Source organism: Pseudocercospora fijiensis, assembly GCF_000340215.1.
Source record: "Pseudocercospora fijiensis CIRAD86 unplaced genomic scaffold MYCFIscaffold_2, whole genome shotgun sequence".
NCBI lineage: Eukaryota > Fungi > Ascomycota > Dothideomycetes > Mycosphaerellales > Mycosphaerellaceae > Pseudocercospora > Pseudocercospora fijiensis.
In genome coordinates this window covers 3,220,909-3,353,847 of record NW_006921533.1, presented here as the reverse complement: position 1 = coordinate 3,353,847, position 132,939 = coordinate 3,220,909, and the positions used below count along the sequence as shown (strand labels likewise).

Sequence of the window (132,939 nt, the reverse complement as noted above, 5' to 3'; positions counted from 1 at the left end):
TCTATAGCGATTAACACTATCTCCTAACTAGTCCTACGGCTTGCTACCGATAGAACCGCTTAAGTTAGTTAAGGTTCCTCGATCGGTAGAGTTTGTTTAGTCCTTCTTTTCTTTTAAGGTCTCCGATAGGCTTTGCCGACGCAAGACGTTACGAAGGCGACTCTCCTAGCGAGTAGGTTGTTTTCTATAGCTTTAGCGGGCGCCGACTATGCATTTAACCGAAAGAGCATAGTTTTTGTTAGAACATCGTAGTGCAAACTGCAGAGGTCTTAGATAGATTAGCGGAGGTAAAAACTCTTTAGTAAGGTATACCTATAATACGGCTAACAGTCTAACTCGGTAAAAACTCTTTAGTAAGATACACCTTAAGTAGCGGCTCGATAGCGACTCTCCTACTAAGTAGGTTAATAGGTTCGTAGTATTGCTACAAGTCTAACTCGGTAAAAACTCTTTAGTAAGGTATACCTTAAGTAGCGGCTAGGCTTAACTCGGTAAAAACTCTTTAGTAAGATATACCTTAAGTAGCGGCTATAGGCTTCCTACGTTCGGATTCTTTACAGAATAATATACGCGTATCTAGTTAAGTCGGCGTAACGCCTTCGTTAGGACTGTTAGTTATAATAACCTTAGTCGTTACGTAAGGGCCTCTAGTATACTTATTAAGCCCGAAGGCGCTTAGTCTTAGTCTTAGTCTTTACTACTATACGACTATAGCACTGCTATACGACTGTAGCCCTTTGCGTATTAAGACTGCTATTCGACTATAGTACGCACCGATCGGAACCGAGCGTATTAAGACTGTTATCCGACTGTAGTACGCCTCCTCTTCTATTCTAGTAAGCGCATTAACATTGCTATACGACTGCAACGCGCTCGACAACCCTTTTCTGCGGTGTCTCTAATACTAAGGGCGCGGTTACACTCTATTATTATCTAGGTACTAATAAGTGTCGCTTTAGCGATCGCTGTCGTATTTCGCTTAATAAGTCCCTTCCTATACACCTTACGTACTATAGTTAGTAATAGAATGCGTTAATTGTTACGTATTGCGCGTAGCATATAGGCTATATATAATGCTAGTATGCTTCGGAGTATATGCTTCTATAGCCGCTTAGTGCCGCTAGTTAATTAGATCCCCGGACGCTACTGTTCGTTTTCTCTGCCTTATATAGTAACTAGTTATCGGAATGATCGTTCTAGGGAGAGTCTAAGCAATAGAGGGCGTTAACGTAAGAGGGCTATCGTAGCTTCTCGAAGAGTGCTTACGCTCGATATATATTATCGCCCTACGTATCTATCCTTGCCGTATATATTATAGTGCCTATAAGAGTATGCGGTGCAATAAGTATAGTGCTAGTCTCGCTAGTCTCGCTAGTAACTTCTCGCTAGTAACTTCTTGCTAGTATTAGTAACTTCTCGGGTTTCGGAGGCAGTTCTTAGTGCCTAAGGCGGCCGTCGTTATCGTATTAGACACTTTTGTTAGCGCTATTTGCTAGAAATGCGCGCAATCGGCGTATCTCGCTATATTAGTAATATACTATTATAAAAGTCGTAAAAGTCGTAAAGTCGGTATTGTAAATGCGCGGAAGGAAGTAGCTATAACGTTTAATCCTACTAATCAAGCGCTCTACTATACTAAATCCGGGGTCTTAGCGGGACTCGGCATCCTTGTCGCTTCCTCGAATTTACGCTTCTCGCCTAGCTCTTATATACTATCGACACCTACGACTATCTATAAACCCTCGTCGCAAAGGATACGATAGAAGAGCCTGCTTAGCGAGCTTATAAGGATATAATAGAAGGGTAGTAAGGAAGGACCTTATTAAATGCTATCTCTAGCGCTATCTCTAGTGCCAATTCTAGCGCTATTTCTTCTAGCGCTATTTCTAGCGCACTCTAGTCTATATGCTCTACTACCTGCTCGGCAGATACTAGGACAAGATATCGTCGTCAACTCTACTACTACGGCTGCTTACTACACTTAAGCTTCTCGTACGAGCACCCTCTCTATATACGCTCTCTCTACGCTTAGTAACGCGAATATTACGGCCACTACGGCGGCTTATATAGGCCTAAGTTAAAGCCTCTTCTGCTTAAACTACAGTTATAGCCTCTTCTTCCTCTAAAGGTACGGCACTAGCGACCTTAGTAGTAGCAGATCCTGCTTTAGAGGAACCTAGTTAGGCTTAAGGCTAAGCAATAGCACTACGACGTCTCTTCTGTTTCTTCTTAGGTCGAGCACTACTCTAGATAGCCGGCTCCTCGGGGCTAGAGTTACCTAAGTTACTACTATCGCCTAGTGCGCTAGGAGTAGGAGCAGGACTAGGAGTAGGACTAGGAGTAGGACTAGGACTAGAGGCTAAAGCATTCTCAAGTTAGATACCGGACTAGCGAATAGTGTTAGCAAAGGTAGAGCGCCGTAGAGACTAGTCTAGGTTTTGTCGAGCCTATACTATCTGCTCTAGGGTCTAAGAGACAACTAGTTAAGCTACTTGCTCGCTACGACTATCTAAGCTATCTAATATAGCGGCGGCGGCGGCGGTAGTAGTCTTATCCTTCTTCTAGGCCGCGACTTACTTAGCCTTCTTCTCGGCTTTAGCTACCTCCTAATCGGTATAGACATCCTTAGCAATGCTAATAAGGATAGCGAGTAGCTTATTAAGATTATCCTAGTGTTCCTACTCTACTAACCTAGGTGCAGTCTATATTAGCTTTTCTATATCGAAGTTTATACTCTTATCCTAAGCTTTATACGACCGAGCAAGCTTAAAGACATCCGATATAGACTATATTAATCTGTCTAGTATATATAGGCTGCCTAGAATACGAAACAATCGATTCTTGCGTAGATGCTTTATATCGATCTTCGCTAAGTACTATTTCCTAATACGCGGAAGTGCAAAACCGGGTCTACTACTAGTACCTAGTAGATTGATCGGCTTAACGCGCTTAATAGAAGGCTAAGGTAGATCACCTATAAGGCTTAGATTGTAGACATTATAGTAGTCTTCGTCGGCGACCTATCCGAGCGGATATAGATACTACGATAGATGTTCTCCGTAGTACTTATTTATTATAACGCGATAGCATCGGCCTACGATTATTAGCAGCGACATTAAGGAGTAAGAGCAAGAGCTAACACTTATCTAGAATCTTTAGATAGTTATTAAGTGTACCTATAAAGATCTTCGGAATCTTCTTACGAGCCTCTAGCTCCTTCGAGTTCTAATAGTTACCTACTTTGCCTTTGCCCTTATTACTAGCAGTCGCGCTAGAAGGACTATCTTCGCTAGCATCTGTACTAGCCTCGCTACGCACGTTATCTTCCTAGTTAGATGTACTACCTACATCCTTACTAGGAAGCTTATTACGTAGTCTACTAGGTCTAGGAGTATAGCGACTACGACCTCTGCGAGCGCTACGACCGCGACTACGACTACGACCTCTGCGAGCTCCGCGACCCCGACTACGATTAGCTTGCTCTAGTAGCAGGATAGAGAGCATTCTAGCCTCTAGTAGCATTAGTTTAATATAATCGCTAGCGTAGTATAGAACGAAGATAAAGGTACGAGGGCGATAGAAATGTAGCTCGAGAAAGAATCCCTCCTCTATAATACGGGCTATAAGACGTGCAATACGACCTAACCGCTATTAAAGATCTCTAGGGTCTCGAGTAATATTAAACTTCTATTAGTATACGTCGACGATGTCTAGCATATCTAGTCTAATACTAGCAGCTGTTGTCGCCGCTATATATCGGATGTCGGAGTCTAGCTTATAATACTTATCGTATCGATTATCCTAGTCTAGTTTAGGCATATATATAGTATAGAATGAAATAGTACGGGTTACGTCTATACTAGGACCTATACCTCTATACTAGTACCGCTTTATTAGATCCGGATTGTCCTTAGTTAGATAGAGCAACTAGTTGCGAGCGATATCGATAAAGTTATTAATATAGCTACGACTATCGATAAAAACTAGAGACTTGCGTATATTCTAAGAAGTAGCGGACCCGGCGGTAATACTTACCGCACTATCGCTATTATCGATAGCTAGATCTTCGCTATTTCCGATAGCTAGATATGCGACGGCATTGTCGATAATAACGTATAGCATATCGTAGTCGCTAAGGTGCTTATAGGGGATAAACTTAATAATATATATTACCTCTAGCCGATCGATACTGCTACGGATAACCTTAGTTTCGAATGCGCCGTCTCCTTCTTTATATAGGCTAGTATGCTTCTTAATGTATTCTATACATTTATTATCTACTATCGCAGACGTAAGAAGGGTGTTAGTATTAGTACGCAGATAGTCGCGTACTTAGTATACCTAGGAGTACTCGTTCCGGAATCTAGATAGCTCTCCCTACTTATATACTAAGTAACACTTATCGAAGACAATTAGACTAACTCTCTTACGGACGCGCGGGTCGTTTAGCAACGCTAGAAACTAAGGAGATGCTATCTGCTTAGGACTAAGAAGGATATACTAGATACGACCCTCGAGAATATTCTTAAATATACTAGGATCGATCTTCTTCGTTTCTATAGAGATATATATAGCATAAAGCAGTCTAGAGGTAGAAGCCGCTATTCGCTCTATAGCTGCCGCCTGCTTAGCGCCGAGACGATTAAGTAGTATATACTAAATAATAATCTTCCTAGTTATTAGCGCATAGCCCTAGAAAGGTAGACTCTTACCCTCTCTTATACGGGCGATAAACAGTACGTTATTCTAGCTATAGATTAAGGCGTATAGGACTGCAACCTATAGCAAGGTCGGTACGTATCCTATATTAGGGTGCTTTAGATCGAGTATCTTAACTAAACCCTTCTCGATAATTTCTCGCTAGAATTAGACCGTCTCTTTAAACTAGCCTGCCTACTATACTAACTCTTAAATACGAGCTATAGATTCTTAATGCATCTTGTCGATTCTACGGCGGAAATAGTGCGGCAACTCGGAATACAAGCGAGGCAGTATTGTTAGTAGAACACCGAAGTCTAGTCGTATCCGAGATACCGCTATACGACCTAGTAAAGAGGCTTAGTCTAGTTCTTGTCGCTCGAGTCGCTTCTTGCGCTAGCTTGCCTGCTTCTCGGCTTCGCGCTTCTAGCGGCGGCGCTGCTTTTCTCTTCCTATAGTATACGCGCACTATCGAGTTTGCTATTGTCGTTAGTCTAGCGCTAATCGGCTATCGCGTCGTAGTTTAATAGATTTAATAGATCTATGCGGCGGCGGCGGCGGCAGAAAGATTAAAGATAAAGTTATAGAAGGATATACGGACTATAAGCGGAGCTTATACGACATACTTAAAGTTTGCAAGCGGGTGCTGCTTTTATATGTAGCTGCTTTTATATACAAGACGTCGAAGATCTAGAAGGAGGATTTGCCCTACTAAGCAACGGTAAAGTATACAAACAAGAGGTAGTTAAAAGGACAAGCGGAGGTTATAGAGCGTGTCTTAAAGAAGGGGCGCGGCTAGTTAAATATTCGAGAAGTGCAGTGTTTGTATAACAGTAAACCTAATATAGGTAGGTAAACGGCATAGCTACAACTAGCAATTTATGTTTGTAGCTTATAACTTTTGCATTTATAAAGCGACGGTATTATTACAAAATGCGATGTTCTTATACTTATTAAAATCTAGGTGCATCTCTATATATTAAAGTCGCTAAAGTGTATAGTTACTAAGCTATTTAGTCAATTTAGTACTAGTTAGTATGCCTGTAACCGCAACTAAGCCTAGATAGAACGGTTTGTCGTTAGGCGCTTCGCTAGAATAGGAGGAACGACGCTAAACCTAATTAGTTATAGTCCTTTACGTACTTCCTCTTATATAATACACGAGTATTCTACGAAGCGCCTAAATAGGAGGTAGTAGTAAGAGGCTACGGTAAGAGCGAGAGCCGTACCTAGGTAACCTCGGAGGCCTTGAATTATAGGTTAAGCAGATATATAGACTAAAACACTAGCTAGCCTACTAGTACTAGGAAGGTGTCGACCGTTAGTATTTAAAGCAATTCCTCTTAGACTTCTAGGAAGATATAGCGGAAAGCGAGCGGATATACGAGTAGCGCTATATTAGTTATTAGTATAAGGCTAGACACGATAGTCTTAATCCCTCTAACTAGTTAGCTAGTAAGCTAGATAGCACCTTCGAGACCCTTAACCTAACTATCTCCTTTATCGACGATTTGCTAGAATAGTACGAAGTAGGGCATTATTGGCTAGTAACCGGCCCCACACACCTAGGCTGAGTTTTGAGCCTATATAAGAGGCCTCCTTCTATATTATAGATAGAGCACTAACCTCGTATAGTACATTGTTTAGGTTACACTTCTACAATGCCTATATTGCAGGGCTCTAGTTACTAGCCTAAGTAACCGTCTTGTTATCCTATTATGCTAAACGTAGCTGCCTATATTGCTATAGGTTATGTTACCCTCGGTAGCCTATACCATTACTACTAGTAGTAGTAGTAGTTTTAGCTTCCGTCCTTTATTAGAGCCGAAGGTGGGGCTATCTCTTTATATCTAATAGGTTCGGGTATATTAAAGGTAGTCTCTAGGCACGAATAGCTATAACTAAAGCGAGGGCACGATAAGAGCCTACGGTACGGACGATACCGAAGTATCTTAAGGGGCTATTACGACAAGCAGAGAAACCTCTTAACGAGGGCATCGCTTTAACCCCGAAAAGCTACAAACCCTTAGGACTGTTACAGCTTAGGGCCTAGTCTATAGCTATAGCTAGCTTCTAAGGACTCGGCTCCGGGTCGAAGACCTATTTAGCACCGCTTGCTCGAGATGAGCCCCGCCTAAGGAGGAGATAGACTAATCACCTATCGGCCTTGCTTAGTTTGCTAAGACTATCAATTGATAGCAAATACGGATTGTAGGTCGGATAGCCGGGGAGTCCCCTATTGATCGGGTAGGGCGTTCCTAGATTCGTAGCCTCGCTTAGACAGTACTTAGCCTTCTACTAGAAAAAGAAGGCTACCGCCCCCCTGCCTAGCTAAAGGAGATACAAGCTAGTTTCTAGGATCTAGGTATAAATAGAGATTGCAGTCTCTCCCTCCGAGCGGCTTTTGTCCAAAATCTACTAAACTTAGCTCCTAGAGGTAGTTAGGCGACCCCTAGGAGGCTAAATCCTAATGCTACCCCGGGGGTAATACTAGGAGAAATAGCCTAATACACTACTCTCTCGTACAGCAATATTACAACAAACTAAACAGACTAAAGTCACTAAAAACACATTCATATAGCATTCTATTTTAACTTTATATAGCATTCTATTTCAACTATTTCAACCATTTTACAACAATCGAATAAGCTCTAGCTCTAGCGAAAACGAACATCGAGAATTAGCGGAATCCTCTAAATCCGAAAACGCCCCTAATCCTATCAACGAAGAAATCAGGCGGCGACTAGTCAATATAAGTAAGCCTCCTACGCCCTCTACGCTAGAGGCGCTCTATACTGTCCTTATAAAAATAATAGAGAAGCAAACTAAGCTTCTCCGTTAAAACAAGCGTCGCCCGCTAGAGCTAGGGAGCAGGGCAAATCCCCTGTTCGAAGGGTAGAACGCTATAGCATATATTAAGCGCTTTAAGGAAGGCTTAGTTAATTACGAGCTCGATAGAGAATCCGACTAGTATAAGATTCGGTCCTTTACGAGGACTACCTCCTCTAAGCTTTACCGAACCCTTAAAACCCTAGTTAGCTACCTAGAAAAGGACGACAAGTCTAATACTAACTAGGAGACCTTCAAGGTAGCCTTTATAAGGGAGTATCGGGAGCGCGATAGCCGTCGTATTAAAGGCAGTCGTATGTAGCTCGAGTCCCTCTACTTAGTAAGGCGCACTAAGGATAACGACCTAAAGGGGTATGTCCGCGAGTTTGTCGAGTTAGCGGATAGCATCGAATAGAGTAATCTCGAAAACTCTTAGAGAACAAGGCTGCTCCTCTAGGGGTTGCCGTAGCCTATAGCTTAGCGTATCTTCCGTCGCTGCAAGCTTAGCGAGTCCGATCCTAAGAGTTTTAGGAAATATAAAGAGGTCCTAGTGTATATTAAGGCCGACATTAATAGCATAGCCGATACGAGGAAGTTTATCTACGGCGAAGACCGGAATAACCTAGCGTAGGTTAGGAAAGAAGCCTTAGTAAGCAAGGGACCCAAGTTCCTTCCTAAATCGCAAAGTAGTCCTAAGACCGTAACTCCTACTATTACTAAGCACTCTTAGGATATCGCGGACTTAGCTAAATCCCTAGCCTAGCTAAACCTAAATGCGAAAGCATTGCAGCGAGTTAGGGAGGTCATTAATGCTACTACACTAGGGGATATACTACTAGTCTACTAGGTTTCAGATCCTAACTACCCTAAAGCCCCTTTAGTAGATGTCTACGCTATACGGAAGATCTATTCTAACTTAGATAGCAAGTGCTAGATATATAGCGGGTTCAAATATGTCTAATCGTCCTACCCTATCTAGAAAGAGCTTCTTAAAAGGAAGCTTATTATGCAAGTAAATGGCCGATTCTACTATATAGACACTAGCGACAAGATTGATTTCGAATAGGATCGGAGAGCCCCGAAGCTACCTTAGCTAAAGACCCTTCTAGAAAAGAAGTACAGCGGCAAGATCGAGTTTGAGGACACTAGGAACAGTACCCTCGCCGCTATTACTAAACGAGAAACTCAGAAGGTTAGGGCAAAACAGGTTAAGGAGCGAAGCAGTAACGGTACTACTAAGCCTGTTAAAGTCAACTTTGTTTCTTAGGATCCGGACGTAGTTACTAATATTTACGCGGTTACTAAGAACAGTATAGATGTCTACGCTACTATACGGTCTTAGACCTAGTCCTAAAGCAAGGGCAAGAGCCCTTAGAACCCTACTCGCCCTAGTGCGGCAGCCCCTACTAGGGTACTAAAGAACAAGGCGGCCGACAAGGCTAAGCAATAGCGAGAGTTAACCGCTAAAACTAAGACTCTCTAGACAGCTACAGACCGCGCTGCCCGATCTAGCACCGCACCTAGCACCGCCCCTAGCACCCTACCTATAGAAAGCCTAGTCGTCCTAGAGACTCTAGAGGTCGATATAGAGGATGTTACTACCGACATTAGTAGTACCCTAGGCCTAGCTAACCTACCTGCCTATAAACAGAAGTCATCCGACCTAAAGAGCTTTCGCTTTAATAGATATATAAAAAAGTATAGTACTAGCCTAGCTAACTCCTTAGACACAAAGGTAAACGCTCTCTTCTAGGCTTTATAGTTCCTAGACCTTAAGTCTAATGTGTCTATAGGAGAGCTACTAGCATACGGTTTACCTACTAACCTGTTCTAGAGCCGAATCCCTAACGATGCTACCTTTATAAAAGACCTCGCTGCCCTCCGAAGGAAATAGGGACGAGAAGACTATATCGACGTCTCTTCCCTATAGTTCCTTCCTGAATTTTCAGGTGCCTAAGAGTTAGTAGAAGGCGAATCGGTAACCTACGAGAACTAAGAGACTATCGATAATACTAACGAAGAGGGAGTTAAGGAGATAGGCCGAGGGGATAGTAATGATCCCGACTCTGCTCTAGTTTCAGTCTCTATTAAGGCTATCCGGTTTACTAGCTAACAAATCGGTCGAGTAGGACCTCCTCGACCTAAAGAACTTTACTCTATCCCTAATAATGTAGACCTTTCCGCAGTTACCCGTTCCTTCGCCGTCGTCCCTACTATCTATATTTAGGTTACTATCGGGAGCTATAGTTAATAGATGCTAGCAATGCTTAATAATAGTTTAGAGTTACTTATTATAAGTAAGCGCTAGGCTAAACAGCTTAGACTACTAATAAATAGAGACATTTCCCTTAGTATATAGGGAGTAAATAGGGAGGTTGCGCTAGTAGGTGCCTGCTATAATGTTATAGTAGACGCTTTCGGTATATGCTTTTCCTTTACCTTCTAGATTGCCGCCGACCTAAACATGCTAATTATTCTAGGTCGGCTATAGTCTCGTATAACTCGTAGTGTCTAGCGCAACTGCGACGATAGCTCCTAGGAGGGAACTATCGCTAACTAGAAGGGCAACCGAGTCGTGTTTACTAGTTATGTCGGCAACACAGCTGCAAATCCTACGAGGATATCCTTGCTGCTTCTAGACGGTCTTCGGGAAACGCTACGGCGCGGTTATAAGACCGGCAATCTGCGCTATAAGTTAGTATAGCTTAAATAGGTCATTTCTAGAAGTGCGCCGCTCCGTACGTTAAGGCAAGTTTCTAGGCTCTATACTAAGAAGACGAGTGCTCGAAGCGATAGCGAGCATAATACAACGACTACCTAAAGCACGAGTTAAGGTAATAATGCTAGCTTATGCGTCGTCGCCGGAGGTATTACTACTAGACGCGGGTCTACCCGAAATAACTAATTAGAGCGCGAGTCTAATGCTACCCCGGGGGTGTTATTACGAATCTAACGTTTTCGCCGGCGTTATAAATTAGGACTACTAGTTATACACCTATCGACTTAAGGAAACTTCTAAAGAGGTTTACGCGCTATTTTATTGCGCTAATCTCTAGGCCTAGCGACAAAGAGAGCGAGCTCGGATTCGACAATCGATTGGTGTATATACCCTATACAAGAGGGTAGCTAATAAGATCAAGCCTATAAAGGGTAGCGTACACATTACCGATAGATCTAATCCTAGCGGGAATCCTAACTAGCGATAAAAGTGCCTTAATTAGGAGGCGACACTACTACCTAGGGATAGTCCGTACGATTAGAAGTATATTACTAAAAAGTTTTCTACTATCCCTAGGGGGTTAAGGCTAATAGAGGAGAGGCTTGCGAAAATTAAACCTAGCATCGAGCTTTCGGATCGTAAACTAGATTTGCTATACGAGCTTCTATACAATCGCGAGGCCGTATTAGCATATGATTTCACTTACCTAGGCAGAATAAATCCGGAGGTTGCCCCTCCGTAGAAGATCCGAACGATCGAACATAAGCCTTAGGCCTACCTAGGTTTCAAGCTAAACCTAAGCCTGCGAGGTATAGTTAAGGATATAATACGACAGCGTATAAAGGCTAGCACCTTGGAACCTTCCTATACCTCGTATCGCAATCTATACTTCCTAGTTTAGAAGAAGACAGCTCCTAGGGAACTAAAGAAGTACCGTCTAATTAACGCTATACAAAAGTTTAACGTAGTTACGATTAGAGATGCTAACCTTCCTCCGGAGACTAATAGGTTCTCGGAAGCTTTTGCTAACTATATTGTAGCCTTACTAGTTAATGTTTTCTCGGGCTACGACTAGATCCCTCTCTACCCTAACAGCCGCGACCTTACTAGTTTCGAGACATCTCTTAGGCTGTATAGACAAACTACCCTCCCCTAAGGGGCAACTAACTTAGTAGCCTAGTTCGTTCGTATTATAAACCAAGTCCTCGCGGCCTATATCTCCTATATAGCGATGCCTTTCCTCGACGATATCGGTATTAAGGGCCCTAAAACCAAGTACGATAATAAAGAAGTAGAGCCTAGTATCCGTAGGTTCTTTCTCAAATACATTTAGAACCTCGATGGTATCCTCTACGACCTAGAGCGAGCTAACCTAACGGTATATAGGGAAAAGCTTTAGCTCCTATACAAACGAATAAACATTGTCGGGTTTGTAACTAATAAGAACGGCCGCTATCCTAATAATACACGGGTCCTAAAGATAGTGTCCTAGCCGGATCCTACCTGTTAGAAGGATGTCCGAACCTAGCTTAGAGTAGTCTCCTACTTCCGTATCTAGGTCGAGAACTTTGCATTAGTATACAAGCCCTTATACGCCTTGCTTAAGAAGGATGCTAAGTTCGAATGGACCTCCGTTTACTAAGCGGCTAAGGATACGGTAACTAAGGCGCTCGTTAGTATACCTGCCCTAATATCTATTAACTACTTAGAGGGTACGGGTTTAATAATTGTTACTATCGACTCGAGCGGGGAAGGCTATAGCGAGATACTAATACAGTATAACCGTAAGGAGCTATCCTTGCGTTATCCTATTAGGTACGACTCCGGACTATAGAAACCGATCGAGGCCCGATACGATACTAGCAAGCGAGAATGCCTTAGAGTCTATAAGGCTCTAAAGAAGTTCCGACTATAGCTCTTTAGTATATTCTTTCGCTTAGAAATCGATGCTTAGACGCTAGTCTATTAACTTAACCGTGTAGCCTCCGACCTACCAAACTCTACGATAGCTCGGTAGGTTGCCTAGATCTATTTGTTTGATTTCGATGTCTTCTACGTTCCTAGCAAGAAGCATACTAGACCGGATAGCCTTTCTAGAAGGCCCGCTATAGAAGAGGACATCGCCGAGATAATAGACGAAGAGGATATCGATACGGTAATTAACCGTACCTTCTTCGCTGCCTTCTATATTAATGCTATACTAGCGATTACTAGGCCTGCTGCCGACGACTAACCTAGCGACTAACCTAGTAACTAGCCCGACGAGAGCCCTACTACTAACGATAACGACTAGGCTAAAGCTAAGGCGGATGAACTAGAGAGGGATAATATCCTTAATAGGGTCTACTCCGACGACTCCTATTATATCGCCTACTTCCTAACCTATACGAAGAAAGCGCCTAGCCTATTAAAGAGTTAATACCGTCGGGTTATTCGCTATTCTCGACGATTCCTAGTTAAAGATCGAATCCTTTAGCGACAAGCGATAGTTAATGCGCCTCTCTAGCGTATTATTAACGACCTAGTAGCCCGACAAGAGATCCTTCGTTCCGTTTACGATAAGCTCGGCTACCGGGCGGCGGAGGGCACCTTCGATGTCCTTCGTCGGCGCTACTAGTAGGATAGCGTATAGGCTAATGTCTCCCGCTACTATAAGAGCTGTCCTAAGTACAATTTTAGGAATAGCTACCGACGTCTAGGGGAACTGCGTATTCCTGCTACCTAATTAGTCGGAGAACGATAGTATAGCGATAGGGTCTATCTTAGTCGCAATAACAGCTTGTATATTATTCGGGAGGGTCTTTCTCGATAGCCGGAGGCCTATCATTTCTATAAGGGCTACGGCGCTATTAATGCTCGTAATATAGCTACCTTCCTGTTCAAAGATCTGTTTTGCCGCTAGGGAACACCTTACGAGATTATCTTAGACAACGCTACGAACAATATAGCTAAAGAAGTTTAAGCGCTGCTTGTTTCGTATAGGGCGAAAAACGTTCGCATCTCCCTGTACTATCCCTAGTCGAATGCTATTATTGAACGTAGCTATCGGTCTTTGATTGATACCCTGTCTAAGATAACTAATAGAGGGGACAGGTCGGTTCCTATCTCTACCCGGGTCCTAGCCCTTCTCTAGGCAGATCGAACTACTATTATCGATACGACTAGACTTACGCTAGTAGAGCTTATAATTAGGAGGGACGCCGTTCTTCCTATTAAGTTGTCCTATCGTACGTATAGCGTTTACGATTAGGGGTCTGTTCGTACTAGAGCGGATCTCCTTGCCCTACGCGCTAAGGCTCTTAAGGATATAACTACTACTTCTTAAGAGGGTCTTGCTCGACAACGGCGCCTCCGTAAAGAGGCTAAGCAGTATTTTAATAACTATAATGCTATTGATTAGGAGCCTCTAAAGGTTAGCGATATAGTTCTCCTATACCGGTCCGAGTTAGAGTATAGTTACTCCTACAAGCTAGCCTTTAAATAGAAAGGGCCTTATAGAGTGTAGGAGGTCCTTTACGATAGTTCTACGTATCGACTTTAGGAACTTAATAGTGCTACCTTGAAGCACTCGCACCTCCGGGCCAACCTAAAGAAGGTCGTCGAGTTAAGAGAGCCTACCCGTCCTCCCCCGACCGAGGAGGAAGTTAATGCCTCTATAGACCCTCTACCGACCTTAGATGCCTATCGAGAGGAGGATCCTACCGCGATTATAGATCCTATTCTACCCGATAACTATACGCATCCCTAGATACATCTTAGTAAGCTATTAGGAATAACTTATAAACAAAGGGAGGGTTATATACGTATTAATTGCGCGCAGAGCATTTCCGATATTGATTCCGATAGTAAACTAGACTTCTAGCTATCTAACTCTAACTCCGAGGAGGAGCTCGACTAGTCTAGCGACGAAGACCGCCTAGAATTATAGCTAGATCCCGAGACTAAATGATTGCTTGCTCTTCCTTACCTCTATCTACCTCTGCTACGTTACTTCCTTGCTCTTATTAATCGTTCTCCGCGCTGTTAATGTAGTACCGCCCTGTAGCTTTAGTCCTTACTGCTTGTTCCTATAGTATTAATACTTATAGTTGTTGCCCTCTTTTGCTTTTACTTTGTCTATTGTTTTGCCCTTTTGCCTTCGAGATGTTGCTATAACTTTATTCCTTTACTCTTGTTTTTCCTTAGATAGGACTATACGAGGCGTGTTTTCCTAATAATACCCCGGGGATAGCATTAGGAAGATAGCCGAACCTGACCCCTCTACCCTTCTAGGACTACTTCCCTCTAGATTCCTAGACTCTAGCAACCTTCCTTAAGTGACAACGACAATAAGATACTCTACTAGAGACTATTCCTGCCCTAATTAGCACTAGTTACGCAGGATACTAAGAAAGGGAGGTTCCCTATCCCTCTCCCTTCCTAGCTCTTAAATAGACATAGCAACCTAGGCCTATAGCCTCTAAGAATAGGGACCTTAGGCTGTTAAGCTTAGTGTTTAGAAGAAGGAAGAAAGTGAACGCATAGACTACCCTTACGTGCTTGCTAATGTAAAAGGTAATGCTACATCTATAACGGCAGTGCTATAGGCTAATACACCGACGAATTAGCTACGCTAGGCCTAGGCGACTTGCTTCTCGCTACCGAGCATCTCTAGAGAAAAGCTAATGCTACCCCGGGGATATTATTAGTCCCGCTAGCTTTACTACTATAGATTTCTGCTAAGGACTCGAACTAACTAGTTACATTTCGAGTGCGCGAGAATCTACGATAGCTAAAGGTTAACAAAGGCGCGTAGTCGCTACTAGCAATTAGCTAGATCGATTATCAAACTTTAGCCTGCCCTAATAACAAAGAAGTCTCGCATATAGCTTCACTTTTATATACAGCCGTTATCCGTTTGCTTTACTAGCGCGGAATATACGGACTACGTTACCTTCGTACTATATTTAAAGCGAGCTTCCTAAGCTCCTTCTTCTACTCGGTTACTAACTAACTCGCTACCGCCTAAAACCCCCCTTCTATCTAAACCCTTTAATTATTATTGTTAAGCAACGAACACACTTTGTAAACTCGTTTCTAAACCGCCTCGGTCGACTATGTCTTCTAGCGCCCCGAATCCGCTAGGCGCTAGTAGTAGCAACGACCTACCTGCCCCTATCAACCTAAGCCTAGCTGCCCTAGTTCCGATCGAAGCCCTATCCGATAGCGCCTTAGCTGCTACAACTAGCCTCGAGCACTGCTTTTAGATCGTTACCGCCCTCGAAGACCCTTAAGAGAAGATCTAGAACGCTCGCACCCTACTACGCGTTATTAATAGGAACATTAAGAAGGCTGCTGTCTTAGTTACGTACGGTATAAACAACTTGCGTTAGTCTATCGGTAAGCGTATCTTTAAGCGCGAGGTTCTTAACGATATAGATATCGAACAAGCCTTTCCTATCGTCTATAGCCTCGAGATAGCTAGCACCTAGATTCGCTTACGCTTTAAGACCCTCGACTAGGCCTTCGAACACTAAGGAGGACTAAGCAGTCTTCCTAAGAGCCTTATTAACTTCGCCTACGGTAGATAAGAGCGTGCTAAGCAGGTCTCTTCGTTCGTTAATAAGTATAAGGTCCGTCGTTAAGGCGCCGAGTATCTTTCCCGCACTATAATCTATCGCGTATCTACCGCTAGCAAGAAGGTAGGCAAGCAGCTACTTAACTTGTCCTTTACGCTTAACGACTTTACGATAGCCTACTAGAAGAAGCACTACGATGCGATTGTCTAGGTCGATCTCAACGTATAGACAACTAAGGATCTACTAAAAGAGAAGGGCTATCGTATTAATAGTATAGGCTTTATCGTTAAGGGTTAAGAGGCTCCTATCGTTAATGTCCTTAAACGTAAGGCTCTTCGCCTAGAAACCGAGGCCGATACGGCTACTAGTCTTGCGCTCGCTATAGAAATACAGGCTAAAGATCGTCGCTCGACCTGCAACCGTAAGGTCCCTTAAGAAGTTCAAGACGAGCGCGCTAAGGCCGAAGTAGCGCGCAAGAAGGTATTGTATACTCGCTAGGCCCTCCGTAAGGCTACTAAGAAGTATAGCACTCCTTCTAGTACCGACTATAGTACTAACTATAGTACTAACTATAGTAACTCGGATGTTAATATACTAGATATACTACTAGAGGATGTCTCCTCCGAAGGCTCCTTTAGCGAGCGTAGAAATAGAGGCCTCTCGCCGATCCTATTAACTAAGAATATTTGTAGTTCTTATAAGGGCGACTCTATCGCGTACCTTATTACCGACATCGATATAGTTCCTAAAGCCGCAATAGGCGAAGCTCCTACCGCCCTCTCTATCTATTAATAGCTCGACGACCTTAGCAAGCTAGGAGAAGAGCCGTTCTCTATATATGCTAACTATATTAAGAAGGCCGCTAAGGTCTATAGTCTCTATACTAGTACTAAGGCGAGTGTCCTCGTCGGTCGCCTATTAAAGATTAGTCGCGAGGTTCCTAATTAAGACGCCTTCGCTGCCCTTAAGGCTAATTAGGCCTATGCTAACTAGTTTCCTAGACGCCCTGTTGCCGCCCCGATATCTCTAGGACTCTACGCGTTCAACCCTACTAGTACTATCACTCGCGCCCTTACGCTAACGGATCGCTAGAGTAAGTTCGTTACCGGCATCCTTAGCTAAGGCACCTCCTTCGACCGCTTTCGCTAGACTAGCAATGCTATCTTCCCTTAGGTCTTTAGTTAGTTATAAGAGCCTCGTAGAGCACATCTTCCTTTCCTTATCGACCTAATATAGGAGGAGTTTGAAATATACCTTTAGCATATGCGTGCGATGCCTAAGTCTAAGCAAGAAGGCCGTAATGCCCTTTAAACTTATAGTATAAGCAACCAAATCGTCCGCTAGTACCCTGCCCTATAGCTCTTAGCTATCGCCCTTCGACCTAATTACATATACAAGCTTATCTCTGTCCCTAAGCCTACTAAGTTCTTTAAGGTTGGCGGTACTTATAAAAACTGTCCTTCTAAGGAGTCTGCTCGTCTCGGACAAGATATAGTTAAGCTCGCAGCTAGCGAGGGAGCTAGTTACCTACGTATTAAGGTCTGCCTTATGTCTAAGGATAAGACTAGCTGCTCTACTATTGTCGAAGGTATGCATTAGCCCGAGGTCTTTGCGAACTAGGTTAAGAAGCTTAAGGCTCGTAGCCTAGTCCTACTAAGCAAGATCGGCAAGCTTACTAATAAGCACCTTACCGACGACGACCTCGACTATATATTCGATAGTTAGCCTAATAGTAAGGGGCGCAAAGCGGAATAGATCCTTAACCCTCTAAAGGAATGCGAAGTCTCTATTTAGATGCTATACCTGCTATATAGTAATCTAAAGACTAAGAGCAACCGCATATTAATTAACCTAGGCTACTCTCGCGTTATTAACGGCACTAAGGTTAAGGGTTACGAGAACTTGACAGTCTCCTAGGTTGCTAAAGCGTACCGCAATCTAACCGCCCTCCCGGCCTCTAACTCCTTTGTGCTATTCGCTTTCCCTACGGCGATCTTAGTCGAAGGCCTCGGCTGCATCTCCGACGCTCTAGTTAGTAGGATTCCTTAGTTAAGTTACGTTGTTTAGAACGAAGTTAAACAGATCCTCTAGCTTAATAACGAGGGACTTAAGGAATATCTGCACAATTAGGAGAATGCTACGACGGAAAAGGCTGTTAACCTCCTCGTTAATTAAGCTTTCTACGAGGGACAGTACTTCGGTGCTAATAGCTTCAACGTATACAGAGGAGATTTCGAGAGCCGACTAGCAGATAAGGTTATTGCTAGTAAGGATTACGGTGCATTAAAGCAGTAGTAAGTTAGCGTAGTGGATTAGATACTTAGGAAGTTGTTTTTGCATATTAATAGAATCTAGGAACAATACTACCCCGGGGGTGTTATTGCGGAGTCTCTAAAAGATAGCCTTAGCTAAGATGCCTAAGGTTACTATATAACTGTTTGTTTTAAGCGCATAATGTAAAGCGTGTCTAGTTAGATACGAAGAAAGGGAGGGATATTAGCTAGTAACCGGCCCTACATACCTAGGCTGAGTTTTAAGCCTATATAAGAGGCCTCCTTCTGTATTGTAGATAGAGCACTAACCTCGTATAGTACATTATTTAGGTTACACTTCTACAATGCCTATATTGCAGGGCTCTAGTTACTAGCCTAAGCAACCGTCTTGTCATCCTATTATGCTAAACGTAGCTGCCTATATTGCTATAGGTTATGTTACCCTCGGTGGCCTATACTATTACTGCTAGTGGTGGTAGTAGTTTTAGCTTCCGTCCTTTAGCATAAAGCGATCCGCTTTATACTATATGCTATACCTAGTAAGAGGTAGAGGCTACTAAGTAGTAAGGGTAGTAAATAGAATAGTAAAGAAGAAGAAGAAGTTAAAGTTAGTAGTAGTAGTAGTAGTAGTAGTAGTAGCGATAGTAATAACGGCGAAGGCGGGGTTAGTTAGTAAGAACAACGCCCTCCTTCGGTAGAAATCGAGTCTCCTTAATAACTAGCCTATAACTTTAGCAACAACGACAAATATAGTAACTAGTCCGAGTTAGAGGCAGAGGCTTATAAACCTAGATCGTACGCAACTATCGAGAACCCCGAAAACTAGGTATTTAATAGTATTATAGCAGCCGAGGACTATATAGACATATTCGTACTAGAGAAGGGGTTTAAGCTTAGAAGGACCGGCTATAAGCGCAATAAGGACTATACTTACTAGACCTTCTTACTGCGCTATACTAAGTATTTAATACCGGTATTACGCGAGACGGTAAGGAAGAAGCGTAACGAGAGAAGGCTTCTTTATCCTACTACTAAGACTCGTAAAGGCCGTTTAAAGAAGTATAATTGCCCTTAGTCTATAGCCCTTACTACGGACGACTAGAAGGACCCTAATAATAGTACCTAGTCTCTTATATTTAATAGCTCTAACTATAACTATCTAGTAGTCTATCTAATAGCGCTAGCTAATTACCGCCGCCGAGCTCGTACGATAGAGATTGTTAAGGCTATATTGCAGTTAAGGTCTATAGGCGTTACTAATCGACAGATTAAGGCCGCTATTAAGCTCCGTTTTAGTAGTAGTAGAGACTAGCAATCGCCTATCGTACCCGCCACTTTACGAGACATCTTAAATACCTAGCAAAAGGCTAAGAAGTTGCGACTTGCTAGCAAGTTAGTAGTCGATAAGACGATCGAGGACCTCCTATAATAGAACTACTTCGTACAGAAGGGTATTAGCACTAGACTAAGTAGTAAGCAACGGCTAGAATAGCTGTATTTCTCGTACCCTAAGATAATCAATATCTATAAGAACTGTCCGGATATTATAGTTATAGATTGTACCTATAAAACTAACGAATACGGCTTGCTATTGCTTATAATCGCCTTACTTAATCAGTTTAACCAAACCTTCCCTTTAGCGCTTATATTTATGCCTAGACAGGTAACTAAACAGTATTCTATAGCTATTAGCTGTATATAGGAGTTGCTATTAGAATACGGTATAGAAGAGCTACGGCTTATAATCTATAACTATAACAAGGCACTAATTAAGGCACTAGCAAGCGACTAGACTTATTTGTATATATAGCTCTGCCGCTAGTATATTAGACGCGTAGTAGAGGCTAATACGAAGGCCTTCCTTAGTACTAGGCTACCTAATCTATCGATAAGGCGGAGGCTATTAAGTGTAGCTATATAGGACTTTATAGACCTATTTAACAAGGCTATTAACTCGCCGTCGGTTGAGTCGTTTGCAACTAACTCGAAGGCCCTCGAGAGCGGCAAGATTGCCGCTAGTAAAGGTGAGCCTATACGAGACTACTCGGACAATAAGGACTAGCAAATACTAGCTAGTTATATAGCTAATATATAGTAGATTCACCGATAGCACTATATTAAATACTAGATTAACAGGATACGCTATTTTAGCAATATAACAACCTCGCTAGTAGAAGGTTGTTACGCTAGCATTAAGGCATAGCTAACGACCTGTAAGAATAATATCTATAGCTTTATTAACCGGATAGTGCCCTATTTCTAGTACTAGGTTGACCGCTATTAAGCAATAGTTAGACTCGAGATTATATAACTAGTAACGGTGTTCTTAAACGACCCCCTCTATGCCGAGGTTGTTAGCTATATTAGTACCTTCGCTCTACGGAAGGTAGCCGAGCGAAGGGCTCTCGTATATAGTAAGCTCGAGAAGCGGAAGTCTAATAGTTATAGGCTATTAGTATATACCTAGTGCTATCGAAGGGTCTATAGCCTAAATTGTATATACTAAATACTAATAATCGAGGAGTCTATAGCCGGCATTCTTACTATCGGCTAGTTTAATAAGCACTAGCGAATACTAAGGAGCGATTATAATAGTAACGAGGCTACTACTACTTACCGTATCTTAGAGCTACTTAAGCGGATTAATAAGCGGCTTGTACGGTCGACTCGGCGTAAGGCAACTAGACCTAAGCTTATTAAATAAGCCGCTAAGGCTATAGACTAGCAAGAAGCGATAAGACAGGCTAAGCCTAGAAGGCCTATTCTACCTCTACTGCTACTAGTACTACGGCAACCTTTACGCAAGGGTTGTATATACAAAACGGCCTATAGGAGGTACAAGTGCGTTAAAGACAACGTAGACTGCTACGTAGGCTGCTATAAGCATAGGCAGTACGATAGGGACCCTATATCTACTTATTTATTTATATAGGGGCCTCCGCCCTCTCCGAGGACTCTACTAGTACCTACGGCGCTAGCAGGTATCTTAGGCTATACTGATTTAGTATGGCAGGAGCTATACGTTAATACGAGGGTAGTAGAACCTTATTTGCTAGGCAGGCAGTATGCCTAGAATAGTTAGGATTAGCTATAGTGTCGAATTCTACGTCTATTATTTACTTAATTCTTCTTTCCTACGTTATTATTCTACTAAGCAGCTAGCAAGGGCATCACATGTCTTTATGCGATATTATTCTATGTGGATTACTACCAATTTGGTCTCACCGAGACCGGAGCGGCCCTAGGTCCGTAGATTCTCGAATAGCCGGGGTGGATTCTCGAATAGTCTCGCCCCATCACAAGACGAGAGACTTGTCGAGTCCATGGATGAGTCCAACCTTGTACCAAAGAATACATCAGAACTATCACTGTCGCCGCGAGGCGTCTCCTCTAACCCAAACTCCAATGTCGTCCCAAGTCCCGCCCCAAAATCCTAATCATCAGCCTCCTGTTGCAGAGAGTAGCATACTCTCTAATGACTGCTCATCGCCACTGTAAGGCTGGTTCTAACTGAAAGAGATCTCATCGCTGCGACCTGGCGAAGGGTCTCATGGCTGGTCTTACGTTAGCTTCCATTTCGCTCTCGATCCACATTCCCATACTTGCTAACCTCCGAATTTGTGAGTCTTTCCGCGTCTGCCCGGGGGATCGTCCTTCCCAGGATCTCTTGGCTGCCACACTATCATCTTCGGTGTACTACTGTTTGGTGACAATGAGGCGAAGAGTGCTCGTCGAAGGTACCAAAAAGCTGTCCTGGAAAGATTGTGGTTTGCGGTGGAATTGAGTGAGGATGATGGCCCATACTCAGACACTTGCTTGGCGGTTTGGAGTATGAAGACACTGGAAATGATTAAGGCCTCTTTATATGCCATTCTCAAACTCGGCCCTGGTTTCTTGTTGCCTCATCTTGCTAGCATTGCCTCTTGGCTCATAACGAATTGCTCGGATCGAAGTTGTCTGCTCACTTCGCAGCTACGTCGAGGTCAAGAAGAGCCAGGCGGTGCATCAAGCAAGTCAACGACATTGGTCGAAATAAAGTCTTCCGTCTGTCGACGATCCCGAGAATCCATTCGTAGCCTGCATTTGAGCCAGTTACGGCGGCACCGAATGCATCGCTGTCATTATCACTTCTACGAGCTAGGCAAAGCCCTCTGGATGCCGTCGAGAACTGAGGAGGCAGGATGGCGGTGGTCTTGCTGGTTCCACTTGGTTCAATATGCCTTCGATCGCTCACCAATAGAGGACCGCATTGTCTTAATCATGTGAGTGGAGATGAGTGCGCCACCTCAGGCCTCAGGGTGGCGAGTGAGCGAAGATTCGGCCGGTGAGGGCCGCCTCGAGGTGAGACCTTGTCGTGTTCATCCAAAGCATTCTGACAAGGTGTCAGAGCTGTCACAGACTCGGCGGCGCCGGACGGAATCTGCGACTGCTAGATGGCGGTTCTCCCTAACGCGAGGCCGGCAACAAGCAAGCCGGTGAGGACAACTTCCAATATCTTGAGTTCTTGAAAGATGAGTCTCACCGGCTTGGTGGGGTAATCGGGGCTGACTGCAGAACCAAGTTGCTGCGTGTGAGGTAGCACATTAGCCTTCGTAGCTTCGTAACAGTGTTCAGAGGCCGCCAAGCAGCATTCATCGCGGACTCATCGAGCGGCCTCAACTTAGGCCATGCCGACGCATGGAGTGCTGATCCTCGACTGAGAATCCGCCGCACCGCACCCTCTTCACGCACCACCCGCGTGATTCTTGACGTTCGATGGCCGCTTCTGTATGTGTTCCTTCTTTTGAGGAGAGCGACAGCCAGAGAACAGGGAAAGTGTACATCTGGATTGGTCTCCGTTCCCCTTTGCGCACGCCATGGAGAACGCTGTCCAAGCCTCCTTTTGCGACTCACTTGAGAGCCAGGCCATGCTCTCCTTCGCACGCCCTACACATGACCTATTCTTCAAGCTCTGACCTTTGGTGGGATATTGCTGCACGATGATGGTTCATAAGACGAAGCTGTATTGACCGACGTTGGCTGTTGTAGGTGAATGGAGACTTGACACTAGGAGACTAGCCACAACCAATTGAGAGCTCCCGGACTTCTCTCCGATGTTGGGCTGGCCACAACTGTTACTCACGTCCTCACGTAGGCTTTCCTTTCTACAGTTGTGTGACACTCATTTATTGGCCGATTTGCTCTACCACAGCTGCAGAAAGGCAGCAAGCCGACGCCATTTAGACGACCCATAGTAGTCGTCCAGCATCTTGATCTCCTCCTCACTCAACAGTCGCCGCCCAGTTCGCAAATCTACCCCCTCCGGATCTCTCAGCTTGGTCCTGAAAACTACTTTGTAAATGGTCCCCAACCCCAGTATAAGTACGGTACCGATCATGTACTGGAAGAAAGAATATGCCGAAGGAGTGTCGGATCCGATGGGATACAATGCCATGTAGAACGAGCATCCCGTGTATAGCGAGCAGCAGAGCAGAAGCCACGCAGGCGGAACTGGCCACCATTTGCATCTCCATGCATACCTTTGCTCGAAGAGAGGGTCGTCTTGCGCCTTCAATGCTGCTCGAAAGCGGAATGAAGTGATTCCGATGACTACCCAGACCATGAAGTATCCAGTTGTTGCAATCTGGGCAAGCCAGTTGAACACAGTAATGCCTCCTGCGCTGAGGTTGCAGTACGTGAGCGCGACGGCACTAGTGTATGTGATGAGAAGTGCCCATCTTGGTCGACCTTTACGATCAACGTGAGCTACCCACGCGGGTATAAGCCGCTGGTGGCTCATTGCCCGAAGGATTCGCGACGCAACGAAGACCGACTCGGCTCCGATGGCAGCTACTGCGAACATGATAACCACATTTAACAATTCTGGGAGCCCAGGCATACCGGCCTCAGCTAAGGCGATGACAAACGGCGAAGCCGCACTGCCGGATCCACCAAGAAGTCGCTGATCTGTTGCCGGTACTAGCAATCCAATGAACAGCATTGAGAGCAGATAGAGGACTGTCACGCGGATTGGGATAAGTATGACGGCATGCGCTATCGAGAACCTTGGGGTCTTAGCTTCTCCTGCAAGAAATCCAGTAAAGGTGTTGTCTCCGATAGCGAGAACTGCAAGAAGAACAGAAGAACAGAATTGCTGTATCCCTTGAAGCCATTCCTGAAGGCCAAGCCGTTCGACCACGTCTCGCCATGGTGCACGTAGCCATTTGGTCCGGCGCCGAGGACCATTGCGAATCCAGCTAGGATGAATACGAAAAGTGCCAACACCTTCATGATGCTCGTCGCATATTCGAACCAAGCAAAGACCGTGTTCGGAAGCGCGAAGATAACGAGCATTATCACCAGGAAGACAGTATACCATACAGCTTCATTCACGCGGTTCTCAGCCCACTGAGGCAAGGTCAGCAAGAATCATTGCCATGAGCTTAATGCCTGATATACTGACATAATTGATGATGACCGAAAAGAATGTTGCTTCCGCGGCTACAATCGCTGTCCACCCTAACCACATACTGAAGCCTCCAGCAAATGCTAAGGCACTGAAAGTCAAAAGTGCTACTCATCAGCAAAAGCTCTCGGAAAGAAGATGTCGGACGGTATACGTACGGATCTACAAACCGGTCGGCATAGTCAACTTGCAGAATTGGATCAGTCACAAAATCAATGGCAAGATACGCCACACTGCCGTTGCTCACTGTAATTGCCAGAGGTTGGAAAAGCAATGGTCATCTCGGAAACAGTATTCAAGACTGCGAAAACGCAAGTGCACACTGTTGCAAAGGCCAGGAAGAGAGTGGCTGGTCCTCCATCCCTCAAGTTCTTCCCTGAGCTGATGAACAAACCTGCTCCTATTTGACCACCGAGAGATATGATCTGGAGAACAGCGTCAGTAGGGATCTTCAAGCCATTGAGTGATAGCGTCAACGTACATGAATGTGTCGTGCCGTGAAACTCCTTCGGTACTCCCCGTCTCTGGTTTCAATGTCCTCCAGTGTGGTTTCTTTGGTCTCGCCATTCTCCTGCGAGACCACTTGCTGGACAACCGGATTGTTAAATGGCTTGTTTGCCATTGCTTTCGTCCCAATAGTCGAGCGTTTCATATCCATAGCGCAAGGCTATTGCTATTGTGCCAACATGCGGCGGAAATTTGATAACAGCTTCAAACTGCGATCAGATATTCGAATTGCCGCCTGATGCGGCGAAGCGCGTTATCGCTGTGAGTTGCAGGCGACCTTCAACACTCCTGGCCGATGCTAACAGGCCGGGCAAGGTGGCTTCCCATCGGCCGAGCGCAAGACCGCGCTACCATGTTCCAAATAGCGGCAATAGAGAGCTTAACCTCATTTTTGACTAACTGGAGCGCGGCAATACTTTTCAAAGGCATCTCGAGAATAACAATGTCGACCAAAGACGGCAAAAGCCGCAACGTCCTTATCGTGGGAGGTGGAACTTTCGGCACAAGCACTGCATACCATCTATCACAACGAGGGTACAGAAACGTGACTGTTCTTGATCGCTCTGCTCCACCATCGCAAGAAGCGGCAGGAAACGACATCAACAAAATTATTCGAGCTGATTACCCTGATCGACTTTACGCTGATCTGATCTTGCAACCGAGAGTATCCAATTATGGCGAGACCCCAAGGGCCTTTTTGCAGGGCTATACCATAGATCCGGCTGGCTTATGGCTGCTGGTCAGAGAAGTCTACGTTTCATTGAAGGTTCCATAAAGACTGCTGCCGAACGCGGATTTGAGCAAGCACAGCATTTGACCAATGACGAGGTTCGACGAAGATTTCCGGCGTACGATGGCGACATGAAAGGCTGGCGAACGTATTGGAATTCCTCAGCAGGCTGGGCAAATGCCCGCGAAGCCTTGTATCGGATGGCTGTTGCAGGCTTCAACTTGCAGCATAGCAGGCTGGCGTCCTCTATGTCAGTGGTACTGCTGGTCATGTGAAGCAGCTTCTTTTCGACGAACGAGGTCGATGCATTGGTGCGAAAATTGCCGATGGCACTGCATATTTTGCAGATGAGATCATCCTCGCTGCTGGTGCTGCGGCCGCAAGTTTACTGGATATGAAAGCTCAATTGGTCGCCAAAGGCCACACAGTGGGGCATATACAGCTTTGTGCCGAAGAAATGGACACCTATCGGTCAACGCCTGTGGTGGACCACCTTGAAGGAGGTGAGTGCAGGCTGTGAGCTTTCAGGTTATGTTCAACCCTAATGTGTTCAGGAATTCTCTTTCCTCCGCAAGAAGACGGCCTCGTCAAGGTCGGGGCTGTTCACTTCGTTATGAACTACTCCAAAGACCACCCAAGTGTATCATTGCCGCGCTATCGATCAGATCATCCAGAGGACACCATCCCAAAGCCCATCGAGGATCAATTGCGGAAGTGGCTCAAGGAGTTTTGCCCTGCTCTGGCGGACCGTTCTTGGGTTGAAACTCGGATCTGTTGGGATGCTGACATGGCAGACTATCACTTTCGGATAGGAGCACATCCCTCTCATCCAGGCTTAAGACTAGCTGTTGGCGGGTCTGCTCATGGTTTCAAGTTCATGCCAGTCATTGGGAAGTACGTGGTGGACATGCTTGAGGGGAAGCTCGACGCAGAGACGGCGGATAAATGGCGATGGAGGCCTGGTGTGAGACTGGAGGGTATCGATGCTCATCCTAATCCGTTATTAGACCTGAAAGATGTTCCTGGGTTCAACGACGGTGGTGCTCGATCAAAGCATGAACCGACTCCCTACCAAAGCCGGAGCCAAGCCGGGACAAGGATATAGCAGATCCTCATCTGAATCCGTACTTCACCCCTGCGTATTCCCCATGGTGGGACAGCGCCTATAAGCTTAACTGTCAGGAGTTACAACTTACGATGCCTCACGAGCTGATCGACGTCATAGAATAGTATACACGCTGCACGTTTCTCAGCTTTGGCGTCAATGGCACTTGCTGGGCTCCATATCTGGTTTCATGGCTTCTGACTAATGCACAGCCTGATAAACTCCTCATCTGCTTCATTCCAAGCACAATGCTACTTGTCTGGTCCTGGTCCTTTCCTGACCCTAAGATGTATACAACGGAGGCGGCGCAAAAAGCTTGCACGCCGCGTGCACAAGGATGGTTGAAGTTGTCTCAAAGCCTTGTCAAACGACGCAGGGCGGCTGCAGGCCAGGCTCCTCGCAGCCATCGGCATTGGGTCATTTCTGAAAGCTCTGTATCACTGTACCTAGTCTCTAAGCGCACCTGAGCAGTTTGCTCGTCATGAAACTCGCGCGCGCTTCTCCTCCGTCGATCTTTGTTTGTCACACACTACATGTACTGCATGATAGCCCGATAACCCGGATTGTACTCTATGTTACACGGCAGTGATGCCAGCGGCAGAGATGAGCGAGTACCCATTGCCAGCAACAGATCCAATCTTGGGGACACCAAAAAGTGCTGCTAGCGATAAGCCACTGCCAGCGCTACCGTTTCCGCACCTGAAGCAAAGTCATTCGACGAGATCAAGACAGCGTTCAAGATCCGGAGGAGTAAACTACTGTCCAGTCGAAGACGCTCGCGAGGCCAAATTCCTGGAGCCCAGGAGGCCGCCACTTCCACCACTGAACGCCGTAAATGCAGGCAGAATATGGCAGAATCGATTAGGCACAGCCTCTCCACAAGGACGAATGCTAGTCGAACTCCCTGCACCAGAAGTTGCACAAAAAGACGATTGGCCTTTGTGTGGAGATATTAGCGTGCATGGAATGGGAAAATCGAAACCGCCTTCTTCTGATACTACGAACGACATTCTCGGGTTGTACGAAACGCATAGTGATCGGTCAGACGCTATCGTCGACTGGGAAGCTGAAGCCCTCGGGAAGCAGAGGCAGAAGCAGCCCATTCTGGTTCCAGAAATCGCTATCGAGCCAACTCGAACCCGGTCACACAGTGACGCCCCACGGCGGCAGCGAGAAACCAGGTTTGAGGCTTCGCCGCATCTAGAGAGAGGTCGAAGTCGAAGTCATGGTCAGAAGCATGCCAGTGAACATCATTACTTTGAGTGGTTGTCTGCGGAGCGACGAAAGGAGGAGATGAGGATAAGACAGAACTTGTTCCGAGCAAGACGGAGGAAGAAGGCACGGATCGTGCTAATCTCATTGTTCGGTGTTCTCATCTTTGCTGTGATCAGTATGGCCATTGTGTTCCTGGTCGTGAGAAAATGAAGTGTGACTTACACAGCAAGCATGCATACATGACATGAGTATCGTAACATGAACATAGCTTTTCAGATGACAATTTTGCATTGGGCTAGAAGCCACGATGATTCATATGAAGAGATAAGTCAAAAACCTCCGGCATATTTTCACACCTATGAATATGCCCGTTGCTTCCGTTGCTCAGAAAAGCATTGAGGTTTCGTGAATGGGGCATTTTATGATGTAACCAGGGAAGAAGTCGCCGATGTACCACTTTGTAAGCCATGCCATTCGCAAACCGGTAGCTCCACTGCGAGCAGCCTGTGTGGTACCCCGCGCGGCAGGCTGTAGCAGTGGAGCAGGTATGATTAATGCAGCTCCATGGTTGGCTTTGACCTCAATCACATCCTCAGGAGATGGAGCATCACTGTCCGGCAATGCTCGCTTTCTGCGCTTTTTGCCTAACACAAGTAATACCACAGTTAACAAAATTTTCAAAATCTAGAGACGGAGTCCAGGTGTATGTAACGACACCCCAACTTTGGGGTGCGCAAAGAAACTCGGGTCTGCGCGGTTCGAACAAGAGCCATCATCGATTCTTCCTTCTGAAGAGCTTCCGGAACCAAGGCATAATGCTCAGTGCGAGCCTGATAAGCGTTGGCATCGCTCCCTGCCAGGGCCAAGAGAAATAGAGATGGTGATGCGGGAGGATCAGACTCAGGCGCCTGGGTCGTCGGAGCCCTCTGAGGCTAGTTCAACGTCGACAGTGCTTTTCACAGGCATTTCTGCGATCGCCGAGAGCTCACAAAATAGGGCTTTGGTTCAAGAGTGGCGCAGTCAGTGCCAGCAGCTACGAGGAAGACTTGCCAAGACCAAGGGGTGATAGTGTCCAAAGGTAGCCGGATTGTGCGCAAATGAGCTTTGATACAATTCAGCTCAACGTCTCTCTGCCATAAACCCTGTGCCAGTTCGAGAGCGGCAATCACTTGAACGCGGCCGGCAGACAGAGGAATACAAGGTCAGCTGGTAATCCTGGCGTGGAGGGCTGACTAACTTCTTTCGGTATATCGAGGTTGTTTTTGGCATTGTAGGACTGAGTGATTCCCAGGTCTACAGCCTTGCTCCTCTTTCGCAAAGATACAGGAGAAACTGTCGCATATTTGTACTATACGCGAGGTAGCGTGGAGTCCGTCGTCCATTTGTCGTGTGACCCGATCAAGTCCACGCGTTCCTCTTTTGCGGCAGCGTATCGATGCTCAAGGCTTACTAGCAGTTCCGCCGTTCTTCGTCCAGTCTAGCCAACTGCCTCGATACTCCGCCACGTTCGTGTATCCGTGCTGCTGTGCCAATTGGGCAGCTGCACTACTCCGTACGCCAGACTTGCAATAAAATATAACTTCTTTGTCGGTGGCTGGCTTCTCAAAGCCGAATCGATCTTCGAACTCTTCTTCGGGCAGGAACAGCGCATCGGGCTGCGACTTGATGGGAAGGTTGATGGCAGTGGGAATGTAGCCGGCTTCGTATTCAGCGGGCTCGCGAACGTCTGGTTTGGGTAAGATGTTCATGTATATGGAGCCTCTTGATTGTGCGACCCACCAATAAGTATGCGGTCTGCCGATGGCTTCTCGCTCATGTCCTTGACTGTGCTGAAATCGTAGACTTTGGACAGCGAGCCTGATGCGGAATGCCAGCGGACCGAAGTGAATGTTGGCTTCAATGGCTGGTGTGCCGGCTGCAATGGTGGCTTGACATGGCTTCGCGTTGCGGGAAATCGTCGAGCTGACGTACAGACAACGCTTCTGAGCGCCGCCGACGCTGCTGACCGTGCGAATGCCATTTTAGGATTCTGTGAGTGAATGTGTGCTGATGAGATGATAATGAACAGAAAGCTAGTTCTAGATGACATGTCGGCCCGTGCAGGCTTGGCACTCGACTCCGAAACGAGGAACGCGTCGACGCGCTCTTCCTGCTTCTCCAACCGACCACCACCACCACCACCACCACCACCACCATCACCAAAAATGGGCTGAAGCAACGCCGGCCATGGCCAGCATCAAGGCCATAGAGCATCGCTCCGTACATCACATCCAGTCGGGACAAGTCATTGTCGACCTCCAGAGCGTGGCCAAGGAGCTCGTGGAGAATGCCCTCGACGCTGGCGCCACATCCATCGACATACGCTTCAAGAATCAGGGACTAGATTCCATTGAGGTGCAGGATAACGGCAAAGGCATCGCGCCAGACGACTACGATACCATTGCTCTTAAGCATTTTACGTCAAAGCTATCGAGCTACGACGACCTGACGTCTCTCAACACCTTCGGCTTCCGTGGCGAAGCATTGTCCTCGCTATGTGCCCTGTCCAAGTTTCATGTCTTGACTGCTCGCGCGGAAGATGGCGCAGTCGGCAAGAGACTCGACTTTGAAGTGTCTGGCAAGCTCAAGAGCACTTCCGTCTCTGCCGCCCAGAAAGGCACCACCGTGTACGTCGAAGATATCTTCTACAACCTTCCCGTCCGCCGAAAGGAGCTCGAAAAGAACATCAAGCGCGAATACACCAAAGTGCTCAATCTTCTGTATGCCTATGCCTGTGTCAGTGTTGGTGTGCGCTTCTCCGTCAGCAACACCATGCCAAAGGGCAAGAAGGTAACAGTCTTCTCCACCAAATCCAACACCACCACCAAGGAGAACATCACAAATGTCTTTGGCGCCAAGTCTTTATTAGCCTTGGTGAAGCTGGATTTGCACCTCGAGATGGCTCCTAGTATTGGCCCAGCCTCGCAAAGTGCACGGAATTGGTCCACTCAGGCTACCGATCGCGAGATGGAGGTCCGTGTGCAAGGTCACATCTCAAAGCCTATTTTCGGCGAAGGTCGTCAGGCTCCAGATCGTCAGATGTTCTTCGTCAACGGCAGGCCATGTCAACTACCTCAAATCCTCAAGGCTTTCAGGGAAGTTTACAAGAGCTTCAATGTATCGCAAGAGCCGTTCATCTTCGCGAATTTGGTCATGAACACCAATGCATATGACGTCAACGTCAGTCCTGACAAACGAACGATTATGCTGCACGACCAGACGGCAATGATTGAGAGTTTGAAGGAAGCCCTTAGAAAGCTATTCAATGAAACCGATCACACAGTGCCTCAGTCCACCTTGCCCAACCGCAAACTGCCATCGTACCAGCCCCTCACATTGCGGAAGCCAGACAATGCAGATACCACGACGCCGGAAAGTGGGCCGGAACCGGAAGGGAGCGACGATGAAATTGACAGCTCTGCTTCATCGCTAGAGTTGCATGGCATTATTGGTGCGAACTCTGTCAGCTCGCCATCTAATCTTATTCATAATTGGGTTGGCAGGGATGCGGAGCCTCGAAAAGAGGCGAGACCCAGGAATGGCGACGTTAGTAAGGGGAAACAAAAACTCGCAGACTCTCTTCAGAAGCAGCAGCAGCAGCAGCCCCCCGATGATATTGCTCAAATGACAGAAGATGCACAAGATTCCGGTGATTGTGTGGAACAGGCAATGGAAACTGCATCGCTGCTTGAAGAGGACAAGGATGGCGATGTTGATATCGCTATTGGAGGGGCGGATAATGTCGCCAACGATGCGGTTTTGAATCCAGATCCGCTGAGTACACCATTTGGTGACTTCTTCTCCCAGCCGCCCCCGCAACCAGATCGTCAGGTTCGAGACTTCAATGCTGCCATGGAAATAGCGCACGAGAACGGAATGCGGAAATCTCATGAGCACGTGGGAGACACCATCGACACCGAGACAGAAAACACTTCTGCGCAATCTGAACAGTCTGTCAGCCAGAGTATGGCTTCTGGCGTGGCACAACAACCTTCAATTCCAGCGTTAACACCAGGGACGCAGAAATTACCAAACGGTCCAGTCATCAATGCTTTTGAGCGTATGCGACCTAGAAGAACCCCTCATCAGGTTGCCGAAATCACCATCGGCGACGTTACGACGATGACTGTGATAGGAACTAGTCCGCCGTACAAGAAGATGCGGCTCCACCAGCCTGAAGATTCACAGCGGGTTGCGCAGTACGGAGCAAGTCCATCACTTGCCCGCGGCTTAAGAAAGAATTTTGCTGCGCCTGGATCCCAGCTTAAGCTGGAATTCGAGAATAGTGCTGCAACTGCAAGCCCTGACGAAGATGATGACCTTGCCAGTCTAGCATCTGAGAGCAGAGATCATGATGACCCACCAGAGCTACCTGGCGACTCCGTCGAGGCGGCTCAAGATGTTTCCTTTACGAGACCGTTGCTGCCTAATTTGGCGTCGGATGTCCTCGATGACTTGACTCCTGGAGATGCTAATGACGATCCATGGGACGATGAGTATGTGGACGAAGATGAAAAGAAGCTCAGGGAGGACGAGAGGGTAGCCCGCATAATACAGCAAGCGGAAGAATCTGCCGCGAGACCAACGGAGGACAATCTTAAACGAGCGAAGCAAATGCTTAAGAACGGCGGCAATCGGAAAGACTCTACTCTACATCTCGAAGCGACTGTGAAGGTTGACGCTGATAAGATCAGAAAGCAAGTCGAGAGCTTCGCGGCAACATCAATACAGGTCTGTGAGACTCGCGATGGTGACAATGCCCTCGTCAAGGATGAGCTGGACGACGTAGCAGCTGAGAGCAGGCTGTCGCTGACCGTCACCAAGCCAGATTTCGCCCGCATGCGCATCATCGGGCAATTCAATCTAGGCTTCATCCTTGCTGTCAGGCCTGCGGCCGAGCCTGGTGATGACGACGATTTGTTCATCGTTGACCAGCATGCAGCTGATGAGAAATACAATTATGAGCGTCTGCAGCGTACAGTCACACTGCAATCGCAGCGTCTTGTTAGACCAAAACCATTACAACTTACAGCAACTCAAGAGGAGGTCGTTTTGTCAAACGGTGATGCATTAAAGGCCAACGGCTTCGAGATCGAGACGACATCGACTGTTCACGACTCTGATGAGCCCGTGATGACTGGCAGGCGCTGCCGTCTTCTCACACTGCCCATGAGCAAGGAGAAGACGTTTGACTTGTCCGATCTCGAGGAACTGCTTCACCTCCTATCAGAGCATCCAACTGGCTCACTGGACATTCCTCGCCCAAGGAAAGTGCAGCGTATGCTTGCGATGCGTGCCTGCCGTAGCTCAATCATGGTTGGCAAGACACTTACCATGGCACAAATGGGCAAAGTCGTACGTCATATGGGCGAGATGGAGAAACCATGGAATTGTCCACATGGCAGACCCACGATGAGACATCTCGCTGGTCTGAATGCATGGTCGTCTTGGAAGGAAGATGATCTTTTGGGTGCCGAGGAGGATAATGTAGCTCACGGCGCGCAGACCGGTAAGACGGATTGGAAGGCATGGCTCGAGAGCAGGTGAGTCGGCGTTGCTGCTAAGCAATTGATTGTTTCTACTGCCGCACTATACCCCAATACAGCATCGTTTTGATCTATAGCATCTTCGGGCCCTCTTGTTCAGCGAACGGTTTGAAGTACACTACAAGCTGTCGTCGATACAGTCCAAGTTGTCAGCAAATTCCCTGTTTAGCCGGTTTACTCAGCTGACTTGCCTCGAAATTCACCACAAAGTGTTGGGGCCAAGCCGTCGTAGGCCTCAGACTCCCGCGCCGCCGTGTCGACCATTGTGCGCCCTCTTGCCTGTTGCAAGATGGCTTGATAATGCCACTCCTGCGTCTTTCACATAGGGCGTCGCGATTTCGAGCGGAAGGCGTTCATTTGGAACAAAGGTATCTGTAGTCCTTTGTGCAACACTCGCCGCGCAGGAACAAGTGCACGATACGGTACTGCAGCAAAATCGACAGCGGCAGACCGGAGATCCGAGGAGATAGAGTGAGGAACCGGCGTAGATTATCCGTGGTTTAGAGCATGAGAGCTGCCAGTGCAATCAATCAGTCTCTTCCTTTCCCCTCTCACAGTCTCACCAACTTCATCGCGTGAGTCCTGAGCACCATGTGAGCCGTGATTGGCGCGCTCACCAAGCGCACATGCCTTCACTTGCGGAAAGTTTCGGTAAATTCCGCTAGCGTACAAATATGCCCAATCCACCATGTCGACAAGCACTTGCTAGATAGACATCAGCTGACGATCCAACTGCAGACCACACAAGCGAACGTCCGTCCTGAGGAATCTCAGTCCACGCACTGCAGAACGAACCAACTTCGGAGAAAATTTTTGTGCCGCTTTTTCTCACAATGGCCGAGACCAACACCGCAGTGAAGCAGCTTTTCTTCATGCGTGGAATTTTGAGGTATTGTTGCCAAGTTGCCAGTGCCCTGATCTGTAGGGATAATAGTCAATATCGAGCTACCTGCTGCATCTCTCTTTGTCCTTCCGAATGTCTTTGGAAGCTGGGTCTCGTTGCCAAGAACTCTGACTTTTGATTCAATTCTCTGGGCCTGTAATCAAATCGAATGCATTTCAACCGCTGATGCACCGGACTCCGAGGGCCTTTGTCCTGCTCTGTCAGCGTTCCCTCTGTCCCGGCGTTCAATCTCTCTTCGTCCATGGACAATAGTGTATTGTAGGTTTCGATAATCAGAATGGGATTGTGTGCAGGCGGTTCATGAAGACTCTCCGATCTGACTTCGTCCTGCAGGAGGCACTTTTCTAGAGTATACCGACCTTCGGAACGCGTCTCCTTCTATTTGGTTCAAACGCTCATCGTAATTCTTGAGATCAGGATTGTATCGCTGCGTGAAGCCTTGCCTAATGGTAATGCTCGATTGATCTGATTGATCTTGTCAGCTAATGCGTATCAGCAGGCCCAATCCAATCGAAAGGCAGTTGCGGCGTTGTGTGTTCTGGAATACTCAATGCATTATGCTCTTTGTTCTGCGGCTCGATTTCTTGTCATCGCGTTCGACGCACAATGTCTGCTTTCCACAATGGCATTGTCCCGAAAAGTGAACGGGGTATGTGAATGGGAGGTTAGTGAAGTCGACAGCCTGGTATCTAGCTTAAAAAGTAGAGCTCATCCTCCTACTCTTACGATGTCACACCAGACACCCTTACTTGCAGCACACAGCGATCTAAGTATTGCCGGACTTTACTTGACATCGCCCTGACTGCAACCTTCAGCAATCACCAAACCCACACTCGGAGACATCACAGAGCTCTAACCTACGGACTACAACAGTCGCCATGTCTCGTCGTTCCTCTTCGGGCGGCCGAGGGCATCGATCCCTCGCAGACGACTTTCCCCTTGAAGAGGCACGAGATCGTCGACCAAGACCACCACCTTTGCCTTTCCCACCAAATGCACCTCGAAACCGCGGCCATCTCCAACAGCTCTTGCAAGCCACCGGGACCGTCCCATACGAGACTCGCATCGTCACTCCCACCAGCAATCCCTACCAGCGCCGCCCAGAATCTTCACCGCTCTCCAGAAGCCATGGCACTCGCATCGTCGAGCCCGATGACATGACCATGGCCAACGTTGATACTGACGATGATTTTGACAGATTCATCGACGACCTCGAAGAGGCAGATCTGCCAGGATTTCCCAGCAGCTTCAACGCTCGCACTTCTCCCAGTACAGGACTACGCGGACCTCCGCCATCCCCAACATTCTCCGACGACGCCATGGATTCAATTCAATTCCCGCCGACGATGCCGCGAAACAGAGGCGTAGACGATATACCATTCTTCCGTGATGATCGTGCTCCTGGCCTGGAGCTCGAGCGAGAAATGGAAGCTGCCCTTCCCGGTCCACGGTTTCGATTCAATCCCGCTGAGATGGAAACTGATGAAGAAGACGACTTTGATCGGAGGTTCGGTCAACCCGCGGGCAACGAGCCGCTGCGACTAGCAGACGATCTTCTCCAACAAGCGACCACGCTCGAAGCACGAATCCGTCAAGGAGCTCGACTTGATCGCTTTGGACGTCAAAACCTACGCATTGCCCAAGATTCCGTACGCGATGCGATTCAAGCGCTTGCTGATCCAGCCCAACAGGCTCCTGGTCCGATCATCTCCATCGATGCTCTATCCAGACGAGAGATCACAATTGCCGACCAGGGTGAAGATGGCCATGCGACTTGTTCGATCTGTCAAGAACATATTGACGTCGGCACTACAGTCACGCAGCTCTCCTGTCGACATTGGTTCTGCACGGAATGTCTCGAGCCTTGGCTGCATCGTCGAACTTGTCCATCCTGTCGTGCACGAATTGATGCATAGGCAGGCGATGATCAGCTTTCTCCTCTGATGACTTCGAGACTGCATTGGCTTCAAATTTAAGGCGTTCGGTAATGGGGTTTCATTGAAACTGACAGTATGCATTAGGCACGACTGCTTTGGCTTCAAGCTCGAGGCATTCGGTAATGGGTTTTCATTGAGAACTGACAGTATGCATTAAGCACCGCGCATGATTTACAATAGGCATGGGATGTTTTCGGCCGGAAGCGCGTTTCAGACGCAGCTAGGACCACTTGGCAAGTACTGTAACTCCCATAAGAGATATCAAAAATGGAAAGCAATGACCTTCCTTCGCTTTCACCAAAAACCTTCGATCCTCTCTTCTCTATTCTAAAACTTTCGCCTCGTTCTCTAAGATTTTATTTCGAAATTAAATTGCTCCGACGTCGTATTAGTTGCTACTATCGTTTTATCGTAAAGCTTCGAGACAACTTAGAGTGTTCTACTACTAGAATAGCGGCGACGAAGACGCGATCGGAGTCTTAACTAGAACTTACTCGTACTATTTTCTTTAGATAGATGGATTAAGACATCTCGATAGAGTCCGTAAGAATAAAATTCAGCTATATATTAATAAAGGCGTTAAGTATTCCTTCCTTTAGGCCGCCGCTTAATGTATTCTCTTCGAGAACGCCTAAAGGAAGGAATACTTAAGGAAAGTACCTAATAATTAGAACGTATGAAAAATTTAGAAGTTTCACGATATACGAAGAAAATTGGTTAAGGAAAAGTAGATAAATCTGTGGTCTGAAAATGTGATTTGTAGTAGGTACTTACTGATACAGCCTCCCGAAAGCAGAATTCCGAACAAGAAAAGCGAAACCTAGTAGAAAGCCTCCAATGAAATGTCAGTCTAGTTCGTGTTCGTGGCATCTCGAGACGAGCTCAGGATGATGGGGGAAGTTGAGGGGCTTACCGACGTCGACGCCGTTGGGCATCGCTACGGCGCAAGCCACTCGACGACGACGGAGTGATGTCGCGTGTCGAGTAGCTTCCGTAGCCGGCAGACGCTGAAGACGATGAGAAGTATCGATCATCGTAACGAGCGTCGGAGCGGCCAATTCGTAGCGAGTCAGGGACGTAGATATCGCTCGGCCGGGATGAAGCTGACATGTAACCGCGACCATAGCTTGAAGAGCTAGGCGAGTCGCGGTAGGTCGAGGAAGCTTGCTGATAGTTTACATCCCGGAACGATGAGCTTGAAGACTCTGGAGACCGGTAAGCATTGTAGCTCGACGATGGAGCGTACGGGTTGTACGAGCCACCGCCATAGCTGGAGATGTCGATTCCAGAAGATCCGTAGTTGTCGCTGGGCCGACGTGTGGAACTACGGGGTGTGGGGCCGGTGATGGTTTGTGTCCGGCTGAGTTGAGCAAGTTCGCTCTCCCGACGAGAGAAGTCAGGCTGAGGTCTTACCTCGAAGGTTCGGCTACTGCTATGGTAGCGCGACGAGCCTTCGAAGCGTGACTGACCAAGAGGCGAGACAGTTCGGGCTGGGTAGCGTGACGAGCTACTTGATTGGCCGTAGCCAGAATATCCATAAGGATATCCGGACATGACTGCGGCTGTGAGTGTGTGAAGCGTTCGTTGGAACGCTTAATGCTTTGGTGTGTGAAGTGGGCTTTCTGACGTTGTTGTGAAGATTTGCTGACCTGTGCCTGACAAGTCGATGTCTTCAATACTGTGTGAAAGCTGTGTGATTATTCCAGCCTGGTGGACCCGCTCATATTTATGCAGTCGACGAGCACTCACTCCCATAGCTAGTGAATACTCAGCGAAATTCACAAGTCTTTGTCTCGACTGGTGCGTCGACTGTGCTTTGTCCAACAATTGCATTGTTTCACCAGACAATAGCATTCTTCGATTTCGACAAGAACTCCAAGACGATGTATTGTGTTCAAGCACAAGAGCATCTTGATCGGTCCAGCATTGGGCTGGAGAATAATGCTCAGCGTAGTTGACACAAGATTGGGAGTTGCCTGATTCGGGTCTGCCAGAGGTAGGGAGGGACTGATGGTGAAAGTTCCGGTGGTATTATTATCTACACCCTGTGAAAGAGGCTCCGAGCCCTCCGACTGCTGATTATGCCTGTACTGAGTTACCGTCTACCATTCGGGCGGCGGACGCTAGCATTCGGTTCTTGAAAGTCGGTGTATATTGATCCTGGCAAGAGGAGCGAACCTGGTAGAATACTGCCGTCTCACTGGCATCACATGACTAAGTGAGCAGAGTCCCAGCTCTAGGGAAAGTTTCGAATGCTCAACGTGGTGCCAACCGGTTGGGATTTCGTTTGATGATGCAAGCCATGCCGTGGTGTGTGATGTATCGAGCCTGCACCCTGCGGTTCCAGCCGTCTGCACTCGTACAGAACCTGGGAGCAATAGCGTTGAGAACGCGAGTTTCAGGGAAGCAGCAAGCTTGGGGACATGATGGCAAGAAAGATTCCAGGGCGACGTAGGTGCGTCGGAATGTCCGCTTCAACGCGAGAGGTCGTCTCGCATGATATATATTTCGGCGTGGAGGGGGTATAGTTGTCGACGGGACAGGCCGGAGCTGGGGATCGTGGGTTATATGTATGTATATGTTTTCATGCTCGTACGCGTTAGGTGGTAATTAGTAAAATGGGCGGCGAACGCTGGTGATATAAGCTTTTCGCCTGCGTTGAGACCCTGGTCGCGGGAAATACCACGGCAGCCAATATTGCCTCGTCAAACGCGGCTTCACGATTCATCAGAAAGCGAGTCTGAGACATGAGTCCGACTGATCGAGAGTATGTTTCCACGAGACCAACCAGGTTGTCCGGTGGTTGTTGTTGTTGCTGCGCTGCAGGAACATGTCAACGTGACTGCGCATACGACAGGAAGCGTTCCAGTGATGAAGATGCGATTAAGCAAGTTTCAACATGTATTTCAAGGCGTCTCTAATAAGACAACATCAGTTTGAGCCAGGCGCCGGATATCCAGATCCATTGTCTTCCATCATGTCCCATCGAACGCCATCGCTTAAATTCGCTTTGACCTGGTATCATTCGCAACACAAGCATGCACCCAAAATGCAACACAAACAAACGCCACCAGACACTGAACTATCCGCTCAAATTCCTCTTCATAACTTCGACCTCATGCTTACTGAAGCCGAGCTCATACCGCACGTAGCTTTCAACGCCGCCAAACTTCTTGTCGACTGTGCTTAGAAGCTTCTTCATAGCATTCGAAGGGAACTCCAATGCGGCCATGGCCTTTGCAAAATCAAGGTCCATTTTCTCCCGCCGTTGCATGATCTTGCCAAGAAGGAATTCTCGAACAGGTTCCACGCCGATGCGAGTAAGCATGTAGTCACGCTGAATGTCTTCGACATCTGCACCAGCTAGAGACAGGATCAGAGCTGACAAGACACCGGTGCGGTCTTTGCCTGTCTGAGGATCAGCGCTTTCTCATTGTCTTCCGGGATTTGTCTTGGTCTCATACCAGCCGTGCAGTGGATGATGAAGGGAACACCGGGCATGTGGAGAATGTGATAGAATACTGCTCGGAATGCCATTTTGTGGCTCTCAAGCAAGTCCTTGTACATTGTATGGACCTGGGCTGATCAGTACACGAGGGATAAGTGCAGCTAGAGGCACTGAAACGTACATCAAGACCGTTGGCGACCTTGGCCTTGACGCTTTCGCTGGTGGCCACGGTGGGATTGTCGACTGTGCTTGGCTGCCAGACGACGCGGATGCCTTCGATCGTTGGGTCTGCATGAGCGGTGGTCTCCTTCAGCGAGCGAAGGTCAAAGATGGTTCGCACGCCCAGCTGGCGCAAGACGGCAAAGCCGGGAGCGGACAAGTTCTCGAGCGAGCCAGAGCGGTAGATCAGGCCAGGTCTGACGTCTCCCGTATCAGCAGCGAGGTCGCGTGCGTTGAAGGTGCCAGGAACCACGACGAAGGGCGACTTGGAATAGACATCTCGGACGATGTCTTTGGGGATTGGCTGGAGGATGTGGGTGGCGAGCACCTCTTCGGTGTTGTATGCTGCTGGCATGATTGTGGAGCAGCGAGTGTCGTCAGTGGGAGTGTGCGAGAATGTGTGGCTGCGGAGGGCGGCGACCCAAGCTAGTGGGGCAGTGGTAGTGGTGTTGCTGGAGCGGTGGAGCGGTGGCGGTAAGGGTAAGCGCGATGGGCTATATAGGCAGGTGCAGATCGCCAAGACTCATGTTAAGCGCCGCACGCGGTGAGCTTGCCGGTGACTGCGTGAGATTGACATTAATTGCCTACTGCGCTCAATCGTCGAGAGGCCTAAGCGAGTCAGCCAATGGCAGCGCGGACATGTTGCCGGGATGCTTCGCCCAGCAAGCTTCGAGCTTTGCGAATTCACCACTGAGGCCGCAGCGCCTTCAGCGCCGCAGAGCCCAACGAATATACTGTAATAATGAGCACCGTGAGGCTGCCGGCAAAGTTGCTGCGCAAAAGCTGTGACTGGCTGCATCGCACGGCCCCTTGCTGTCGTTTGCCAAGGATCAGACCGCTCATCTCCAATCCAACCCGGTTGGCAGAGTGGCGATGTCGTACAGCCTTGCGAACCACATGTATTTCTCCACGATAATGCCGGCTGCGGGAGGAGGCGAAATACTATTCCAACCTCATCAATGCCGACGTGCTCTCGCAGGCAAACGAGTCGCCCGTGATCCAGATCCAAGTCGCCCTGGCCTGGGACGCATGGCCGGCATCGAGCCAATGTCGACAGCGACAGCCTCGTTTGAATCACAAGATCGGCGTCAGCCATGCATTATCTTGCTGTCAAGGAGTGGTCAGATCGACTGTTGAACGAGTCGAGCCACTGACCACTTGTTATCCCTTCCAACTTCGACTGATGCTCGTCAAAAGGCTGCAACTGGCGATCGCGATTCAGTTCATCCCTTCAGTAGTGACTGCCACATCAATTTTCAAGACCTGCGAGATTCGTGAGGCTTTGAAGCACAGGGGAAAATTCCTTCCAAGCGCCACTGGTCAAATAGCAAACAAATATGCATTTAACCATCCAATGACACGAGGGCGTGAGTTCAACACATCCTTCCATAGTGTTTGAGACAATGCTGATGCTGATGCTCTATAGTTGTGGCGCAGTGGTAGCGCATCTGCTTCGCAAGAGTAGCCGGAGAGCGTGACCGATAGCCAATGTGCTGTAGGCCAATGAGCCATGGCGCGACTCGTAGATGGAACTCGAATGCAGGTGGTCGTCGGTTCAATCCCGACCAAGTCCAATAAGACCTTTCTTTTTGCCTGCGCGCCAACTGCGGCTACAAGTCAAATTTGTATCTCTCGTACGGCCCGAGCGTGCGCATGTGAACCTCACGTCCGACCCACGACGCTTGCTTAACAGCCTGGTCGTCACGGAATGCCTGTCGCATGACCCGGGTCCATGAGAACTTCTGCCAAAAGAGGCTGGGCTCAGGCCGCTTCGATGCGGCCACCTTTTTTCCATGCTCACAAAGACCGTCTTCCGCTATGGAGCGGCAAGTCTCAACGATTTCGCAGGAACGAGCTCACGAATGGCGCAGTTGCCATATTACCGCTCTCTTCTATCATCGTGTCAAGCTTCTCAACATACTTCGGCTGAGCCCAAGGATGATATTTTTTATGCCTTGAAATGCCTTTCCAGCCCCATTCGAGCACTCATATCCCGTTTGAAGTCTGGAACTTGACCAGGCCAATGTCTAGAACTTTATCTTAGTTCGTCTATACAGTATGTTATAGCAACGTGGGGTATCATCTCCGTCTCGTTGATCAATCAGAAAGAATGTTCATTTCCAGAAGCAGCCCTTGCTGCTCCAGCGGTCATACCACAAGCTTCTTGTAGATGAGTATTACAATCGCAGCAAGGACGCCATAGATGGCCTTGTCAATGTAAGGTATGAGGGGGTCTTCGTTCGGCGGCAATCGAGGTCGCTGTTGCTGCGTGGGCGCTGCAGGACCTGGCTGCGGTGCTGCCGAGTGCGAAGCCTGCGGATTTGCATTTATGACCGTTGCGGGCACTGGCACAGCGGCCTGTCCTGTAGTTCTCTGCTTCATCTGAGTAACATCCACGGCTGAGGTTGCTCCTGCAGGGGCAGGTACGGCAGTTCGCTCGCTGGTGCTCTGCTCAGCCTTCGCGGCACTGTTGTCCTTCAAGTCCTCTCTGTAGGCCAGCCGGAGTTCTTCGGGTACCTCCTCCGGCTTCTTCTCCCCTCCGGCTTCCTTCACGAGTTCCTCCTGCTCCGCCATGATCTGCTCGTTCGTCTTGCCGCACGTCTGGCATTTTGACGCCTTACTCTGTCTCGCGAACCTCTTTCTGGCTTCCTCTGCTGCATCCATACCGCCCAGCTGGCCTTTTGCGTCCGTGTCCATGAAGCTCCGTATCGCCACTAGAGCAGTGCGAATGCCCCACGCGGGCTGCCATGTCTCTTCATGGTGACCCGATATGCTAAGACAGATCTCACGATTGACCTCGAAGCGACCGGTGGGCGTCAGAAAGCGGAAGCTAGGCGGCTTGAGAGGGTACGCGGGCGGGAGAACAATGCGGCCATGGTAGATACCGCCGTCGAAAGGTGATGGCGCGGGGGGACCTCTGAGCGTAAAGTGCCATTCGAATAGGTCAGATTCGAGCGGTGCAGCTGTGAAGTCAGAAGACGGCTGGTTGGCGAATTCGGCGGCTTCTCGCATGATGCGCCTTACGGATGGACTCTTGGTACCCATGGTGCTGCGAGTGTGTTGTGTTGTGTTCAAGTAATCTGCCCGTTGCAAATATGATATTTAAGTGATTGTCATAATACTCTCGCTGTCGTGGGTGAACGTTGGCTGAGCACATGAGGACATATTCAAGGCCAGCTGTTGCGTTTTGTTTAGACTTTCCAATGCCTGCCATATGGTTATGTATAAGGGGGACTCGAGAGCTGTTGATCTGTCAGTTCGTGCTCGGATTCCTCGGCCCGCGTCCGCAACTTTCGAGGCAAAGACTCACTTCTCGTCTATCTGCATCTCACAGAAATGTGTCACAATGCCAGAAATTAAGCAGCTTAGACAGCTCGTTCTGTCGTCCCTCTCCCGCTCCTCAGTCCGAACAGACGCCTTCCTCGCCCATCTCTACAGACTGCTCTCCACGACAGGAGGCATTGAGGCAGCACTATGCACTCTATACTACACCCTAGCCTTTACTCATGCGCAGCTTACACGTCTGCTGGCGAAGAAGTACGAACGACTGGCCGAGAGCATCGCTTCCAAAGCCTCTAAAACCATGCTACCCGGCGAAACCTTGGTCGCGACCATAGAGCCACCACACTTGACTCTCACAGAGATATGTGCTGCAGTAAAAAGTCTGGGAGATGCAATTGAGGACTTCAGAATGTTCACTCGGCTGTGGAATCTCTTGAATATCTATCAGTGGGCGAAAGACACACGAAAGAAACAGACACGAGATCCTGCTCTGAAGCTCTTGACTTGGGCTAGAATCGGAGCCAGTGCTGGTTTCCAGCTTTTCGAAAACATTGCATACTTGACCCGACGTGGTGTGATTCGAGGCGAGCGCTGGCGAAGTCGAGAAGCGACGTACTGGGTTTACAGCAGTCGTTTCTGGCTAGCAGAAGTTATGATCGAAGGATTGCGATTACTTCGGGTAAGACAGTTGCAGTACAATGAAGATTTTGGTGCAGAGAGCTGTGTCGACGTGGGTGAGAAAGAAATGAAAATTCAGAGCAAAGAGCTGGAGGCGAGATGGTGGCAGGATGTGTATGCGAATCTGGGCTGGCTCCCATCGAGTGTGCATTTCAGTTTCTTCGACGAAGATACCAGTCCTATTACGGAGAGTGCTATTGGACTTGGCGGCGTAATACCAGGTATCGTTGCGTTGAGAGAGGCATGGAAGAATACCGCTTGATAAGAGTGCAGACTATCATTCACGTCGAGCCACTGTGAATTGGAGGCAGATTCTGGATTTCGCCCACCAGTCCATGGCACCAATCTTAGTCCGCTACTGATATGTTGTCAAGCTAGCAGTTGATTCTATAACGCATCAGATTTCTTCTTGGCATTGATGGACATGAGAAACGATCATTCGTTTTCGAGTCGAAGAGACTCGCAATGCTTTTGCTACACTGCTCCGAAAGCCCGGGTGCACTGGAAAACGTCATGAACGGCTAGGAACTCGCTTCAACGCTGAGCAATATTTTGAGACAAGTCGCGAAAGACGGAGAAAGCTCTGGGAAGGCCGCACGTCTCGCCTAGCGTGGAGATGCAAAGGGAAGAGACGAGGTTGAGTGAGATGCGCACCTTCTTTTGTTCTCTCTGGATTGCGGCTGTATCTAGAGGACTGTACCAAAATCCTCTTGCATGAGCCTGAGGCTGTATGCTTGGCAAATTCGGAGGCCTGGAGTCAGAGGTGACTCAACACCAGACCGTCCAACCTTCATAATGGTAGCGAAATTACCGTCTTGAATCGAATCAAGACACCCAGGTCTTCTAGTTTAGTGGTTAGAACATCCGTCTGATATTCCTTGCCATATCAGTGACGCGGGAAAACGAGGTTCGATTCCTAGGAGGACTATCATCGGCCTTTCTTTTTGCGTTTTTTTTTGTTAAAGAATTTTGCCCCCAGCTCTCTTTGACGTGCTGAGATATTGTCGCAGACACATGACCAGTTGTCATCTGTTTGTCTCTGGCAATGGGAGAGCGGACGTGCAAGCCGTGCGATCTGGTAGAAGCTTGGCACGAATGGACAGGCCCTGTCACATAACGATTGGGGTATATACTTTGCCCTCTGGCCATGCTTCGTCCCAACAATTTGGAATCTCGTTGCAGTCGTGCAGTGGGTGCTCAACATTATGCTGAGCAACATTGACAAATTGGCTTCGTGTTGTACGGAGCACTTGGATGTTCCGTTCCTGCGTTGGCATGGAGTGCGGCACGAGTGTATGTTTTAGAAGTCTGAGACTTTCATGGCTTTAGAGGGCGGGTCGGATCTGGAAGTTTGGCGTCTCTGGATGTACTTTCAACTTCGCATGCCAGGGGAGAATGGCAATGGTCGTAGTCGTGGTTGCTATCGAAGATTCGTTACTGGGATGTGTCAAGATCTCCCACTTTTGCGCTTGAGATGTAAAGACTGGCCATGATCGCTCGTACGTGTGTTCGCAGCACGATAGCTGTCCGGGTTTTCCTTGGGGAGAAGCATGTATGTGCTAGGTCGTGTGCCTTCCTGCCTTCTTCAGCAGGTTTATATAGCAGACTTGTTTGCTAGCCTGGCATCATGTTACTGGCCATTGAGACACACCCGCAGACCCAGTGCTTCACAGTTGGCGGATCGGTTGTCCTTGCGGCCCATAGGCGGCACGTATGCTCGGATCGTCGAGACGACATGAACAACTCACAAATGGTTTGATTGGAGGTCAGATGATGGAGGCAATACAGAGGCGGCAAAGTGTGGGCATATCTTATGGTGTTACCGAATCTGCAACGCCTTTCCCGCAGTCACGCCAGTCTAGCTAGCTTGCTCCTGGGCGTCAACGGAACGTAGTTCTCCAGTGGGATCGTCGCGGTCAGCGGGACAGGAACAGTACTGACTGGCTTGTGGATGGGCTCACGGGATGTGCTAAGGCCCAGGTCAGCATCGGCTCGCTGTTCATGGTTCAATACAAATGAGAAAGGCTTCTACCTCGCGGCTTCGGCTTGTTCCAGCTCCTCGCGAAAAGGAAAGAAATTGAAAAGCGATGGATCGTCCACAGCCATTACGGGCCGGCACATCTGGCTCCACTTTAGCGACAGACAGCATCTCATTCGTGTCCAAGAAGTTCGTCCAATCGAGCGACGGTGTGTCAAATGCCGCTCAATCGCAACAAACGGTCCGGGACGATGATTCTTCAGCAGCTCGCCGCTCTTTCTCGTTGGAGACAGGATCAAATGCTGTCACTTGGGAGGGCGACAGTGATCCAAATATCCCACAGAACTTCAAGAGCCACATCAAATGCGCGATAGCTTTCACTATTGGCATGATGAATCTTGTCGTGTCTCTGGCGGTCAGCGTGTTCACTGGCTTCCTGCCTCAAATTGGCCACGAGTTCAATTCCGGGGTGGAGAGAATGCAGCTGTGCTTAACGGCATACATCCTTGGCCTAGCTTTCGGTGAGTGGCATTGAGCCGCCGTATTCTCCGTGATACTGATCTGGGATCCAGGACCAGTCTTTTTCGGTCCCGCTTCCGAGTACTATGGCCGCAAGAAGCCTTTGCTTTTTGGCATGGTTGGGTTCATCGTTTTCACGACGTACATCACATTTGCTCGTGACTTCGGGGGAATTCTTTTCTGCCGCTTCTTGGCGGGAGTATGTGGTAGCGCTGCTTATGTTATACCGCCTGGTATATTCGTCGATCTGTATGGACCGGTGGGCCGCGCAATCGGCTACCAGCTCTTTGCCACAGGCGCATTCCTTGGCGGCTCACTGGGGCCAGGGGTTGGGATTTCTGTTGCCGCCCAAGGTGGATGGCGCTGGAACATGTGGCTTCTGATTGCCGTCGCTGTTCCATTGACAGTGACGTTAGGAGCTCTACCGGAGACACTCGAGGTCATTCTGCTCCACCAGAAGTCGGAGCGTCTGCGCAAAGACACGGGAGACTGGACATTGAGATCTGCAAGGGACGAAAGACCTGTCCGACTGCATGCGTATCTTTCCAAACCGTGGCAAATGCTGATCCGTGAGCCCGTGCTTATGGTGGTCACAACCGCGTTCACGCTCGACTATGGCATCCAGAGTCTTACGTATTCAGAAATTCCGTGGGCATTCCAGATGCGAGGGTGGTCGACAGTGGACTCCTCGTGGGCATTAGCGATCACCATACCGGGCTTCTTGCTGGGCTGCTTGGCCACGACATTGGACACCAAGCTGCGATTTGGCACAGAGCTCCGTCGAGGTGGTCTGGTTGCGCCCGAGAAGAGATTGCCGCCTATAGTAAGCAGCTGTCTGTCTCGGCATAGTGGATTGGACGCTGACATGCTCAGATTGTCGGCATGGCGCTCCTCTCACTGGGTCTGGTGTGGTTCGGCCAGACGTCAGCACATGCTCGTTGGTCGTGGGCGCACCTAGCCTCGGCAGAAAGCATGATTGGAGCCGGCATGTTCATGGTGTGGTGTACTGCAACAGTCTACGTGCAAGATTTGTATGTCTCGCACTCGAACAGCGCCCTTGCTGCATGTGCCTTTGTGCGCTACTCCAGCGGCGCCATCTTTCCGTTGCTGGCCGGGCCCATGCGAACTGTGCTTGGAGTATCATGGGTCAGTGTCTCTCTCGGCCTCATGTGTGCCTTTCTGCTCCCCTTCCACCTCCTGTTCTACTTCTACGGCACGAAGATCAGGAGCTGGAGCAGATACGCGCTCCACGACAGTTTTCGCGTTGGCCAGCGAGGACTGTGATAGAAGAGTGGTTGTTTCGAGGATATGAGATGGTCATCAAGGCAAACTGGCGAGTCCAGCGTACTATTCTAGGTAGCATGGTGAACGTCAATCACTCAAAATGTCAGAATCATACACACGCGCGGAGTCCTGCCAATCGCTGCTGCAACATCAATGCGTACAATGAAGAATCGTGGATAGCGTTCTACATATGTCATTCGGCCGAGTCGGACATGTCTCGGCGACCAGAACCACCACACTGCTTACCATGCTCTCACTCTCACTCTCACTCTCACGTAGCGAACGAAACCATCTGCATCTCCTCGCGCTCAGCATGCATGGCGCAACACGATTCCTCGACCTCCGACCCGAGCTCCAGCCGGGCTGAGCACGCTTCTCATGCCGCACAGCAATTCCAATGCCGAACATGGCTTCTGCCTACGAACCGCAAGCTGCGCAACATCGAGTTCATCGCCCTACGAAACCTGTCCGTGACCTCGTCGTCGCCGGCACGCAAGAGAGGCAAGACTATCGACGATGAGGCGCTACCTCAATCTCTCAAGTCGCCGGCCAAGCTCGTTTCGTTGCGCGTACAGAGAGCACTGGGTCATTCTCGGAGCTCGACGGATCTGAGAGCTGTCGTTGAACATGCGGGAGTGCAGCACGAGGACAAATTGCCTGTTGCCCCTGTCAAGACCGAAGAGGAGAAGCGCAGCTCTGCTTCTGGCTCGAAGAAACAGCACGGCAGATCGAAGAGTGCTCTCACTGGGAGCCCAAATCGGCCTTCGCATCTGAAGCCTCGCAGGCGTAGCACTGTGGAGTGGAATAATGCTACTCCTCAAAGGAGACAGGAGCGGCTTGAGGACGTCACAAAGGAGCGCATGGCTGATGTCTTCTTCACCCTGCATGTGCGGAACGTGGAAGGTTCGGGATACTTGCACGGTGCATGAATGGACATGGCTGACGACCTACGAGCAGAGCCTGTCTATGTGTCCGAAATCGTTCCACAAACCATGAATCCCACCTTCCGACGTGTCGACTGGAGTGCATGTGGCCCCGACATCACTCGTCTTGATCAAATGACCTTGCGTGTCTGGGTCAATGATGGAAGTAAATCATGGAGACAATTCTTGCATCTGCAGATGGACATGAGCGCTCTGTTGTACATTGGTAAATCTGTATGCTTCCATCGTCGTATCTGGGCACGTGCAAAGACTGACAGCTGCAGCTCGATACTCTGGACCGTCGCCTACCGGAAAGTGCAGTCCTGCTTCAGCTTAGCGATGGAGTCTACACGGTTCCGTCTGGATCGCTTGAAGATTTTGTGCCTCATCGCCCTCCCGCGGCGAGAAAGAGTCCTAATATGCCGGATCGAACTCTCCCCACGTCATCATTCGATGCGCTCCTGCGACTATCTAAGCTCGACGACAGTATACAGGACGCGCTTGCTACCCGCAACTATCTCTATCATGAGCTTCAACGTTTGCTAGAATTGAATCACGCGGCTCTGGATGAGCGCGATCAAGTTCAGGAAGCTGAGGATCGGGTCAAGACTATCGACTTTGCAAGGAGGACAGTGGAGAAACAGCTTGAAAAAGCTCGCAAGCAACAGGACGAACGGCGCGCCTCACTCAACGCTCGCAGGAAGCTCATAGCAATGGACTTAGCTTCTCGAAAAGAAAGCTCAGCCAAGGTGAAGCACATTCGCGATGACTTTCCAGTTATGCGAGAGGAGCACGAAATCAAAAAGAAAGCCATCACCAACCAGCGCCGACGCGTGTGTGAGGAATTGCAGCAATGTTATCCGATTCAACAGCTCCCCGGCAAGATGCTGAGCTTCACAATAAGTGGCCTCTCTTTACCCAACGCGGAAAACCTTGATGCTGAGCCACCCGAGATCGTCGCTGCAGCATTTGGCTACATCGCGCACATACTGCAGCTGCTATCGTTCTATCTTCAACACCCACTCACATACCCAGTGACCCCGACGGGCAGCACAAGCTCTATATTTGATGGCGTCAGCATTCTGAACACGAATAAGACTTTATCGTCCGAAAACGCCGAGCGAACGTTGCGAACATACCCGCTTTTCAGCAAAGGAGTGCCCAGGTTCCGATATGAGTATGCAGTCTTTCTTCTCAATCAAGATATCAGAATCTTACTGGAGAGCGCGTTCAACCTACGAGTTCTGGACATACGGCAAACACTGCCAAACCTGAAGTATCTGTTATACGTTGCTACCGCGGGTGAGGGTGACCTGCCGTCTCGAAAAGCAGGTGGAATCCGAGGACTAATGAGGGCGCCCGTGATGTCTCGCGGTGGTAGCGCTGACTCCACGAGTAGTGGGCTTTCTGGGTTGACACTGGCCTCGAATGGCAAGCTGAGCTCGAACAGAAGTGCTGCCGAGAGACTGAGAGAGATCAGTAGCAAGGCTGGGTGATAGTCTAGCTCAAACGAGGAAGTCGCGGAACCTCTGTAGACGGGACCAGGTCCAAGGACGGAATACTTTGCGCCTGATCATAATTGTCCATACCGAGCTCTGCATCTGAAACGCAACAATGTCATGGACAGTAACGGCGGAGCGTTGCTTCCGGAGCATTCTCATGAATTTAAGCCTTGAGAGAAGCGGAAACTTGACAGTCTCTGCCGTGCACGGTCTACAGCCGCGCTGTGGGATCCTAAATCTCACCCTCGGCTTGCCAAGAAAAGCCTAGCGACCTCGCATCGGGCATTTCCCTGAGCCTAAGCAAAGCAAGCATCAGAGCTTGTTACTCCCGAGGGATTTCTTATCACGCACAGCGCAGTGGATTACTTACGTAATACTGCCTTGTCAGCGGTTCAATATAGCTTCGTTGATTGCCTCTCTTCTACTTATTCTATGGTCTAAAATACAGTGTGAAAATCCTTCTCCTGCTAAGAGGACACGTGTTGTTATGTGACCGAGCTTATACGTTATATACCCCCTTAGCTTGTGCAAAAAAAGGGGATTGCCTTCCATTTTAGGCAAGGTAGTCAATGCTTCTTTATATGCAAATAAAAGAAAAATTAATCTTTTCAACTTCTTATATAGTGCCTTATTAAAATAACAAAAAATTAGTTTAAATCTATACTATATATAAGAGAGTCTTATTTCATACCCCGATTACCCTAGAAGGATATCGTTACATAATCCGGACTGCATATACACCTTTATATATAGTCCCTGTTACTAGGAACTATTGTCTTCCTACGTAGTCTAAGTACAGACCGATACTATTAAGCCTTATCTAAGTACTCGTATCGTATAGTAAAGTTAGTTTAGCTGAACTAAGCCCGTTATATTATTACTATCGGTTATTATATTAATCGTATAGGTAGCGTCTATTTAATTAGATAAAGGATTAAGTAAGATATGCATTAGTTAAACAGGTTTAATAAATTAGGATAGGTAACTTAACTAAGGACGCTACCCTTAGCTAAGACTACTTTACTATTATTACTAGCACTAATACAATCGCCGCAGACTTGTTATTAGTTAGTAGAAGTAACGTTCGAAGTAATAATATAGGCGATAGTAACGTACCCCGCAAAGTAAGGTTTCCTATACTATTCGTTTAGTCTATATTAGAAGGTAAGGTTGTATCCTTTGTTCTAATTAGTCGTCGTTATCGTATTAGACACTTTTGCTAGCGCTACTCGATAAAGGTATGCTCAATCGACTTAGTTACAATTAGTAGCGAATAGGGGGGGGGCTACTACTACCTATTATATAGAGTTGTCTTTGTATTGCTAAAGAGGAAGAGGTTGTTAAAGGAAGAGTTGCCTCTTTATATATCCCCTAGTGCTAGTGTTAGTTTAGTCAGTCTTAGCTGTTTAATAAACCTCTTCTAGTTCTATAGGCTATAGAGCTTTGTTAGTCTATCGGCTAGCATGTCCTATATTGCAAGGTATTTACATTAAATCCTTCTAGCCTTATGTTCTTGCCTTAGCTAGCACTAGTAAATGTCTATATAACGGAGCTTCGTATCTAGTTTGCTAGCATTAGCTTTAATAATGCGGATAGTCTGTATATTGTTATAGTATAGCACAGGAGTGCTATCTAAGGTAAGGCTAATGTTGTTAAAGAAACGCTTCTACTAGATCAGTTCTAAGCCTACATATAAGGCGGCTAGTAGTTTAGCCTTAGTCGTAGATTTGGTGACGGTTAATTGTCGTGCTGCCTTCTAATCGACTAGTCTATTAAATAGGCTAAATAACCATCCTTCTAACGACTATCTCGTATCCTTATAGTCGCTATAGGAGGCGTTAGAAGCTCCGTAGAATTTATAAAGTTGAAGCTATTAGCTTAAATAAGCGGTAATTGCTAGTCCACTAGCGTTGTATTCTAGGCATAGGTCCTTTGTCTATAGTAGGTATTTGATACACTAATTGGCAGCGGCTATGTCTTCTTGCCGTAGATTCTAAAGGGCTTTTAACAGCATAGAGACCGTTTTGGCTATATCCGGCCGGGTTTGAACCGCTACGAAGTTGAGTAAACCTACACGACTTTAGTATGCTAGTACTGCTAATAAGTCTATATAGCGAGTCTCTTTGTCTGTTGCTTTCTTATATAGCTCGTATCTAGTTAGCAGTAGTGCCTCTGCTCGCCTACTATTATCAGGATCAATCCTATAGCGTTAACCTATCTTCTTAGCATATGCTTTCTATAACAACTATAGCTTTCTGTTCTTCCTGTTACGTATAACTTTAATACCGAGAAACTATAAGAGCTTTCCTAGGTTATTAAGTTCATATTCCTTTATTAGCTTCTGCTTAAGGTCTATTGCTTTCTACCTATATTAACGGTGGTATAACAGCACTATATTATCTACATAAAAGAAGATAAACACGTGCTTGTTTGGATTAGTGTAAAGGCAGTCTACATTATCGATAGGTTGCATTCCGAGCTTGTTCTCGAGGGTGGTAGTAAAGTGATTATACTATAGCCTTAGTGACTCCTAAAGACTATATAGTGCCTAAAGCAAACGCAGCACCTTGCCCTTCTGTTTAAAACCTTCTAGTAGCTTCAGATATAGTATGTAGGGCAGTGTAGCGTTAAGGAAAGCATTTACTACATCCATCTGCTTAGCCTCTAGGTCAAACTTAGCAGCGATTGCTATTAGGGCCCTAAATACCCTTGCTGCAAGTGTTGAGGCATAGGTGTCTAGGTATGTTCCTTTCTAAAGGTCCCCTCTTGCATAGACTCTTGCTTTAAACTTTACTAGTCGTCTATTCGCATTACTCTTGTATTTGAATACCTAGGTAAGAGGCAGAAGGTTAGGCTTGTCTAGTATAGCGATGTCTACCTATTTAAATGTCCCTATTCTAAGTGCCTTATTAAACTCAACTCTTACAGCGTGTATCTAATGCTCTTTAAAATGGCTCTTTATAACTTGGCGCTAGTTTCGTAGTTCTTTTAGCAATTCTAACACTTTCGGTACGAGGGTCGGATCGCCTTTATTATAAGGAAGAAGTAGTAGTAGATTGATATCGGCTTGCTCGCTATTACTATTGCCGTATATTAACCTAGCTTCGTGCTCTACTGCTATATACAGGTTGCTAAATAGAAGGAGGTTTCTCGCTTGTTCTCAGTCGCTAATATAGTAACGGCCGGCTCGGTAGATGGCCGCTACTCGCTGTCGTTTGTTTAGGTTGTTAACTCGATAATGCGGACCTCCTATATTTGGTAAGTAACGATAAGATACATTAGCGGCTTTAATTGGCATTAGCAATTTAGCTAGTTTAGCACGTAGCAAGTTGAAGTCTATATTATCTGTATAACCTAGTGCGTCTACATTGTTAGTAGGGTCTTTATTGCTAGTATCGTTCTTAGGTTGCTAGTTGATAGTTAGTTCTACTAAACTATCTAGCACGTTATTACGCGGCTATAGTGCTTCGCGTAGATTAATTAGAAAGTCTTGTTTCTATAGCACTTATATAGGCTGAATCTCAGCTAGTGCTGTCTTAGCTAGTGCTAGTAGTTGTTAAGGTAGATCTTATCTAACAGGCTTATCTGCTAGCCCTATAGGGTTAACTATTATAAGTCGACTAGGACCTATTAGTGTATCTACCCCCTTAGCTCTAAACCTAACAAGGTCTAGAGGTGTGTCGTATGCTTCTCGAAGTTTATCAAATTAATGCTCCGAGGCTAGTGCTTGTGCTTCTTCGAGATCACTGTATTCTTCTGCAAGCTCTTAGTTATTTATAACAACGCCTAGGTCGTTATTGTAGCCGTTATAGAACTTAGTCTCGTCAAATACAACGTCTCTTGTTCGTAGCACTATTATTCGTAAGGGCACCTATATCCTATAGATAGAGTGTCCTTTATATCTACATAGGTAACTAATATAGGTGCGTAAGGCTACTTTTATAGTATTCGGTAGTATAGCCTTCCTTTTGCTATTAGTTGTCTCTGTGCCGTAGATTACTAGATATGCTCTTACTCCAAACTAGTAGATATAGGCTACATTTGGTTTATAGCTAGTACCTATCTTATATAGTGTGCGCATTAGTAGGTCGGCGGTGCGTAATCTTAGTAATCTGTTAGCTAGGAAGGTTGCTACAAGGACTGCTTCTAGCTATAGGTTATATAGGAACCTAGCGTATATTATTAAGGCTCGAGCTACCTTAATAATAGTACGGCCTACTCGTTTAGCTAGGTCCTATTCTGATATGTATAGCGCTGTTGGCCTCTAAGTGGTGTAGTTATTGCGTAAATAGGATCGAAACCGAAAGCCTAATATGCCTCCTTTATTATTAGACGACAAACAGATAATGTCTCTACTAATGCTGCGTACGAAGGTAGCTAACTAGTTCTAGCACTAAAGGAGTGTTAATTCCTAGCGATTACTAATTGTCTATATAAAGTGAAGTCTAGTATTTAGGTCGTAGGCGTAGAAGATGTACTAATCCCCGTTATAGGCTAGGTCCAGCTGTATTAGGTCGGCTGCAATGTGTCTATATAGAGTTAGTATCGATACATTATAGTGCCTTAGCCTCCTAGAAATGAGCTTCTTGCCCTTTGCTTGTGTATATGTAGGGCACAATAGTGTTCTTAGTACCTCATTATTATATGTATAATCCCTCTTTATTCTATTAACCCTATTAACTAGCTCTTCTGCTCTCTTAGCACCTAGATATCTAAATACCTTATGTATTTGCTTAAGTGTGAGCGTTCTTAGTAGTAATAGGCGTGCGGAGCGACGAGCTGTTGCGTAGGCTAATAGGTTTGTTGTTAACTAAGATAGTTAGAATAGGTACTTAAGCGGCTTATTATCTAAGTCGACTAGCTACTTAGTTAGTAGTAGTGTTTCATCTACTTTACTAACAATGTCGAAGTAGGGCATTCCTTAGGTTAGTCTAATAAACTTAACTAGTAGCTTGTGTTATAGGCTGTAGAGGGTGTTATCGATTTCTTAGTGCTTAAATCTACGCTAGAAGAAGAAGGCACCTCCTACAATATTAGTATAGAAGTTAGGGATGTAAAGGCATTCCCTTAGTTTAATCTATAGGGGCTTGCTACTAACAGCTGTAACCGTAAAGGATGCTATTCCGATAGCTACTACCTTGTTATAACTAGTACTAGTTGCTACAGTTAAGGAGGCTAGTAATAGAAGTAGTGTAAAATTGAAGCGACTAGGATAGTTAATAATGTTGCAGTTTGAGCTACTATTATATATTAGGCTATTAAACGGATTCTACTCTATTGACGCTGCTATACTAAGGTAGGCAGTAGGCCCGACTGCTCCGGCAAATAATAGTATATTAGCGTAGAAGAAGCAGGCAAGGGAGAGCTTGTCCGGTATAGAATCCTCGCTATTGCTGCTCTCTAATCTATAGTGTTCTTAAGCAATTTTGATAGCTAGTAGGTCCTTAAAGAACTTGGCCTGCCTTAGACAGAAGCTCTTGTTCTTACGCAGGTAGCTTTCAAAGTACTTTAGCTTAGCCTTCTACTTGTTGTCCTTATCCTTCTCTTTAACCTAGTTACGAAGGCGATAGTTCACTACGTTGCATTTGCCTCGGTTCTTATATGCCTTCTTCTTACTAACGCTAGTTACCTTAGCGTACGTCTTCGGTGTACGGCTGCTGCTACGGTTCTTGTTCTTATTGTTATTGTCTTTAGCTGCTTGTAGAGCGGCATTAGCTTAGGGAGAAGTAGCATTAGCTTTACCTATTTCCTCGTAGATAATGCTAAATAATGACCCTTTCTTAGTAGAGGCTCCTAGCATATTGCGGGCATATTCTCGTACTATATTAATTAGTTAGAGGAAGTGATTAGTGTTAGGCGAGGCCTAATGCATTATATAGAGTCCCTTTCCGTAGGTTTCATCTATATTCGTAACTGCTGTATAGAGATAGACTACTAGGTTATCTAGTTCTAAGTATTGTATGCGCCTTATCTTCTTATACAGGTTAAGCTATTCCTTACACTACTGTTCTAGGTCCTTAACTTGTCGTAATCCTATTAGGCGAGCCAGTTCCTTGCTAACTATTGTTCTTTGCTATTGTGTATTTGGAGCAAGCTTGTCCTTTAGACGCGTAAGAACAATACGCAGTGTTAGTACTATTATATTGTTATTATTAGTAATTTCTGAATAATAGCGTACGTCTATAGTAGTAGCTAGGTATTCGATAGACTTGTTACGTACTAACCTAAATCGATTGAAGTCCGCTAACTAGATCCTATAGATATCTATAGCTATTTTGACTCCTTACTAGTAAAGAGGGTTAACTAGCATACGTTCCGCGTCTAGTATAGGGATTATAGGCTAAGCTAGCTCTACTAGTTCACTCGTATAAGGATTAGTATATATCTAGGTTTTATGTCTAGAGAGATGTGTCTTAGTTTGCTTAAACTAGCGATCCTAGTCGTTAGGCCCTCGAAGAGTAATATATTTAGTTCCTCCGAGGCGACTAGCTAAAGAGAGAGCTATTAACGACATGTCGATCTTGTAGGCGCTTATAGAAGCTTAATTGAATAGTGTTTGTTTTAGTGCTGCTAAGACTGCTAATTGTTATCTTATGCTATAGAAGTCTCTAATACTACGGATTTCCGGGCTTATAACTATTACGCATAGCGCAGTGGATTACTTACGTAATACTGCCTTGTTAGCGGTTCAATATGGCTTCGTTGATTGCCTCTCTTCTGCTTATTCTATAGTCTAAAATACAGTGTGAAAATCCTTCTCCTACCAAGAGGACACGTGTTGTCATGTAACCGAGCTTATGCGTCACATTTCTGCCGTACTTTGTTGATCCGCTGGGCAAGACTACGTAGCTTCGAACACAGTCTGTACCCTGCGCTGGACGCCTTACGATACTACAGCTTCTTGTCCATGTGACTACCTGCGCTTGAACTTGGACTCGAAAGTCAAGAAACCATCCAGATCGACGTTTGTTAATGATCTATGACTGGCCTAACATGATATAGGTGATGCAACGTTGTGGAATGCTATTGATAGGTGTGCAGTCAACTCATAATTTCTGCGAGCAACGCTACTTGACTCACCCCGGCGAACGCATTAACCACTTATGCAGGCAACCAAGCTACCGTATGAAATCTTACAGGCAGGAGTCCGTCCTGATCTGCCAATAATAATCGAACAGCCGACGGTCGCTAGCAAGAACAACACAAACCGTGCTATCCGCAAAGCTATTCCGTGCTAGGCAGGAAGCTGTTATAGTGTAACAGCTTTCGCACGCTCCATGCTATTCAGTGGTGGCCGCAGTCTTGTCGGGTTACCTTGCTGAGATAGTCATGCGATGGCTATTATAGATCGTCCAAATGTTCTCAATGCGTGTACTGCTTTGAGGATGTATCGACATGTTCAAGGTGGACCTGCAGCAACGGTCGCAATTATATCCATTCCGAACGATGCTATGCTCAACTCGTCACAGGCAGCGTTGCAACACCATTGAATCTCAATCACGTCGATATGCAGATCTCTACCCATCAAGTCGAATGAGTCTCGGTATGCCTAAGACGATGTCGCTTCACGGAGAGTGCGTGTTGGCATGCCGTCAACATGTCAATATCGAAGGCTTGCAACTTCGTGTATATAAAGGGACAGTCTCCTGCTTTTAGCACTTGCTTTTTTAAACACTCTCAATCAACAATCACAGTTACAGCCTTAGTACTCAATTCCAACCTCCAACGATTCTATACGATGCTCTCCATCACTGCCACCCTGGGCCTCTTGGCCACTACCGCTCTTGTCCAAGGTCTACCTGAGACACTCGAGAAGCGCTACACCACGGTGCAGAATGTCCAACACACCTTTTATGGATACCCCGACAATGACCCACCAAGCGCTCAGATCGCCTACGACTGCGGTCGTGGCTACACCGCTGGTGGCAGCGGCACCTACGATGACCCCCGTACCATGGCGACTGCGCCAGGCGAGTTTGCCAAATGCGAGATCGTCTGGGATCCCTACACAGAGAAGTACCTGAGATTTGAGGACACTTGCGCTCAATGCATCAGCGATTGTAAGTGCTCATGTTCACCGTGAGGAAGATTGTGACTAATCCAAGCAATAGGGAAGAACGGACATTATCACATCGATATCTGGACTGGATCCTCAACCCAGAGCGGAGGACAAGCTCAGATCAATTGCGAAGATCGATTGACGCCAGACCGTGGTCACGATGTCGTCCGTTATGGCAATCAAAACCACGAGGTCAACACCGGTCCACTGTACAGCCCATCTTCGGGCTGCCACCCGGAGAATGTGTACCCCAATGCTAACTGAGGAGCATTGAGAATTGGGGATGAGAAATATGCGCTGGGGTTCACGGTCATTCAAGTTGTGTTTACTTAAACTAGACTGAAAAGCAAAATCTAAAATTTCCCACCGCGAGCTGATTCAAGTTGCGTCACGTATGCTCCGTCACCAGCCTTCAAATGATAGATATCGAATTGTAGGTTTGACACCTTACGGGCGCTGGAGTGGATGTCCTGTTTGCCTTGAAACCTTTTTTAAGAGAGAGTGAGGGGGAAAAAAGAAGGACTGCCCCCCCCCCCCCCCCATCGACTTTGTTTCCCTTGAACCAGCTACGACACCGAGCATTGTACACCGTCCTGCCGTTGTAAAGACTAGGGTGCTCGACGTCCTGATCGATGAATTCTTGTCTGGGAGTCATGCTCTTGACATCTTCTTCCTGGATGTGCTGAATGTTGCAGCCACTTGATAGTGTTCCATGTTAAGAACTTGGAAGGGCTAAAGGGGTTCAGACACCCAAACACCTCGGTTGGCTTTCCGGGAAACTGCTTCTGGAATAGCGCAGGACTACGGAGGCCTATACGTACCAGAGGCTCAATGCAGCACTTACCGCAGCGATACAGTACAATCTTTGCCCCTACAAATTGTTTTTAATGTATCTTTTTATCTAGAGGACTTATAGCTAAACAATATATAGGAAAGATACTCTAATTTAGGTATATTTTTAGAAAATATTAAAATTTTTAGTCGCTTCCTCCTAAATTAATAAGCTATATAGCTTAAGACTCTAAGTTAGACGTTTTAGAATTTTAGTGTTTTTTAAGCCTTAGTATACTGTTTTTAGTAATCCAAGATCTAGGTCTTATAGTTTTGTTTAAAAAGAATCTAGTTCTAGATTTTTATTCTAGTATAGCTACTATTAGTAATATAATCTAGGAAAGAATATTGTTAGAACCTGAATTCTTACTAGGTTCTCTTTAGTATATCTTTTTATATAGAAGAGTTATACTTTAATAATATAAAACAAAGATACTCTATTTTTTTATCTTTTTTTAGGAATTAAGTAAAACTGTTATAGTTATCTACTAAGATTAGCCTAAAAATCTAAAAGAAAGATTTTTAGATTTTAGTATTTATTAAGCCTTATAATACTATTTTTAGTAATCTAAAAGCTAGAACTAAAGATTTTACCTAGTTTTAATCTATATTGAGATTCTTATCTAAATACGCCTACTATTAGTCTTAAAATCCAAAAGCGAATATTTTTAAGAATTATAAGCTTAAGAATATAAAGTTTAGAATTTTAAAAAATATTCTTTCTTAAGTTATAAGACTATTTATAAACTAATAAAAGTAAAAGCTCTAATAGGAAGTTTTACTAGGTAAAACTGTTAGGTTTTGATTTTAGATTACTAAAAATAGTATACTAAGGCTTAAAATATACTAAAGTCTTAAAATCTTAATTCTAGAATTTTAGGCTAATCTTAGTAGATAGCTATAATAATTCTAGTCATTTTCTAAAGATATATAGAGAGTAAAGTAATTTTGTCTTATATTACTAAGCTATAACTCTTCTAAATAAAAAGATATATAAGATAGAATCTAAGAACATGTTAGGGCCAAAGAGGCTATACGTGATTGGTATGTAACTAGGCTAAGTAAAGCTAGGGTCTTAGTGCCTTAGGTAGGGCTTGGCGCTTAGCAATAGGCTAACTTGCCTGCCTTCCTCCCTCTCCTCCTAGCTCCTTATCGAATACTACCTATACCTACTACTACCCTATCTACCTACTAATATACCCTTCTTATATAGTGTTCGATCTACCCTTTAAGGGTAGCAGCTAGATAGTCCTTATTTTAAGCTTTTAGCAGTATAGCTACAAACAAGACTAATCTAACTATATTGCGCCCGAAGAACGGGACCTATACGTACTATTCTATCGAAACAACCGTACCAATTATTAAGTAAGGCCTTCTGTATGGCCTGTTATACTAGGTTAATCGCACTAAGCCGATATCTACTAATTCCGCTATATCCGCATCTTAGGGGCCTATAATATATTATTAGTGTTACCCCCTATTATAATAGCCGGCTTATTACGAAGCAATAACAACCGTGCTACCGCTAGTAGCGCTAGCAACGACAACGCTAGTAGCATAGTACCTACTAAAGTGCCTACTAAGGTACCTGCTAAAGTACCTGCTAAAGAGCCTACTACTAGGCCTACCGAAGAACTTGTAATTCTAGGCGACGACCTAACGACCTAGAGTTGCCTATTAACGACATTCTTAACAACATTGTTAATCGACGATATAGCTAACTAGCCTTTAGCCCTCAACTATTAGGGAGACTTTAAGAAGCTACTTAAAACAGGCTTACTACCCTACGTTAAGAACAATAGCTAAAGGATAACCTCCTCGAGCTTCGCTACCTTTAGGAAGACCCTGCTACTACCAAACTAACAGTAGGGCCTTCCTTGCTATTAGTCTAAAAGAAGGATGCTAAACTCAAGGACTGCACTGTGTTTAACGGCTCTAGTCGCAAACAGTATAATAATTATATACGCGATTGTAAGCTTAACTAGCGAAATGCACCGAGGGCCCTTCTAGACGACTATTTACTAGTCGTCTATGCGATACAGTACATTAATAGCGACCTAAAACGTACCTAGGATAACTATTTTAATTCCCTCGATAATTAGACCGCTATTTAGTAGCAAACCTACAAAACCATTATACTAGACACCCTTAGAAACCCTATACTAAGGCAATAACATACTTAGGACCTGTACCTTCGAGCTAAACAAAAGACTAATTAATCGGCTCGTTTATTCGAGGCCTATTTAAAGACCCTCGAGGATAACCTTCCGGCTAAGACTAATTCTATATAGATCTCGGAAATACGCCTAAAACTCAGATAGGAACTTATCCTCGAATTAGACCGTCGCCGTGTATTCGAACAAGCTAACCTAATACGTATTTAATTTATAGTCGAAGTAGAAACAGCCGAACGAGCTATCTAGCTCTAATAACGACTAGAATCGAGGATCCGGCTAGCTAGTACTAACCGCGGCAATCGTAGTAGCCGCGGAAGAAACTAAGGTTCCTACTATAACAACAATGCTAATAATAGGAATAGTAACAATAACCGTAGAAGAGGCCGTAGCCGCCGGCTATATAGAGGAGGCCGCGATAGAGGCCGTAGAAGGGGCTCGTATCCCTATAATGCTAACCGCTCGGCTAACAATAGCAACAACAGCTACGGCAGTCTACTAACCGGATTAAAGTGCTTCAATTGTAATAGTACTAGCTATCTACTAGGCTAATGCGACAAACCTAAGGACTAAGCCCGAATTAACCGTACTTCCGCTAAATACCGAAAGCACCTCTTAGCGGCTAACGCTACCCCTATAGGCTAACCTTCGAAAAAAGAGTAAGCGCCGTACTAACTGTTAGCCTCGTGCGGCGTAAGACTATCGACATTGTGCTAGCTATTATACGTACCTGTCTTATATCTAGGTACGATACTAACTATAAGGCAAAGGTTATACTAGACCCCGGAAATTCAGTTAGCGCCCTTATTAACTATCGCTTAGCTAAGCAATTAGACCTCCGACAATTGCCTAGGACTAATATGCTAGTCCTTGCTTGGTTTAATAACGCTCGGCACTTAACCTATAGAGCCTACTATATTTATATAGTTCTAAGAGATAACCTCGGCAACGAGCGCTTGCTAGATTTCACTACCTACGTAGTAGATATAGATAGCCTTCTATCCGACATTGTTATTAGCAACCCTATTCTTAAGTACTATGCTATAGTTATAGACTTAGGCAGTTAACAATAGCGATTTAGAATCGCTAGGAAAGAGGACATTAAATATATTAATGTTAGCGAGTGCTCTAACGATATTAGGGTCCTGTTTATTAGCAACCTAACACCTGCCTTAGCTAACCCGACTACCGACCTACTCGGTAGTAATAACGATAAACCTATGCCCCTAGATAGTATAGACCCTAATTAGCTTGCTCGTATACTAGAGCCTATCCGAGAGACCTACATTAATGTGTTTAAATACTACCTAGCATCGACATTGCCTATATTTAAAGAGACGGATTATAAGATTGATATTATAGAGGGCAAGGAGGTTCCTTTTAGCCCCCTCTACAACCTTAGTAAGCGAGAGCTTGCTATATTGCGTAAGTACCTAGAGGAAAACCTAGCTAATAGTCGTATTCGGTATAGTAACAGCCCTGCTAGTGCACCAATCCTGTTTGTTCTAAAGAAGGATAGTAGCCTACGGTTATGCGTTAATTACCGTAGACTTAATACTGTTACTATTAAAGACCGCTGTCTACTCCCTCTTATTAATAAGACCCTCGATCGCCTTTCTAGGGCCTACTTCTATACTATACTAGACATTAAGGATGCGTACTATCGTATTTGCATTCGTAAGGGCGACGAATAGAAAACGGCCTTCCGCACTCGCTATAGCTATTTCGAGTACTTAGTTATACTATTCGGCTTAGCTAATGCCCCTACAATATTCTAGTCCTATATTAATCGGGCCCTTTCGGGCCTATTAGACTATCTCTATATAGTTTACCTAGATAACATCCTAGTCTATACCTATTTACCTAACATTATAGAGCACTAGGCTACAGTACGCAAAGTCCTCGACCGCCTACGGGCCTATAGCCTATATTACAAGCCTTCTAAATACACCTTTACTGCTAAAGAGGTGTCCTTCCTTAGCTTCCTCGTATTAACCGAGGGTATTAAGGCTAACCCTAACTAAATTAAAACAATTACTAAATAGCCTATTCCTACGTCTATTAAGGAGCTCTAATCGTTCCTAGGTTTTGCTAACTTCTACCGTCGGTTTATTAAGGGTTATTCGAGGCATGTAATGCTACTAACTAAGCTTATTAAAACCAAGGCTAATCTATCTAGAGAGTTTAGATAGACTAACAAGACATAAGCCGCTTTTAACGGTCTAAAGCAACGCTTTACTAAAGTCCCCTTATTGCACTATTTCGTACTAAGCAAGCAGATCCGAATTGAGACTAACGCTTTACAGTTCGCTATATTAGCTATTATGTTATAACAGGCTAATAATACCTATTAGCACCCGATTGCCTTCTTTTTACGAAAGATAATCGATATAGAGCGTCGCTACGAGACCTACGAGCAAGAGCTCCTAGCTATTATCGAGGCCTTTAAGCATTAGAGGCACTATCTCGATAGTGTATAGTATACTATTTAGGTCTATATAGACTATAACAACCTCCGTAGTATTACTAAGGTTACTAGGGTTATAGGTCGATAGGCTAGATAGGCCGTCTACCTCGCCGGGTTTGATTTTAATATATTATATTAGCTAGGCGTAAGCAACCCTACTAATAGCCTATCGAGGCGACCTAATTACGATAGCGAGACCTAATATATTAATTCTTTGTTTCTAACCCTATAGTATAAGATTGCTATAGCCTGTATTGTTAATAAGCAAGCGTAGGATAAGCGGACTTCCGGACCCCGCGGCGGCAACAAATACTATAGCGGAGTTGTCGTTCTTCTAGCATATATTAAAAGAAAGGACGTAGATCGCTCGAGCTATAATAACTCGATTAAGGACATTGCTATCTATAGTAATAGTCTATATAGCGATAGCACTGCAGAAGAGGTTATAGTAGTTCCGGCTGCTAGTGCTATTAGATGTATATAATACGTACCTCGTTTAATAGCAAGGGTACTGTTAAATAACCTTACAAATAGGGATAGTCAATCGTTTATAGATAAGCTATTACGGGCTTAGCAGAGGGACGCCTTTGCTATCGAACGTATTAATAAGCTTGTAAGTAGGCGAACGACTCGATCTAGTAAGAGTAACAACAATTAGTCGATCGACGACAAAGGTTACTTAAAGTTTAAGGGCAGATACTATATCCCCGCTAAACAATCGATTAGATAAGAGCTTTTAAAAAGGCACTATAATAGTAAACTCGCTAGTTACTATAGTATAGAGAGGTCGCACGAGTTACTATTGCGTACATACTACTAGCTAAATAGTAAACGGTATATAAAGGAGTATATATAAACCTATATAGTATACTAGCGAGTTAAAGCACCGAAGCACTTGCCGTTCGGCGAGTTATCTTCGCTCCCTATTCTAAAGAAGCTATTTGCTAAGCTAATAATAGACTTTATTATAGGCCTTCTACCTACTAGGCGTAGGGGTAGCAAGGATGTATATAATGCTATCCTTATTGTAGTAGATCGATTTACTAAAGGCGCTCGATACATCCCGGCGCGCAAGGATTAGACTACTATTAATATAGTAGAGGCGCTATAGACCGACATCTTCTACACCTATTAGGGAACTCCCGAGGGGATCGTGTCCGATCGTAGATCGACACTAACATCTTACTATTAGAGCGAGATTTGCTTGCAGCTAAGACTAAAGCATCGGCTATTAATAGCCTTCTATCTATAGACTAACGGTTAAACAGAGAGGCAGAATACTACCCTGTAGTAGTACCTGCGTAGCTATATTAATAAGAACCCCGAGGATTAGGTTAACCTCCTATAGCCTGCAGAATTCGTATACAATAATAGCGTATACTTATCTACTAAAGTTTTACTATATATAGCTATAATAGGCCAAAACGCTGCCCTACTATAAGATCTATTTACCTCGCTCGAGGCCGAGCGTAAGGAAAGGGAAGCGCGTTAAGTACTAGAAACACTAGCGGCAATAGAACGTGTCTAAAAGATGCGAGAAATCTATGCTAAGATAGCTAAGAAGCTAACAAGGGCTTAAGAGTACTAAAAGACCTACTACGATAAGCGCTATATACTAATAACCTTTAAACAAGGCGACATAGTTATGCTAAGTACTAAGAACCTCCGTATCCGTAAATACCTATTACCTAATAGCAAAACAAGGCCTAAGCTCGCACTAAGATACATTAGCCTATTCCGCATTCGAGAGGCTAAGGGTATATAGGCCTATTAGTTATAGCTTCTATTTTATTATACTATCTATAACACCTTCTATATATCCCTCCTTAAACTATACTACTAGCGTAAAGGCGATAAAGCGCCTACCGAGTTAGAAGAAGTCTTAGCTAATAGTAAAGAACTATAGTCTATAGAGCGCATACTAAAGCATTAGACTAGGCAAGGCAAGAAGGAGTACCTACTAAGACAGCAAGGCTATCTACCTAAATAGGACTCGTAGGAAGCTAAAGATTCCTTTAAGGATATAGCTAAGTTATTAGATAAGTATTAGACTAGTGTAAAGAACAAGAAGAAGGCTAAGGGCCTATAATGTCGCCTAGGAATAATACTACCCCTAGGGTGCTATTAGCTAACTAATTAGAGACAAGCAATTGTTAGCAACAAAGGACAATAAGACTATATTAGGCGCGCTACGACGCGTTAACTAATTGCCTGCTCTTTTAAGGACTCTACCTCTTTACTAATGCGCCCTATAAGGCCCTTCTTCTAGTATTTAGGTCCCCCTCTTAATCCTTTATTCTGTTAAGGCCTCGAGGCCTAAGCGATCGGCGAGGACGGCGTCGCGCTTGTAATAGCGCGGCCGGCGCGGCTATGTTAGTAACGGTATTACCGAGTTGTTATTAGTTAAAGAAGAAAATTAAAAGAAGGTAAAGTTAGCGCTAAGACGACTAGCGCCGCTATTGTCAAACATTACCTACTATTGCTACTATACTTATAAAGACAACCTTACCTATACTACGAGCCTAAGGCACCTTTAATCAAAACTTTAATTAAAACTTTAAGGCTAAGTTAAAGCTTTAAGCCGCTTAAAAGATTAAGTAGACTAATAGACTAACTAACTAAGGGCAAAAACTATAGAGCTAAGCTAGCCGGGGTCGATCTTGCGGATAATAGGTTACTCCTCGATCTTTCCGATCCTTTAAGCGAGGCGAACCTTAACTATTGCACTTATAATAGCCTTTACCTATAGAAACTAGAAGAACTAAGTTTTTTGAAAAGATATAATTAGTTGACACTTAAAGGCTACTAAACCTAACTAATTTAGGCTAGTAAAACTACGATAGTAAATAATAGCCCTCGTAATAATAAGAACAACCCTCGGAAGCGGACATTGCTAGGTCTTTTAAGAGTAGACGCAAAGAACTCGATACGATATTACTTAGAACGGAGGCAGTGCTATAATACCTCGTACGTCTACCTATTATAGTAGGGAAGACGCGCTCGTATTATAATTAGTCGAAGGCCTTTAATTCTTATAGATATATATTACTTTATAGTTTATTATATATAGAGATAGCGCAGTTAGAGTTGTATATTGTGTTGTTTAGAGGTAAGGTTTGACATAGTTATATAATTAGGTAGTTAAGTGTTTAATTTAGCGCGGGCTAAGCAGCTTATTAGACTTGCTAAGTTAGCGGCAATAGAGGTCGTAGAATATAGATAGGCTACGAGGGCGCGGCCTTTAGAAGGGAAGCGTGTATTAGGGCTAAAGAGGCTATACGTAATTAGCATATAACTAGGCTAAGTAAAGCTAGGGTCTTAGTGCCTTAGGCAGGGCTTGGCGCTTAGTAATAGGCTAACTTGCCTGCCTTCCTCCCTCTCCTCCTAGCTTCTTATCGAATACTACCTATACCTACTACTACCCTATCTATCTGCTAATATACCCTTCTTATAGAACAATTTAAGTTTTTATAGTATTCTTTTCTAGATTATATTACTAATAGTAGCTATATTAAGATAGAAACCTTAATATAGAGTCTTATAAAGTAAGGCTATAAGACCTAGACTTTAGATTAATAAAAATAGTATACTAAGGCTTAAAAAAACGCTTAAATCCTAAAACGTCTAACTTAGAGTTTTAGGCTATATAGCTTATTAATTTAGTAGGTAACGACTAGAAATTTTAACTTTTTCTAAAAATAGACCTAGATTAGAGTATCTTTGTCTTATATTGCTTAGCTATAAGTCCTCTAGATAAAAAGATATATTAAAAACAATTTGTAGGGGCAAAAATTGCAGTACAAAGTCTGCATTGAGCCTCTGGTATGTATGGAGCTCCGTCCAGGACCCGGTCAGGGAGGTCTGAGATGTACCGAGATACACCAACGACTCTCATCAACTAGCACCACGCTCTCGAATGGTTCCATGCACAATGGAGCGAACCTCTGCGAGACCGAGAGCATACCCGTTTACTCATACAACCTGAGCTTCAGGCTATTGTTGGCGCCATCCGCGATATCGACTTCGACTTATTGGAGAATATCCGACGATACAAGGACACGAATGGTTTCTGACGAGTCAGCGGCGGACTGAAAGATGTTGCGAATGAGGCGCATGTGGACTGCTTCAGGAGGCGGGAGTGCAAGAGACGAACTTGCTCTCGTTATGGGCGGGTGAAGAAATATGCAGCAGGCGAGACAACTGCCATAAACGAACGACGCCAAGGGAGCAGCATCACGGTCTGTGGCTGCTGGCACGAGCAGTATGCCGCCCGAGCCTGTGCTGGACACAAACGTTCTCAGCGCCCAATTTCGAAGACTTCCGGTACCTGGAGCAAACGTGCACAAACGCCAGAGCGCGAATGAAGGAGCGTGGAGGGCGACAACACACAGTCAGGAGATCATCGGGAATGCCATCACCTCTCGGCAGCTCTCCCGTCAGGTTCCGCGTAAACAACGTATTGCCCTCTCCGATGCTCCCCTCGAAGGTATAAGTAATGGCTGTAAACCCATCTACGCCACCTGTTCCGTCCTCGAGCATTCCAATCTTGTTCACTTGTTCCACACGTGAATGTGCAGTCGGAATAGAGCTGAAGAATGACCCATGTCAGGTATTGCCCGAACATCGGGTTAACTCTTTTTCAAGCGAGGATGCACAACGATTGCCCTAGGCGATGTCAACCCAGCTGGATTGAACGACACAAAGCAACCACTGCTCGAGATCAAGCCTAAGGCGAAGTGGCCGATGAATCCTGCGACGTGACCTTGGAATCGTCCGTAGAGACATGCTTCACCAAGGTTGTCTCACGCTTTGGTCGCATTGATCAGGCCGCCAACGTGTTCATGCCGGGACCTGACCCGAGTTCTCAGCGAAAGACTTCAGACACAAAATTCAGCACCAATGCGCGAGGGGTGTGGCTATGTCAGCGAGCAGAGATTATTGATGTTGAGACGATGATGCTTCTATCAGCGGCCGCCCAATCTCTTAGTGAGGCTTCCTGTGACTGAGACTTGCATGTGATATAGAGCTGACATGGCATATGCTATGAACGCCTTGCCTTGTGTCCTATGCTTCACATGCAGAGGCGAACACGTGCATCAGGTTCCACTGCGATTGATATTAACCTTGCACTCATCGCAACCATTCTTAGCCAATAACCACCTCGAACATCTATACTTCAGACATACGCAACATTTCGGACTACCTCGCATTCAAAACGCCAAACTCTGATTCGGATCAGCTCGAAGCACACTGGGCTATACCAGCCGCACATCAAGAATTATCTATCGTACCGAGACGAAAACCTCGGAGGGCTGGTTATAATTCCATCGAAGCATATCGTATCGCCTTTCTCAAGTTGGCCCGGCCTGGCCGTAGCCATGAAGCTCCCTCGGCGGAGTCTCTCAGGCCTCTTGCTGCTCGCTGCTAGCCTCGGAGCCGTTCAATGTATTCCTGCCGGCGAACCTTCCACGCTTACCGCCATCACACCGCAAAGCACTTTGAGTGGCGTACCCAAAACCGCTATCTTGGAAGGGACAGTTCCGTCTGCATTCATTACTCCCGCACCTATACACCATGTTGCTCGTGCTGATAACTTTTTTACCACGACTATCAGCGGCACCACCATCACTTCGGAATGCAGCGCTGGTGTCACGTCCTTCACTTACTCGCTTTGCAACCCTAAGCCTTGTTCGCAGAAAACCCACAGAAAGTGCATAGAGACCTTCACTGTGCCGGAAAACCAGTATTTGACCGTGACGACCGTGTCAAGCACGGTTACGAGCACGTCTGCTGGATCGACAACCACTTTCAGATCCACCTCCACCAGCAAAGGTTTCCCATCGGCTACAGCCACAGCAACCGCACGACCAAATGGCACAGTATCAGTTCCTATTGGGGTCGCTCTGCGAGACGGCATCAGGGCGATTGTGCGAAAGTTTTGCCCAGGATGGAGCACCGAAGATGGACCTAGCCTAGGATGCTGGGAGCCGGCGGCGGATGAGGAGCTGATACAGCTGGTCACTGGCAATGGCTTCATGCCTCTTGGGTTTGATGTGGTGCAGGGAGATCCGACGCTCTCACAGATCGGAGAAAATGTCACCTACGCTCAAACATTTGGAGTACACATTATCAAGGATGGGATCACTCTGGCGATTCAATGCAATCAGCCCATAGGTACAATGCTAGAAATTCCGGCGGACATTGCTGCGGCAGATGCGCAGGCTGTTCTGGACGAATTTGGGGACCGCGACCCGTCCTCTCCAACTGCATCGGGCAGCTCTAGCGTTGTCGAGGCCAAAACTCTGACTCCCATCTGTGTGGTCTCTTCTCAACCAGCAATAGCTTCAGAAGATGAAAGTCTGATAGTGAGCTTTTTGGGACAGTATTTCCAGCAGCATCCCATGGGAATCACTTCGACTTCTTCAGGAACCGCTGCCGGCAACGACGCTGGAGTCACCTTCGTACCATCTACTGCATCTGTCATCAAGACCGAGGCAATATGCCACACGACCGATCCTATTTCTCTGGGGAAAGTGCATCCTGCACAGATCACAGAAGCAGCAAAATCTTTCTACTCCACCTTGCATGATGAGAAAGTGGCTGTGACCTCTTATGTCGAACCTGATCGAGACTTTGTCTACAACAAGTTCGAGCAAGACGGACTAAAAGGCGTCCGATACTATGTCTTTGAGGAAATTCTGAGCGACAAAGGCTACGCTCTAGCCCTATCTGTGCAGTACCTCAAGGAAGCATGTAAGAGCGAGTACCAGGGAACAGTCGACTTCCAGTACTTCAATGAGGATCAGTTTGTCAAAAAATTCATGGGCGAGAAGATCTCTAAGGCCTGCTATGAGCAGACCGAGGGTTCACAGAAAAAACCGCCGATGGGTGGAAACACGTTTAATGATGAGTGCATACAGTTTCAAGCAAAGCTATCCAACGTCAAGCCTACACCAGGAAAACCTTGGCCGAAGCCTCTCCCCACGGATTATCTACCCGTCGGATTCGGACAGGGTCACGACAAACTGGTCGAGTGCAACAACCCGCGCAGCCCGGACGTCCCACAGCCTCTGATCGAAGACAACCCCATTGCGGACAAAGCAGCAAAATTTTTCCAAAGTCTGAACGCCTCAGGTACAAGCGCGCATCAGTCGGCACCTGCGCAAAAGGGCCGAATCCCACCCATCGAATTCTTCCACTGGGGTTCGGGAAAGGAGGAAGGCTTCAAGGCTGTGGTGTTCAAAGACGTCCCGATCATCCTGGACTCTGACAAGGGCAATTCGAAAAACGACTATGCACTCGTATTATCCGTGCAGTACCTCGCGGGAACCTGTGTCACAGATTCTTCGGATGCAGATGCATCGTGGACGTTCAAGTTCGGCGATATGCAGAAGGTGTTTTTCATCGGCAACTTCATCGATCCTCAAATCAAGTCCTGTAAGTCAAACCAACACACATTCATTCCGGTTTTCGCACTGGACCGCCGAAGGATTCTCCTTACGGCAATGAAATGCTTGCTAATCATTGTCTTGCTACCTAGGTGCTATGAAGCCGATTAATCATGACGAGTGGGCAACATTCGGAGGCGCATGGTTTGAGAAATGTGTTGCTTACAATACTTCGTTGATCGATATCTCTGGAAATAGCGTCTGGGTACAGAAGGACGTTAAGGCTGGTCACATGTTCTTGACTGTTGACCCTGGCACTCGACACGCTAACGAGACTGTCCTTTCCAACAAGGTTTTGGGCGACGACGAGGTCACTGCTTGGCCATGGAGCGGCGAGATTATTGGTAATTAGGGATCATTCCAGGCGGAGTAGAGGTTGTGTCTTCGTGGACATGACTGTGGAATTGATGGATTAAAAGGACAGATTGGAAAGTGCATGGAGGATGGGACGACATGGTGAAATGATTTCACGAAGAAGCTGAATATTCCAATTCGTCGCCGAACAGCTATCGAAAGATTTGATCACGACGCATCCCACCACGTTCCGCAAATCCATCATCATTCCGGCGTGGTCGACTGTAGTCGACAGTATTTCTTCTAGTCACTCTGTCATACACGCGATCACCTCTGCGCCTATCTCTATCCCTCCCACCTCCGAATTGCGCTCGAGGAAACTCCTGGTTCTCAAACTCTGGTAATAAACGCTGCGCAACAGGCTCGCGAGGGTAGTCATCAAAAGTCGCAGCATGAATCAAAGGAGGTCGTCGCATGTATCGGCCTGGAGAAGGAGCTCTTGGTGGCAAGTCAATGTTGTTCCTGCGATTCCGGTGGGGCTCGATAAATGTTTGTGTATCCCGATACCCAGCAGAGCGGCGACGCTCCTGCGGATAGCCTCTGATGTCGCGGTACTCCTTGATCGGTCGTCTCCCGCCAAGACTACCGCTGGGATAGATCTCGCTGCGTCCGGGGCTCGAAGGTGGAGTGAACGAAGCTCTTGTGTCGTCGTCTCCCCAGAAGTCTCTTCGGTCGCGTCTTTCGCGATATGATTCTTCACTGGAAGAGTCACGGTTGTGCCAAGCATTGACTTTGTTGTGAGTATTCTGGACTTCGAGATCTTCAAATCTGGCCCCGAGCTCGTCCATCTTGGTCTCAATACGGCGTTGATTAGCGCGTTGCTGGCGGCGATCCTCTTCACGTTGCTGTCTGTCTTCCTCGCGCTGGTCCTCGATCTCTCGCTCCAATTGTTGCTGGCGTCGGAAGTCTTCATCGCGACGTCGCGAGGCCGAACGAGCCCTTGAGCGTGAGCGGCGGCCCTCATCCTCTATGTGTACTGGCGTGCGAGCCTGCAGGCGAGGGTTGCGACCAAAGTCAGGTCCAAAGCCGCCGCGGTGCTCCTCATAAAGATCAGGTGTATCGAATTCTCGATGCGGTTGAAATGGATTAGCTCCATGACCCGAGTGAGGACGTGGGTGCTGTTCGTGAGGAAATATTGGAGGCGGAAATGGAGCATCCACCGGTATGGCGCCTGGAGGTGGTCCAAACGCTTGCATAGGTGGGTGTTGCTGATTTCCATGGTGTCCTCCTTGACCGGGCATATTAGGAGGAACATCAATGATGTGATCGCGCCCCAGCGAAGCAAACGGGTCTGACATAGGACCAATATCGTCGATGTCATGGATATCTTGCTGTTTACTGTGCTTCTTTGCCTTCTTGTCGCCTTTCTCTTCTCTCTTTTGGGGAAGAGGATCGGCGAGGTCGATGATTTCGCCGGCTGCATATGTCGTGGTACCTTTTGCATAACCCTGAGCGTCTTTCGAAGAACCATTCCTCTGCTGACGTCTGATGATGACTGCAATCTTGGTACACCTCGTCACGCGCTTCCAGTAATCCTTTTCGATGGTTGGCTTGACATATTCCAGCACCCATTCCGCATCCTTGTTCTTCTCATTTGCCTGGCGGTCGGCTATGAGTCTTCCAACGACACCTTGCTGCGAGGAACTCAAAGCAGAGAATGCTTTCGCTGGGCCAATGTTCCTGTACACTCTGTGCTTGCGTGAGATCTCGGCAAGCTTAGCATCATCAAAAGGCATTGTGCGCCGACCGACTCGTGCCCAGCTTGGTCGCTCACCAGCTAGTGGCTCTGCCCTTTCCAGATAGAAGCCTTCATACCTGGTCTCGACTGAAGAATTCTTGTCGTTCTTGTTCTTGCCATTCTTATTCTTGGCTTGTTGAGTAGGTTCTCGGATTTCAGTCCGCGGATGATGATCTGACCAGTCGCCGACATCAAATTGGTCATGGTTCGACCAGCCGGCCGCCTCTGGCATGCCTTGTCCTACCATGGCAGACAAGTATTGTCACAAGATAATCTCGGTTGGATATTAGCACAGGCAAAGATTTCAATGATGGCTGGCTAGCCTAGTCTCACAAATCCTGTCAGCGGGAAAGATCGACGAACAGAAGAGGTAGAGGAGTGAAAAGAGGAGTCACGAACGACTCTAAAGAAGTCTTCCTCGGTGCCACAAGACGCTCTAGATACACATTAGCAGGTTTGCCTTCACAAGGCAACGTCGCCCTAGTGCATGTAGAATCGAATGGTACCAGGAAAGGGCGGAGCTCCGTCGGCGCGAAAGCCATCCGCGCAACAGTCACGTAGGGAACAATGCAAGCCAATCGAGAGGCCGCCCGGATTGGCTTGGCTGTACTATACCACTTTTGGGTGTCGTTGCCTTGCAGATAGCTGTTGGTTGTTGTCGTTGCCTTGCGGATAGCTCTTGGACAATGGTGCGAAGCACGCGAAGGATGCAGTCTGCAGAGCATGCATAGCTGGAGGCAGCCAAGCACATGTCTCGGGAATGCTGTTCGAGGCTGGCGTTGGATATCTTCTGGCAATGCTTGCAACTGTGACGCTTTCGATGAAGCATGATAGCATTGCAAATGGCACATTGTTCATTAACTCGTCGCTGTTCGGCGTTCGTCGGCAAAACAGCAGATTTTACTCCACTTCAGTTCATCGGAGTTAACTACGGAGGCGGTTAAGGGGATGGTGAGCATGAGAACAGCCATGCCCGTTCGCCCAATCAGATCGGCCAGCTTGGGTTGCAGAACCTCACAGCTCTGCTCACACCGGAAAGGCTTCGAGATCCGAGACAGATAAGCCGAGCTCTTCAACCTGCAGGTTGCCCCGTCCACACCATCTTCGATTCATAGCGTCCTAGTTAAAGGCGATTGTCTCAGGCGGCGTACAATTGTTGCTGTCGTGAATAGTGTGCGTGTCCACGGAGTCATAGCTACGGATGCGGTCGAGATAAGCTCCATATTAGTGCCAGGAGCACAGCTGCTTCTTCATAAGCATAGTTTGTCACGGTCGCTGCAATACTCTTCTCTTCAACCAATTCCCAGCGTGCCGGACTGTCTAATGCACACAATCAACGTGCTCAGAGAAGCGAACTTTGTTCCGATGGCCATGCGAGTGATGTGGAAGACCACCGACAGGCTCGTAAATGCAGTCATGCTTGGGAGTGGACACGCCTGTGCATGGACAGCCCCGCTTGATGATGAGCTGGCAGTACAGAAGCTGCAAGTCTTAGCTGCATAATGCATTTCCAAAGGGGCGCCTGTCACTCTCAGCGTATAGCCATGGCATCGGAGCCAGTCAACACCCGAGAAGGAAGGAAGACCACATCAGCATGGAAGTCAAGGGATGGAAGCGAGGCCACGGCGCAGAAGATTGGAAGCCCTATTCCCGTCGGCGTGGTCACTGGTGTCCAAAGAGTAGAGCTGGATGATGGAGACGTAATGCCGCAGCAGTGCCTTCCTGGCTCACGCTCTGTACGCAGCCCTTGACCTGTGTTCTACACGTGAACCTCGTCAGAAGATGCAGGTGCATCACGCCTACCGCTTCGTAATCTTTTCACGGTGTTACCTCGACATCAAGCCGCCAACATTGCTCTTACCGCCTTCTGCACCCATCCTGCGATACTTGCTTTGCCACAACATATTCCCGTCTGACAAGCATGCCTAGTGCTGGTCGTCGTCTCAGCACGTCGTTCTGCTTGGTCTGGACGCTTTCAGATGTGGTTGACACAGATCTAGGAGGGGGAATGGGTTGCGCGCGTCGCGTGTGCCGTGTCGGTCTTAGATATGTATCTTTTTCGGGTGTACGGGGACAATCTCGTGACAGCTGCTGTATCGATAATCGGTGGGCAGATGTAGACTTCACACTGCGATTCATGTGTGCAACGAGAAGAGCCAACGAGAATTGCATCAAGATTGGGCCCTCGGCTGGGGAGCAAACTCAAAGGCGTCGCGAAGTTGACGCGACTTCTTGGCACAATCGTCACCTCCTCCTCACTGTCCGACACCCCACAAGCATGACTTTACTTTTGGAGCATACATCTCCATCTGGCTATCTGGCTGCCGTAGTGCTGTATGCACAGTAAGTACGCTAGTCAAGAAGACCAGATGGTCTCTCACCTCCCCTTACCCACGCCTGCGCGCGTCTCCTGCTCTGCGCTTTACAACTGACTCCAGCACCCGTCTTGGTGAAGCAACTCTGTGCTCATGGCATCGCACGCTACACCTGCTTTTCTGACCGCTCTGCCTTCACCATGGCCTCGCCTGCTCGTTATTTCTGCCGTTTTCGCCCTCTCTACGGCGTTCACGGCATACATCGCGACCGATCGCGAGGAAACGGCCACACAACTGCCTGACGCTGATGCCTTACTCACATCCCTCAAGGCTCCAACGCATCCTGAACCGAACGTCGAGTGCATCATTTGCAGGGATGATCCAGAAGATCCGGTCCAGATTGCTTGCAACCATGTCTTCTGCCGAGTTTGTTTGGCGAGCTGGCTTCTAGGAAGGAAGAACGAAAGCTGCCCGTATTGCTTTCACAAAATATGCACTTCGACTGGGCATACGTCTACAGCATGTAATGTACTTCTGTGCTGCTGGCTGACCACGGGACTGCTGATAGTCTGGGCGGCGACGCATTATCTGGCCTTGGCTCTCTCCAAGTACGGCCTCGCGCTTGCGTTCAAGATCAGATTCGTGGCCGCGATGCTGGTATTATACGCCATAGCTATGGCGCTTCTGGACCTGACTCATCATGCCGTCGACCAACGACGAGATTTGGGAGTACACTGGTGGAAGGGAGTCTCTCGCGGCGATAACCTGGATTCGTTGATGGCCGGCGCCTCGGTCATGCTAGCTGGTCTGGTTAGCTATTGCTATCTCACTTGGACCGCGCTCTGAGTTCAGGATCAGTCAACCCTGAGGCATACGCCGTTCTCGCCATTTCCTTACCTCACCATGATTGCGGGTCTGCATTTGCAGAGTGCATGGGACAGCAACGTGGCAAGGTTCGTGCCACTTCTCTGAATTGACGACCTGTGGAACATGCTTTCGACGGCATAGTGACGAGCTTCTCGATTGGGTCAAAGCTTCTGCAAGCGGCCATTACCTTGAGGCGAGGTTTGCGGGAGCCGTTCGTGTAGAATGCCGCGCGGTGGCACTTTGCATCATTCGCCTCACCCTGGCAGTCATCGATAGGCGATTCGCGCCGTCAGTACACTCTTGCGCTTGGTGAATACAGCGAAGTTGAGGTTCTTAAGAGCGTTCAGAACATTGCTCTCGATGCGTACGGTCCGCACACAAACCACTACGCGAATCGCAACGACACACAGAATCTCAACTGTCAAGAATCAACAGCGCAACGTCACCTGCAGGAATAACCGATACCATGAGCGACTATCGTAAGTGGACCGATCCCAAAGGATCCGATTACAAACCCTCAAACTACGTGCCGAATAACTACAATCCCATGAAGCCAGGGTATTTTGGCGACGTAAGTATTGTTTCATCTGCTACTCGAGAGCTGCTGATGCCAATCTTTTCGAGAACCGCGAGGGCCAAAGACGCCAGACCAATCTATGGCAGAGCCAGGCGAGCAGCGCTGATGCCTGGCGTCAGAATCAAAGCCGTTTGCATGATGGAAGAATGGCTCTTTGGAAGAGCCGTCAGTAGGTCGATGAGTCCCATGGACGTTTGGCTCAATTTATGTATACTTCTCGATGCATGGAGTATGCTTGGCGTATGTAAGGTCTGAACTTTAATGCTTTAATCCATGTGAATCCCTGCTCCTTGACCTCGTTTCTTGCAGCCGAAACAATCATATATGGACTCGTTCCTTAATATTGTAAGAAAGGACTCAACCCTGCAAGTTTCGCCATTTTGCTATGAGCGTCGCCAATGGTTGCTGGAGATTTTGTACTACAACTTTTGCACCAAGCCACGTTCCTAATCGGATCAAGTTTTGCGGTGCTCGATGCGCTGATTGCTTGGTTCGTTATCCCAGATGTGAGCACACGATTGGAAGATGAGGATGAAGCGTGGAAGCAGTATCTCGCACGCAACGGTTGGGAAGCAAAATTTGGTGACACAACATCCAAGGATCCTACTGCTGTCAAGATGGATGCGATAAAGTCCTAAATGTGTGCGAAATCGAAATAACTTGAAGTTGCTACCAGAAAGAAATCCTCGGACGGTTTCCTAATAAGTGCTAGTTCCAGCAAGTCGTCGCAATTGTGATTTCCTGCGACCGGCTCGCAATGGCATTGTCAGGGAAATTTTTGCTGCCATACTGACAGTGACACCAGGCCGAGCCTTCGGCCGACCAAACTTCGCCTCTCACTCTGCCGCTTTCATCATCATTGGCAAGGAGCGGGGTCATAGATCTGCGATGGTAACATAAAAGCGTCAACTCGTCTGGCCAGAAAGTATCCTGTCAGATGCATGTTCGAAGCTTCGAAAGCCTACCAACTCGATGGCCTTGAAACTTTTAGCGGGCCTTTCCTTCGTGACCGCCATTCATGGCCGACATGCAGAATCCAACCTTACCGTTCAAACCAGGACTGGCATATTTCATGGCGACCTCAATGATACTTATCCAGACGTGAGACAATTCAAATGGATCCCCTACGCCCAGCTCAGCCAAATATATTCTATCCCGACCACTAAGAATGGACTAACGAAGCGATACGGTAGCCACCCGTTGGGACAAAACGATGGACATCTCCCCAACCTCTTGCCAACTCTTCCGAATACCATGATTCGACAGTCTTCGGCCCAGCATGCTCACAATACGTATCCGCGATTTCTACCGTTTGGGCGTTGAACATAACTGGAAATCTCATCGTCAACTACGGCAAATCTCTACTGGCAGGACAAGTGGCACAGAACTCAGCCGAAGACTGCCTTTCACTTGCGATCTGGACCCCTGCCAACGCTACAGCGGATTCCAAACTTCCGGTGATGCTTTTCATGACTGGTGGCGGAGACGTGACTGGCGGTGTCAACATTCCGACTCAACTTCCAGCGAATTGGGTTCATCGTTCTCAAAGCCATATCGTAGTGACGATAAACTATCGAGTCAATATATTTTCGGTTGCTGGACTTCGTGGTAGATCCTAATTCGTTGCCACGGAGTGGTTGGCCGGAGTATGAAGCGTCGGATGCCAACGGTGGAGAACTTCTGCGTTTTGGAGCAGATGGCCAAGTGTCGCAGTCTGTCGAAGGGAACCAAGTTGAAGGTGCCTGTCATTTGGACAAGCCTTGATAAATTCGAGTCGTATTAGCAGCATTTTTTTGGCCTCCGAATGGCCGCTGGCAAGTGAAGGAGTCATGAAGCCAGCATGTCCAAATGAGGGAAAGCGCAGTTGCGCGAAGGTGACACGAACCCCTGGACTTGGCGCGTGGAGTGGTCAAGCTTCTCATCCTTGGTATACTACAGCAATTCAACATTAATATCCCCCGAGCACCACTTCAGCCAGAGACCACGAATGTCTAGACTTGCCAAGATATCACCTCTCCACCATGCGCGATCTACCTTGCAAACTGTACGAGCACTTACGCGAAGATTGCAACAGGAGGAGAAAAACCTGCTGGCATGAACAACGCGTTCCTTGAACAGTAAGAAGCCAAACATACAAGCCAAGAGTAAAAGGAGGATTGCACTCAGTATGGTCGAGATCGAAGATGCCTGCATTCACCATGTTCCAGGTACACTACAAAGAATTGCCATCCATGTCCATCGTGCTACCGGTTTAATCCTGTTATGCCAGTGCTGTCGATCGAAGTAAGCGCCTAGAGGGCGGCAGCGAGCAGTCCAAAAGCTCCAGCAGCGATGACTGGGACGAGAGTCTGCATGGCACCTGCAGATGAAGTACCAGTTGGGGCAACAACACCTCCGTGGCTGCCAGTGGCTGCAGCCGCAGCAGAGGAGGCAAGCATCTGCAGCGAGGTTTTCGCGGCTCCAGTGGCAGTGGCGGCCTCACTGCTGAGTGAAGCAGCAATAGAGGACTCCTTGGCAGCATCGGAGGCGGCGAGCGATGAAAGCCTGGAAGAGAGGGAAGATGCGAGCGAAGAGCTGCCGCTGTTGGTTGCGGAGCTCAGCTCAGAGGAAAGGCTGGCCTCACGGCTGGACTCCGAGCTGATGACGGAGCTGACTGATGTAGCGACGCGCGAGATAGAGCTCAAGGCAGAAGACTCGGCTGACATGGCGCTGCTTGTGTCCTGAGCGTAGGCGAGAGCAGCGAAGGTGCTGGCGGCGATGGTAGAGAAACGCATGGCTGCTGGTTGATCTGATGATGTGCTGCAAAGTTGGCCGTGGTTGATATCGAGTGTTGAGGATCTCAGGAGTGCGTTCAGGAAGTGAAGGGAGAGGCGACCAGGAATGCTACTTAAACTGCGAAAGCGAGTCTGGTTGCTGACTTAATGCTGCAGATGTTCCCTGGTCGACCTGCTCATGCACAAAACAAGGCGGAGCCAAGAATACGAAAAGCGTACGTCAGCCTGGTCGTTGGAAGTGTCAGTGGCAGTCACCGCTCGTCGTAAAAGATCCAATGAGGTCTTGGCGGCTTGTTCCTGGCGCGTAGGCTAAGCTCGACCAAGCAGTTCTCTGGCGTTCCTGAAAGCTTGTTTCCAAGGCACGGACACAATAATACGCCACAGGAGGTCTCGAGGCAGCCTGGAGTGATCAATTGGAGCATCCCTGATGGTGTCATTGGCTCTTGGCCAGCCTACATTGCTCCTGTGGCGCGAGCTGCGGCCTACAGCATCTGACTATTACACTTCAGCATTGCATCGGATGCTGACCCTGTTACGCCACGCATCTCAGTACAAGTCTACAGTATGCAAGCCCCCAATTGCTGACGCAGGTTGCCTTTGAGAAGGAGCACACCGATCTTAAATTGAGAATTCAAGGCGAAGGATGCGAGGAACTCAACACGAAGCGACCATAATCCTTCTGGAAGCGGAGCTCCAAAGCCGCCTGAATGGAGTCGATCGTGCCGCACGTTATTTATAAGCAGCGACGTCGTAAGCTGGAGCTAGTATGGATAGCAAATCACACGTGCGAAGGAAGACATGCAGCAGAATCAAAGTGGTAAGTCTGTTGTGCTTCAAGAGTGCTAAACTGATTCTACGAAAGTGGCTCGTTTCGCTGTCACTTCTTGCTCACTAGGAACAGCATGCTTTGTACCACGTGCAACAAAGCTCGGGCTCAATCAGAGTGATGACAGTGCCTTCATGTGAGTGACGGACAGAACGCAAAAAATAGTTGAACCAATACGAGATTTGGACGGCAACCACGAGAACCACTTATTGTTAGAGTACTATATCGAAGGCATCATCAACAGCATTGCCTTGAGCCTGGAATTCAGCATTGTCGTTATGGCAGCATCAGCAGTGACGCTTGAACATCGACAGCTGACCGCTTCGGACTCTCCTGTCGCACCTCACCAGTTGCTGCGTCAACGATGTCCCCACCTCGAAGGCCTTGGACACGACTGGCATGTACCTGCATCGGCTATCAACTATCTCATGCCTCTACTCTGGATCAGAAACACGATTGCCCTGACATTCTTGCTCTTGTTGAGTGAGAGCACCGCCGTCATTCAGCTGAGTAACAACGAAGGCGTTCGAGTTCAGGTTTGGCATGAGTCCAGTGTCAATGGGAAAGCCCTGAACGTATCATTCGTACTGGAGACATCTGGTTGGAGATGCCGATGGGATGAGCAGTACAATTAGAGTATCGCCAAGGATATTCCTCATCAGCCATCGACGGATCTCAGCATACCATGCGAGAAGGGGACCCCGAAGGAATTCCGAGTGGAGGGCACTTCCTCAAACACATCGACTGTTCACGCGTCTGAAACAGAGCACGTGCTTGGCTCTGGCATGGATGCAGTATCTTCGAACCACAAGTTAGCAGAGGAGTTGTCGAGGAAGACCCACCTGGCTGGTTGGCAGTGCTGAGGCTCCGCATTAGCATAATCTTAGACATGCGTGCAAGAACAACGTGACAAGTAAGGTAGCGTGCATTCTTCAGAGCGAGGACGAACGGAGAAAGGAAACCAAAAAACCCCCCTCCCATTCGGAACACAACGAACAAGGTCAAAGCAAAAATTGATCCTATACCATGATCTTCAACTATCCTAAGAGATGCTGGACCATTGCCAGATCTCTAGCTAGAAAAACTTCTGCAAGATACAAACGCCATGTAGGAGGACTGAGCAGCCAATATTCGCCCATCAAAATGCCCGCCATAAGAGTATCAGACATCAGCATTGCCACCGAGAGCCAATCTGAGGTGTGTTACTCAATGGTCACCAGTATTGAGAAACTGGGAGCAATAGGTAAAATGTCCACCATTCCGAGCTCCGCACTCTGTGCATCGAATGAAAGCATCATCCTTGGAGAGCTGGAAGTTGTTCTGGTTGTTCTTGATGGCCATTTTTGTTGGGTTGAGGATTGAAGGAGTGTGTCTGTGCAATGTGATGGTGTTCAATTGGTGGTGTGAATGTGTGTGTGGGTGGGTGTTCGTGTTCGTGTTCGTGTGTGTATGAGAGAGAGAGAGAAGCAGGAGGAGGGAGTCGTTGTCGGCAATGCTTATATTCTTCGTCTACGATGCATTCACGATGTGTACCGACGCAAGAGGTGGCACATGGCAAAGCCAGCAACGTAGGAATCGACATATAATGAATAGGCATTGCTGATTGCCACTCACTCGAATTCGTAGATCTAGTGTGGAATATTGTTTATCGCGTCAGTCAACATCTTGGAACAAGGTTTTGAATGGTATATCAGAAGTGCTTACTGTATAGCATCTGCGGTCTTGCATACTTGAAAGTACGTCGGTGTGTTTGCGGGACGCTTCATCACCACCAGCGCCTCCCTGGTTGTCACTATACGCCATGCTCGTGCAATATGCACGCACTATCGTTTGGAGCATGGCTTCAATTGGGAAACCGACGTTCCTTTTCTCATTATATAGAACACATTCACACCTCATCGCAAGCCACGGGACAAAGTGAACATGGACAACTCTTGCAAATCAGTGCACGAAAGAAATCATAAGCCATGTTTACTTCATCTTCCGCATGAGAGAAAAACTCGTCAAGCATCGATACTTATTTTCAAAGCACGTACGTCACCGAAAATGATCCATTCATCAACTTCTCTAATCGCATTTGATAAATTCATATATCTCATCATGGATGCGCATATCAATTACATTACATGAATCATCACTTCTTGTCCGCCAATTTCTCCTGCGCAGTGCCTCCGATTGCTCCTTCGGTAGTAAAGTTCTTTCCAATGGCTCCGTCCGCCGCCAACGGACCTCCAATCTTCTGCGCCGCACCACCAATGGCGCCCTCAGCTGTCGAATATCAGCATCAATATCATTGATGAAGAGATGTAGACTGTAGAGCTGATCGATTGTGAGAATACTTACTGGTAAATTGCTTGCCGATACTTCCCTCCTTTGCGTCAAAGACGGATGTCTGACCAGCTGACTATCAAATGTCTTAAGTCTAAAAGTCTTGTACTTGTTAGGAAATTACTTACTCCGTCACCATTGTTTGATGTGTTGGCTGGCGTGCTCTTGTCGGAAGCAGACATTGTGATGGTGATCGAAGGGGAAAGAATGGTGATTTTGATGTTCAAGCAGTCTGATATAGGTGTTTAGTCGTGTTATCCTCTCGATTGTTCGTGCTTAAGTCTGTGAAGTAATGCTCCTTATATGAGGTCCGAGCCTCTAGAGAAAGTCATCAACGTCAAGACCTCCAAGGCTCATCCACAGCGTCACGATGCGTCATCGACCGAAAAGAAGCATCAATCACGCACCTTTCATTAGAAGCACTAAGAATCTGTGTGGACATCAAAAGATCATCATGAGACATAGATAGAACGCCATATGTGACATCGACAAAAGCTCATCGTTATGAGCGGACATATTAGGTGCAGCTTGCAACACCAATCGAACTGTGTACAAAGCAAAGAATGATCGCTAAGCCCCAAGGTCAACACAAACACATGCTAGAACAGCATCCTCGAGACGTACATGATGCAGGTGTATTGCATCGAAAACTCCTTCAAACGCCATGCCCACCTCCCACAATGCAGGTCGTTCAACGCTAATTCATCATCACAATGCTCATCTATCATCAGCAGCCGTCGAGTCATATCGTCTCAAGCCCCTATTACCACGCAAGCTCTTCTCTCGGCTGATTTTCGCATTTCAGTCCATTGCAGAAATCGATATCCTTCTGCGAACCAAGACCACTCTTGGTCTCTGGGAGACGTTGCTTGGCAGGCCAGATTTCGCCTTTAGCCTTTTGCTCGCGCGCGTGATGTTCCGTGACAGTTTCGCGGATGGTCTTCTGGAAATAAAGCGGTCCTTTCTCCATCTTGGGATGCATCTCGCCGTTGATAAAGACACCGGCGTTGAGATTCTTCTGGGCTTGGTCACAAAGGTACTTGTCCTCGGACATGACACGCTTGTATATGTTGTTGACGAGCTGGAAGTCCTCTTCGGAGCTATTCTTGTTGCGGAAGACCTGGTAGGACATCGTTGACCTTGTTGGACCATGTGGAACGAAACGCTGGATCATGAAGAAGTGAGGACTGGACACTGATGTTAGCAGATTCCATGAAAGATGAGTGATGATTGGAGACTCACGTGATGTTGGTTGATACGTTGGGGAAGTAGTAAGTCGAAGCAATGATCAAACCCTTCTTGCGCTGCTCTTCCGTGGTAGCTGGGTCGTGGATGATCTGGCAGAACTTGGTCGTCACATCGTAAGAGTCAAGATTTGCGACCGCAGGGATGTCGGGATGTGTTGTTGCGCAGTGATAGCACTCATTATAGTTGTCGGCAAGAATTTTCCAGTTATAGTCACCGTCCATCTGCCAGGTATGGTCGAAGATGTAGTCATCGAAGTTGAAGTCCTTATATCGTTCCTGCTTGTCAATGCCATCGAAGTCGGCCTCCCACGGAACTTCAGGAACTTCCTTAGCATCGAGGTTCACCCAGACAAAGCCGACGTGGTCGACCCGGACATGAATGGGAAGAAGACCATTCTTGGACTTATCAAAATCTTGGGTGTCTTGGTAGCCAGGTGCCTTTGCGAGCCTTCCATTGAGACCATACGACCAGCCGTGATATTTGCATGAAAAGATCTTCGCACAACCAGAGTCACTACCTGGCTGGATCACAGGGAAGGCACGGTGGCGGCAGATATTGTGGAAGCCATTGATGTTTCCTTGTCGGTCCTTGACCAAGATGAATTGAAAGCCAGCAATGTCGAACTTGAGCCAGTCGCCAGGCTGGCCGAGCCTGACCTTATGTGTGATGAGCTGCCACTTTCTAGAGAAGATGGCACGTCGTTCAAGGCTGTACATCTCCTCTGATGTGTACCAGTTCGACGGCAGCGCCCGAACGGCACTGTTGGATTGCTGTTCTTCTTCGGCGGAGCCACCGAGGCCGACATAATTCAACGCCCATTGTACTGAGTCTTTGCGGAACATTGCGGGATCCTGGCGGAATAAAATGTGTTTAGGATCAGTGAAAGCGATGCGGAAGGATCGCGGGGATCTTGCTTGATTCAATAAGGAGATGATGGCAATGCAAACCTGTTCCCTTAGCATATAGCGGCGGCATATATTCTCATTCCATCAGCCCATGTCTACACAGTGGGCTCAAGAACCCCATGGGGCTAGCCTTTGCGTCTGTCCATCGGGATTTGCGACGTAACAATGGTGTGTGAGCTTGCCGGAAGTGGCGTAGACACATGCTTACCGGCGTTTAGCTACCTAATATGGAGTCCTGGAGCATAGCCTGGTCCAATAAAGTGCAGCTACTTATCATCCCACGTGCAAGCATAAACGAGCGCCTGACGATAAGTCTACCACAGTCCAGACCCGAGGGTCACTGTCGCCATACTGCGTGCGAAATCACGAGCAGATTGTCTCCTGAAACGTGCTGTCTCTCCAGCCGCAGTCTTGCTCGCGCTTGCTCTTATCTGCTTGCGCGCCAAGGCACCGAGAACGACAGTCTGGCAGCATGGGTGTGGCCAACTACCGCCACGTAGGAGAGCGAGGGACGGTCTGAAGGCATGAGTCCGGGCGAATGGGCGAACGTCGGCGCTATCGTGACACGCTCGTAATCAATGCATCAACGTGGCAGCGTGATCACGATTCGGCATGTGTCTTGTTGCATTGGAGTAGTTGTCGCTCTGGAGGATCTGTCGCATTGGAGTATCGCGTGGGAGCACTCTGTGCATAAAAGAGGCACATGGTTTGGTCGCATTGGAAGCTGGTTGCATTGAAGTGTGTCGCACAGGGATCATAACGGACCCATGGCCGCTCTCACCGCACTATAGGAGGTGTTCCGGCGAGGATGCCATTGCCGGTCAGTATCTGGAGGATGTAGATAGGGAGAACCTTGGGGGTAACTGCGCGCGTGGTGGTTTTGAGATAGTGATCGTGGGCAGAAGAGAAGCAAAGGAAAGCTGAGCCTAAGTTGGAGTCGAAATTCTGCCAAGACCAGGTCTGGGTTCTGACACCCGATTGGGACTAGACGGATGTCACATGTTGTTGGCATAACTGTGTATTCACTCCTCGATAGCCGCCGTCTGCTACATAGTACATTGAACAAGAATATCTATGAAACCAGGTCAGCTGTAAGCAGCAGGACAAGAGAATGTAAAAGCTGGCGAACAATTGGATAAGAGTCGACAATATGTCTTTCACGATATTGAAAAAGCATGAACCTTGATGCACCAACGCCAAACAATGCTTGCCTCGTTATCATGCTTTGTATTTCCTGGAGTGTCAATCAAGTTGCAATCACAGCTTGGCTCGGATCTCCAGAGCGCTGCTCTGCGTCGGTGCGCCCCGACTGTGCTGTAGCTGGACTCCTCGTTTGAGAACAGGATCAGCAGTGACAGTGGCTCCAAATCTTCGTCCGAAATATTCAAGCTCGACCGCAGTACCATCCACGAGGTCGCCCGGCAACCAAGCATAGGCGATGGGCTTGCCAATGCTGTATGCGAAAGCAGCGCTGGTCACGTACCCGACCGGCTTGCCACGGTAGTAGACCGGCTCTTTGCCCAGAACCACCGAGCGGCCATCATTCACAATGAGCGAGCGCAGGCGTTTGGTCGCAGTCTTCTCGGACTGAGCCTGTAGTGCAGCCTTGCCGACAAAATCTGTCTTGCTGGTATCGATGGTAAAGCCCAACCCGGCTTCGTAAGGATTGTGTTCAGACGACATATCGGAACCCCAGTCTCGATAGCCCATCTCCATACGAAGAGCATTGAGCGCGATGCGACCTGCAGCAATAACACCATGTGGCTGACCTGCTTTCCAGATAGCATCCCAGAGCTTCTGACCATTCTCAGCCGTGGTGCTGATCTCCCAGCCAAGCTCTCCCACGTGAGTGATTCTGGTCATAATGACTGGAATTCCAGCGATATGAGCTCGCCTGACGCCATAGTATGGAAGGGAGCTGTCGGAGATGTCGTCCGCACTTATAGCACTGATGACATCTCGGACTCTAGGACCCCAGAAGCCAATACAGCAAGTGCCACCCGTTATGTCTCGAACCTGGACATACTTCGCCGGATTTTGTCTAGCCTGTCGTCGAGCTTCACGTTGAAGATTGATGAGATCGATGCGACTGTTCACATTGACCTGGAATAGATCCTCCTCAAGTCGCGCTGCTGTAATGTCGCTTCTTATCCCTCCTCGATCATCGAGAAGCATGGCATATGTGACAGAGCCTGATTTCTTGGCCATATTACCCGTGCTCAGTCTTTGCAGCAAGTCCACAGCGCCAGGCCCAGACACTTCGACTCTTCGCAGTGGCGTCATATCGTACAAGCCAGCAGCTGTCCTTGTCCTCCAAGCTTCAGCAGCTGCTATGGGTGAATAAAATCTGTTGGACCACGCATCACGCTCAACAGGCTTCCATGACGTCGGCATCTCGTCAAGCAGTCCCGCATTTGCCTTGAAATAATGAGGTCGCTCCCATGCTCTAGACTCCAAGAAGAATGCGCCAAGCTCGACCTGTCTTGCATAGAACGGACTGATGCGAACGTTGCGAGGAGATTGCTTGGGTTCTGATGGGTGCAAGATATCGTAGACCTCAACAAAGTTCTGCATGGAGGTCTCTTTGACATATTCCTGTGCAAGCTGTACTTGCTCGAAGCGGTTCATGTCACATTCGCCTAAGTCGATCTCTGAGTAGCCAGTAGTCAAGATTTGCGCCATAGCTCGAGCTATGCCAGCAGAGTGAGTGACCCAAACTGCTTCGGCGACCCAAAATCCATCTAAAGTCGGATGCTGGCCAACGACAGGTCCGCCATCAGGTGTGAAGGAGAAGATCCCATTGAAGCCGTCTTCGATCTGGCCCTCTCTCATAGATGGCAAAAGGTCTTGAGACTCCTTCCATGCAGGTTCGAAATCTTCTGATGTAAATGTCATGCGAGATGGCATGTTCTTCTCGTCTACCTGCTTGGGAGTCTGCCCAAGCGAAGCTGCAACTACCGGCATTGGTCGATGACCATAGTAGCCAATACCGTATCGATCTCCATGCTCACGGTAATAGAGGTCACTGTCTTGGTGTCGAAGAATTGGAAGGGTGGCCCAATTTGGAGGGTTTCTTCGAGCCCTGAGAGCTGGGAGAGGTGTGGTCTTCGCGTATTGGTGTGCGAGTGGGAGAAGCGGGATGGGCAAATCAACCTGGATGTGCGTGTCAACGGAAAAGCGAAGTCAAGTCCTAATGAAAAGTCAACACTGACCATGGCGCCGATTTCGACGCCCCAGAAGCCTGCGCAGGATATCACTATGTCTGCTGGTATCGTGCCACGATTCTGCGTCTCCACCCCTGTCACTCGCCCATCCTTCTTCTCGATACCGACGACAGGTGTCAAGTCAAGATATCGGACGCCAGCTTTTCGGGTGCGCTCAACAAGAAGTTGAACAGCTCGGGCAGCCAATGCCAGTCCATCACTTGGAATGTAAATGCCTCCAAGCACTTTCTCCTTGTTGAGCAAAGGATAAAGCTTTGAACACTCCTCTGCACTGATCAATTTAGTCTGAATGCCCCAAGACTCAGCCAACCCACGCTTTCGCTTCAGCTCCTCCAGGCGCGCCGGCGTCGTTGCTACCTCTATTCCACCGACGTGATTGAAGCAACTTTGCCCGTCCTTCTCCAGCGAACTAAGCTTGTCTCTCGTATATTTGGCTAAATGGGTCATGGTCTTCGAAGTGTTGGTCTGGAACACCAAGCCAGGAGCATGCGATGTTGAGCCACCAGGCATGCTCAAAGGGCCCTGTTCAATGACTGTAATGTTCTTCCATCCTCGTGTCGCTAGCTCATCGGCCAAGTTGGTGCCAACTATTCCCGCTCCGATGATGACCACACGCTGTGAAGGAGCCATCTTTCTGGACCGATCGAGTTCTTCACTGTATCGGAGGGTGGCGGCTGGATTCGTGTCTGCAGGCATTATGAGAACATTGGAAGAAGCTCAAGAGCAAAGAGGAGTATTGTATCGGGCGATCAGAGGTATGGCAAGCAAGCTCAAGCACTTCAAGTCAATTGGAGAAGCTGAAGCTGTCGGTAAGGACGTGAACGCCATTTCTGTTCATGAGCTCCAAGGATCAATGGACCGTGCATGGTACTGCAACAGCTAAACGCGGTACCTGCGTCTTGGGAAGAAACTCGTGAACCTTTTCTGCATTGGGTTAACATAGCCAGTGGACATCTGAAGCTTGCTACTGGCACAAAGTCAGCAGCAGACAAACACAATTGCTATGAAAGATAAGCAGATCAGTGAATGCCGATGAGCGTGCGCTTAGTAGTGAGAGGAGAGTTGGTGTTGGTGTTCTTGTCGTCGTCGCGTGGCTTGGCGCGCCCCCTTCTCTCCTTGCCCTCACATCACCGCATTACCTGCAACAATAGCCACAACATCAGGCAACGAAGACAACATCGGTGCATGGATTTTTGGCGCCATATTGCAGTGGTGATCGCAACCACCGGCAAGGATACAGCATACACTCATATGGAACTCCCTTCGGATATCACTGTGCCTAGATCACCTATACGCTATCTCGATTCTCTCCACTGATTGCTTTGCGCCGTCCCTTCATGACCGTGCGGCCATTTCTCGTGTAGAAGCTCTCCGTGTGTCCAGCATCAGAAGTATCATCGTAGAGCAATATGCTTGGTTCTGAATGCACATCATCGGGGTTGCCTCTGGAAATGATATCACTGAGAGAATTCAGGTATGCTGAACTACTGCTTAAGTTGGACTCACAATCGTTGAGGACTGGGCATTGATGTGGCATTGTCGTAGTCTCGATCCGTTCTCCTCCTGCCAGCCAAATGTTCTTGTTTCGAAGCTTGACTGTTATCACAGTACGATACAAATCTCCCAGGATTGCCAGGCTCGCCACTAATTGTATCAATTTGTAAGAGGCTCCAATCGTCATTCACCAGCACGGTCAGGACGTACACGTCACTCATACTGTGCACAGCATGACTCCAATGTTCTCGTGATCAGTGCGGAAGTCTTGCACACGGGTTTCAGAAGAGCCTGTAAAGCGCAATAACATAGTAATGGCATGTCAAGATTGATTGCCCCTACAGAGCATCATGGATTTATTGCAGTATCAAGATGATTCATGTGGCTTCTCTTCTGATTTTTCCACCCCTTCCCCCTTGGCTTTTCTGAAAATTTTCGCGGGCACGTCATAGTTTCTCTCTTGAAACCACGCTTCGCCTTGGGCTCGCGCCCACTCCTGGAAAACGTGCATGCCACTGTTGCCACCGACTTTGTATACAATGCGACTGTTCGTCATGTACATATCTTTGTCTATGGCTTTGCACATATCATAAGCGGTCAGTGCGGCCGCCGTCGATGCAGTGAGCGCTTCCATTTCAACGCCAGTCGGTCCTGTACACTGGACTTCCGCGGTGATTTTGATGGCGCCATATGGGACGAAAAGGCCGCCTTTTATCGGCTTTCCTGGCGGGAGGAGACTGACGTCCAGCTCCACTTTGCTAATAATGAGCGGATGGCAGAGTGGTATAATATCCGAAGTACGCTTAGCAGCCATGATACCAGCGATACGAGCCACGCCAAGGACATCGCCCTTTTTGTTGCTGTTCTCAGCTACAACATTAGAGGTTTCAAGCTTCGAAAATCTCAGCAGACATATCGCAATAGCGACCCTTTTGGTGTTTGCTTTGGTACCAACGTCGACCATGTGCGCTTCTCCAGCAGAGGTGAGGTGCGTCAGCGCATTTGCCACTCTGATCGAGGCTGGAGGAGTGCCGTCGGAAAAGGTCTCACTCAGGTCCATCTTCGCTGCAGGTGGTCCTACAGGCACCGTGGATGACTCTTTTCCATCTCGCTGATCATTCGTACCGGCAGCCACAGAAACATGGTCTGTCATGGATTCTGGGGAGTTTTCGTCTATTTTGCTCAGGCCCCATGGCCGAGTTGATTCTTGTTCTTGTGTCTTATGCAAGGCCGGTCCAGTGACTCCATAGCTGGCCTTTTTGTCAACGATGTCCTCGCTCGGATTCATTGTGAATGGATTTGGCTGCGCCCTCGTCCGGTCCTGTGAAGACGGGTGAGCATGGCCTTTCCCAATAAGCCTGGGGCGCTTTAGCTTTGCTCCGGGTTCCTTCTCGACAATCGGCTCCTTTGGAATATACCTTAGGGTCCGTTTCGGCGTATCGGTCGTTGATTGTGATTGAGTCTGGTTTTGCAGAAACCGATACCCTCGAGAAAGCGGCCCTTCGTCTTGCACTGAGTGCTTTGTGATCTTCCCAACGATATCCGTCCGAACAGGATTCGGGAAAATATGCTTTCGGAACAGATTCGGCGCATCAGCCGCTGATTGTGAATGAACCCGATCTTGTAGAGACTGATATCCTTCAGAAGGCGGCGCTTCCTCTTGCACCTGAGGTCTTGTGGCCTTTTCGCCGTGGGTTTGTGTGGCGGGATTAGATACAGCATCGCCCGTGATGGCATCGCTTTCCGTTCTAGGGACGTCGCGCTTCTCTTGTATTTCAGGTCCGGTCTTAGGCGGTTCAGCACGTGGCTGGCGTGGCCTACTATATCTTCTTTGTTTAGGCTCTTCGAAGAGACCACTGAGGCTCTGAAAACCAAATGCAGAAGCAAGCAAGGGCGGCTGATCTTGGAGACTACTATCTTTCCTTGCTTCGCCATTAAGAGCGCGTTGCGATTGATGGTTGTCGGAGGAGTAGAACCGGACTGACGAATTTGACACGGTCTGCCGAAGTAGGTGCCAAGGGACTGATGACCACGGCATCGTAGATCGTCGAGTATGCGACATTAAAGCAATGCACGCTTCACGACTTGGACGCGCAAGATGTCTCTTCTTACCTACCAAAACATTAGTTGCAGAACGACAGAGAGAATTGAATAAGGCTCGAGGATGAGTGTCGTGAAGTTCGTGAATTCGTCATCTCGTAGCACACTTATAGCTGCGTGCGCTGCACTATACGCTGACACCACCGCTGTGTTGGTGTAGAACAGATAAGAACAGACCTACCCACCAATCAAGATCATTGGCCGATTCTCCATGTTTTCCAGCTTGCCCATTCCGGCGTGCTTTGCCTTCTTGCGCTTCACAGCAGCGCCAATTACCTCAAGGAGTTGTCGCTCTTTGCTGATCCAGCCTTTCTCGCCATCGAAATGCAGGCCATCTTCGGCGTGCTTCCGCCGGTCCAGCTCAATCTGTCGTATCGCTTCGAATGCTGCTTCATCCATTGGCTCTCCTCGGTTGTCAGCTCGAATCACATCTCGGAGATTCACTTCGGTGTTGCCATGCAGGCACACTTTGAGATTGCCATCAGAAGTGATTCGGAGCCGGTTGCATGTTCCGCAAAAGTTATGCGTCATGCTCGTGATGAAGCCAACCCGACCTTTGAATCCAGGTACTTGCCATGTCTTGGACGTGTCATTCTTTGCGTCTCTTAAGCGGCCCAGAGTCGGATACCGTGCACGGATGAGCTCGACCAATTCCGCATACGGAAGCATCTTTCTCTGCGACCACTTGTTTCCACCGAACGGCATGTACTCAATGAACCGTATTTCGATGTCTTGATCTCTGGTCATTTCCACGAAAGGAATGATTTGATCATCGTTAACTCCACGCATGGCAACGCAGTTGATCTTCAGCTTGATGCGCGCGCCCAGCTTGTTCATCTCTTGCACTCGATTGATGCTTTTCATGACGGCGCTAAACCCTTGTCGACGAGTCAAGATTGGAAATTGAAGAGGATCGAGCGTGTCCAGGCTGATGTTCACACCAGTCAAGCCAGCCTCAACCATGTCGTCCAGCTTCCGATGTAGCGATATCCCATTAGTGGTCAAAGCCAGCTCTTTCAAACCATTACGTCGGAGACGTCCGATCTGTTGCATGAGGGGAATGATGTCCTTCCTCACAGTCGGCTCGCCACCAGTCAACCTGATCTTGCTGACGCCTTGGTTGACGAACAACGCGCTCAAGTAGTAAATCTCAGGCGTCGTAAGGATTTCTCGATTCGGCGAAAGGTGAACACCCTCCTCAGGCATGCAATATGTACATCGTAAATTACATTTCTCGGTGAGCGATATGCGCAGGTAGTCGTGCTGTCGGTCGTATGTATCTGTAAGGAATTCGGAGAAAGGTTTCGCGTTCCGTACAGCCTCCTTTCGGTCTGGCCTGGAGGGCACTATTGGCGTCGAGTCTGGTATGTACGGTTCAGGTTCGTGTATGTCGACGCTGGCTGCAGTTGCGACACCTCTGCAAGGTGTAGACGGGGTCGCGTGTGGATGTGGCCATCTTCGAAGCGCCCTCGACAGCGCTGTGCTGGCAAGCTTGTTGGCCATCGAGGCTCTGTACATTATCTCCAAGGAAGGAGAAACATTGCGCCCCAAGATGTCGTGTCGTCGAAGGCGTGTCGATCAGCAGAATGTACACGAAAAGCTCATAGCACCGCATGGCATGGCCGTGCTGCCGAAAAAGTGGAGAAGGGCGTCCGTGCGCTCAGCTCAGCTTTTCAGGTTGACTTCACCTCTAGTGCATGTGACAGCATATTGTCTTCGGCACAAGGACACAGTTTACGCCTAGCAGCAATCATCCACGAGACGTGATGACATTCTCACCTGCTCACGAGTCACAAGCTTACTTTTGTCCGAGCTCTGAATGGCAGGTATTGATATTCGACTCTTCCGACAGTAACATTCAAGCGTTGGACAACGACACCGCTCCGGATCAATTCGTGTCTCCAAAACCCCCACCCGCAGGCGCGCATCCGTCAAGACAAACCACGACTCGAACGTCCTGAACATCATCCATCATGGCCACAGAAACAATCACAATCGAACAAGACCGAGCGCACGCGCTTCGAGACGCAGAAAGAAAAGCGGCAGAAATGTTCAAAGAAATCGGCTCCAAACTCATTCGCCCGGGCGTCAGCGAAAAGCAAATCAGCGACGAAATCCATCAAATGGGAAAAGAAAACTATGGCGTGCGAACCCACTGGCACAAACGATTGATCCGAAGTGGACCCAATACTCTAGCCCCATTCGCCGAAAACCCACCTGACCGGATCGTCGAAAAAGGTGACGTCCTGGTCATAGATCTCGGACCCGTCTTCGAAGCCTGGGAAGCAGATTTCGGACGAACGTACATCATCGAGACCGATGATGCAGAGAAAATCAAACTTCGGGATGCACTGGAACCGATGTGGTATAAGATCAAAGCGAAATATGATCAGAATCCTTCGATGACTGGTGGGGAGCTTTTTGAGATTGCCAAGGCTACGGCTGCTGGAGATGGGTGGAAATGGGGAGCGCATTTGGCTGGACATATTGTGGGGGATTTTCCGCATGAGAGGATTCCTAATGATAAGATTACGAATTATATTGTTGAGGGGAATGATCAGAAGATGGATGGGTTGGATAAGAAGGGGCATAAGAGGCATTGGATCTTGGAGGTGCATTTGAGGCCGCAGCACGAGGAGTATGGGGGGTTCTTTGAGCAGATTTTGACTGTGAATTGAGGAATGGGTGGCGATTGACTTGCATCGTTGCCCTAGGGGGCGGTGTTGCATTGTGTCCTTTCCTGATTCTGGGATGCTTTGCGGCATCGCATTCGACAGCTTGCATTGATCTGTTCAAAGCCGTAAGTCGGCAGGAACTCCCAGCTAGTACAGATACCGAAAGCCTTTGACTTCCGCTGAGCAAAGGTTCTTGCCATCAACGTCCAGCTCAATCGTGCCATTCTCGTCTCGATCCAGCTTGCGATTTCAACCTGGCCAGATACTGTCTGAGAACACACGCGACCGCACAGGCCGAACCCAGAATAGCGAAGCAGCTCCAAAATGGCACCCTGTAGTAAGGTCCATCCATGCTTCGCCAAATATAAATCCCTGGTATGCTCCCGATATTACCACAAGCATTGATCATCCCGATCGCCACAGCTCGCTTGGCCGGAGGTCTTGGGATTGTGTTCGAGATCCAAGCAAGCACAACGAAACCAGATGCGTAGCCAGTCGTCATCAAAAAGGTGCTGAAGTACCGAGCGCCGATATTGACACTGGAGCTGGATATCGCATAGCCAACCAAGCAAGCGATAGCAGGCCAGAGACAGTGAAAGTATCGTTCTCCAGAGCGATCTGCATGCCAACCATTTGGAAGGGAGACGAGGATTGCAAAGATCCAGGGCGGAGCAGTGAGAAGTAGGGTTATGGTTGTTGAGTATCCGAGAGCTTGTTTGATTGTAGGAACGAAGAAGCTAATTAGTAAATGACAAGCCCATGATGGTCAAGAAGTAGGTAGCAGCCACGAGCCAGACCTTGGGATCGATAAGTGCCAATTTCAATCCCTGATACGCAGTCATGGAGTCATCTGTGTCAACGGTGTCAACATCTCTCGCAAGTCTGGCTTGCGATACTCGACTGTCGAGCCGAGAGCCAGCGTGTCGTAGCAGGGTAGTCTGTCAAGATCGGGTATGCGATGAACGCAATGCCCACAGTGAGAACTCCTTCGATGATGAAGAGCCACCTCCACGCCCGAATGCCATGAACGCCTTCCATGTCACCCAGAATGCCAGCAGCAATGAGCCCACCAAATGCTTGGGTGGCAAGATTATCAGCATTGATCAATGTAACTCTCAGTTGCATCTCTGCTCTTGTGTACCACCTGCTTAAAAGCAAGAGACAGCCGGGAAAGAATGCGGCCTGTTTCTGTCAACTGGTTTTACAGTCGTGAAGCTGATCAGACATACCTCGACACATCCTAGAAATAATCTACACATGATTGCGCCGACCGCATTATGGCATACTGCAGTGCATGCGCTGATTACTCCTCAAGCCGCAACACACGTGCACAAATACAAGCTAGGCCTCTTGACTTGATTCAGAATCGTATTACTCGGGACCTGACAGCTGACATATCCAACCAGTAAAATACTAATGCAGGTTTGGCATTCGACATCTGACAGTTGAAGATCAGCTTCGAGACCCTTCAATCTTGCATTGGCGAAGTTGTTGCGGTCGATGAAGTTCAGAATGAAAAGCACGATGATCGCTGGAAAGATGCGAATGTCGAGCTTGCGAACAAGGTGCCGTTCTTCATCTGCGGTCCAACTGGTCTCTTCTACCGTGTCTGTGCCCGGATTTGAAGCGATGGCCTCGGAAAGGGTCATCTCATCCGTTGGCGGGCCCATTCTTTGAGAAAAGCAACGGTCACTGCAGTTGTTCAAGAAGTCCAGTGTAAAAGTGAAACGAGCCAGCACTCAATTATGAGGTTGCATTCTATCCAGGTCACGGCCTAATAAGGACCCGACCTGCATGCGATGCGGAGGCCCGCGGGCAAACCTTCGGCTAGTCACTGTCGATCAATTCGCGCGGTACTCCATGGCCGTGGAGGATCAAACAGGCGAGCGACAAGCAGCAGATGAGACTCTCGATATCGTCAAGGACGCGGGCCGCTGATCAAAGCTATGAATTTCCTTGGGCCGGGGTGTTGTAATTACCAAGATAAAACTGTGAATCCGTCGAGATCATGTTCAATGGCACAGAAGAAACAGCTCCATGCCGCCTGTCATCAACGATGCTGCGGATCCTAGAAGCCCTTATTTCTGCTGCATTGATAGCCTCACTTGCAGCGGCGAGCGTTATCAACCAAACTTCTTCGCCCATCACATACATGTGTTGACATTTAGCATAGACTTTCCGCCCGCCGGTTATGCCAGCCTCAGCGACGGCTGGCGAAGCCAAGCTCGTGAGCAAGACTTGAGCAGCTCGACGTGGCTCATCGCATTCTGCATGACTGACTAGACAGTATCTAAGCGTCGCAGAGTCATGCTCGAACGTTTGTGCAAAGGCCAGGGTGAGAATGTTATCCTGTCGATCTGCGATGATGATTCTTCCCGTCTCAGTCCCCCCAGATTCCGAGACTTTAAGGCTCATGACAAGATCTTTACTGCAAAAGGCAGTTGCCGGCTGAGGATCTATGAGGTCAAACCCATTGTACGAAGGACTCCCGTGAATCATGATCTTCTTAGACAGCTGCCTCCCGGATGCCGTTGGCTTCTCCCTAGCCACCACCAGATCCAGCCATTTCGTGGAGTGAAGTTCATTGACGTCGAGAGTAGTCAGGTGAGAACGCTTGCCCTTGTCGAAATGTGCCAGCTTCATGTGGCATACTGTCGTCGAGGATGATTTAGCAGGAGTGATGCTCCTCGCTGGTAAGACTTCAAGGCGGAGGGCAATGGGTCGCATGAATTGGTCGCCATAGCGGCAATTTAGCACAGCACGGAGCTCATTCCCACGCCGCAAGGCGGGTAGTGTGATGCGCAGTCCTTTGTTCGATAGCTCAAAAGACTCGTCGCGTTCTGGCACAGTCCAGCTCTCGACCTTAGCAGCATCCCTGAAGCCATAAGGAGAAGGCGAAAACAGGGTTCCTGCCAATACATCAGTCCAAGTCTCCCAAGCGAACACGGAGTGATCCAAAGATGTGCGGACGATCTCTTCTTGAAGACGTATGAAGGCCTTCTCGCCTTCACCGTACAGCATTGGCATGTGAACGTCAAAGATGCCAAGAAGCGAGTATGCCTGGTCCTCCTCACGCGAGCTCTGACGATGAGCAGCCCATGACATTCTTTTTGCGACACTGATAGAATGAAGACCTTGCCGGTGTGTCAAGACATCTGCATCAATGCCAGTGATTGACGAGAGAAGATCGACCATTTCGTGCTTCGTGCCGATGGATTGCCATGCATGAGCGAAAAACATGACATGGTCAGGTGCGATCAGCTCTTGCAAAGTCCAACTTCGAGTAAACCATCGACTTCCCTCCAGAAGCTTGCGCGTATCCTCCTCCGCTGGATTGCGAGGGCCAGCGACCTTAACGTCGGAAAGGTAAGCATAGCACACTTTGGCATTAGTGTACCACTTGTACATTGAATTGATAGCCTGCGAAAGCTCTGCGCTGCTGGACTTGTCGATGCAGCACGTGTCAATCCAGACATATTTAAGACCATCCTTGTCGGCTTGACGACAGGCATATTTGATTTTCGCATATCCTTTCTTTTGGGTTGCTACTTTGAGGTTGGTATTAATGTCTCGGAAATCGACTTCGTCGTCAGTCCATGTATGTGACAAGATGGCATATTTCCGGGCCCAGTCTCTTTCCTTTGTGATCTGCTTCAGCATCCAAGTCTTGACGTTCAACAACCACATTACGACCGTCCTTAAGTCTTGAATGAACTCAGCTTGGTCATGCCTGCGTTCAAGATCAAGAAGTTTCAGCTCTGATTGATGAGCTGTCAAGCTGCAGGTGAGACCCACTTCCCGAGGTGTTGCAATACTGCCTCGCCAGACTCACGCAAAGCTGACTGTTGCGGTCTCATTGTATCGGGACTGATACCCAGAAAGGGCTGATCATCAAAGTTATATTATTCATGTCATTAGCTCTATCATACAAGCCTTTATGCGCCTGTTCTGTTGATCGATGGCTGCTCGTCCTATAGAATATTGCAAGCTTAGGTTTTCAACCCTGTGAGCTGTGCTATGCATTTGTAAAATGCCACGGAAATGCCCAAGTGAGGCCCATGAGGGCACTGCCATCTAAGCTCAATTTATGAGTTGACCTACAACTCGCTCTTTTCTGTCTCCTCGGCAGCGTCAGGTCCTTGGAAGACGCTCAGGATGTTTCTCCTGCTGGTGAGATCATCCAACTTCTCAGGTGTGAGGTTGCCCTTCCTGATTAGATTGCCAATGCGCGTAATCTCCTTCTCAATGTACTCTTTGTTGGCCTCTGCTTTCTTTGCAGCCTTGATGTAGTACTCAGCGTACTTGCCTTGCAGCTTGCCAGCCTGTGCGTAGAGGTCTTTGTAAGCCTTCTCGCCGCCGTCCTGGAGGGCTTTGACTGCATCGTTCAGGGAAGGAATGATTCCGGCAAGCGTGTTAAGTGTACCACCTGGAGCACGGAAGGTGCCAGCCTTCTCATTCATGAAGTCAACAAGAGCCTCCTCGGAACGGCCACCACTGTATGCAACTTGCTCTTGCGAACCCTTTGGAAAGTAGAAGATTGTTGGGTAAGACTTGACTCCGAATCGCTGGGCGGTTGCCTTCGCGTTTGGTGCTTCGGCATCGACTTTGGCGATCAAGACGCTTGGCTCAGCAGCGAAATCATGGGCAACCTTCTCCCAAACAGGAGCGAGGCTCTTGCAGTCTGCGAAAGAGTACATGTCAGTATACAAACACTCGTGATAATGAACATGGTAGTACTCACGTCCACACCATGGGGCCGTGAAAGCGACAATGGCATCTTGGTCCTTGCCAACCTTCTCGTCGAATGTAGTATCGGTCAACATCTCCACCTGACTGGCAGGCGACTTTGGCTTCCTAGACTTGACGCCAGTCTTCTCCGTGATGAAAGCAGTCAGCGACTCGAGGTCACGGCCGCTGGAGTACTCTTCTGGCTCGCTCTTGCCAGTGCCATCAAACCACTTCAAAGTAGGGAAGCCTGAAATCTCATACTTCTTGCCCAGCTCCTTATGCTCGTCGGCGTCGACCTTTGCGATTGTCACTTTGTCCTTGGCGAACTCGAAGCTGGCTGCGAGCTCTTCGTAGATAGGCGCGAGGTTCTTGCAGTGGCCACACCATGGCGCAAAGAATTCGACCAATGCGGGCTTGCCTGACTTGAGAATTTCCTTGTCGAAGTTCTTGGGTGTGAGGTCGAGCACTGAGCCCGCCGAGACGGTGCTGAAGGCAGCGAGGCCTGCAGTGAGCAATTGGTTCAGTCGAAACATGTTGACTTATGGTTGTGTGGAGTTGTGGAACGGTGGTGCTGAGAGTTCAAGGTTCCGAATTGTGTTGCAAGAGCAAGGGTCCAATCTTATTAAGAACAGCTGTTCCGAGGCGATTCTTCTTGCCACATGCGCTCCGCTCAATTGAAGCAGGTACACAGCATGTGATGTCCAAAGACGCTTCAACAGCTGAAATGCGGCAACCACAACTCGACCTGACAATATATAAGCTCGAGTCTCGAGGCCGCTGGGCACATCGTCAAGAAACGGCTCAAGAAGAACATGAACAAATTGACTGACTTGCTCGGTAATATGTAGCTTCTTACCGAAGTAACCAGGTCAAGGAGTCCTTTCATAGTTCTAGCATCTCCAGAGAGATGTATTAATAATGCTACATCAATGCATGACACAGCTCGCCCACCTCATTAAAAGGGCTCAAGATAGCCAATCGTCCCCATGTTACCAATGCTCCTTTCACATCCCGCCCATTCTGTTGCGCCACACTTTGTGGTCTCAGCCCAAGACGCTTCATGATCGTCGTTAATCATTACAATTACCCCATTACATTACTCTCCTGCACTCATTCATGCACCGGGACACTTGACAGCCAAGATCGGCTGTGGTGGACCGACATCCACAGCTCCATCATTGCTCTGCACATAAGTCGCAGTAGCAGCCACAGCCGGAGGAGGTTTGGTCTGGAACTTGCAAGCAGTGATAACGTTGACAGAAGACTTGATCTTTGAGATGTTGAGGTCGCTGTTCGTAGGGTGCCACACATCATCATTGGGAATCGTGATAGTATAGCTGGCTGGGCCACCGATGAATTGAATGGAGATATCGGCTCGTTTTGTAAGAGGAGCTGCAAGAGTGGTGCCAGCGATGGCGAGGAGAGATGTGATGATAGTTGAGGTATACATATTTAAGCCTAGGTGTTGATATTGTCGAGTCTCTGGGTCGATCAAGGATGAATGGAATATAAGATGCAGGAAGTCTTCTTGTTTGGTTTTTCTGGTATTGAGGTTGCTTCTGTGTGATGAGGAAACGAGACACTGTACTTCAACCTCTTTCTTATATCTGTCATGCCGAGTTGCACAGGCTCCATTTTGAGGTCATCGAACGGCACCATCGGTGTTCGTCGGAGTGCACGGAAGTGCTGCCATTCTTGGTGCATTACCATTCTCGGTCTAAGTTGATGTTGATTTTCCAGTAGCAATAGTACAGCACAGCCGAGACTGCGCATAGCGCAGCAGTGCACGAACAGGTCCCGTGGGTGTGGTTTAGCTTGACAAGGTAGCCATGTATTTGACTCTATTCTTACCCATAAACTTTGTTTATCCTTACACCAAGCAAACCATACCAAAAATACTGCAGTAGTCTTTATGTCCGCTGCCTACGTCTGGTCTTGCAGTGTCCGTGATGGTGCATAGAAAAATTCTGGAGTCTTGACCTCTCGTGATACTTCAAAGTGCCGATGACAGTCATGCCGCAGAGATACCAGCAGTAGCAAAGTAAACACAGTTTGACGCAAGCCGAACACCGTGGGGTGTAACGTATACGACGCTGACGATGACGTACAACTTGAGAGAGCTGCGCTACATGTAGCTTGACTGTTCGAGGAACATAAAGTGGCTCGGCTTGTGCTCAATACTTCTTTCGTTGCAAATGTCGCTGCGCAACGACACGTGCCGGCACTGGTAGCACGCAAGTGGCAGAAGCCGTGATCGACCACACTAAGAGATGTCCTACTTAGTAGACGAGGGGTTATCCACGTAGCTCGCAATAGCTTGTCCTCACGATCCACGGAGATCCGATACAGCGGTAGAAATATGTGCTTGTAGGCGGCTGCGCGTGCCTACAATATGCGAGCGAAGCTTCCGCCCTACCTATAAGCCCTCTTGCTTGCCGCTTACCTATAGTACATACAAGCTCGTATTCCTCCCTGTAATTGAATTATTGTTATCTTCGTATCGTCGTCGTATCGTCGTCGTATTGTCGTCGTCGTGTCGTCGCCGTATCGTCGTCGTGTCGTCGCCGTGTCGTCGCCGTGTCGCCTTCGTATCGTCGTCGTATTATCTTCGTGTCGTCTTCTCGTCGTAACTAGCCGTAATCTTCGCTAGCTAGTTGTAAAGGTTCTAGCCTTAGGCAGAGAGCGTGTACGGTTCTCTTATAGGATTTGGCCAAGCTTTTAGAATCCGGGGAATCACGTAGGTAGCTAAACAGTACTTCGAGCTACTGACATCCGAGACTACTATAGTAGTGCGAGCTTCGCTCGCAATCAATAGTGATGCCGGCCGCGTATCATTCGATAAAGCTAGAAGTCGAGCAGACTCGAAGAGAATGGAATGCCGTGGCATGGGAACCGTGCCGAGACATTAGCCACCAGTCGGCTGGTACCAGATCCATCCAGCACGTTGTTCAAGACTGATAGTGACCATCGCGATCGAAAGACAAGGGCAAAGGCTACGCCGTGAGAATTCGCGACTCGTTCTCTGGCACTGGAGTCTTGCTTCTTTAGCAGCTGGCAGGCTTTGTCTTGACCACCACTCTCACATACACCTGCTCAGGAAATGAATTCGAGATAGCTCTTTGACGCAGGCCGTCGCTCAAGACTCAAAAGTCCAGCATCAGCCCCGGCGCAGCTTTCTCCAAATCCTCCAGCTCCAGCCATCCTGCATCTATCTCTGCGACCTCTCCCCTTTCAGAAGCTTCCTTCTTGTCTAGAGTGCACCTCGCAAGAGTCTCTCTCACGAAGATCTCGACATACTTTTGAAACACTTGTATAGCGTGTTTGTCGATCTTCGTGTTCTTGTCTTGGAACGACTCGTGGAGCAGGCGGAGCAGGAGTGCTTGGGGTATGGAAGGCGTGTCATCAGATTGAGTAGGAAGCGGGATCTCTGCTCTCGCTCCCGCTACTGTGTCGTCTGGTGGCTCGTTGTCGTGATGGGAAGCTATCGATTCTGGAGATGGTTCTCGCGCTGGTGTTTTTCGCTTGGCAGGTGCGGATTTGGTCATCTTCGAAGCTGATGTGAAGCCTATCGATCTTGGATCTGGTAGGTCATCGTCCGAGTCAATCTTCTCGGCGTCATCGTCATCGTCCTCTGTGACAGTTGTGGATCTTTTCCGCTTTGCTGTCGCGGGCTTCTTTGCTGTGGGTTTCGACTTGACCGAGCTCTCTGATTCTATGGTCGGGATGCGTGGGAACTTGGATGGCTTTAATGGCTTGAAAGCCGGCCCTTTGCTCTTGGACGGCGGATAGTAGACTTGCTCTTTGGGCTCTTTTCGAGGTGGCATTGTGTCTAATGCGTTGATTCATCAGCCGACGGACGCGTTGACGCGATGATAGACTTTTGGCCCCCGATTCCGCTTCAAAGTCGCGTCGCGCTTGCCGTTTCAGATCGCGGGGTCGATTTCACATGCTTAGCTCCACATCCAGGCTTCAGGAACCAAATTCTATAACATCACCTCGAATGCGCGCATGCGACATCTTGCTCGACTTCTCGCCAGCTCCGCCTTCAAGATGTCGACCATACCTCTAGAGCAGATTCCAACTCTGACCCTCCTATACAAGCTCAAAAAGCTACAAGCTTCGTCCGATCCGGTCGATGCGAATGCGACTTCGCGCTTCAACGACAAGATTTCCCTCATTCGCAACGACATCACCAAGCTCGAAGTTGATGCGATCGTTAATGCAGCTAACGAGTCTCTTCTTGGAGGTGGTGGAGTTGATGGTGCCATACATCGAGCCGCCGGTCCAGAACTGCTAGAAGAGTGCGAAACATTAGATGGGTGCGATACAGGGTCGGCCAAGATCACGGGTGCCTACGAGCTTCCATGCAAGAGAGTCATTCACGCCGTCGGACCGGTGTATTGGAGGACGAAAAACCAGGGCAAGCACACGAGTCTCTTACAAGGATGTTACACAACGAGCCTTGATCTTGCTGCTGCCAAGAGTTGCAAGAGTATCGCCTTCAGCGCTCTGAGCACAGGTGTTTATGGTTATCCGAGCGACGAGGCTGCGGAGACGGCCATCCAGGCAGTCAAGGGCTGGCTAGAAGCTGATGAGGCTCGAGCGGACAAGATCGAGAGAGTCATCTTCTGCCAGTTCATGCAGAAGGACGTTGATGCGTACGACGAGTACATTCCGTGAGTATGAGCGAACTTCATTCAAGAATATACACTGACTGGTTGCAGAAAATACTTTCCGCCATCGGAGACTGCAGCCGAAGAAGCTGATGAGTCTGGCGAAGCCGAGACAGCACGACCAGATGGCGAAGCAACGGAAAAGGATGACAGCGCAATTCCAGACTTGCCTGATGTGCCGACCAAGGAGCCAAAGCAGCCAGACGAGCCAGAGCCTAAGAAGCAGAAGCTCGACGAGACTGCCAAGGGTTGAGTACAACATCAAATGAGCCTGGAATTTCAGAAGAAGCGTTGCTGCGATGAATTGATTTGTAACTGCATAAGATACCCATAGCAAGCGAAGTGCTTCGAATAAAATGCGCACGAGTCGGATAAATGATCGCCAATCACGAGAGGCAATTCGCAGCGCGCACCCGCGACAAAATCGACGAGAGCCAGGCGGGTTGATGCCATTTACTCGTACTTACAGCCAAGCTGACCAACAGCATCTCCTATGATATCTTGATTGTTCCTTGCACGAGTCTCCAAGAGCGAATGAAGAAAGCCTGGCGAGGCTCGTATTGCCGAATGTCGTAAGGGCTTTCTTCGCTCCATAGGCTCCGACTTCGATTCTATACTGTGATTTCAGGGTCGAATGCATCGAATAACGTGCTTAGCTTCTTGATGGAGAGCACGAAGTGATATGTAAGACTTGACCTCGTTTAACACCTCCGGTCAATGGTAGGAATCAGCGACAGGTGGGAACCTTGAACGATACTTTTGTGCGAGCATGGCGATATGGTCAATTGTGCTCCTGCTACTTTTCTATAGCTCTTAGCTCTCTGGATGTCCTGACTGCTATAATTTCTAATAGTATCGACGAGATATAGTGTTGCCGTTGCCAGAATTGTGGGTGCAGTCTAAGAGACTGCTCGGAGTGTGCCCTGTAGGCTATATTTCAAGATATCCAATTGGTGAATCTTCGACCAGTATGGACTCCAGAGCCCCCATTCCTGTGCTTCGCCACTCGTCTGCTCGGATGTCAAGGAACGATTGTATACAAGCAGAATTCGACGCGTGAAGTGAGTGCGCGCGTATGGGGATTTCTCGGCACACCTGCCTGCAGATCCCCGGGCGTAGCTGCGACTCCGGCTGCCTCTTGATTGGCAGCGCAGCTGCCAATCTAGACACCGCGGCCACCGCCCGCGAAAATCCAAGTTGTCCGCCAAGACCGAAATGATTGGCTAAGAAATTTCGCAGAAGTAATATGCAATCAAAGATTGAAGGGAAATTTGACTTACCCCGGATTTTAGCGTAGAACGTCAATCGAAACAAATATTAAAGGGAAATTTAACTTACCCCGGATTTTAGCATAGAACGTAAATCGAAAGCGCTTAACGAATCCCGGATATAAGCGTAATACGCTAATAAAAATTTAGTAGGAGCTTAACGTATACTAAAGACCTAGATATAGCTATATCCTACTAAATATAAAGCCTATCGACTAGTATAAAGGTCCCCGTAGCGAAAATATTAGTAAGATTACTAATAGTACTATTAATTTTAATTAACAAACCTATTAATTAAACTATTAGGTAAACTATTAGATAGACTATTAGATAAACTCTTAGCTAAACTATTAGTAAACCTAATAATAGAACTAATAATAAAACTAATAATAAAACTAATAACTCAAATAGTACTAATAGTAAAACTATTAGTAATAATAGAACTAATAATAAAACTAATAATAAAACTAATAACTCAAATAGTACTAATAGTAAAACTATTAGTAAAACTAATAACTCACAGAACTACTAATAAAACTACTAGTAAAACTACCAAGACTACGAGCTAGCCTACGAATAGGACTACTAATTAAAGTACTAAGACTACTAATTAAAGTACTAAGACTACTAACTAAACTAGAAACAAAACTATTAATAAAGCTACTAGTAAAACTATTAAAGAAACTACTAATAAAATACTAATTAAAATTTTCGTTAAACTGAAACTAGTAATCGAACTACTAATTAAACTATTAATTAAATAGTTAATTAAGCTATTTATATAATTACTAATAAAACGACTAATTAAACTACTAGTTAAGCTACTAGTTAAACTACTTCTTAAACTACTAACGAAATTTTAAATTAAACCGTTACTAGTAATTAAAATACTAATCGAACTGCTAGCTAAACTACTAATTAAACTGCTAATCGATCTACTAATCGACCTACTAATCGACCTACTAATCGACCTATCTCTATTTAGAAGTTAGTAATTTAGTACTATATACTTTAAATTATATAATTTATCGGGGGACTAGCTACTAGTAAAATACTAATTAAAATTCTATAAACTAAAACTACTAATTAAACTACTAATTAAACTATTGATTAAACTACTAATTAAACTACTAATTAACCGGTTAGTTAAACTATTAATTAGACTATTAATTAAACTACTAATTAAACTATTAATCAAGCTATTAATTAAACTATTAATCAAACTATTAATCAAACTATTAATTAAACTATTAATTAAACTATTAATTAAACTACTAATTAAACTATTAATCAAGCTATTAATTAAACTATTAATCAAACTATTAATCAAACTATTAATCAAACTATTAATCAAACTATTTATTAAACTATTAATCAAACTATTAATTAAACTATTCATTAAACTATTAATTAAACTATTAATTAAACTATTAATCGAACTATTAGTCGAACCGTTAATCGACCTCTACTAATCGAACTATCTCTATTTCGAAGTTAGTAATTTTAATTAGTATTCTATACTTTAAACTATATAATTTATCGGAGGACGAGTAATAGAAATAACTAGTATAATAGCTAAATCTATAATAGCTAGATAGTATAGCTTAAAGCTATTAATCTCTAAGAATTATACTACTAGACTTACTAGCTAGAGGATAGCTACTAGTAATTAGGGGTTATATATAATATATCTAGGCCTCTACTAAGGTAGTATATCTATTCTTTTAGTATATATTCTATATATAGCCTAAATAATTAAGTTTTATTTATATATTTTAAGCTAAGTTTAATAACTTTTACTACTAGTAAATTTACTACTAAAGTTAGAAGTCTAAATCGCTATTTTAGTATATAGCTAAAGTTCTATTCTCTCTTACTATAGTGACTAGCTAAGTAGTACTTAGTATTTGCTATAGATATATTTAATTTTCTAACTAAATATTTAAAGCCTACTAATTAAGAGTCTAAGGGAATTAATAGCGCGCGTCTAGACTAGTAGCGAACTACTACTTAGATACTAGTACTTATATTAAGCCCTACTAAACTATATACTATAGCTAGAACAAACTACTATATAACTTAGAAAAGCATAACTATAATTTAGAATTGTAAGATTAGTAAATTTTCCTTTATAAACTAGGGTATAGATATATATAGAAACTAAAATTATAATATTCTCTAAAACTAGTATCGTATTCCTAGAACCTTATAAATAGCTATATTATATATAATATAAAGATACCTAGGCCTATAGTTATAGAGTCTAAGAGCCTTTAGCTATTGAAGTTTACTAGCCTCGGTAGTTGAGATATATATACGATTAGTAATCAAAACAAATACATTGCAAGCTGCCAGTCTTGGAACGCGATAGTGGTCCACAACACTTCCTAGTTGCCTGCATCAACACACCCCATCACTTTCAACTTTCAATTCGTGGTCTAACCGCTTGACATCTTCCGCAGACCTTGAATAGAGAACGTGACTCGGCCGAGTCTGCGCAAGTCAGGACACAGCAAGCAACGTCGCCCAACATGTCGGACGGCAGCATCTTGAAGGCGGACAAGGACTTCACCAAGGAAGTCGATGCTGCCATTCCGGAAGCTGAGAAGATCGCAAAGGTATGATCATCATGTATGTGATGCGCTCGCGACCCATACTGACCGAATGCATAGAATGGTCAGACTCAGCAGGCGATCGATAAGCTGCTCAGCTTAGAGAAGCAAACGCGGCAGTCCTCAGACCTTCCATCCACATCGCGCCTACTTGTCGCCATCTGCACCATATCCAAGGAATCGGGAGACTGGAGTCTATTGAATGAGCAGGTTCAGCTACTCAGCAAGAAGCATGGACAACTCAAACAGGCCATCACCAAGATGGTGCAGGTCGTCATGGAATTCTTAGATGACACGCCGAGCACTGAAGTCAAGATGGGCGTCATTGAGACCTTGCGGACGGTGACGGAAGGCAAGGTATGGTACATGCTCGGAGTGACAAATGGTGTAGATTAGCTGACATGGGGAATCGCAGATCTTCGTTGAGGTGGAGCGAGCTCGCGTGACACGAATACTTTCCAACATTCAGCGATCCCAGGGCAAGGTGACTGCCGCCAAGGATACACTTTGCGAACTGCAGGTGGAGACCTTTGGTTCCATGACGCGGAGAGAGAAGACCGAGTTCATTCTTGAACAGGTGGCGCTGTGCATTGAGGATGGCGACTGGACGCAAGGTGGAATATTGTCGAGAAAGATCAGCACTCGCTATTTCGCCAGGAAGCCCAAGAAGAGCGCCGAGCAGATCGAGAAGGAGCGGAAAGAAAAGGAAGAGCGGGAGCGCATGCGATCGGATGGAACGATAGGCGAGGCAGAAGAGCCAGAGGATGACGACGTGACAGATCTCAAGCTTCGATATTACGAACAGCAGATCACACTCGCCAAGCACGAGGACAAGTACCTCGAAGTCTGTAAGCACTATCGACAGGTCTTGGACACTGAAGCTGTCGAAGACGATCCGGACAAGCTTCGCGCAGCACTTCAACGTGTTGTCTACTTCATCCTTCTTGCGCCATACGACAACGAGCAGTCCGATCTTCTGCACCGTATCGCACAGGACAACCGACTATCGACATCATGTCCTAGAGAAGCTGAGCTGCTGAAGCGCTTCACCGTGCCCGAACTCATGCGCTGGCCTGCAATCCAGTCCAACTTCGGAGAGCACTTGTGCAGTACCGATATCTTCTCGAACAAGGAGAGCCCGAAGGATCCGAAAGCACACCAGCGCTGGTTGGACTTCCGCAAGCGTGTCATCGAGCATAATGTGCGCGTGATCGCGAAGTACTATACTCGCATCCACTTCTCGCGACTTACTTCACTTCTCGACCTCCCGGCCCAGGAAACCGAGAAGTACATCTCAGACCTGGTCACCAGCAAGACTATCTATGCGCGAATCGACCGGCCAGCACAGATTGTCAGCTTCGAGAAGAAGCGAGATGCGGACGAGGTGCTGAACGAGTGGAGCGGCAACATGAAGTCGCTCCTTGGTCTTTTGGAGCGCATTGACCACCTAATCACGAAGGAAGAAATGATGGCAAGAATCCAGCCTAAAGAGGTCAAGGGCAAGGCTTAGAAGGCCGAGGTGCAAGTACCATCCAAGTCTGGGCACAGATGGTCATGGACGAAAGAAAGGCGGAATGCCATCGACTACGGCCGTCCTCCCCAGCGCGATCCCAAAGCCGGACCGGATGATGATGATGACTGGTGTTGGGTATGAGCATAGCATGCTTGCAGCAAGGCTAGAAGAGCGAAATTGCTACAGAAGCTATTCGAGCCTGTGGAGGAACTCGGGAGAGCCGCATCATGCATTACCTGTAGAAATAGTGCGCGCGTGCTGTAGTATATACTCATACTAAGACAAAGAGTTATCTTCGTACGAATGCTGAACACCCAACGTGTTCCCCCTGTGGATGATCACAGCCAGCTATTGAACCAGATGCTATGCCGCATGAGACATACTGGCGTTGCAAAGCGCTGGTAGAATGTACAGACCTCCAACCCGGTCGACAAACATGGCGCAATTCGTGCATTGTAAGTCGCACACCACAGAGCATCTGAGTATTACTATAGCCTACTCGAGATGTCTGTACGGGCTGCTCTCTCCCGTACTTTGGTCTGTTCCATCACTAGAGCCTTCCTCACGACCAGTGCTCCATAGACTCAAGCGATGCTCGCGCACACATTCCCAGTCCCTCCGCCCCATCAATCAACATCAATCCCTACCACTCCTTATTCTGCCTAACCCTCATCCTCACCCCACCCGGCGGCTTCTTCAAAACCATCCACAACATAATACTCGTGGCCAAACTCAACGAAAACCACGTAAAAATATACTGTGTATGATTATTCCTCAAATTCACTTCCGGAGGTCTCCCAATCGGTATACCCTTCTCTTGTCTCCTATACGTTTCTATAAGATCGCTCTTCATCGTCTCTTCAATCCACACGGCTTGTGAACCCGAGTGTTCTGCCATTTGGTATACGTCTGGGAAATACCATTTTCCTTCTGCAGGGACGTTGGAGGGGGTGAATATGTTCTTTTTCCAGGGTTCGCGTAATAAGCCTTGGACTGTGACTTCGTCTTTAGGGAGACCTTCGGGGCGAGAAGACTGGGGAGCTTTGTCTTTGGGGATCCAGCCTCGGTTTATGAGGATTCTGGTATCTGCCTCGTTGCTTTCACCCTTGAACTGCCCTGACCGGTCGAGTGGTGTGACGACTAGATATCCGTCTTCTCCGTCGAGGAGTCTTGGTCCGATTAGCATTTCCTTCTCGTGCATTAGCCGTCCTCTTGCGTAGACTCTTCTGTAATCGAAGTCTTTGATTGCGTCGGGATCGATTCGTGGCGGGAGGGGCAAGGGGTCTCGGACGAGGCGATCTTCGAATTTGGCTATGAGGTCGGTTTTCCATCCTAAGCGTTGGACTTGCCAGCAGCCGAGGATGAATGCTGTGATGGGGATTGTGGCGAGGATTATTATGCCGACTTTGTTGTGTTTACGGCCTGAACGGACGAGGGTGGGCGGATTGTCGACGATTGATGTGAAGCCTGGTGAGTCTGCTGGGTTGGCATATGAGCGGCGTTGTTGGCGGAGGAGCTGGGAGGGTTTCAGGCGTGTTCGCTGTTGGCTGAGGCATTGTGTGCATATCCATGATGGTCGCTTGATATTACATTTTATTGTAATTTTGGGCCTTCTGGGCAGCTCGGCGATCACGCGCCGTAGTGATCGTGAGCCCTGCATTTCTGTGAATGTGGATGTGGATGATCGAGATGAAGTCGCATGCTTCCTGTTTGGGAAACAACCTGGTGACTAATAATACGCTTCGCCAGCTTTCACGTCGCGAGCGAGCTCAGTACCCGAGCAACCACATTCTTTGCAACTCCTCATGTTATGGAGATTTCCCTCAGAGCAACGCTGGCGTAGCGTCCCTGGAGAATGATGGTGCCATCATTCACATTCTCACAGATTTTCACATCGCCCCTCTCCAAGGACCAACCGTCCTTACCACTGACTGGGCAGCATCAAAGATGCATGAAATGCGCACCATCCTCTCGCGGAGCTACGCTATCTGGACACACCACATGTGTCGTTCGCTCGGAGAGACGCCAGCCACACGATGTCTGAGTACGGCACAGTCACATCACTAAGTGCGCAATCAAAATCGTAAAGGTGGAACTCTGAGGGCTATGCCTGTGCGGTTTACAAAAGAAGAGGATGAGATGATTCTGAAGTATAGAGATGAGGGTATGACATTTGATACCATTGCAAATCTCCTTCAACGAGCCAGACCGAGCATTCGGACCCGATTCGCGAGGTTGGCAGAATCAAAGGGCCCGGCTCCGGCTAAGGGGCTCTTCAGTGAAAGTGAAGATCAGGTTCTCTTCGAGCGGCGCAGGTCGGGACATAGCTTCAAGGACATTGCTAAGGAGCTTGGACGTTCTTATTGGGTTGTTGCGAACCGATTCCACTCCATAGTCGCTCGGAGAGATCTCCGTCACTACAGAAGGGCAACGCCTAAGCAAGCCTCTGCTCGAATTTCAGAAGATGATGATTCTCTGATCATCCAACGAAAGGCTGAGGGTGCTACAACCGTTCAAATAGCCCGAGAACTGCGAATCGAAAGCCCGAAGGCTCACAAAGTCGTCGCTAGTCGTTGGAGAACACTTCAGCTACAGCACAATGTTCCACTCCCTTGGAGCACACATGAACCAGTCACAGCGGAACTTGCGCGTCGCGTAATCGAGCTGAGAACAGCGGGCAACAGCTTCGGGGAGATCGCTGTTCTCGAGGGATCCTCCGTAAGACGCGTTGAGGGCATATTTTATCGCAGAAAGCGACACCTAGCTGGCAAGCGGACAACCCCTTCCGATGTTCTTCCAAACGCCAATTCCGAACAGACTTGCAAACTTCTGCAACTTCCTCAAGCTAGTGTCCATGGTCTTCATCAAAGGCAGAAGCGGGCGGGTCCGCAGAAAGACCTGCGAAGGTGGACGCCTGAGCAAGACGAACAATTATGGCGGCTCCTGATGCAGAATGGCAGAGATTGGGAAGCGCTCCGTTTGCAGATGCCAAACCGCACTGTAGAAGCCATACGGAAGCGCTACCACAGAATTAGGGACGATAGCGCTGTACGTGCAGCGCAGAAGACCCGAAAATTGGGAGAGCGACACGATGGCTGCATCATTCCTTAGCCGCACAAGACTTTGCGGTCAACGCAGAACAATCATTGAAGAAGCGACCATGTCTTTGGCGCTTTTAATCTGAGTCGTCTTGAACTGCGGGCGACAGATGTAAGCAGTAGATTCTAGGCATTGGCGGTCTTTGCGTGAAGCACGTCTGCCTTTTTTTGTGCCGTCATCTCTGAAGCGCCGCTCGAGCTGAATGAATGACTTGAGGGTGATGCAGCATTGTAGGTTGTCGTAGCGGGACAATTGGACGTGATGCGAAGAAAGAGAAGTGTTTGGGTTGAAAGAGGCTATCGTTGCGTTGCGAGGCAAGACATTTAAGGCTCTTTCCCGATTTGAAACATGCATGTGGACAAACGGCGCCTACCCGAACGGGACAGGCGACGTGCGACTGCTTCACTTACAACACTGCTCCTCAGCGCAAACTCACTTGCAACTTCAGCTACACCTCGTTTTCCCACCTCCCTACCACATGCCAGCACATCATCGACCTAGAACACGTCGCTCAGCACAGGCGCCAGTCGGTCGTCTCCCGTTGGGAACTCCTTCTCTTGATAAACACATTGCAGAGGCCAAGGCGGCAAAACTAAACAACGCGCATAGCGACAGCGACAGTCCAAACAACACTTCCGTCAATACAGCTGCCAGTCACACCATGTCTGATGTCGAGAACCACGAGTCTGCCGCTGCTCGCGCGGAGGCTAAGCTGCGTCGCCAGCAAGAGCGCATTCAGCAAGCTGATCCCATGATCAAGCCTGTCGAGAAGCCGCGTCCGTCCCGCAAGCAAGCATGGAAGCCACTCGACTTGAGCGATCTGATGCCGCCGCCGCCGCCGATGCCCAATGTCGACGAAGTCCGTGTCAATAGATACCCTGCACAGTCGCGAGACACTTCATTGTCACGCTCAATGTCCAGCTTGTCGCAGCAGACCGCTGCCACAGGAGGTGTCGAGATGGACCGCAATGACTCGGCAACCATGTACGACAATGCAGGCTTTCAAATGTATACAGGTCGCCGGCGCACGCGACAGGCAATGACAGAGCAGAGCGCAAACGGCGAGCCGCCAGTTCAGGACAAGCCGAAGACTGTCGAGGCAGAGTATGATCAGAATGAGATCCTCAAGGTGTTCAAGAAACAACTTCCAGGATTAGACTATCTTACTACCAACGCTGGGATGGCTGACGGTGAGGTTCACTTTGTGCAGCATCCAAATGGCGATGTCTCTGCACGGATCTGGTCAGCCAAGGACTATGAGTGGTGTCCGATAGGCCACTTCTCCAACATCCGCAAGAAAGTTGAGGGTCAGCTGGCAGGTGATAGGTTGAAGGGCGAGACAGCATACCAAAAGCTTCAGCAAAACACGCTCGCGTACTTTAGGATACTCGCAAAGCAGCGAGAGGCGCTCGCTATGGGTAAGCCGTTCGGTCAAAACGACATCAAGCAGGCTTTACCAGAGCCTCAACAGCCGGTGTTCCTCAATCCTTTCGCTAAAAACGAGGACCCTTTCAATGTGAGTAGGGATCTTGGTGGCTGCTCGTTGGAGACAACTTGTCGCCTCAACAGCCTCGCCTGCAATCAATGACCAGAAAACGTGCTAATGCTTTTCTGTAGGTATCGCAGGCGTCCTCTGCCATCAAAGCAACAGCGAAGCCTTACGAGCCCCTCGGAACTTTTAACACGATCTCTGCGGGCCCGCATCGTGACCCTGCCACCCCGACATCACATTCTCGACGAGAGAACACCATGCTGCCCGAGGTTCGATCTGCGATGCTGGATCAGCTTCACCAGCTCGGCGACAGAGCATCCAAGCGCAGCATGAGCAACATTAATCTCGCGACTCTCTCCCGGACAGTCATGAATGATCCCTACCAACAGACCGAGCCAAGCGAATACGATGAGGAGCACACGTCACCACCGTTGTCGATGTCGACACAGTATTCAAGGCCACAACCAATTACGAATAGCTCATTCCCTGTTGCAATCAGTCATGCAGGTGATATCAAGGCGCCTACTGCCACCCGACGCGGCATGTTCGGTGCTGAGTTTGAGGAGATGTGCGCTGGCTGGCAAGACTCACAGCTCCGACCAGAGCAGACCGAGCGGAAGACCAGCGTTCTCACGAATGGCAGCGTTCCTGATGTGGGCTATGAAAAGCAGACTCCAACGACTTACAACACAGAGCCAATTGGATCTGGAAAGCCCACGCATAAGCCCCACGATGTTGAACTGAATGATTGGTGGACATCTGGCCAAAAGTTCGCGCGTCAAGGTACGCCTTCTCAAGAAGACCTTTTGGTTCAAAGCTAACGAGGATCGCAGAGGACTTTTATCGTCATATTATAAGCACGGCTCCGCCTAAGCCAAACCCACCTGCAACTTTGTCCACGCCGCAGAAGACTTCCTTTGGCACACCTGTTACGCAGCCACGTCCCATCGGAGCTCCAATGATGAATCGCGGCAATTCAGCAACTCAGAAGTCCGATGCTATTCCCGAAGCAGACAAGGTTGATATCACTCGCCTACTCATTCCTGTATACGAGAATCTTGCGTCGTATACACAAGGTCCGAATCGCCGTGACTACTGGTGTCGTTGGTCCCAACCGCCGGAGTGGTGCATTGACCGCAGTCCCAAGGGCAACGAATCCTTTTTCGACAGCGTTTGGGGCCAGCCTCCTGCTCGCGTTGGTCGTGACCCTAGGTATCGTAACATGCCGGGCGAGCTGAGATTTGGAGGCTTCTCTCCAGGTTACAGCCAACAGAGCTCCGCTGCTGTGGGCAGCCCGGGTGCTGTCAAGGGTACCACAGGCAGCTTCGGCAGTGTGGGTATGGCAATGGGTGGTGGCTCTCTCGGACGCCTAGGTTATGGTAGCTCGAGGTTCTAGGAGGATATAACTTCGAAGACGGAGTTCATTGCGTTCGAAGCGGATGCTGTTGGGGAATGCCATCACCCCAACACGATACTACGAATGGTCTCAGACTATTCAAGTATAGACTCTGAAAAGAAGCTGGCTTTCACTTCACCAGTCCGCGGAGTGGCGGATTCTCGAGGTGATGAGGTAGCGAGACATCGCAGTGCAAGGTTCCAGAAGCACTTTGGCCGAAGGGCTGAGGACTTTGACTCAAAGCGCGATGCTGTCATGCGACAGCAGAAGAGAAGCGGACACTAGCATTCAGAAAACCTAGCATGGCCAGAATACTGTCAAAGAAACCTAATAAGAGATTGTTCAGTCGAAAACCCCACGTCACGTTTATAGTTCAAAAAAAAAATTCTGACTTCATTAATGTCGTGATTCAAGCCTCTATTATGACGCTTTTTCGCCCAAGTCATCATCTATGCACATTTTCATGTCATGCGCCAAAGTGCTTCAATCAATCAGTCAAGAATGAAGTGATAAAAGTCATTGCGCCACGCTCAAAAGTCTTCAAGATGTCCAAACGGCTCTTGGTTTGGCACCGCACTAAAGGTTGCCGATATCTGGCGTCGGATATCTTCCAGAAGGCGTGAGGCCTGTGCCACTTGGGGCCGCTATCATGCCTCGCCCTCGACCACGTCCTCGACCACGACTGGAGATGCCCACACCGGGTAGGGAGAAGTCGGGATTTGCTGAGAGAATGACATCTTCTTTCCTCCTCATAGCCGCACTCGCTGAGCTGACACCACTGTTGCCAGGGCCTCGATATGCTGCTGGTCCGATGAAGTGACCGCCTCCTTGTCCTCCTGGTCCTGGTCGCCAATTGGGGTTGATGCCTCTTTGGCTGACAGATGTGAAGTGAGAGGACTCTGAAGCCTCGCCTGGACTCCTGGCTCCATCGGGAATGGGCTCGAGAAAGCCGCTAGGATATTGGGCTGATGCAACGTCCGAGCCGGCTTGGGAAAGGGCTCTTTGTGGCGATGCTGAGTTGTCGGAATGTCGTTTCTGGTCTAGAGATGAGTCGCTATTGGAGTTGTTAGTCGTGGGTCTCCGCCCTTCATCGATGCCGTTCAAGACAACAGTCTGAGCAGGACTCAGATGGTCGTGATTGCTCGCCACGGGAGTGGATCTTGAATTTGATGTGGGTGTGGGGAGTTGGGTTGGGGATGGCATACGATATGGTCCACTGTGGTAGTTCTGCGGCTGCGAAGGACCAGGTGTCAGAGCGCCGGGGATGCCAGATTCGCGATTAGTGGGGTGCTGTGAGTAAGGTTCTGGATCTTGTACGAAGCGAGGGTCGACGTCTTCATAGTATGTCTCGCTGCCAGCTCGATGGCGTCGCGGAGACTGAGAGTCGTGGTGAGATCCGATCGTCGGCGAAGCAGTCACGGGTGATAAAGGGAGAGCTCGGCTCGAAGGCGCTGCGGCAGATGAGTGAGGGTCGGGAGACGAAGTGCCAGTGCTCTCCATCGTTCCACGCGACATGCCGGGGACTGTTTGTCCTACTGATTGCGCTAAAGGTGAAGGCTGCTGCCATTGTTGCCGGGCTGGATGGTAGGATCTGAGATATCATTAATACTGCTTGTGCAGCCACACAAACTGTAAGGAACTTACTGGTCAGAGTACGTGCTTGATGGCGAGACCAAGGCCTGGCCATTCTCTACGCCATTGCTCTCCCTCAACGGGCTTGGCGGCTGATGTGCTTGACCTTGCTCACCGAGCTGCAGATTGATCATGCCTGCGACATCACCGTCACTGTCTCTCAAACCATACTCATTCTCACCATAGGCTCGTGCTGGGCTTCGGGTGCCACTACGCTCGTCCATCTCAATTGCCTGTCCAATAGGCATTGCTGGCCCTGCTACGAATTGATCATCCATCCGAGGTGCTTGTGGCACTTCAACGTATGGCGAGCCTGCGCGCTCAGAACTGTAGTAAGGATCAATGTCGTATCCAGGAGGAGGCATCGGACGTTGAGCAGGGTGCATTGGCATTCCACCTCGCATCATTCCTGGCGGTGGACCATAGCCTCGTCCTCGACCACGGCCATTAAATCCTGGAGGTGGTGGACCGTAGCCTACTCTGCCGCCTCTGGGTCCAAAGCCGCCGCCTCTTGGAGGAGGGTAGGCACCGCGTGGCGGACCGTAGCCTCGTGGAGGCGGGCCATATCCACCTCGTCCACGCGCATAACCATTTGGAGGGAAAGCGTTCGGTCCATATGCATTTGAGCCATTAGATCGTTGACGCAATGATCCCTGAGAACCTTGGTGTCTGAGACCTGCAGCCGCCATGCCCGCGGCTCCGATGTCTGCTCCGGGAGGAATTGGGTTGCCATATTGATCGCGACTCGGTCGTCTGTACATGTCATTACTTTCCTGGCTCGGGCGGTGTGGCATTGGTGGCATGGGCTCATTATCGTAAGGTCGTCTTCCGCCGTTTGAGCTCGCGCTTCGAATGCTGGGGGCGCCAGGGTTCAGCGGTGTGCTGTCACTGTCATGTGTGTCGTGCCTTTTCATCTCAAAAGTTGCAAAATTACCACCCTTTTCGGTTGCAATGCTCCCGGTCATTGGAGGAGGCGATTCGGCTTTTGGAAGCGAATCGGCCTTGTCCATATCATCATTCATGCGCTGTTGTGCCAAGTTGTCGTAGTAGTTCTGTCCATTCATATCTGCGTTTTCAGCTATGCGTTTCTTGCGTGCTTTCCGGCTGACAAGTGTTCTCCGCATGGCACAGGTGACTATGCTGCTGCCAATGATGAGAATGGTAGCGCCAAGCACGATCCAGCCACCCCATTGCATGTGCGGCACGAACAAAAGGATGTCGACGAGGAAGGCCAGCAGGGTGATGAGAAGGGTGGGAAAGGTGAGGATCAATAGGGCGAGGAGGTATCGGGGCGAATGGCTCGGGCCATGGAAGTGTGCTGCGACAGCGAGGGCGAAGCATATTAAGCATAGCAGTGCGGCTATGGGATGAACGATAAGGATGGAGGACAGGCTATGTCGTGCGGAGGAGGGTAGCGAGAAGTCATCGGCCTGGTCTGGGCCTGAGAACAGACCATCTGCTGGCGGCGAGTAAGAATATGGGTGTAACAATGGGTAGGAGAATGAATCGCACCTGTGCTGTATCCTATGCGCGGGCCGACACATGTACTGCCTTTACAGTATCCCAATACTCCGAAGTTGTAGTCCTGATAACTGCCGAGCGGTATGCCTTCGATTACGGGAGTCGACAAGGTGCTCAGGAGCATAAGCACGAATGCGACCAAGAAGATCACGCTCAGAGGCGTGGCCGGTCGCAGCAAGCCCATGCTCGGCGGGCCGTAGAATCAAGCGAGTGTATGTAGTTGGGAGAATGGGCGGCTCGGTGGCACGCAGCCAGCACGGGCGGTGTATGCGACGCCGTCGCCGTGGTGTGCGGTGGCTGCAGCTCGAAATTCGCGTGCTAACAGTGTGGCCTGCTGCGGTGGGTGACGAGGTGTGAGCGTATCCTTAACGGCTGATGCCGGATTTCATACTGTCGCCCTCGTCCATGCGCTGCCCAGCTGTATCGATCAATGTCGTTCGCGTGGCGCGTCGCGGCCGTTATCGTGCGGGATTTGACGTGAAAGCAAAGCACGAGAGTGTCTACCGACTCTCTGGGCGGGCAAGGAGCGCGGTGTGGTGGAGGGTGTGGAGGTAGTTCTGGTTAAAGGTTCGCCAAGGAAGCACTGTCAACGGTTGGATTACCAGCAGAAGGTTGGCTTCCGCACGCCCTGCCCTCCACCCCGTCCGGGGAGGTGAGGAGAAGTCGAGGCGAGGCGAGGCGAGGCGAGGCGAAACAGGACCAGGAACAGGAACAGTGTCGGGGCCCTCGGGGGGAGATAGCGCTGCATGCAATGCAATGCCACTACTGCACGTCCATATCACACGCATCATCTACTGTACGATACTCTTCCTTCCTTCTCGAAAGCATCACATCCTGCCATCAGCCTGTCAGAAATCGAAATTGCCAAGCCAGCCATCCCAGTTGATGTCAAGGAAGCCCATGTCCACCCGACAAGCAACAACTGTGCACGCGATCCACGCCATGAACCCCACGTGAGAACTACTGACGACAACATAATAACATCCATCTCACGCGATCTCTGCTCCACCACATCGGCCACGGTTGGTCGAAGCGATTCTCACAAGAAGTGCCGAGAACAACGACCCCACCAGCACAAAGCCCACCACCGCCAGCAAAATGTCCAATCTTCTATAGTCCCGCTGATGGAAGACGGAGAAGCGTGGGAATTGCGTGATGCTGAATCTGGGCAGTGATGCGAGTCGATGAATGGAGAATCTATGCGCGTTCCGAGAAGCCGCCTCTGTGCCTGAAGCGTCCGATGGACCGCTTTCCATCGTGCCGTAATGCAGCCATGATGAATCCGGGATGGTGTTCCAGGACGTTGCGTGCGCGATAGCATCGCTTTGGTGAGGCGAGTAGTCTGGCATTCGGAATTGGACGCGGCCAGCACTGCTGTCTTGCGGGGAGCGAGCACCACTGCTCCTCCCATCCTGGCTCGTTTGGGACTTGAAGCATTCGTCGTGAGTCGCTTCGGACTCGTGCTGAGTGTCTGGAGAGTCGGCCATCATGTTTTATGCTACTGAACAGCGCAGACACAACGACAAAGGATACTATATGGCCATGGTGAACAAACCTGCTTCGGCTTGGTTACTATCAAGCACAAGTACAGCCTTGCCCTGCTGCAGCATTCCGCCGCCAAGCTTGGAATTCATACCGACTTTGCCTTGGAAGGCTCGTGGAACCACCAAGCCCGCATACAATACTTTCTTGTCTACATCGCCTGTCCTTTAACATCTACGACTTGCTCAAAATCCACCGCCCAAGCCACCCAAGACCCTCTCGTTTCCTTCACCATCCTCCTTCCTACATCCACCAGATCGCCAAGCATGATGGGTCGATTGAATTCCTCAAATTCATTGATCTCAAGCCGGGGATTGTTCCTCCAGTTCCCACGATTCCACACCCTGATTGAAACCCTGGTCGTCTTCGCCGTTCCGAACAAGAACTTCTTCCAAGACGCGACTTCGTCTCTCGAAGCGTGGTTCAGCGCCCGGGCGGAAACTCTCCAGAAAAGCGTCACTTCATACTCTCCCCCCTTCCCGTCAAAGAGCACTTGCACTTGAGGTTTCTTTTTGAAGTACGTCGGAAGTCGGCATGCAAATCCACGGATGTAAACTTCTAGGCTCTGCGAGTTCGGAATGTCTGGGACTTTCATCCGCTGTTTATTAGAAGATGCTTGTGCAAAAGATGGAATTTCTTGGCTGAAAAGTCTTTGGATAGAGATCGAAGTTGTGATTACGTCGGAGAATGCTTTGTTGACCAGTTTGCAATTTCGAAGGATATCGATGAGGTGTCGGCCTGTGTTTAGATGGAGGAGAATTAATTCGATGAGTTCGTAAGTTTTTAGGACTGTGTGCGTTGCGTTGCGCTGGAAGCTATCGTTTCCGCTGCCATCATCGTGTGTGCTGGCTATATCGCATCTTGATTCCGAAGACATATGAGGCAGGCGATTATAAAAAGAGTCACGTGGAAGTAGAGTCACTCGTAGCTTTGATGATGATTACCATGAACTCTCTCATCAATAAGCTCATGAACTTACCACCAACATCTAGTACCGGACATCCCTCAGGACAGCCCAATTCCGCTCGCCCGCAATCCAACGCTACCACGATTTCCCGCCCTCTATCATCACCTAGAGTAGTCGGTCCATTAGGGCGGCGCGGTTGAGAGATCGATATTCTATGAGGATGCTTGCTGGTCAGACTTTTGGTCGGATTCTTGGGATGATCGATGAGAATGATTTGAAGTAGCATTTTCTCCACCAGTCTGTAGATTTGGAAGACTTTATTAGCGGCCGAGTAATTATTGGGCAAGAACGAAGGCAGATGGAGCTTGTTGTGCCAAGCTTTTGTAGCGACCATCATTTGACTTTCTTATTCTACTACGGATCAGCATCAGCCAAGCCCTGCTTATATCTTTCCTTCGCCCTTTGCTGGCTTTCTCGAAAGTCCACATGTGGAGCCGGGTATCCAAGCTTCTCGAACTCCTCCTTACTCAGTCGATTATATGGGTCGAACACCTCTTTCCCCTTCAAATCCTTCAGCTCAGGGACCCATTTCCTGATATAGTCACCTTCTTTGTCGCATTTCTCGGCTTGGATGACGGGGTTGAAGATGGTGTAGCTTGGCTCCCAACCTTGGGTGTTATTGCTCAGATCCCAATCGATTAGGTGCTCGGCGAAGTAGCGTTCGCCTTTTCGGTAATCGATTAGCATGTTCGCTCGAAGGTAGGACGCTGTATTCATGCGAAGGCGATTGTGCATGTATGCTTCGGTATTGAGTTGTCGCATGCCTGCATCGATGAATGGCATTCCCGTCTTTCCCTCGCACCACTTTTGCCAACCTTCTCCGTCATCTTCCCATTGCACGAAGTCGAATTTTAGATTGTTTGGGAGGTTCATGTTTGTATGTGGCTTAATCACGGTCATCTGGCGATAGAATTCACGGAAGACGAGTTCGCGAACCCAGGAGTCAATGCCTCCATCTCCCTCGTCGAAGTGTGCGCCATCATTGGCTTTCTTCACTTCGTCCAGAATCTCACGTATCGAAATAATGCCCGCCGAGATGTACGCGGAAAGCCTACTTGAAGGATCGCCAGCTGGTTCCGATCGATGTGCTGCGTAGCTTTTGACCTTCTTTTGCAAGAATTTTCTGAGCCTCTCCATGCCTGCTTCGTGGCCCGCAGGCCAGAGCTTTCGGATCCGTTGCTGTTCTTGTTTACTCGCGAACTGCTTGTTCTCGGGCAATTCTGGCACTTTCATGTCTGCAATCTCCTTCCACTCTGCGATAGTTTTCTTGTCGTTCGCTTCCGGCTCGCCCACGAGGTCGAGAAGAGAAGGATCCGACTTGGTCTCTGACAGCCATGCTTTGTGGTATGGCGTAAAGACTTTCATCGGTCCTCCGCCACTGCCAGTCAGCTCGCCAGGCACCATAATGGTTTGGTCGTGAAATAGCTCGAAGCCAACGCTTTGGTGTTGAAGATGTTTGGCGACTTTGATGTCTCTGCGCAGCTCGTCCACTTCGTATTCGAAGTTGGCATAAACGTGGCTAATGCCATGTTCCGTTACAAAGTCCTCGATGAGGTCTGTCTTCTGTCCTCTCTCTTCAGCTGTCACTATTCCCAAAGGAATGTTCTTCCGCGTGAGATCATCCTTCAGCAGCTGCAAGCTTTGTAGAATCAGATCTGATCTGGCAGGAGACGTGCCATGACATTCGAGGTCGCCAGGGGAGTGTAGGTACAGGGCCACGAGACTACCCGTGCCCTCGTTAGCCTTCTTCGAGGCAGCATGCAACGCCTTGTTGTCCTGCATGCGCAAGTCTTTGCTGCGGAACCAGTGAAGGACATTGTTCGGCTTGCTTTTGGATGAAGTGGATTCGAGGAGTTCTACGAGCTTCTCGTAAGGCGGATCAGTGTCGATTTCTTTGGCTCGTTTCGTTGTTGGATGCTTGAGGTACTCGTCGCCGGAAGCCGAGCGAGCGTGCTTCTTGGGAGGCATTGGAGATGAGTAGCAGGAGAAGGCGCGTGTCGTGACAATCGAGTTCCTTGCCTGTGCCGCAGATCGTACAGTGAACGCGATTCCGTGCTCACGGGAGAGTCGTTCGAAGCGACAAAGAGCGAACATGAAGAAAGAAACAAAGCAGGTCCTCACCTCGCGTGCCTACATCGAGCCTGACGCGCTGCCACGCCTACGTGACGCCCGCCTTCATCATCATCGGATTCTGCTTCCCCGCCAATGTCCAGCAAGAGGTTCAATTAGTGTTACCTCGAGATTGCCGATGGAGCTTAAGATCGGATGGACTCGAGAGATCTGTGGTGGAGACTTGAGGCTGGAATCGTCATTGATCCGTGCATGGCTCACGCTAGGTGAAGTGGAGATCCATCTGACAGCCGATGTCCTTGCTTCATTCACGGCCATGTCACAAGAATATTTATTACTCCGCCGCTTCTTTTGCTGATTGTCTGCCTCGCAGCTATCACATGCTCTTTCAATTTGCCCAGCCTTGCAAAATGCTCACTCAGCTCGACCTTGCCGTGATGAGAACATGGTCCACGAGGTAGGACGCTCTCCGTCGCCGGAACAATGTATAACGCGGTTGAAAGGTGCAAGAGATTGGGACAGTAGTACCGTAGTGTGACGGAGCGGTTGAGGCAGAGGGGGACGGGCTTGCCAAGAGCAACGAAGCATGGATACCCTAGACTTCACCGGCGCCGGAACTCTTGACCAGAGCCATTGCTCCTCAATTGTGTTGCTATGTACATCTACAACGGACTAACACCATTCCGCAAGGCCATCACAGTCTCTTCCATGTGGAGGGCGTTCCCACGCTCCCAAGTTTGCAAGCTCACAACTCGGGAAGACCAGAAGTCTTCACTACATCTCCGGCCAAGAGTATGGGCTCCTTGTTGCTGAAGTTAGGCACGTCGCCAAAGACCTGCTGCGTCGACTCATGCGCCATTGCCTTTTCGGCATGTTCCCTGCTCTGCCACACGAGTGTACAGGCGACTGAGTAGAGCGGCTTGGTGCCAGAAGGGTGGCCGCTGCAAGAAAGATATATCAGCTTGATGACAACGCAGGAGTGTATGGTAGGACAAGAAGCATTGCACGTGTACACACCTCTCAAACTTGGAGATACTCCAGCCGATGAGGCCCAGCTCTTTCCAGTGCTTGTCAACCAGAGCCATGTGGGTTTCGGTATAATATTTCAAGTCGAAAGTCGCATCATCCTCGTTGGGATACATGACAGTGGTGACGACAGGCATGGCTGGAGAGGTTCGATGAGGTAAATACTTCAAGTTTTTTCTTGTCGGTGGATCTGCTTCACTGATTGAGACACAGTCGACGCATTTATATGTATTCTCCAGCTCAATTGAGCTTTGACATGTCCAATGGGGTGCTTGCTTCGGAAAGCCCGGCTCTTGGCCCACATGCGAGTCGGGCTCGGATATGAGAGCTGTTTACAAGGGATGTGGGAGAGAAGGTAGGAGACGAAGCACTTCCGACATCCGAAATAATGATTGATGATAAGTACTGCTTACGTTCAAGGTCTCACCGCACAGAAGCATGCTCCGTGGTTCCCCGAAGTCTATTCGAGAGCTTCGCCCTGTTTCATACCCACGTCGAGGCGTGAGAGAATGGCCATTGGCAGCCTTGATATGACCGCGTAATAGGTTCTATGGACGAATTGAGACTTTTTAGAAGTCAACCTTTAACGTAATGACCACGGAAGCAGTATGAGGTCCTCTGACTCCTCTCAGCAGATTGGTGCTTCCGATACAATGCGTAATCAAGGACTTCACGGGTAGGCATTGATCGTCCATCCAAGCTTGCAGGCAGCTTCGTACGTGAAGTGCCTGATAGCAAAATTCCTCACAGCACTTGTAGCAAAGTGTGTCCCTGGCGACTGAGATTGGCTCACTGCTCAATCCACCACATCCATCTCGTCCTGGCGCTCTTTGTTGTAGTACTTCCAGCGGCGAGTCACCAAGAACTCTCGTCCCACCCTTTCTCTCCTTCTGGACATGCCTCTGCACCTCATAGTCTCAGCCAGCGCAGCGTCCCTCATCTCGATAGGATAGTTTTGAGTTCCAGATTCCAGGTACTGAGAGTCAGCACACCATACAAGCCAATCAAGGACCAAAGTTCGTAACTTCGACTCCGGAGCCGTCTGGTTCCAGACATAATGGCAAAGTTCTGGTGTTGGCGTGTCGTCGCGGGAGGACAGATCAATCAGCACATCAGCTACAAGATCGCAGAAGTCGAAATCGCCAAGATAGGTGCCCATTAGATACAGCTCCACGTACCATAAATGGACATCCGCAGCAGTTGCTTGGCCTGGCGGACCCAGTAAGTTGCCACTGTAGCACGACTCGAGCCAGGCTTCAACGTGCGGACGACGAAATTGACTGAGGTCAATGGGTCTACTGCCGGCCTTGCCCCAACGTCCAGAGAGCATGCTGTTGAAGAAGGTGGAAAATTTGCGCACGGCATGTTGATGGACGGTGATTGTGGCTGCGTCGACACCGGTGCCGACATTGACTGTGCATATGCACGCGAAGTCCGGTCTTGCTACTTGTTCAAGTCCAGTTTTAATCACATGCCGTTTGTCGCTATTATGATCTATTCTGCCCTGCCTATCCGAGGGTCTCGTGTTCGATTTGCTTCTGGATGAATGTTGCTCCTCAGTCGGGGCCTTTCGCTTGGTCCCTTTTGGCGGGTCTTGGATTCCAAACTGGCCAAGAAGGGGCATCTTGGTCACCTCACTCCATCTGCCGAAGATGCTCATGTTGAGGGTCAGTTCAAAGGGAAGGTCTGGTGCTTCCCTCAATGCCCGGAGAGAGCGAGCAATTCTTATAACACAACGACGTTATCACTAATATTTGCCTTGAGACAGTGTTTCAGATTTCTGTTCGATCACTCGAACTTTTGAAGGACCTAGGTGTTCTAGACATGTCCTGAAAGGAGCCGTGTTGTGAGACCAGCGGTGAAAATGACTGACCGCCATGTATGTGGTCTTCGCAGATGGAGAGTGCAGAGAAAGGGCAGGAATGGGAGAGGATGCAATAAATCTTGGAGGCGCTTGTGTGGGGATGCCTACACCTCGTGCCTTCCCTCCCTAGATTTGAGTTCCGCGACGCACTGCTGAACGCGGCTGCCTCGTTGTGTAAAGTCGCTCGTTGCGACATTCGACCGGTCCCTGGTCCTCGCTGTTGCAGATATAGATGCGCATCTTCTCCCACAACCTCACCTGGTCTGCGAGCCTCTCCGCACGCCCTTCTCCACCGCTTCAAGCAATAAGACCATCATTTCTGTGCCAGCGTATCAGAGCCTGCCCTGCGGCGTCGATTCTGTTCCCGACTCCTCCCAATGCTTGTACTGCCCAATATAATCCACCACGCCCTACCTTACCAACTCGCCTTCTTAACGCCAGGAATTCGGCCAGCAAGCGCATTCATGCGGAATTGATACTGTATGGATTTCAGCGTCTCGCTCCGTGCAGATCCAGTTGCTCCAACATACCCTTGCCATTCTGAAGTCCTGGAAGATCCCTCTTCCCTTGCCGCCCATCACACATCGGTTCTTGATCTGCGTGCTTCGGGTATAGCAATGCATCTGACTTAGTTGGAGTTGCGCCTGCGCCCGCGTCCGTTGGGGCAACGATGTGTTTCGAATGAGATATCGCAGTGCTTGTCGCTCGGGCTCGGTCTGTTCGAAGACTTTGCGCTTGGTGTGGTCACGCAGATTCTTGTTGTTGATGAAGCATGATATGTCGAGCTTCTTCGATCGAAAGAGCGCGAATTTGGTCATGGCTGCGATGGACGGGCGACGCTGAGAGGGTGGTCGGCTCCTCGAATGTCAAGACTCACGACACGGCGTGCCAATGGAATGCCAGCCATGCCATGCCATGGATGCGGCGGATCGTGCCGCCATCCGATCTCCGAGAGTGAAGAGGACGCCACGACGTCACCGGGCGTTCAACATCCTGCGGTGCTGATTTTTAGCATGCCATGCTGTCGTGGTGCAATCTCGAAGTTGCTGCCCGTTCGCAGAAAATCGACTCTCCGTCAAAAACTCAAAATGGGCGACTTCTCAGGCACCTTCTCGCCTTCCTCCAGCTCGTCAGTCTTCGCGTCTCCTGATATCGCAACGCTGGTCGCCAACTTCCCTCCGCTAAGCATCAGTGCCTCCGGACGTCCTGTGGTGGTCAGAAGCTTCACCGGCACTAACTTGAAAAGCTCGAATGAGGTTATTGCTCGATTCAAGCAGTTGGTGGAAACTTCCGATAAGAGAATCCGGAAAGGAGATCTCGCATCCGCCCTCGGAATAGAGAGGAACAGCGAGAACATCGTATTGGAGCAGCTTCATCCCCAATTATACTATTCTCGCGATGGACGAAGCATAATACCGCATCCACTCGTGGAGAGTATCGCGGGCCAGCTCAAATCATTCGGATCGCAGACATGCGTGGACTTGCATACATTTGGAATCTCTCAAGACATCGGTATCGAGAGCCTCAATCGCATGATTGAAGTCTATACAGGAAAAGACTGGCCTCGTGTAATAATCGATGTAGACGCGACATCCTTTCTCTGCAGTTACGAGTTTGCGGAAAATGTCAAGATACACATCATCAATGCCATTGCGGACGTTGGAAGTGACATTTGCGACCTGAGCGAAGTCGTTGGTAGTGATGTGCCTGGACCTATCATCGCAGCCTTGGCCACCGAAGCCACTTCAGGCAAAGCCGGAGAGGTTCGACTGGCAGGAGACCATGTCGTCTACATTCCCGACGCACTCTCTGGAAAGGCTGACATGCACATGAATCAGCTGTGCGGGAAGAGAATTGCTGGTCTGGTATCGGAACTTCATGCTAATGGATACTGCATGATTCACGAAGCTGCAGAGGGGAGTCACGGCGGCCCACGAGGTGATACACGTGTCGAGAATACGGTCATTGAGCAGTACGGAACCACAAGCAGCGGCCAGATTCACATCATAGATCTTACCACCGAAGTCTCAAAACCGGGCAAAATCTCGAATCGCTCAGCTCCAGCTCATAGCACGAAGCTCTTGGTTGAAGATGGAGTACTGACGGCAGAGATGGCCGCTCTTGGCGCTGCAATTGAAAATCGTACCGAAGCGCTGTGGCGCAGGGAACCGGCTTCCGCTACACCTTCAAATGCTATCAAGATGCTCCAACCATCAGACTATCCGGTTGCGCACAAAGGAGAGCTCGCTAAATCGCTGGTCCGCAGCCAGCTTCATGCCGAAGTTCTGGAAAGTGTGTCGGCCGACAGGCTGTCTGAGCTCGAGGGCGACCGATCAGAAAGGTTTGTAGAATTGATAGAAGCAAAGCTCTGGGGGCCATTGCACTTGTACTCAGCAGGCGTGCTTGCAAGCAAAGACCCGACACTCCAACAAAACCTTGAGACGTTCGTCGTCGACTACCTCAAGCGCGAGGTAGTACCTAACACATTTGACGATGCTAAGCATCAAGGCCTGCTGAACGATCGCACCAAGAAAAGAGAATGCGATAAGCTACAGCAGGATGTAGAAAAGGCTCGCAACTTCGAGGAGCTACAGAAAGCAGTTGCAAAATTCGGCAGAAAACTCCACATCTCGACTCCAGGCGAGGATCTGGTGATCAAGACCAAGCATAAGGCAATCACGCAAGCCGTGAGATCGATGCAACGAATGAATAGAGGTTCGGACATATTGCAAAACCTTATATGGGTTCTGCTCGCAACAAGTGGACCGGGCCTGTTCGTGAGTTCTGGTAAGGACACCAGTCGTATGATTCGGCAGTACGATACAATAGGCGACACTGAAGTCACAGGCATGCTGAACATCTGGAGAGATAAACTCAAGGGTGGAATAGAAGACGAGGAAGATATTCGACAGATGAAGGAACTCGCCTCTGCAGCGCTGGAGGAATGGGAAGAGGGCGAAAGGGTGAAGCCATACTCCGGCACGTGAACCAAGCAAAGCCTCTACATTCCTCCCTCCGAGCGAGCCCTTGCAACCTTGGAAAGCCTCGTCATTCACAACAAATGATCACTTCGCAACATGCGGCCGGGAGATCACACGGCACCCGCACGGACAGACTTCTGCCGTTTCTGGAGGTCAGTGTCAACGACATCCTCAAGAATGGTCAGTCCATCCTTCTGAGCTTTGATCCGTGCCAACTTCAACCTTCGAGTTTCTTTCTCGGTCCGTCTAGTCACCCACCATGTCGCCAAAGTCGTCAGAATGCAGACACCCACAATACCCATCACTGCTGCAAATGCTACTGTATACTTCGGCGCATATTTCACCCGGAATATCTGAGGTCCGATGGCACCGCCAATCTGGCCGTAACTGTTGACGAACCCTATGGAAAATGCTGATCCAGTCGCTCGTGCGGTAGTCTGTACTCGCCATGGCCACTACCAGGTCGTCAGCATTTTTTCAACTATGACGTGGAACCAGACGCATACCATCAACGGAAACCAGGCTGCAGAGCACGCGTTCGCTATCATGGTCGCTGCATATACTGCGCCATTGCTTGGGTAACGGTACAAAACCCCGTAGCAAGCAAGTATCACACTGAGAAATGTGAGGGGATAGAGTGGTCGAGGTAGCCTTGCAGAGTCTGCAAGGTAGCCTGAGACCGCGATCAAGAGAATCGTCAAGATCGAGATCGGCAAGTTGAGAAGCTGTGCCTGAGCGATAGAGCTAACAACCATTAGTTCCATCATTTTCACTTTTACAAAGATACTCACGTGAAGCCCAGGTCGGCTATGACTGTGCTTTGATAAAATCGAGTACCATTTGTGCCCACTGTCTGCGTGGCCCAGATCTACATTTGTCAGTCAGACATCTTTGGGCTGTGCTTCTCACTAACCAGTGTGAACATCCAGAGCCTGATATCCTTTAGCGATGCCTTGATCTCGCTCCAACGAAAATTTAGCTCGTCCGCAAATGGAGCATTCGAGGGCAGTCTTGCTTTTACGAACGCTTTTTCCTTATCAGACAGCCATTTCGCAGTGTCCGGGACTGTCACTGATTAGCATCAGTGAAGGCAGATAATTGAGAGCACTCACAGTCAGGTAGATAGAACCAGATCGCGAATGCGATTAAGATTGTGATGAGACCTTCGAACAAGAACAATAGCTGCCACCCTGAGAGCCCGGCGCCACCAGAAGCGATGTCAAAGGCATACGCAAACACTCCGCCAAAGACACCGGACAAGTTTCCTAGGATATAAAAATACAGCAGTCGAACGCTCATCTCATCCGGTCGGTACCAGTAGGTCATCTGCAAAATGACTCCTGGAAACATCCCTACAGTACGAAGTCAGCATAGCTCGAAAACTCACCAAGACAAGCGAGCCGCGACATACCTGCCTCGGCGAGACCAAGCATAAATCGAGCAGCATAGATGCCGGACTTGTTAGTACAGGCAACGTGACAACACAGCACGACACCCCATGTCAGCATGATCCGGCTTTGCCAGACCGAAGGTCGCATCCGCTTGAGGAACAAGTTGGAAGGTGCTTCGAAGACGATGTATGGAATCTTGAGTAGGGTAAGTGATGAAATAAGACTGCAATAATCTGCCCGACTCACGTAGTAAAGCACTGTCAACAACGTGTACGCGTCGGAGGACATACCCAACTGATTCATGATGTTCTGATCAGTACCCTTGTTCATGATTCGAGCATTGCTAATGTTGTCAGAGTCGAGATTTTTCAGGAGGAACATGAGCGAGCACAGCGGCATCATATGCTGTTCGAAGTCAGAATCGGAAGCGCTTCCCAACTTGCATTTCGCTCACCCAATCGATTCTGCGAAGCAGCTTTTTCTCTTCTTCTACACTGAGCAGGATTCTCGCTCTCATACGCTCTGCATCGAAGCCTTGGATCTCGCTCTCTTCATACTCGCTACCTGCTGCATCATCGCCACGGCGAGCATAATGTAACGTCTTTCCATCGTTTGCTGAAGCGTGTACTTCCGGGACGGAGGTTACTCTGGCACTGGCTGTCATGGTGTCGTACTGCCAAGGTCCTTCCGTCGACAGACAAAAGGCTGAATGAACTGGATGGAGCATGAGGAATAGAAGTACTACCCATACGACAGAGACATCTCGTTGATGCCGAATTGACGCCGGGATGTGATAACGCAAGGATTCCTCCCAAAGGTACCATTGTGGATGAGATCCGCATTATTGAAATCTTGTTCATCGATACTGATGTGCGTAGTAGTTACGCTTTATGTTCGAAGTGGTGCCGCGAACCGAATAACGCCATCCCTACTTCACATCACGCGAAAAGCTGTGCCAAGACTTCTTTCTGTGCGGTATCCACTTCTGCCGCGAGGCTGCAACGTGAAGCCGAAACTTCAGTCCCGTGCCTCGGATAGAGCTCGTTACGAAGTGAGTTGACCCACAAAGCAATTGCATACCTCACCTCGCTGTATCTCTTGGATGATGAATCTGCTTGGCTCGACAATTTGCTATTCGGGACAATTGCCGCCAGCGTTATACGGAGCTGGACCAGGCATCATGATGCTGAGTGAGAATGCAGCTTTCTCCCCGAGACTCGATCCTCGAGTGAAGTGTGAGATCTCGACGCAGTCCGTCCTAGCTCACCTCAACTGCGCTCTGATCGCACAAGTCCACATAGCAGAAACACGAAACGAAACGAACAGCGTGGAAAAGCGGAGAAGTCAGAAGCGTCTGAAAGTTGAGAGAAATGACGGGCATTTGTGAACGCAATAACCCAGTATCATATTATCCAGACGTCTTCACTGGATTATATATATGTCGAGCCCAGCCAGTACCGTCGTATCTCGTGATATCGTAATTCGTAAACTCCAAAAAAAAATGCGCCGCATGGTTGTGAAATGTGGTGGGAATTCCCTGACCGTCATGTGATTCCCTCGTACTGACCCTCAACTCATTCTGTCTGGCTCTGAGGATAGTCCGTAAAAAAAGGCGACGATGCAGGGGTGTGTTCAGAAATGAAAGGAGGCTAGACGACTTCCTCCGCAAGCTGCGCGAACTGAAGACGCTGCACAAACTGTTCCGGAGTTTCTCCTTCTTGTGAGAATCTATCCAGTCCATCCATTGCGCTCAGATGGACGATTTGGGACGGGCCAGAAAGAAGATCAGGCTTCAAGACATGGCGAGTAAATCGACCTTGATAGTCCTGTTATCACAGATGTCAGCGTTGATTTAGCAGCAAGATGCGGCGTCTGAAGGACTTACTGGTGGAGCAGAGACGGTGTAGAGGGCTTTGGAGATGTCCATCGTGACACCAAACGCGTTGAGACCGGGCATACCCACGATCATATTGAAGCCCCCCAAACCCGGTCGGACGTAGAAGGAGAGAGTCTTGGGGACGCCGCCGAGAGAGATTTGCAGGTCAAGTCGCTGTGTGACCTCGAATGACTGGTTATCGGCAGCTCCGAAGACCTGATAATCGCCTTGAATCTGTAGTGCTGGTGCGTAGCTAAGCAAGACGTCGACCAGAGCTTGTGTGATGAGATTCGCTTCTCCGCCAGTGTCGAGCAGAGTCTGGGTGACTGCAAGATACTTGAAGCCTCCAGTAACCAGCGGAAACTTGGCGATGGCGGTCGTCTTGAAGCTCGAAGAGATCGTCTGGGGCGGCACGATGGTAGCCATCGGACCTTTTCGTGTTCGGGTGTCGGTGTGCAGGTATGGAACAAATCAAAACCATGCATCGTTTGAAATGAAAGAACCATCATCGGCACGGACGCATTGGCGGGTCCGAACGCACATGCG

General features: G+C 48.3%; 45 protein-coding genes and 2 non-coding genes across 47 annotated transcripts; 20 read left to right on the top strand and 27 right to left on the bottom strand.

Annotated features, from left to right (window-relative positions):
* Window positions 1–21,251: 21,251 nt before the first annotated feature.
* On the top strand, window positions 21,252–22,011 carry MYCFIDRAFT_171838 (uncharacterized protein; the record flags this gene model as incomplete). Its single annotated transcript, XM_007925245.1, has 6 exons — window positions 21,252–21,276; window positions 21,314–21,322; window positions 21,364–21,571; window positions 21,597–21,768; window positions 21,795–21,966; window positions 21,992–22,011. 6 exons carry the CDS (start codon window positions 21,252–21,254, stop codon window positions 22,009–22,011), a joined length of 606 nt encoding a protein of 201 aa, XP_007923436.1.
* Window positions 22,012–23,259: 1,248 nt separating this feature from the next.
* MYCFIDRAFT_186399 (uncharacterized protein) lies at window positions 23,260–25,144 on the bottom strand (the record flags this gene model as incomplete). Its single annotated transcript, XM_007925244.1, has 6 exons — window positions 23,260–24,210; window positions 24,273–24,464; window positions 24,520–24,613; window positions 24,681–24,708; window positions 24,770–24,947; window positions 25,004–25,144. The coding sequence occupies 6 exons, from the start codon at window positions 25,142–25,144 to the stop codon at window positions 23,260–23,262; spliced, it is 1,584 nt and encodes a 527-aa protein (XP_007923435.1).
* Window positions 25,145–25,471: 327 nt separating this feature from the next.
* Window positions 25,472–26,864, top strand: MYCFIDRAFT_39526 (uncharacterized protein; the record flags this gene model as incomplete). The annotated part of the gene is made up of 4 exons (XM_007924208.1): window positions 25,472–25,693; window positions 25,720–25,965; window positions 25,992–26,262; window positions 26,314–26,864. The coding sequence occupies 4 exons, from the start codon at window positions 25,472–25,474 to the stop codon at window positions 26,862–26,864; spliced, it is 1,290 nt and encodes a 429-aa protein (XP_007922399.1).
* A 2,660-nt stretch (window positions 26,865–29,524) lies between these two features.
* MYCFIDRAFT_124787 (uncharacterized protein) lies at window positions 29,525–29,928 on the bottom strand (the record flags this gene model as incomplete). The annotated part of the gene is made up of 2 exons (XM_007925243.1): window positions 29,525–29,805; window positions 29,859–29,928. Coding segments are annotated over 2 exons (351 nt in total), but the record flags the coding sequence as incomplete, so codon positions are not given.
* A 377-nt stretch (window positions 29,929–30,305) lies between these two features.
* Window positions 30,306–33,581, top strand: MYCFIDRAFT_114414 (uncharacterized protein; the record flags this gene model as incomplete). The annotated part of the gene is made up of 3 exons (XM_007925242.1): window positions 30,306–31,664; window positions 31,926–32,015; window positions 32,082–33,581. Coding segments are annotated over 3 exons (2,949 nt in total), but the record flags the coding sequence as incomplete, so codon positions are not given.
* A 201-nt stretch (window positions 33,582–33,782) lies between these two features.
* Window positions 33,783–35,411, bottom strand: MYCFIDRAFT_171833 (uncharacterized protein; the record flags this gene model as incomplete). The annotated part of the gene is made up of 16 exons (XM_007925241.1): window positions 33,783–33,841; window positions 33,871–33,943; window positions 33,972–34,044; window positions 34,073–34,089; window positions 34,116–34,178; window positions 34,220–34,294; window positions 34,335–34,462; window positions 34,497–34,701; window positions 34,740–34,895; window positions 34,962–35,050; window positions 35,116–35,143; window positions 35,170–35,181; window positions 35,215–35,261; window positions 35,303–35,316; window positions 35,361–35,370; window positions 35,402–35,411. The coding sequence occupies 16 exons, from the start codon at window positions 35,409–35,411 to the stop codon at window positions 33,783–33,785; spliced, it is 1,059 nt and encodes a 352-aa protein (XP_007923432.1).
* A 35-nt stretch (window positions 35,412–35,446) lies between these two features.
* Window positions 35,447–36,836, top strand: MYCFIDRAFT_171832 (uncharacterized protein; the record flags this gene model as incomplete). Its single annotated transcript, XM_007925240.1, has 4 exons — window positions 35,447–36,464; window positions 36,500–36,560; window positions 36,590–36,624; window positions 36,664–36,836. 4 exons carry the CDS (start codon window positions 35,447–35,449, stop codon window positions 36,834–36,836), a joined length of 1,287 nt encoding a protein of 428 aa, XP_007923431.1.
* Window positions 36,837–37,222: 386 nt separating this feature from the next.
* MYCFIDRAFT_171831 (uncharacterized protein) lies at window positions 37,223–39,355 on the bottom strand (the record flags this gene model as incomplete). Its single annotated transcript, XM_007925239.1, has 11 exons — window positions 37,223–37,249; window positions 37,280–37,386; window positions 37,429–38,067; window positions 38,097–38,104; window positions 38,133–38,314; window positions 38,347–38,580; window positions 38,612–38,694; window positions 38,721–38,741; window positions 38,767–39,094; window positions 39,171–39,320; window positions 39,344–39,355. 11 exons carry the CDS (start codon window positions 39,353–39,355, stop codon window positions 37,223–37,225), a joined length of 1,791 nt encoding a protein of 596 aa, XP_007923430.1.
* A 40-nt stretch (window positions 39,356–39,395) lies between these two features.
* Window positions 39,396–40,527, bottom strand: MYCFIDRAFT_88241 (uncharacterized protein; the record flags this gene model as incomplete). Its single annotated transcript, XM_007925238.1, has 3 exons — window positions 39,396–39,913; window positions 39,970–40,081; window positions 40,135–40,527. 3 exons carry the CDS (start codon window positions 40,525–40,527, stop codon window positions 39,588–39,590), a joined length of 831 nt encoding a protein of 276 aa, XP_007923429.1. The 3' UTR covers window positions 39,396–39,587.
* A 460-nt stretch (window positions 40,528–40,987) lies between these two features.
* MYCFIDRAFT_210382 (uncharacterized protein) lies at window positions 40,988–41,772 on the bottom strand (the record flags this gene model as incomplete). Its single annotated transcript, XM_007925237.1, has 1 exon — window positions 40,988–41,772. A coding segment is annotated over exon 1 (279 nt), but the record flags the coding sequence as incomplete, so codon positions are not given.
* On the top strand, window positions 41,595–41,746 carry MYCFIDRAFT_t24. The gene has a single exon. It is a non-coding gene; the product is annotated as a tRNA-Ala (tRNA).
* Window positions 41,773–42,335: 563 nt separating the features above from the next.
* Window positions 42,336–43,211, bottom strand: MYCFIDRAFT_5907 (uncharacterized protein; the record flags this gene model as incomplete). The annotated part of the gene is made up of 1 exon (XM_007924107.1): window positions 42,336–43,211. A coding segment is annotated over one exon (876 nt), but the record flags the coding sequence as incomplete, so codon positions are not given.
* A 343-nt stretch (window positions 43,212–43,554) lies between these two features.
* On the top strand, window positions 43,555–44,394 carry MYCFIDRAFT_100305 (uncharacterized protein; the record flags this gene model as incomplete). The annotated part of the gene is made up of 2 exons (XM_007925236.2): window positions 43,555–44,141; window positions 44,214–44,394. Coding segments are annotated over 2 exons (768 nt in total), but the record flags the coding sequence as incomplete, so codon positions are not given.
* Window positions 44,395–44,969: 575 nt separating this feature from the next.
* Window positions 44,970–45,060, top strand: MYCFIDRAFT_t25. Its single transcript has one exon. It is a non-coding gene; the product is annotated as a tRNA-Ile (tRNA).
* A 1,336-nt stretch (window positions 45,061–46,396) lies between these two features.
* Window positions 46,397–47,865, top strand: MYCFIDRAFT_117225 (uncharacterized protein; the record flags this gene model as incomplete). The annotated part of the gene is made up of 3 exons (XM_007925235.1): window positions 46,397–46,631; window positions 46,683–47,452; window positions 47,503–47,865. Coding segments are annotated over 3 exons (1,368 nt in total), but the record flags the coding sequence as incomplete, so codon positions are not given.
* Window positions 47,866–48,320: 455 nt separating this feature from the next.
* MYCFIDRAFT_116132 (uncharacterized protein) lies at window positions 48,321–50,227 on the top strand (the record flags this gene model as incomplete). Its single annotated transcript, XM_007925234.1, has 4 exons — window positions 48,321–48,533; window positions 48,648–48,816; window positions 48,871–49,070; window positions 49,121–50,227. Coding segments are annotated over 4 exons (1,689 nt in total), but the record flags the coding sequence as incomplete, so codon positions are not given.
* A 6,791-nt stretch (window positions 50,228–57,018) lies between these two features.
* Window positions 57,019–57,863, bottom strand: MYCFIDRAFT_171828 (uncharacterized protein; the record flags this gene model as incomplete). The annotated part of the gene is made up of 10 exons (XM_007925233.1): window positions 57,019–57,035; window positions 57,081–57,229; window positions 57,253–57,326; window positions 57,351–57,393; window positions 57,419–57,438; window positions 57,476–57,526; window positions 57,600–57,618; window positions 57,653–57,748; window positions 57,784–57,792; window positions 57,823–57,863. 10 exons carry the CDS (start codon window positions 57,861–57,863, stop codon window positions 57,019–57,021), a joined length of 519 nt encoding a protein of 172 aa, XP_007923424.1.
* A 213-nt stretch (window positions 57,864–58,076) lies between these two features.
* On the top strand, window positions 58,077–58,661 carry MYCFIDRAFT_39450 (uncharacterized protein; the record flags this gene model as incomplete). The annotated part of the gene is made up of 2 exons (XM_007924203.1): window positions 58,077–58,410; window positions 58,450–58,661. 2 exons carry the CDS (start codon window positions 58,077–58,079, stop codon window positions 58,659–58,661), a joined length of 546 nt encoding a protein of 181 aa, XP_007922394.1.
* A 9,471-nt stretch (window positions 58,662–68,132) lies between these two features.
* Window positions 68,133–68,630, top strand: MYCFIDRAFT_81955 (uncharacterized protein; the record flags this gene model as incomplete). The annotated part of the gene is made up of 2 exons (XM_007924627.1): window positions 68,133–68,355; window positions 68,539–68,630. 2 exons carry the CDS (start codon window positions 68,133–68,135, stop codon window positions 68,628–68,630), a joined length of 315 nt encoding a protein of 104 aa, XP_007922818.1.
* Window positions 68,631–69,247: 617 nt separating this feature from the next.
* MYCFIDRAFT_194175 (uncharacterized protein) lies at window positions 69,248–71,669 on the top strand (the record flags this gene model as incomplete). The annotated part of the gene is made up of 2 exons (XM_007925232.1): window positions 69,248–71,306; window positions 71,410–71,669. The coding sequence occupies 2 exons, from the start codon at window positions 69,248–69,250 to the stop codon at window positions 71,667–71,669; spliced, it is 2,319 nt and encodes a 772-aa protein (XP_007923423.1).
* A 154-nt stretch (window positions 71,670–71,823) lies between these two features.
* Window positions 71,824–73,951, bottom strand: MYCFIDRAFT_171826 (uncharacterized protein; the record flags this gene model as incomplete). Its single annotated transcript, XM_007925231.1, has 4 exons — window positions 71,824–73,643; window positions 73,676–73,727; window positions 73,773–73,843; window positions 73,876–73,951. 4 exons carry the CDS (start codon window positions 73,949–73,951, stop codon window positions 71,824–71,826), a joined length of 2,019 nt encoding a protein of 672 aa, XP_007923422.1.
* Window positions 73,952–75,877: 1,926 nt separating this feature from the next.
* MYCFIDRAFT_81952 (uncharacterized protein) lies at window positions 75,878–77,806 on the top strand (the record flags this gene model as incomplete). The annotated part of the gene is made up of 7 exons (XM_007924626.1): window positions 75,878–76,534; window positions 76,652–76,677; window positions 76,733–76,879; window positions 77,044–77,070; window positions 77,145–77,162; window positions 77,216–77,337; window positions 77,607–77,806. The coding sequence occupies 7 exons, from the start codon at window positions 75,878–75,880 to the stop codon at window positions 77,804–77,806; spliced, it is 1,197 nt and encodes a 398-aa protein (XP_007922817.1).
* Window positions 77,807–78,297: 491 nt separating this feature from the next.
* On the bottom strand, window positions 78,298–78,876 carry MYCFIDRAFT_210381 (uncharacterized protein). The gene has a single exon (XM_007925230.1). It carries the CDS (start codon window positions 78,508–78,510, stop codon window positions 78,331–78,333), a length of 180 nt encoding a protein of 59 aa, XP_007923421.1. The 5' UTR covers window positions 78,511–78,876; the 3' UTR covers window positions 78,298–78,330.
* A 367-nt stretch (window positions 78,877–79,243) lies between these two features.
* MYCFIDRAFT_210380 (uncharacterized protein) lies at window positions 79,244–80,003 on the bottom strand. Its single transcript, XM_007925229.1, has one exon. It carries the CDS (start codon window positions 79,940–79,942, stop codon window positions 79,460–79,462), a length of 483 nt encoding a protein of 160 aa, XP_007923420.1. The 5' UTR covers window positions 79,943–80,003; the 3' UTR covers window positions 79,244–79,459.
* A 737-nt stretch (window positions 80,004–80,740) lies between these two features.
* Window positions 80,741–81,403, top strand: MYCFIDRAFT_81950 (uncharacterized protein; the record flags this gene model as incomplete). The annotated part of the gene is made up of 2 exons (XM_007924625.1): window positions 80,741–80,759; window positions 80,985–81,403. The coding sequence occupies 2 exons, from the start codon at window positions 80,741–80,743 to the stop codon at window positions 81,401–81,403; spliced, it is 438 nt and encodes a 145-aa protein (XP_007922816.1).
* Window positions 81,404–82,902: 1,499 nt separating this feature from the next.
* MYCFIDRAFT_39807 (uncharacterized protein) lies at window positions 82,903–83,142 on the bottom strand (the record flags this gene model as incomplete). The annotated part of the gene is made up of 2 exons (XM_007924225.1): window positions 82,903–83,036; window positions 83,112–83,142. Coding segments are annotated over 2 exons (165 nt in total), but the record flags the coding sequence as incomplete, so codon positions are not given.
* A 386-nt stretch (window positions 83,143–83,528) lies between these two features.
* MYCFIDRAFT_52415 (uncharacterized protein) lies at window positions 83,529–85,272 on the bottom strand. The gene is made up of 2 exons (XM_007924362.1): window positions 84,339–85,272; window positions 83,529–84,283 (listed from the first exon to the last, which is right to left on the bottom strand). The coding sequence occupies exons 1-2, from the start codon at window positions 85,184–85,186 to the stop codon at window positions 83,860–83,862; spliced, it is 1,272 nt and encodes a 423-aa protein (XP_007922553.1). The 5' UTR covers window positions 85,187–85,272; the 3' UTR covers window positions 83,529–83,859.
* A 204-nt stretch (window positions 85,273–85,476) lies between these two features.
* Window positions 85,477–86,237, top strand: MYCFIDRAFT_171821 (uncharacterized protein; the record flags this gene model as incomplete). Its single annotated transcript, XM_007925228.1, has 7 exons — window positions 85,477–85,531; window positions 85,563–85,745; window positions 85,772–85,809; window positions 85,845–85,922; window positions 85,949–85,976; window positions 86,001–86,143; window positions 86,175–86,237. The coding sequence occupies 7 exons, from the start codon at window positions 85,477–85,479 to the stop codon at window positions 86,235–86,237; spliced, it is 588 nt and encodes a 195-aa protein (XP_007923419.1).
* Window positions 86,238–86,506: 269 nt separating this feature from the next.
* MYCFIDRAFT_81948 (uncharacterized protein) lies at window positions 86,507–89,103 on the bottom strand (the record flags this gene model as incomplete). Its single annotated transcript, XM_007924624.1, has 2 exons — window positions 86,507–88,402; window positions 88,462–89,103. 2 exons carry the CDS (start codon window positions 89,101–89,103, stop codon window positions 86,507–86,509), a joined length of 2,538 nt encoding a protein of 845 aa, XP_007922815.1.
* A 3,045-nt stretch (window positions 89,104–92,148) lies between these two features.
* MYCFIDRAFT_210378 (uncharacterized protein) lies at window positions 92,149–93,612 on the bottom strand. The gene has a single exon (XM_007925227.1). The coding sequence runs from the start codon at window positions 93,583–93,585 to the stop codon at window positions 92,245–92,247; it is 1,341 nt and encodes a 446-aa protein (XP_007923418.1). The 5' UTR covers window positions 93,586–93,612; the 3' UTR covers window positions 92,149–92,244.
* Window positions 93,613–94,040: 428 nt separating this feature from the next.
* On the top strand, window positions 94,041–94,745 carry MYCFIDRAFT_81946 (uncharacterized protein; the record flags this gene model as incomplete). Its single annotated transcript, XM_007924623.1, has 1 exon — window positions 94,041–94,745. The coding sequence occupies one exon, from the start codon at window positions 94,041–94,043 to the stop codon at window positions 94,743–94,745; it is 705 nt and encodes a 234-aa protein (XP_007922814.1).
* A 208-nt stretch (window positions 94,746–94,953) lies between these two features.
* Window positions 94,954–96,391, bottom strand: MYCFIDRAFT_81945 (uncharacterized protein; the record flags this gene model as incomplete). The annotated part of the gene is made up of 3 exons (XM_007924622.1): window positions 94,954–95,479; window positions 95,644–95,923; window positions 96,064–96,391. The coding sequence occupies 3 exons, from the start codon at window positions 96,389–96,391 to the stop codon at window positions 94,954–94,956; spliced, it is 1,134 nt and encodes a 377-aa protein (XP_007922813.1).
* Window positions 96,392–97,532: 1,141 nt separating this feature from the next.
* MYCFIDRAFT_99596 (uncharacterized protein) lies at window positions 97,533–98,438 on the bottom strand (the record flags this gene model as incomplete). Its single annotated transcript, XM_007925226.1, has 1 exon — window positions 97,533–98,438. A coding segment is annotated over one exon (906 nt), but the record flags the coding sequence as incomplete, so codon positions are not given.
* A 188-nt stretch (window positions 98,439–98,626) lies between these two features.
* On the bottom strand, window positions 98,627–100,313 carry MYCFIDRAFT_52408 (uncharacterized protein). Its single transcript, XM_007924361.1, has 2 exons — window positions 99,484–100,313; window positions 98,627–99,423 (listed from the first exon to the last, which is right to left on the bottom strand). The coding sequence occupies exons 1-2, from the start codon at window positions 100,001–100,003 to the stop codon at window positions 98,840–98,842; spliced, it is 1,104 nt and encodes a 367-aa protein (XP_007922552.1). The 5' UTR covers window positions 100,004–100,313; the 3' UTR covers window positions 98,627–98,839.
* Window positions 100,314–100,584: 271 nt separating this feature from the next.
* On the bottom strand, window positions 100,585–100,920 carry MYCFIDRAFT_81942 (uncharacterized protein; the record flags this gene model as incomplete). Its single annotated transcript, XM_007924621.1, has 1 exon — window positions 100,585–100,920. The coding sequence occupies one exon, from the start codon at window positions 100,918–100,920 to the stop codon at window positions 100,585–100,587; it is 336 nt and encodes a 111-aa protein (XP_007922812.1).
* Window positions 100,921–102,613: 1,693 nt separating this feature from the next.
* On the bottom strand, window positions 102,614–103,015 carry MYCFIDRAFT_131731 (uncharacterized protein; the record flags this gene model as incomplete). Its single annotated transcript, XM_007925225.1, has 1 exon — window positions 102,614–103,015. The coding sequence occupies one exon, from the start codon at window positions 103,013–103,015 to the stop codon at window positions 102,614–102,616; it is 402 nt and encodes a 133-aa protein (XP_007923416.1).
* Window positions 103,016–103,520: 505 nt separating this feature from the next.
* Window positions 103,521–104,396, top strand: MYCFIDRAFT_131286 (uncharacterized protein; the record flags this gene model as incomplete). Its single annotated transcript, XM_007925224.1, has 2 exons — window positions 103,521–104,146; window positions 104,195–104,396. 2 exons carry the CDS (start codon window positions 103,521–103,523, stop codon window positions 104,394–104,396), a joined length of 828 nt encoding a protein of 275 aa, XP_007923415.1.
* A 3,546-nt stretch (window positions 104,397–107,942) lies between these two features.
* Window positions 107,943–109,533, top strand: MYCFIDRAFT_64735 (uncharacterized protein; the record flags this gene model as incomplete). Its single annotated transcript, XM_007924498.1, has 3 exons — window positions 107,943–108,029; window positions 108,084–108,380; window positions 108,439–109,533. The coding sequence occupies 3 exons, from the start codon at window positions 107,943–107,945 to the stop codon at window positions 109,531–109,533; spliced, it is 1,479 nt and encodes a 492-aa protein (XP_007922689.1).
* A 646-nt stretch (window positions 109,534–110,179) lies between these two features.
* MYCFIDRAFT_133105 (uncharacterized protein) lies at window positions 110,180–111,196 on the bottom strand (the record flags this gene model as incomplete). Its single annotated transcript, XM_007925223.1, has 1 exon — window positions 110,180–111,196. One exon carries the CDS (start codon window positions 111,194–111,196, stop codon window positions 110,180–110,182), a length of 1,017 nt encoding a protein of 338 aa, XP_007923414.1.
* Window positions 111,197–111,225: 29 nt separating this feature from the next.
* MYCFIDRAFT_206679 (uncharacterized protein) lies at window positions 111,226–116,577 on the top strand (the record flags this gene model as incomplete). Its single annotated transcript, XM_007925222.1, has 15 exons — window positions 111,226–111,574; window positions 111,605–112,588; window positions 112,621–112,698; window positions 112,722–112,746; window positions 112,788–112,809; window positions 112,852–112,865; window positions 112,909–114,109; window positions 114,160–114,232; window positions 114,287–114,936; window positions 114,963–115,506; window positions 115,564–115,689; window positions 115,721–115,775; window positions 115,816–115,839; window positions 115,870–115,887; window positions 115,938–116,577. The coding sequence occupies 15 exons, from the start codon at window positions 111,226–111,228 to the stop codon at window positions 116,026–116,028; spliced, it is 4,254 nt and encodes a 1,417-aa protein (XP_007923413.1). The 3' UTR covers window positions 116,029–116,577.
* On the bottom strand, window positions 115,899–119,213 carry MYCFIDRAFT_214074 (uncharacterized protein). The gene is made up of 4 exons (XM_007925221.1): window positions 118,668–119,213; window positions 117,168–118,614; window positions 116,729–117,114; window positions 115,899–116,577 (listed from the first exon to the last, which is right to left on the bottom strand). The coding sequence occupies exons 1-4, from the start codon at window positions 118,858–118,860 to the stop codon at window positions 116,564–116,566; spliced, it is 2,040 nt and encodes a 679-aa protein (XP_007923412.1). The 5' UTR covers window positions 118,861–119,213; the 3' UTR covers window positions 115,899–116,563.
* A 452-nt stretch (window positions 119,214–119,665) lies between these two features.
* Window positions 119,666–120,166, bottom strand: MYCFIDRAFT_194158 (uncharacterized protein; the record flags this gene model as incomplete). The annotated part of the gene is made up of 1 exon (XM_007925220.1): window positions 119,666–120,166. One exon carries the CDS (start codon window positions 120,164–120,166, stop codon window positions 119,666–119,668), a length of 501 nt encoding a protein of 166 aa, XP_007923411.1.
* Window positions 120,167–121,539: 1,373 nt separating this feature from the next.
* MYCFIDRAFT_39565 (uncharacterized protein) lies at window positions 121,540–123,153 on the bottom strand (the record flags this gene model as incomplete). The annotated part of the gene is made up of 1 exon (XM_007924210.1): window positions 121,540–123,153. One exon carries the CDS (start codon window positions 123,151–123,153, stop codon window positions 121,540–121,542), a length of 1,614 nt encoding a protein of 537 aa, XP_007922401.1.
* An 847-nt stretch (window positions 123,154–124,000) lies between these two features.
* Window positions 124,001–124,418, bottom strand: MYCFIDRAFT_132791 (uncharacterized protein; the record flags this gene model as incomplete). Its single annotated transcript, XM_007925219.1, has 2 exons — window positions 124,001–124,196; window positions 124,282–124,418. 2 exons carry the CDS (start codon window positions 124,416–124,418, stop codon window positions 124,001–124,003), a joined length of 333 nt encoding a protein of 110 aa, XP_007923410.1.
* Window positions 124,419–125,976: 1,558 nt separating this feature from the next.
* Window positions 125,977–126,983, bottom strand: MYCFIDRAFT_210375 (uncharacterized protein). The gene is made up of 2 exons (XM_007925218.1): window positions 126,676–126,983; window positions 125,977–126,623 (listed from the first exon to the last, which is right to left on the bottom strand). The coding sequence occupies exons 1-2, from the start codon at window positions 126,961–126,963 to the stop codon at window positions 126,561–126,563; spliced, it is 351 nt and encodes a 116-aa protein (XP_007923409.1). The 5' UTR covers window positions 126,964–126,983; the 3' UTR covers window positions 125,977–126,560.
* A 694-nt stretch (window positions 126,984–127,677) lies between these two features.
* Window positions 127,678–129,132, top strand: MYCFIDRAFT_194154 (uncharacterized protein; the record flags this gene model as incomplete). Its single annotated transcript, XM_007925217.1, has 1 exon — window positions 127,678–129,132. The coding sequence occupies one exon, from the start codon at window positions 127,678–127,680 to the stop codon at window positions 129,130–129,132; it is 1,455 nt and encodes a 484-aa protein (XP_007923408.1).
* Window positions 129,133–129,236: 104 nt separating this feature from the next.
* MYCFIDRAFT_39363 (uncharacterized protein) lies at window positions 129,237–131,181 on the bottom strand (the record flags this gene model as incomplete). The annotated part of the gene is made up of 8 exons (XM_007924200.1): window positions 129,237–129,581; window positions 129,633–129,870; window positions 129,918–129,994; window positions 130,040–130,191; window positions 130,239–130,478; window positions 130,538–130,667; window positions 130,764–130,922; window positions 130,972–131,181. 8 exons carry the CDS (start codon window positions 131,179–131,181, stop codon window positions 129,237–129,239), a joined length of 1,551 nt encoding a protein of 516 aa, XP_007922391.1.
* Between the last annotated feature and the right edge of the window lie 1,758 nt (window positions 131,182–132,939).

Coding starts and splice junctions, on each gene's coding strand:
- MYCFIDRAFT_52408 (XM_007924361.1), bottom strand. CDS start 100,003: ATGTTTCGACTGAACCAATTGCTCACTGCAGGCCTCGCTGCCTTCAGC. Junction 99,424..99,483: donor CACGGCCCCATGGTGTGGAC/GTGAGTACTACC, acceptor ACTCTTTCGCAG/ACTGCAAGAGCCTCGCTCCT.
- MYCFIDRAFT_210380 (XM_007925229.1), bottom strand. CDS start 79,942: ATGCGTTTCTCTACCATCGCCGCCAGCACCTTCGCTGCTCTCGCCTAC.
- MYCFIDRAFT_210375 (XM_007925218.1), bottom strand. CDS start 126,963: ATGACCAAATTCGCGCTCTTTCGATCGAAGAAGCTCGACATATCATGC. Junction 126,624..126,675: donor AGGACTTCAGAATGGCAAGG/GTATGTTGGAGC, acceptor AAATCCATACAG/TATCAATTCCGCATGAATGC.
- MYCFIDRAFT_52415 (XM_007924362.1), bottom strand. CDS start 85,186: ATGTTCCGCAAAGACTCAGTACAATGGGCGTTGAATTATGTCGGCCTC. Junction 84,284..84,338: donor AACGTATCAACCAACATCAC/GTGAGTCTCCAA, acceptor ATCAGTGTCCAG/TCCTCACTTCTTCATGATCC.
- MYCFIDRAFT_210381 (XM_007925230.1), bottom strand. CDS start 78,510: ATGAGATTTCCAGTTATGTTCAACGCCCAAACGGTAGAAATCGCGGAT.
- MYCFIDRAFT_214074 (XM_007925221.1), bottom strand. CDS start 118,860: ATGGGCTTGCTGCGACCGGCCACGCCTCTGAGCGTGATCTTCTTGGTC. Junction 118,615..118,667: donor GCGCATAGGATACAGCACAG/GTGCGATTCATT, acceptor ACTCGCCGCCAG/CAGATGGTCTGTTCTCAGGC. Junction 117,115..117,167: donor TCAAGCACGTACTCTGACCA/GTAAGTTCCTTA, acceptor ATGATATCTCAG/ATCCTACCATCCAGCCCGGC.
- MYCFIDRAFT_210378 (XM_007925227.1), bottom strand. CDS start 93,585: ATGTACAGAGCCTCGATGGCCAACAAGCTTGCCAGCACAGCGCTGTCG.